Below are 121,896 nucleotides of genomic sequence, written 5' to 3' on the forward strand. Positions count from 1 at the left end.
TTAAAGACAATGGTGAAATCTGAATATGTGCTGTGTATTAGATAATAGTATCATATTGGCGGGGTGCAGTGGCTCATGCCTATAATCCTAGCACTTTGGGAGGCAGAAGTGGGCAGATCACAGTTTCAGAAGTTCGAGATCAGCCTGGCCAATATGGTAAAACCCTGTCTCTACTAAAAATACAAAAATTAGCCAGGCGTGGTGTCGGGCGCCTGTAGTCCTGGCTACTCGGGAGGCTGAAGCAGAATTGCTTGAACCCAGGAGGTGGAGGTTGCTATAAGCCAAGATGGTGCCATGGCACTCCTGCCTGGGCAACAGATCAACACTTTGTCTCAAAAAAAAAAAAAAAAAATGGTATCGTATCAATGTGAGACGTACTGCAGGTAGTCACGTTGACATCAGTTACATAAGCAAATGTCTTTAGAGACACACACTAGAGATTTAGGAGCAAAGGATCATGACGTCTGCAACTGACTCAGATCATTCAGCCAAAATAATAACAATATGCATGTGTGGATGTGTGTGGAGGGAGAAACAGAGAGAGCAAAGACGGAAAAATGTCAATAAGTGAATCTAAAAACAATTATAACAATAATGACTCTCGGTGAACTATATACGGGAATTTGGGGGGGGGGGTGTTTGTTGTTTGTTTGGAGAGGGAATCTCACTCTGGCGCCCAGGCTGGAGTGTGGTGGTGCAATCTTGGCTCACTGCAACCTCCACCTCCAAGGTTCAAGCCATTCTCCCACCTAAGCCTCCCTAGTAGCTGGGATCACAAGCGTGCGCCACCATTCCCAGCTAAATTTTTTTGTATTTTCAGTAGAGATGAGGTTTTGCCATGTTGGCCAGGCTGATCTTGAACTCCTGCCTGACCTCAGGTGATCTGCCTGCCTCACCCTCCCAAATACATGGGAATTCATTGCATTATTCTAGCAATTTTTCTGTAGATTTAAAATATTTTCGGCCAGGCATGGTGGCTCATGCCTGTAATCCCAGCACTTTGGGAGGTCAAGGCGGGAGGATCACCTGAGGTCAGGAGTTCGAAACCAGCCCGGAGCCTGGCCAACATGGTGAAACCCCATCTCTACTAAAACATTAAAATAAAATTAGCCGGGCACAGTGGCATGCACCTGCAATCTCAGTTACATGCACCACTGCCCTCCAGCCTGGGCAACTAGAGTGAGACTCAGTCTCAAAAAATTAAAATTAAAATAAAAAATAAAATATTTTCTTTTGTTGTTGTTGTTGAGACAGGGTTTCACTTGGGCCGCACAGGCTGGAGTACAGTGACATAATTACGGCTCACTGCAGCCTCGACCTCCTGTGCTCGGGTGATTCTCCACCTCAGCCTTCTGAGTAGCTGGGACTATAGGTGTGTGCCACCATGCCCGGCTAACTTTTTCTATTTCTAGTAGAAACAAGAGTTTCACCATGTTGCCTAGGCTGGTCTCAAATGACTGGACTCAAGCAATCCACCCACCTTGGCCTCCAAAGTGCTGGGATTACAGGAATGAGCCACCGCACCCAGCTCTCCTTGCCTATTTTACGTACCAACATCTCTGTGCCAGGCTAGGGTGGGAACTGGAGGGAAAGGATAAGACCCTGCCCCTCAGCACAGGGTCAACTGCAAGTGGTCATGCACCATCTGCCGGACGCTGAAGGGCAAGATGGCCTCTGGACATGGGAGGACGGTATGCGGGGAGCAGGGTCTGAAGGGGAACGTTAGCGGGGGTCCTCCTCCTCCTCCTCCTCCTCCTCCTCCTCCTCCTCCTCCTCCTCCTCCTCCTCCTCCTCCTCCCTGCCTTCCACCGGGATCCACCTTGCTCTGAGGCCAAGAGACAGACCCCAGGCTCCAGGACACCTTCACCTTCAGCCCCAGCTCAAGCTGGATCCTGGCCGTGCTGGTCCCTCCCTGTGTTCCCTTTGATTTTCCACTGCTGCTGGCTCCAGGTCCTTTTGGGATCCACGTCACTTTTGGGGTTCTTTACCCCTGCCCACCCCTTCACTAAATCTCTTCAAACCTCAAGGTGGGCCACCTGCTTCCGCAAGGACTCTGACACTCTCAGTAATGACAGAGAAGTGCATTCAAAGGGAATAGCTTTTGCCAAGGCTCAGAGGCAGGAGAGGACGTGGCCCAGCGGGAGAATTCGAAAGCCCAGGGCCGGAGGGCAGGAAGGCAAGCTGTTTCAGCCCAGGTCACAGCTCTCAGCATTGAAACTGGGAGCTGTGACACCTTCCACCTGAGTCCCACAACCCCCAGCCCCAGAGGACGCACTGGCCAGGGCCTGCCTACTGCCTTACCCAAGCCTGGCCTGGAGCATGCACTGGGACAGAGGGACAGGCTCAGGGCTCCACGGATGGCACAGGCACAAAGGAGGGCGGATCACCTGGGGTCAGGAGTTTAAGACCAGTGTGATCAATATAGTGAAACCCCGTCTCTACTAAAAATTCAAAAATTAGCCAGGCGTGATGGCACATGCCTGTAATCCCAGCTACTCGGGAGGCTGAGGCAGGAGAATTGCTTGAACCTGTGAGGTGGAGGTTGCAGTGAGCCAAGATTGCGCCATTGCCCTCTGGCCTGGGCAATAAGAGCGAAACTTTGTACCAAAAAAAAAAGAAAGAAAGAAAGAAAAGAAAACAGGAGGCTTGTGCTCCTCCACAGTGCTGTGATTTTGGAGCCTCCAGACAGGCCCAGAAGCCTCCTCTACCTTTTCCTTTTTTTTTTTTTTTTTTTTTTTTGAGACGGAGTTTCACTGTTACCCAGACTGGAGTGCAATGGCACAATCTCTGCTCATGGCAACCTCCACCTTCTGGGTTCAAGCAATTCTCCTGCCTCAGCCTCCTGAGTAGCTGGGACTACAGGTGAGCACCACCACGCCCAGCTAATTTTTGTATTTTTAGTAGAGACGGGGTTTCACCTCGTTGACCAGGATGATCTCGATCTCTTGACCTCGTGATCCCCCGCCTCGGCCTCCCAAAGTGCTGGGATTATAGGCTTGAGCCACCGCGCCCGGCCCCCTCCTCTTCCTTTTCTAGCAATGAAACTTCCATACCTGACAGTCAGCCTGGGTGCTTAACGCTCCACCGTTCACTCAACATCTACACTGCCCAGGTCCAGATCCTTGTGAAAATGACAAGTGCCCCTAGGAAGGAGGAACACAGTCCTGGGCTGATTTCAGCCTCCAGATACTAAGACAGCTCAAATGCCGCCTCCTCCACGATGGCCTCCCCTATGTCCCCTGGGAGTGAGCTTCTTTTCCTGAATGAACCATAGCACTTTGTCCGTTTTAAACCCTTCTTAGTGTCTGCCCTAGTTAATAATTTCTACTATTTTCTGCTTTTTATTACAGTGACTGAGGTAGGGGTCTTACTTCTCCTACTCAGATGTAAACCCACTGAGGGCAAAACTCATGGCTGATTCGTCTCTAGCAAGCCTACGGTCTGGCATGTGGAATAAAAGAATGAATGAATGAATAGATGAACAAAGCAAAGGTCTCATGAGCCTGGCCAGTCTGGCCAGGGAGTAGGCTATAAGAAGATAGCAGAGCTGGCTGGGCATGGTGGCTCACGCCTGTTATCTCAGCGCTTTGGGAGGACGAGGCGGGCAGATCACAAGATCAGGAGTTCAAGATCAGCGTGGCCAACATGGTGAAACCTCATCTCTACTAAAAATACAAAAATTAGCCAGTCGTGGTAGTGCACACCTATAATCCCAGCTACTCAGGAGGCTGAAGCAGGAGAAACGCTTGAATCCGGGAGGCAAAGGTTTCAGTGAGTCAAGATCGCACCATTGCACTCCAGCCTGGGACAGAGTGAGACTCCATGTCAAAAAAAAAAAAGATGGCAGAGCTTTCTGCTTGAATCTGCTGCCTTGCTGCCCACCCCAGACCAAGGCACGAAGACCCTGAAAGCTGCTGCCACAGGTCCTTTGGAGGGAAGGCAGCTGGGCTCCCTGGCTCTCCCATCTGGAGCAGGAGGCTCAGGATAGGCGCTTAAAATACGTCCAGTCACACCCCCAGCCTGGAACCAATGGTGGTAGAGTCACAGGTCAGATACCAGAATTCCGATAATCCCTTAGAAGGAACAGGGCGTAGACGGGGTCAGACTGGATCAGAAACCGCTGAGGAGGCCAGGTCCAGAGCTATGCTCACCTGGTAGTAATGGAGCATTTGAGATACCGAGGACAAAAGAACTGCCGTGGTGGGCAGGACGCGCTATCAGGGGACCTTAACCTCTGTCCCCAAGAGGAGTTCACACCCCAGGCCACCAGCTGCAGTGGCTTTACACTGGGGCTCTGGGCAGGTGCAGCTCAGAGCAGGTGTTGAGGGAGAGCAGGGCTGTAAGGGGCTGGGAATCGCCCCGTGCCCGCTTGAAGACTTCAGGCCCACTTCCTGGACATGCCCCAGTTCCCAGGAGTGTCCCAGCTCCTGCTTAATAGCTCCATCCTCTCCCCATCCGCCCCAGCCCACTCCAGGTTCCAGGCATTGTCTTTCCTGCTTCCAGTTAACCCTTGCTCTGCCCAGTACCGAATTTCTGCCACTGCCTCCTCCAGGACCTTCTCTTGCATTTGCCCAAAGCAGGCGTCACAACCCTTTCTGAGGGCCGAGCAGCCTGGCGCTGGGAGGCTGTGGTTGAGACTCCTGGCTCTCCTACTCCCTCCCCAGGGCTTGGCCACATTCTTGCCCCCAGCGCCTCCTCTCTGCTTGCTGACTCTCTCCTGAGAGCTTACACCATAGACCCCAGCGCCATCCCTGCTCAAGAACACACAGATTTGGAGCTATCAGCGTCTAGGACAGTTCCTTTTATTTATTTATTGAGATGGGGTCTCACTCTCTTGCCCAGGCTGGAGTGCAGTGGTGCAATCTCAGCTCACTGCAACTTCCACCTCCCAGGCTCAGATGATCCTCCCACCTCAGCCTCCTGAGTAGCTGGGGTTACAGACAGACACCACCACACCCGACTAATTTTTGGGATTTTTTTTAGAGACGGGATTTCGCTATGTTGCCCAGGCTGGTCTCCAACTCCTGTGCTCCGGTGATCAGCCCGCCTTGGTCTTCCAAAGTGCTGAGATTACAGGCGTGAGCCACCGCCCCTGCCCTGCTCTTTTTTTTCCAGTTATTTTATTTTATTTTATTTTTTAAGAGACAGACTTCACCGTGTTGGCCAGGCTATTCTCGAACTCCCAACCTCAGGTGATCCGCCTGCCTCAGGCTCCCAAAGTGCTGGGATTACAGGCATGAGCCACCGTGCCTGGCCTTTTTCCAGTTATTTTATTGTGGTAAAATGCACATAGCAGAAAATGTACTATCTTAACGCTATCTAAGTGCATAGCCCAGTGGTGTTAAACGCATTCATAATGTGCTGTACCAGCATCCACCTCCAGAATTCTTTCCGTCTTGTAAAACTGGAACTCTGCACCCACTAAGCAGAACTCCCCAAGCCTCTCTCCCCACTGGCAACTGCCATTCCACATTCTTTTGGGGGTTTTTTTGTTTTTGTTTTTATTTTTTGAGACAAAGTCTCTCTCTGTTGTCCAGGCTGGAGGGCAGTGGCGTGATCTCCACTCACTGAAACCTCTGCCTCCTGGATTCACACAATTCTCCTGCCTCAGCCTCCTGAGTAGCTAGGATTACAGGGGCACACCACCACGCCCAGGTCATTTTTGTATTTTTAGTATAGATGGGGTTTTGCCATGTTGGCCAGGCTGGTCTCGAACTCCTAACCTCAAGTAATCCTCGCACCTTGGCGTCCCAAAGTGCTGAGATTCCAGGCGTGCGCCACCACAGCTGGCCACCATTCCGCTGTCTGTGTCTATGAATTTGACTGCTCTAGGAACCTCATTAGGTCGAATCACACAGGATTTGTCTTTTTGTGACTAGCTCATTTCACTTACACATATCCTCAAGATTTACCCATGTTGTAGTGGGTGTCAGAATTTCCATCCTTTTTAAGGCTCAATACTATTCCATTGTATGGATGGAGCATATTTTGCTTATTTACTCTTCTGTTGAAGCATCTGTGGGCGGCTTCCAAGCTTTAGCTCTTGTGCACAATGCTGCTATGAACACGGGTGTGCAAGCATCTCTTCAAGACCCTGCCTTCCATTTGCTTGGTCAGGCTTCTTAAGATTGGGTTTACAATACAACCATCTGTAATATATCTCTCATTTGAGCTTGTGGACCATAAAATAAAATTCATGAACTGGATGAATGCATTGTGGATGGTGTCCTCCATACTCTGCCCACAAAGAACCATGATTTTCTCTGGAATCATCTCTCTACTCTTGTTTTAAAAACTTCCCCCTTTAGGAAGGGCTTGGTGGCTCACACCTGTAATCCCAGCACTTTGGGAGGCCAAGGTGGGCTGATCACAAGATCGGGAGATCAAGACCATCCTATCTAACATGGTGAAACCCTGTATCTACTAAAAATAAAAATAAAAAATTAGCTGGGCATTGTGGCACACACCTGTAGTCTCAGCTACTCAGGAGGCTGAGGCAGGAGAATCACTTGAACCCAGGAGGCGGAGGTTGCAGTGAGCTGAGATCGCACCACTGCACTTCAGCCTGAGTGACAGAATGAGACTCCATCTCAAAAAAAAATAAATTCCCTCCTTAATTATTATGTTCAAAATAAACACCAGGCATGGTGGCTCATGCCTGTAATCCCAGTACTTTGGGAGGCTGAGGTTGTCCAATCACTTGAGGTCAGGAGTTCAAGACCAGCCTGGTCAACATGTGAAATCCCATCTCTACTAAAAATACAAAATTAGCTGTGCCTGGTGGTGCACACCTGTAATTCCAGCTACTCGGGAGGCTGAAGCAGGAGAATCGCTTGAACCCGGGAGGCAGAGGTTGCAGTGAGCCGAGATCACACCGTTGCACTCCAGCCTGGGTGACAAAAGGAGACCCTGTCTCAGAAAAAAAAAAAAAGAAGAAGAAGATACCTCCTTACGTCCTTTAGAAAGGCTGAAATTAAAATGACTGACACAGCTGGGCATGGTGGCTCATGCCTGTAATCCCAGCACTTTGGGAGGCCAAGGCAGGTGGATCACGAGGTCAAGAGATCAAGACCATCCTGGCCAACATGGTGAAACCCCATCTCTACTACAAATACAAAAATTAGCTGGGCGTGGTGGTGCACGTCTGTAGTCCCAGCTACTAGGAGGCTGAGGCAAGAGAATCACTTGAACCCGGGAGGCAGAGGTCGCAGTGAACCGAGATTGCACCACTGCACTCCAGCTTGGCAACAGCAAGACTCCGTCTCAAAAAAAAAAAAAAAAAAAATTACTGACACATACCAAAAAAATGTGTTGACAAGGACTTGGAGCCATTGGAATTTCCACACTCTGCTGGAGGGAGAATTAAGTGATACAACCTCTTTAGAAAATCGTTCAGCAGTTTCTACTAAAGCTGGACATATGCCCACCGTATGCTCCAACAACGAACTTCACTGTGGGCATACACCCAACAGAAACACAAACATATGTTCTCTAAAAGATGTGTATTAGAAGCTGGGCACAGTGGCTCACGCATATAATCCCAGGATTTTGGGAGGTCAAGGCGGGTGGATCACCTGAGCTCTGGAGTTGGAGATCAGCCTGAGCAACACAGGGAGACCCCATCTATACAAAAATTTAAAAATTAGCCAGGCATAGTGGCAAACACCTGTGGTCCCAGCTACTCGAGAGGCCGAAGTGGGAGGACTGCTCGGGCTGCAGTGAATCATAACTGTGCTTCTGCACTCTCACCTGGGCAATGGAGCAAGACCCTGTCTCAAAAAAAAAAAAGGTTGTGTATTAGAATGACGTAATTAACAATAATACGTTATATAGTTTCAAATATCTAGAGGGAGGACATTGAATGCTCCCAAAACAAAGGAATGATGAGGCCAGGCATGGTGGCTCACACCTGTAGACCCAGCATTTTGGGAGGCAGAGGCAGGATCACCTGAGGTCAGGACTTTGAGACCAGCCTGGCCAACACGGTGAATCTCTACTAAAAATACAAAAATGTAGCCAGGTGTGGTCGTGGGCGCCTGTAATCCCAGTTACTTGGGATGCTGAGTCAGGAGAATTGTTTGAACCCTGGAGGCAGAGGTTTCAGTGAGTTGAGATCATGCCATTGTCACTCCAGCCTGGGTGACAGAGTGAGACTCTGGCTCAAAAAAAAAAAAAGATAAATGTTTGAGATGATAAATAGGCTAATTACTCTGACCTTATCACTAAACATTATATATATGGAAACATCGCTATGTACCCATAAATATGTGCAATTATTATGTGCCAATTAAAAAAGAAGAAAAGAGCCAGGCACAGTGGCTCATGTCTGTAACCCCAGCACTTGGGAAAGACAAGGTGGGAGGACTGCTTGAGGCCAGGAGTTCAAGACCAGCCTGAGCAACATAGCAAGACCTCATTTCTAGTGTTTTAATAGATACATAAAAGGAAAAAGAAAGAAGGTGTGTATAATAATAGATCGTTCATAGAGCACCGTTCCTAAGGACCCCACGCTGGAAGCTACCCCAATGCCTATGAACTGAAAAGAGATAAAATAAAGGGTATATTGATGCAGTGGAATAATACACAGCAATGAAAATGACTGACAACCACCCACGACGCCATCTGTGGACGCCTTTCCTAAACGTGATTTTAAGCAAAGAAGCTCAAAGCAAAAAAAAAAAAAAAATAGTGCTTGTTATGTGGTACTGCTTATCAAAAGCACAAAAACAGGCGAATGGAATCTTTGCTGTTTAGAAATTAGGGTAGTGACGCACTGGTCTAGCGCTGGGTTAGTGACTGGGAAGAGCCTGCGGGGGATCTGGGGGTACCTAAAATGCTTTTGTGCTGGATCTGGGCTGTGGTTACACACATGTGCTTGGTTTGTGCAAATTCATCAGGCTATTTTTTGTGATATGCACCGTTCTGCATGCATATTATGAGAAAAGTTTAAAAATAATAATGTAGATTTATTAAAAAAACACTTGGAAAATACAAGACTACAATTTTTCTTTTAAAAACAGGTTTGGATTGCAGATAAAATAGAGCAGGGGAAGCAAGCTGGTCCCATAACAGTGGGTTGGTTGCAAAACAATCTGTGCCATATCTTAAGTCCATATTTGTAAGTAAATCAATATATTCATTTAGCACACTAATGGTGGTTAGTGCTGGGTGGTGGGGTTATGAGTCATTTTAAAATTTTTATTTACCAAAAATAATCTACAAAGATCATATATTACTTCTATACTTGAGCCAAAAAAGTTATCATAAATTTAACTTTTAAAACCTGCATACATCTCTGGACAAGCAGCCCAGGTCTGGGACTGGGGAGTGGAAAACACAATGTTCTCTTTGTTGTTGGAAGATTGTGTCCCTGGGGTGAGACCTTGATTGAAAGCTCCTAGGGGACCAGCCGCCCCAATGCCTATCAGACCAGCTCGATAACACTTATCGTGCTTAAGGGTGCCGTCTCAGGCTTGGCATGATTGAGTTCCTTAGATTTCATTTCATCGCTTGATTTGATTTGTTCGTGAAACAGTTCTGAACACCTGTGCCCTTGGCAGGGGCTGTCCTGCATTAGAGGCACTGCTACCAGTGACCCTGAAAGCAAGGCACTACCATACTGAGTGCCAGGCAAGGCTAATGGCAAAGTAAACATTGTTGTCTAATCTTTCTGCCAGGCCAGTCTGGCACAATGAGACTACAAGGCTTCCTTGCTGGCAGCCATGGATCAGCACTGGCTGACAATCAGACCTCATGAGAGCACATGGTCGCAGAATCAGGATTCCCCTTTCCCTCACAAGGTTTCCTCTGGTAAAGTGGGCTGAGTGGAATGGCTTCTCTAAGTGCCCCTGGGACAGAGGCTGCAGCCGTCATGGAATGTTCATGTTACACACTAACCCATGAACAGAAACCTGGTGGATGTATGTGGTCGCAGAGTCTGGTCAGGGACCAGAGCCTCCTGAGACCCAGGTTCAGATCCCATCTGTGTCATTACTTAGTTATGTGAACCTGCACTGATCACTTAACTTCCCTGAACTATGTGGGGGTAATAGTATAATAATTCTTTTTTAAAAGAATTCAAAGCATTCAGAAAAGCACAAAGAGCCACAGAAATATAAGCACTGCTGTGTTGAGAGAGGTTTGCAGACGACCTGACCAACAAAGTCACCTTCCTCCTTTTCAGATCACTCACATTGCCTGAGCAGAAAACCACCCAGCAGAGCACTGAAATGGTCCTGAAAGAGGGAAGAGCAAGAGGCAGCCAGGTGGACCTTTTTGGAGTTTTCAGTGAGGTTTCCAGTCCTGTTTTCTGTTGCTGATGATGAGTTAACACAAATTTAATGACTTACAACAATTTGCATTGACTAACTAGCTCACAGTTTCTGTGAGTCAGCAATCCAGGCTCGGTTCAACTGAGGCCTCTGGCAGTCAGGGATGTCAGCCTGGTCTGTGGTCTCATCTGAGGCTCGACTGGAGAAGGATCTACTTCCACACTCTCATGGTTGCTGGCAGGATTCAATTACTTGCAGATTGTCAGACTGACGGCCTGAGTTCCTTGCTGGCTGGAGGCTGGAGGCCACCATTGATTCCTTCCCCTTGGGCCTCTTTATAGAGTAGCTTTCTTTATCAGAGCCAGCAAGGGAAAGAGTCTATGCAGTGAGTGTGCTAGCAAGACACAAGCTACAAGTCTGTATAATGTTATCACAAAAGCCACATCCCAACTACTTTGCTGTATCCTGCTGGTCAGAAGCAAGTCTTACCTACACAAAAGGGGAAGGGATTACACAGGGGTGTGACTACCAGCAGATGAATAATTGCAGGCCATCCTAGAGTCTCTCCACCATGTCCCTGAGTTGGTGTCAGCAAGCATTCCAGCATCCCTAGGGGTGCTAAAATCTCTAATGTGAAGAAATACTATCATCTTCACCAACCCGAGAGCTTCCCCTCAATGTGATCCGAATATCCATCCAGGTGAAAAGAAAGAGCCCCTTCCACACCAGCTTTCCCTTGAACTGACCACAAATGCGCCCCAGGCACAGCCTATGCCTGTCATGCTCAGGGATGTACCCTCAGCAGCGAGCACGCTCAGTACACAGCAAGTGCACAACACGGCATTTGAATGAATAAACATTAAAGGGGCTTGCAGGTTTCTGCCTGGGAAATCTTCCTTCTGCTTCCCAAACATATTTCTCCTCTGCTCAAAATTCCCATGTGAGCCCCAGACAAGCTGTGCCCGCAAAATCAGTGCCCATCCTTGGGCTCCAAGCTCCCTCCCTTCCATCTGGTGGCAGCCTTGAGTGAGGGGATTCCATCCAGTGCCCCCAGAACTTAGGCAGGCATCTTCAGGACCCGCGAGTTCATATGATTGCTGGGATCAACCCATACTTAAGGTGATGGATACTCCAAATACCCTGACTTGATCATTACTCTTTCTATGCATGTAACAAAATATCACATGTACCCCCAAAATATGTAAAATGCTATGTATCAATAAAGAGAGAGAGGGTCGGGTGCATTGTGGTTCACGGTAATCCCAGCACTTTGAAAGGCCGAGGCAGGAAGCTCACTTGAGCCCAGGAGTTTGAAACCAGCCTGTCTCTACCGGAAATACAAAAGGTAGCTGGGCGTAGTGGCTCATGCCTACAGTCCCAGCTACTCAGAGGCTGAGGCCAGAGGACTGATTGAACAGTAAGCCATGATCACGCCACTATACTCCAGCCTGAGTGACAGAATAAGACCCTGTCTCAAAAAGGGAGACGGGCGGGGGGGCTTGAGAGGGAGGAAAGAGAGGAAAAGAAGAAGGCACTAAAAGACTTGAAAGTGAAAAATACAAGGGCTAGTCATACTGGAGTGAGATTGACACTTAAAAAAGAAGAAGAAGAAGGCTAGGTATGGTGGCTCATGCCTATAATCCCAGCACTTTGGGTGGCCAAAGCGGGGCATCACGAGGTCAAGAGATCGAGGCCATCCTGGCCAACACAGTGAAATCACATCTCTATTAAAATTACAAAAATTAGCTGGGCATGGTGTTGGGCACCTGTAGTCCCAGCTACTCAGGAGACTGAGGCAGGAGAATTGCTTGAACAGGGAAGGTGATGGTTGTAGTGAGCTGAGATGGCGCCACTGCACTCCAGCCTGGCAACAGAGCGAGACTCCATCTTAAAAAAAGAAGAGAAAAGAAAAGAAAAAAATGGGCCCAGGATTCACATTTGGGGCACAAAGATGTCAACTAACAGGTGAGTCTGAAATGTCAATATCCTTTCTACTAACCACCACTGTCCCTGAACTTCTCCACACTGCCTACCCACGCACACCCGCCTGGAGACACTGGGGGCAATTTGGAGCTTTCATAGAACCTGTGGATCTCATGGCTGGACAGTCTGAGGATGTCTCAGCGGATCTGTTTCAGAGCAAGACCCTAAGGCAGTGTTTCCTATCTAGCTGGTGGCCTCCTCCGTCCTCTGCCCTTCTCCCCAGCAATTCATGCATCAGAGTTTTCACTCTACTTTGTCCACTAAATAAAAGTTCACAAAGTGGGGAATCCACTGGGTTGGTAAGCATCCTCTTTCTTTCTTTCTTTCTTTCTTTCTTTTTTTTTTTTTTTTTTTGAGATGGAATCTTGCTCTGTTGCTCAGGTTGGAGTGCAATGGCACTATCTTGGCTCACTGCAACCTCAGCCAACTTGATTCAAGCAATTGTCCTGCCTCAGCCTCCAGAATAGTTGAGATTACAGGCACTCACCACTATGCCCAGGCAATTTTTGTATTTTTAGTAGAGACGGGGTTTCACCATGTTGGCCAGGCTAGTCTCAAACTCCTGACCTCGTGATCCACCCACCTTGACCTCCAAAAGTGCTGGGATGACAGGCATGAGCCACCGCGCCTGGCCAGCATCCTCTTTCTAAGTCACCCACCCAAGAGTATGAATTTGTTTACCCAGATTGCTTTGCTCCATTGTAGCTGATTTCAGCCCAGTTGTGAGCCTGGAGCACCTGGAGGAATCAGACGCAGGTGGGATCTCAAAGATGGAGAGGGTGAGAAAGGAGCAAAAGAAAGAAGGGGTGCAGAAAGGGAGGGACACAGATTCCAAAGACACACCTGGCCTGTGTGAAGTTTGCCTCCCCCGGGAAGGGAAGGCAGCATTCTTCGGTGCTCTCTCCCTCCCCGCACCGCCGTGTACTGCACACATCTGCTTCCCAGACTCAGCCCAGTTGCCACAAAAAGCAAGCCCAAAGTCCCATAGGCTAGTCAGATGCCCAACAACCCCACACAGTGACACTTATGTGGGGAATTCTGTACTGAGTCCAAACAACCCACCCCCAGTGTGCGGTGGATAAGCAGTGACCACAACCAGTACCAGCTATCCCTGAGTCGGTAGCTGCCCTCTGAGAACCCCAGCTGCGTGCCCCAGTGGGACAAATCAGGCCACATGGGGCTCCTTCACATCTGGCCCATGTTGTGTCACACGCACTTTTAACCAACATTGTCAAAATGCTCAGCTTGTAAATTTCAATGTGGGACCTTCTCCATTCTTAAGAAATAAGCCTCTGATGGGGCGACAGAGCAAAACTCCGTCTCAGAAACAAACAAACAAAAAAATAAAAAGAAAAGAAATAAGCCTCAGAGTCGTTCTCCTCTCTCTCTCTCTCTCTCTCTCTCTGCAGGCCCAAGCCCATGGTACCCCCCATGGCACAAGGTTACAATGGAAACCTCCTCAGCTGGAACGGTCTCAACAATCTTATCAGGAGCTTTTGTGTTTGGGATCAGGGGAGTGGGTGACAGGCCGATAAGGCAGGGACCGAGCTGTATATAAGGGCGGCTCCTGCTGCTGCTCTGCACCTTCCTCCTGTCTTGCCTTCTCCGTAGAGTTGGGGCCTGGCTAGAACCATGAAGTGGCTGCTGCTGCTCAGTCTGGTGGCGCTCTCTGAGTGCCTCTACAAGTGAGTCCAGGTGGCGTGGGTGTGAAGACGGCCGCCTCCCACGTTACCTTTCTTTCCTCCCCTGTCTCCTTCCCTTTTTTTCTCTCTCTTCCGCTGTCTCCATCACCCTTTTCAGCCTCTCTCTCTGCCCTTTTGGGAGGCTGTCCTGCAGAAGTGGCTAAGACTAGTGGTTCCCAGCTCCACCGCTAGTCAGCTTAACTTCTCTGCATTATTGGGCAGAAATGGGAGCTTCTCTCTTCCTCTCTTAGACCAGCTTCCCTTCTGGGGCTGCCACAGCACCCGCTGAGCAGAATCGTTGCCTAATTCTTCTTCCTCCTCCAAACCACAGGGTCTCCCTCATCAAAAAGAAGTCCTTGAGGAAGAACCTGATCGAGCATGGCCTGCTAAAGGACTTCCTGAAGAATAACACCTTGGACCCAGCCAGCAAGTACTTCCCCCAGGGGGAGGCTGCCACCATGATAGCCAACCAGCCCCTGGTGAACTACCTGGATGTGAGTGTGTGGGCGAGCGGCGGGGCCAGCTCTGAGGACTTGGCCAGCAGCAAAGAGGGTGTCCCAGGGGTCTTGGGGGACCGGCCAGGGCTCTGAGGCTCTAGGCAGTGACCCAGGGGCTGCTCCTTAGATGTCAGTGACCCAGAGCAGGCAGGAAAACTCATGGTCAGAGCTGCGACTCATATATTCATTCATTCACTCACTCGTTCATGCAATGTTCACTTCTTCTGAGCCCCTTTTATATGTCAGGGCCAGTGCTGGGCTCAGGGGGAATCAGCAGCCAGCAAAGTCACAGCCTAGGAGACAAAGACAGTCATCAGTCTCACAGCCTAGGAGAGAAAGACAGTCATCAAGGAGCCTCACTAAACCACGAAAAGAACAGGGAGCAGGAGGACTCCAGAGTGAAGGTGTCACACCGTGAGAGTCTGCCACTTGGGCAGCCTCCCTGGAGCCATGCAGGAAGAGGACAAGAGAGAACTCCACATGCCCTTTTCACTTGTGCCAAACCCTGTAGCCGGCTGGAGCACAATGCCTTTGAAGGAGAGCCAAAAGGGAGGGAGGAAGGGAGCTGCAGCCTGCGACCCGAGGAGCCGAGGGGAGGAACCGAGGGATGAAGTCGAGGGGTGGACAGAGAGAGGCTGTATGCTAACTGCCACTTAAACAAGGAGTTGACAAGATCAAATCTGAGTTTCAGAAAGATCACTCTGACTTTATCACTTGAGACTCCATAGCAAATACCCCGCCCTCTGACAGGTATTGCATGTCCTCTCTGTGCCTGGTACAGGGTGGTGGCAGAGCCATGGTGCCTGCAGTTCGGAGCTTGGCCTCTGCCATCCAGCAGACGCGGCGCAGATGTGGGTTCTAGTGCCTCTAAGCCATGTGACCTTGGGCAAGCCATTTAAATACGCTGAGCCTGTTTCTTGGTCTAGAAAACAGATCCACTAATATCTACCATCAGAGGCTGTTGCCGGGAATTCACACAATCATGTTTTCTTGAGTGCTTGGCATGGGGTCTGGCAGGCCCTTGGTAAGAAGTTTAATTAGTCCATGTATTTAGTTAACAAATATTTCACAACTACTGGCACCTCTCTACGTGCCAGAGGCTATGCAAGTTGCCAAAATGATTGTGAATAAGCAAAGCTCCTAGAGCTTATATTCTAAAGGGGTGAAAAATAAACAAGCATGTAAGATAATTTCAGGTAATGATGAGGATCGTGACTATAATTAATTGGAGTATGGGGGAAAAGAAGATAGGGAGGGGACAAATTCAGATAAAGTGGTCACGGAAGGCCTGTTGGCAGAGGGGACATTTGACTAGAGATCTGAATGAATCATCTAAAAAAAATGGATCAGCCAAGGAAAGATCTAGAATAAACATTTTCCTAGCACAAGGAATAGCCAGTGCAAAGGCCCTGGGGCAGGAGCGACTGGTCATCACCAAAGACCAGCAAGCAGACCAGTGTGGCTGGAACGGAGCTGGCAACGGGGAAATGCTGCTGCTAAGAAGAAAAATACTGGTTTGTTGGCTGAGGCGGGTAGATCACTTGAGGTCAGGAGTTCAAAACCAGCCTGGCAACATGGCAAAACCCCATCTCTACCAAGAAAACAAAAACTTGCCAGGTATGATGGTGCACACCTGTAATCCCAGCTACTTGGGAGGCTGAGGCAGGAGAATGGCTGGATCCCAGGAGGTGGAGGCTGCAGCAAGCTGAGATCACACCATTGCACTCCAGCCTGGACAACAGAGCGAGACTTGGCTCAGAAAAAAAGAAAAAGAATAAAAATATTGACAGTGCCTTTTCTTGCAACCTGCTGTACACATCTCGATGCAGAAATAAGAAATCTGAATGGGTTTCCATCTTTAGGTGGCTTGCTTAGCTTCCAATAAACAACTTAAGACACAAGCACTTAAGCTGTCACTTGCCGGTGCTACAAGTTCCCACCCCCATCCTCTGAGAACATGCACTCTAAGGATGGGAAGACTGTGACAGACAAGACAATGGTGGAAGAGGGAACAGCAGATTGTTAAGTGTTTGTGGTGCTTAGGAGAGAGCAGAAGGTAAATTGGGGTAGCAATCGGGAAGACTTCCAGGAGGAAGGGACACTAGGGCTGGGCTTTGAAGGAGGAAGGCAGTGACTGGGAAGAGAAAGACAAGAACTGTGAAGGGAAAGGTGGAGAGGTGGACCAAGGGGATGGCCTAGGGACAGCCCCTAGGGAGCCCTGACAGAGATGTCGGTCTGTGAACTGCGCTGTCCTGGCCTCGGCAGATGGAGTACTTCGGCACCATCGGCATCGGAACCCCCGCCCAGGAGTTCACCGTCATCTTCGACACCGGCTCCTCCAACCTGTGGGTGCCCTCCATCTACTGCTCCAGTCCTGCTTGCAGTAAGTGCCCAGCCTGCCCTGCCCTGCCCTTGCTCCCCAGCACTAGCTGAACCTGGGGAACCCTGGACACCCATGGGCTTTAAACAGCTCCCACCTCAAGCCTGCTGGAGCCACTCACTATGTGGTGAGCACCTACTATGTGCGGAGCACTGGGCTCTGGTTCTCCAGGGGGTCAAGAGATGAGTGATATGATCCCTGCAGTCAAGGACTTCACAGTCTGAGGGCAGAGGGAAGCTCTCCCGAATAACCACCACCTGGGAGAGGCTGTGTGGGGAGCCCAAAGCAAGACAGGGCCAAAGGACCACAGAAGAGCTCACCAGGAAAGAGTCCAGTGTGAGAAATGGCCCCAAATCCTGGCTAGGATGCGCTAGTGGTAAACTCTGAGTTCATTAAAAAAACAAACTAGAGCTTCGGTGGCTCAGGCCAGTTGTCCTGGTGATAAGGAGGCGAGACTAGGTGTTGGAGACCCGCCTGGGGAACAGAGAAACCTCTCATCCATTTAAAAAAGGAAGAATTGTGGCTAGGTACAGTGTAATCCCAGCACTTTGGGAGGCTGAGGCGGGCAGGTTGCCTGAGGTTGGGAGTTCAAGATCAGCCTGACCAACATGGAGAAACCCTGTCTCTACTAAAAATACAAAATTAGCCAGGCGTGGTGGTAAATGCCTATAATCCCAGCTACCTGGGAGGCTGAGGCAGGAGATTCACTTGAGCCGGGGAGGTGGAGGTTGTGGTGAGCCAAGATCACACCATTGCACTCCAGCCTGGGCAACAAGAGTGGAACTCCATCACAAAAAAAAAAATCGTTGGTTTGCTAATAAAACAGTTTGTCTTTAGAAGTCATGAACAATGTGCATTGCAGCTTCCTTTCTATTCTAGTGTTTTAACACGAGTTTGAATTAAGAGGAGGTGCCTGTGGCATCGTCCACATCATAACGGGAGCACTGGCCAGGGGGTGGGGGGTGAAGGTGCTGGTCACTGGGCAGCCATGGGCTTGCTCTGCTCAATGTTGGCCTGGCGGGTTCCCCAGAGGCCCTTGGGATTGGCTGGGACCTGCCGTCAGTGAATAGTCCCAGCAGTTCAACAAGACAGGACAGCAGCTGGGTCTCTTGGGCTCCAAGGGTGTAGGGGAAAGGTCACTGCTCCCCTCTGGAGCCCCTCCCAGGGCCAGGGCACCCATCTCGGGAAGACGTCCCAGCCATGACCTTCACCCAGCTCTCAGAGACTGATACTCACCTCTTGCCCTTGCAGCCAACCACAACCGCTTCAACCCTCAGGAGTCGTCCACCTACCAGGCCACCAGCCAGACACTCTCGATTGCCTATGGCACCGGCAGCATGACAGGCATCCTCGGATACGACACTGTCCAGGTGGGCACCCACAGGCTGCCGCTGCATCACACCGTCGACACCCCAAATAAGCTTATTCCAGCAAGATGAGTCTCGGTGATCACAAAAGTAACCTGATGTAGTGAGGGCACGATGGGGGAGAAGCAGCTGAGATGTAGCAGACACTGGTAGCTGGGGTGGCAGTGAGTAAAAGGGTGGGGTGCCTGGAGCCAGAAGCCACCCAAGCAGAATGTTATGGAGGGGTGGGAGATAGTAAAGGCTCGGTTCTCTACTAGCTCCTCCTCCTCTTCCTCCTTCCCCTGACCTGCAGCCCCCCGAAGTCACAAAATCTCCACAAGCCCTATCTACTATTTTGGGGGCATGGCAGGAGTCAAAGGCCTTGATTTTCTCGGGTCTGCTTTGCATTTGCTCATCAGAAACACAAACACACAGTGACCATCTGTTCTCCAGCAAAATCTCACACTGAGTCACAGACTGTGGCCATCTGGAGATCAGCTTGCCATGGTTACCTCCAGCGGAGGAACAAGTATTCCAGGAGACAGTCCCTCTCCCCTTCTTCCAGCCTGATATCCCAGAAGTCCAGTCCTGCACAAGATGAACCAGGGTGGCTCTGGCCCGAGGGTGGCACTCAGAACTCAGTGAACATGAGCTGATGGTGACCATCATCTCGGTGTCCCCGCTCAGGTTGGAGGCATCGCTGACACCAATCAGATCTTCGGCCTGAGCGAGACTGAGCCCGGCTCCTTTCTGTATTACTCTCCCTTCGACGGCATCCTGGGGCTGGCCTACCCCAGCATTTCCTCCTCCGGGGCCACACCTGTCTTTGACAACATTTGGAACCAGGACCTGGTTTCCCAGGACCTCTTCTCTGTCTACCTGAGCTCGTAAGTTGGATAGAGAGGGGCCTCCTCCCACCTCCCCCTCCAGAGGTCACAGTGTTCTGGCCCAGCCAGGAGCTGTCCAAGGCTGGCTGGGATGGAGAGGGTCTGGGGAAGCAGGGGATTTGCAAAGTCGGTGTCTGACGCCGGAGAAATCTGTCTTTGGAGAGTAACAGTGCCAAGTCTCTCTCTGACGGACCTTATGCACACGGTCTTATTTTACGAGCATCTCTGTCCCCTTGAGGTGCACAACTCAAATGTCATTAGCCATTTGCCCCCCGGTGCCAGTTCCATCATCCTTGGCCCCCAAAGATGCCATTTAAAGTGAATACGCTCAGGGTGGCTCACGCCTGTAATCCCAGCACTTTGAGAGGCTGAAGAGGGAGGATCACCTGAGGTCAAGACCAGCCTGGCCAACATGGCAAAATCCTGTCTCTACTAAAAAATACAAAAATTAGCGAGGCATGGTGGCAGGCACTTGTAATCCCAGCTACTCGGGAGGCTGAGGCAAGGAGAATCGCTTCAGCCTGGGAGGCGGAGGTTGCAGTGAGCCGAGATTACACCACTGCACTCCAGCCTGGGCAACAGAGTGAGACTCTGTCTCAAAATAAATAAAATAAAGTGAATACACTTAAAACAGACCAAAATTCCATAGCACAAAAATGAAAAGATTTGATCAAGACATGTGAATGATGACATTTTTAAATCATGAAAGCAAGTTTCTTTTATGATTTAACAAAATCTCAATTCCAGTTGTGACTATTGGTTAATTCTAGGAATGAACAAACACACAGCTGAACAAAGAATACATCCAGTGTCAGTTCTGGCTGAGTAGAGTTTATGCAAGAATATCTGAGGGCATCATCAACTTTCATGACACGCAACTTTCCTCTAGCAATCACGTACATCCTCCTCTTTTGAAAGGGTTCACGAGGGTTTGCCATCATTCACGTTTCCTTGGTGGGTAACTATGCGCCTAGGTCCTCACTGTATTGCATTGCACTGTGAGATGTTTGCAGCCAAGGTGGAGTGGGTTCAGTGAGTGGGGTCATGTTTTACAAATGGCCAATTCTCGGGTGATTAATTTTTTGTTGCCATCTGCATTTGCTCCCACATCTAACCTGAAACTGCAGAGATTTTGAAAATGAATACTGCGATAACAAGGACCCCTGCAGTTTACAACAGGAAGGCTCTTTGTCATTTACTCCTCTTGGCCAGTTAATGTTCAAGGTGGCTTTTAAACATAATCTGCCTTAAATATTTTGGCAGGGCACAGTGGTTCACGCCTGTAATCCCAGCACTTTGGGAGGCCAAGGCAGGCAGATCACGAGGTCAAGTGATCGAGACCATCTCGGCCAACACAGTGAAACACCGTCTCTACTAAAAATACAAAAATTAGCCAGGCGTGGTGCCACGTGCCTGTAATCCCAGCTACTTGGGAGGCCTGAGGCAAGAGAATCGCTTGAACCCAGGAGGCAGAGGCTGCAGTGAGCCGAGATTGCACCACTGCACTCCAGCCTGGTGACAAAGCAAGATTCCGTCTCAAAAAAAAGAAAGAAATATTTCATGTGGGGCCATTGTATCTCTTCAGCTAGCTTGGAGTTTCTCAGTCTGGGCACTATTAACATTTCAGACCAGGTAAGTCCTTGCCGCCAGGGGCTGTTCCATGCATTGAGGATGTCTGGCAGCATCCCCAGCCTCTACCCATTTGATGCCAGTCGCATCCCCTACCCCCACCCAGTCATGACAATCCAAAATGTCTCCAGACATTCCCCTGGGGACAAAACTGCTCCCAGCCAAGAACCAGCGATCTTCACCATCAAGTCCTTAAGAGCCGACACTGTCACACATATTTACTTCCCCGGGGTCCCCATGGCAACTAGAGTGAGCACCATGGTGGAAACCACACACTTTGGAACCCAAGAGATGTGCGTTCTTCCAAACTTAGTTCCACCACTCCTCAGCTCTGTGATCTTGGGCGGGTGGCCTCACCTCTCTCTGGCTCAGTGTCCTCCCGGTAAGCGGAAATAACAGTGGCAGTGCCCACTGCATGGGCCCTGGCCAAAGAGGAAATTAAACCATGTTTGTCATAGCCCAGCACCTGGCAAGTGCCCAATCAAGGGTAACACTGAGGATGCAACAGCACGTGTTGAGACGAATGAACGAACCAAAGAATTCATGTCTTCTCCCTGCACTTTTCGTAGCAATGACCAGAGCGGCAGCGTGGTGATGTTTGGTGGCATCGACTCCTCTTACTACACCGGAAGTCTGAACTGGGTGCCTGTTTCTGCCGAGGGTTACTGGCAGATCACCGTGGACAGGTGAGACCACCATGGACAGGCAGCATCCAGGCCTGGGCCCCAAATCCCATCTCCTTATGGATTCATAGCTAACCAGACTCCCAGAATCCCCCCAGCTGGCACAGGGGAACCCACTCCGGGGGGAAGGTGGAAGTTGGCCAAGCCAGAGAGACCCCTAGAAAGACACCTCCCTGGAGGAGGAGGGAAGGGCTGTCTGGGAAACCGAGACTCTGCAAGGGTGAGACAGCCACTGCCCTCATAGTCACAGTCAGGACAATCCACCAGCGTCCCTGGGGAGAGCTGGGGGCCCTCCTGTCCGCACAGCTCACAATTTAAGGGCCTGTGAACCAGCACATGCTCCTCCCACTTGAGGAAAAATGCCACCTTCAATCTAGAAGGAGGGCAAAATGGCTAAGAAACTGTGTGGTCATTTCGTTCCACCCTGCCCTTCAGGGCCTCCCCGGTCCCCCTTACAGCCTCATTTCCACACTGTTCTTGCCCCAGCTCACTAGCCAATTGTGTGGGTTTTCCCAAGAGTGAACAATTTCGTGGGACAAAGACTTTCAGTACTAAAACTGGGACCATCCCAGGCAAACCAGGACACATTGGTCACCTCATGTCTGCCCAGCCATGCTAGAATTTCACCTGTTATGTATGAAATTTTTACTTTTGGTGCTGCAAAGAAAAATTAGTACTGGGACAAAGGATCTCTCAGCAAAGCAATTCTTTTTACTTCCTGCAGAAAGGGTACTCCTGCTAGCAATCTTGCCATGGGAGTACAAGAAAGGAAAGTAGACAGGTTTATTTCTTATGCATTTAGGGTTAACTGCTGTGTCTGATCTCCATTGGCTGGTGCCAGACCTCACAATCTAAGCTAAAACCCGATTGGCTAATAACTTGAAACTTTTCTAAACAGGTAAAAGCAATGCAGAGCAAAAAACAAGAAAGTCAAAATAAGGAAGAGGCATAGGGTGAGCTGGGACACACCCGTGAGCACGTCCAGCACAGATATCTTGGTTAAAGTACAAGGACATAGAATGTACTACGTGCCCGTAAGCATGTCTAATGGCTACATAGGATAGGGCTTCTAGCAAAAAGGCAAGAAGACTTTTGAAGAAAGTGTTTCAAACAAACTATTGGGCCGGGCGCGGTGGCTCAAGCCTGTAATCCCAGCACTTTGGGAGGCCGAGACGGGTGGATCACGAGATCGAGAGATCGAGACCATCCTGGTCAATGTGGTGAAACCCCGTCTCTACTAAAAATACAAAAAATTAGCGGGGCATGGTGGCGCATGCCTGTAATCCCAGCTACTCGGGAGGCTGAGGCAGGAGAATTGCCTGAACCCAGGAGGCGGAGTTTCGGTGAGCCGAGATCGCGCCATTGCACTCCAGCCTGGGTAACGAGAGCGAAACTCCGTCTCAAAAAAAAAAACAATTATTTCTAACACTTATGAATTTTTCTTATACAAGAAAGGAAACTTTGAAGAGGAACTTTTCTACTTCCCACAACCGGTTCCTCCAACTCCTGCCCCAGCCCTCTGGTCTCCGTCCCTCCCCAAATGCTGACCCCTCTGCCCATGATGTCCACCTTCTCTCTTCACCTGCCTGGAAACCCTGGGTGTCTGCTCCGCTGGCTGCTCCCCTTCATCACCTCTCACCCTGGACCCTGTTTCTGTTACTGCTGCCTGCCTGGCTCATCATCCTGCCCTTCTGCCAACATAACTCATCTTGCCAGCTAGGCTGGGCGCTCCCTGCAGCCTAGAACTGTAGGCTGTCTTGTTGAGCTTTGCATTTCCCATGTCTGGCACAGACACTTGGGAAGTATTTGTTGGGTAAATGGACACAGGATGAATGAGTAGACAAATGAGAGGAACAGAAATTTCCTGCATTGTCTAATGGCTGGGTCGGGAAGGAACATCTGCGGTCTCCTCGTTCCTCCTTGGGGAGATGCACCCCTGAGGGCTCAGGAGCCTTCATGTGCATCTTGCTCTCAGCATCACCATGAATGGAGAGGCCATCGCCTGCGCCGAGGGCTGCCAGGCCATCGTCGACACCGGCACCTCTCTGCTGTCCGGCCCAACCAGCCCCATCGCCAACATCCAGAGCTACATCGGAGCCAGTGAGAACTCGAATGGCGAGGTGAGTCCAGCCCCAACTGCTCTGTAAGTAGCGGGTGTGCCAGGCAGAAGGGATGGAAACCCTTCTAACTTTTCACACCCTCCCTCTTTCCAGATGGTGGTCAGCTGCTCAGCCATCAGCAGCCTGCCGGACATCGTCTTCACCATCAATGGCATCCAGTACCCTGTGCCAGCCAGTGCCTACATCCTGCAGGTGAGGGGGCTCTGGACCACTCACTAGAGGTGCCCACACAGAATGTGGCCACAGAGTCCCCCTCTGCAGAGGGATAATGCACTTCCGTGAGCTGAAGTCAAGAGGCAGAGGCAGACTAACATCTGCCCTAGAAACCTCCAGAGAAAAAGGACACATTAAAAATGAATGCAGGAATAAGAATTTGGATACAGCCCCCTAAGGGAACAAGTGAAGCAAAGGTTATTGGAGTGAAAAGATTTGGAGCCCTGGGTCCAAGTCCTGAGTTTGAATTACTACCCCATTGATTCTGAGCAAGCTACAACTCATCTCAGCCTCGGTTTTCTCATCTAAAAAGTAGAGACGGCAGCTTTCCCCACCCTCACAGCGAGGTTGGGTTAACCAAGTGAAACTGATCACATCAGAGTTAGCAAGGGTTGGGCAAATGGAAAGCCTAATTTCCTTAGGCTGGGGCTTCTGACACTCCTACACTCTCTACCAAGGAGCAAATCTTTAGCTATATGAACCACAAGAAAACTCCTTGCCATCTATTATTATATGTCAGGTGGAAAACTAATTTTGCCAGTGGATTGATGCGATTCAACAAGAAGCACTGAGCCCTTGGCCCCCCCAGTGATTCTGATTACATTAGGAGAGGGTGAGGCCTGAGCCATGGAGTGGGAGCTGCGGGGGGGGGGGGGGGTGAGAGCTCCCCAGGTGATTCTAATATGCAGCCAAGGTTGCAACCCAGTGACCTAGTGAGGCAAAAGGGATAAAGGCTCATCCCAATTGCCCCTGGATGGGATCAGAACAATAATGAGAAAAGGCTGTGTCAGCAGGGTTTTCAAACTCCTTCCTAGCAGCTGAATTCTCCCCAAGCCCCTTAACTCTGAGGCTGTCAGGGTCTGGGAGCCTGCGGGAAACACCAGATAATGTCCAGTAATCCGTGGAAAGCAATCATGCTGTGAGCAGCTTCTACAGGCGGACTCCAGGCCAAGGACAGCTGAGTCCCTGAACACAGCCAGGAAGCTCCTCCTTGCACGCTGGATGTTTATCACCCAGTGCGTGGGACTGCTGCATCAGTGTCCCAGCTCCACTCTTATTCTCCTTTTCTCCAGGACGAGGGGGGCTGCACCAGCGGCTTCCAGGGCATGAACATCCCCACCGCCTACGGAGAGCTTTGGATCCTGGGTGATGTCTTCATCCGCCAGTACTTTGCTGTCTTCGACAGGGCAAACAATCAGGTCGGCCTGGCTCCCGTGGCTTAAGCCTAAGTCTTTCTATCCACTTCCCAGGAAGATCTGGCCTCCGTCCTGCACCCACTTTAGATGTATATAATTAATTCTCCTGACTGTCCTTCCCAGGGGAATGTGGAGGTCTTGGCCCTGTTCCCTGTCCTACCAATAATGTAGAATAAAAACACAACCTCCTGAAACAGGTTTTTGGAGCTGCTTCTCTTTGCTGGTCTTTTTCCTTCACATCACAGAGGTTAGCACACCAGGGCAGGGATCAAAATGACCACATCCACTTGGATGGCACCCAAAACAGCGACCCCAGTAGCAGACCCTTCATGATAGAGCCAGGAAGACAGAGGGGGGTCAGGGGGGTGTGCTGGAAGCATCATATAAAGACCTGGGGGCCAAATATGCTGGGCTCATTGTCTTCTCATAGAAGGGACTCTGGGAGCTGAGACTCTGAATTGTACTCCAGCCTGGGTGACAGAGAGACTCCATCTAAAAAAAAAAAAAAAAAGGCCAGGCACAGTGGCTCCTTATAATCTCAGCACTTTGGGAGGCCGAGGCAGGCAGATCAAGAAGTCAGGAGATCGAGACCAGCCTGGCTAACACGGTGTAACCCCATCTCTACTAAAAATACAAAAAATTAGCTGGGCATGGTGGCACATGCCTGTAATCCCAGCTACTCAGGAGGCTGAGGCAGGAGAATCGCTTGAACTCAGAAGGCGGAGCTTGCAGTGAGCCAAAATCATGCCATGGCACTCCAGCTTGGGCGACAGAGCGAGACTCCATCTCAAAAAAAAAATAGAGATCATGAGGAAAGGAAAGTGATCAGGAGAGTCAGGAGAGGTGGCCACTAATGGTGATGTCCCTAAGTAGACAAGACAAGGCAGTGTTGTCACAAGACATGGACAGGACAAGAGAAAGAGGCTGATGTCCCACAGTCTTCCAGGATGGCCTTGTGATTCGCTGGCTGACGAGACTAACAGTTCATCTCCCCAAGATCCCAGGCACAAGACACCGAACCCGTCAGTTTCCTCATCAGTAACTAAAGAGGATGGTGTTCTACTTCCCTGAACAGAGGTTGTGAGACAGAGAATTAAGCATGTTCATTAGCATCCTTGGCCCAGAAAGGCAAAGCGGAAATGGAGCAGTTTCTCAAGAGTGGGCTTGGTAGCAAAATATTTAATGGAAAACACAGTTTCACAATATAGAATGTGGTACATTCTAGGCCCTTCCTCAGGGTTCACCAGCTACAGTGCCCAATCAAAGGCTCTGAGAAGTCCTGCTGCAAAGTGAGCTGTTTCATTTACCTCAGCAGAGCTTAATCTCAGACTCTTTCGTCAGTAAATCTATTACAGCCCTGGGCTCCTCAACATGCATGCTGGGAAAATTCCCATAGCTCCTTCTTCTGTTGACAGCCGACCCAGGCCGTCTGCTGAAGACGCAGGCCCAGAGGGTAAAGCTGGGCTCTAGGGAGGGCGGGGGTAAGCTCCAACACCCAGTGCCCCAGGTCTCCCCAGGGTCACTCTCACACTCCCAAGCCCATTTTCCATAGCTGAATAATCTTTATGACACACACATTTCATCTCATCCCTCCCTTGTTTAAAACTCTTAATGCCTTCTTGCCATTGCCCTTGGAATGAAACAGAGAATCTCTGGCATAGCTTCCAGGTCTTGTGTGCTCCTTTCCCTCCAAACCTTCCCTGCTTCACTCTGATCCCATTACCCCGAGCTCCCCCAGCACTGGCCTCCCACGGCCACAGTAGCACAAGTGCCTTCCCACCTCCGGACTTTGCACGTGCTATTTATTCCCTTTGCCTGGGTTGCTTTTCCCTCTTTCTTGACTTGCTGACACCTGGCATCTGCAGACTTGGCTTAAATGCCACTTCCCAGCTGGGTGCAGTAGCTCGTGCCTGTAATCCCAGCACTTTGAGAGGCCGAGGTGGGCAGATTACCTGAGGTCAGCAGTTCAAGACTGGCCTGGCCAACATGGTGAAACCCCGAATCTACTAAAAAAAAAAAAAAATTAGCTGGGCGTGGTGGTGGGGCACCTGTAATCTCAGCTACTTGGGAGGCTGAGGCAGGAGAATCACTTGAACCCAGGAGGCAGAGATTGCAGTGAGCCGAGATCATGGCATTTCATTCCAGCCTGGGCAATAAGAGCAAAATTCCATCTCAAAATAAATAAATAAATAAAGTAACTTCCCGGTAAAAGTGATCAGCCCTCCCTGACCATTCTATCATAGAGCCTGGGCCCCTTTTCCCTCGTGGCACTTGTCACTACCTGTAACTATGCATTTAAGTGTTTAGGATTCACAAGGGCAGGGACGATGATCATTTTGTTTACGGTTGAAGCCTGAGCAAGAGCAGGGGTTGGCACATAGTAGGTGCTCCGTAAATATTTGCTGAGTGAGTGATTAGAGATGACTTTTTAAAAGAAAACAACTGACATAGGATGAAAGGATGAGAGCGCGGATATGGTTTGACGAGGCCATGTGTGCAACAACAGGCGGGTCAGCTCCCACCCCCACCAACATTCTCTCCTCGTCATATTTTGTCATGGGATAAAGCAGGTGGATTTCTCAAGTTTCTGGGAAGGAATTTCACCGTCCTGGCTCCTCTGCTGGATTTGTTTTTCTGATATTTCCCATGCACCTACTTTGAAGCTGGGCAGTGTGCTAGGCTCTGGGGAGACGGGCAGGTCTTCCTGGATCCTATCTGTTCTCCTCACCTGGCCCCATCCTTCCTTCCTTCCTCCCCCATCTCAACCCCAGCAGCTGCAGCTCAGCCTCTATCCCAGCACTACTTCCCTTCCCACCCTGGGATTCCTGAACCCAGCCAGAATCTAAAGAGGTTCCTCATCAGGCAGATCATTTGACCAACATATTTGTTTGGATCCTCTCCACTTGGCTGCACAATAGAAGATCAATTCACAATCCTTTTCTGCAGTCTCAGGCCTCTGATTCATACACGTTTCTCTGAGGGCCTTGCGAGTGCACGCACAGCTCCTTCCATTCTTTTCACCCACCCGTCCAGGAATGTTATTTTAATCTCACAGGTTTCCTGCTTCATTCATCTTCACCTGTCCCAAATGATCACTCTCACACTTTGCTTGTGGAAGTGTCAATGGGCACCACCCCTAAGGAGTGTGGTGTGGCTGCATCTATCAAAATTACAAATGCATACACTGGTCGGGCACAGTGGCTCATGCCTGTAATCCCAGCACTTTGGGAGGCCGAGGCGGGAGGATCACCTGAAGTCAGAAGTTTGAAACCAGCCTGGCCAACAGAGTAAAACCCTGTCTCTACTAAAAATACAAAATTAGCCCGGTATGGTGGCGCATGTCTGTAATCCCAGCTACTCAGGAGGCTGAGGCAGCAGAATCACTTGAACCTGGGAGGTGGAGGTTGCAGTGAGCCAAGATCACGCCATGGCACTCCAGCCTGGGCAACAAGAGTGAAACTCTGTCTGAAAAAAAAAAAAAAGCATATGCCTTTTGGCTCAGTAACTTCACTTCTGGGAATTTACCTTAAAGATACATTTGTACATGTGCAAAACGACGTAAGGACAAAATTCTTTGTAGCATCCTATGGAAAAGCAAGATTTGAAATGACCCAAAAGTCCATCCACAATGGTGCTAAAGTGGAAATATTTTTCTTTTCTTTTTTTTTTTTTTAATGGAGTCTTGTTCTGTCGCCAGGCTGGAGTGTAATGGTGCCATCTCAGCTCACTGCAACCTCTACCTCTTAGGTTCAAGCAATTCTCCTGCCTCAGCCTCTTGAGTAGCTGGGATTACAGGTGCCTGCCACCAACCGGCTAATTTTTGTATTTTTAGTAGAGACAGGGTTTCACCATGTTGGTCAGGCTGGTCTCGAACTCCTCACCTCGTGATCCACCCACCTCGGCCTCCCAAAGTTCTGGGATTACAGGCATGAGCCACTGTGCCCGGCCTCAGAAAGATGTTAAAAAGAGGGTAAGTTAAAAAACAAAACTGTTGCAGGACAGGGCCTAGACTATGCTATCTATAGATTGTAAAGAAGAAAATAAAAAGATTTCTTGCATATGAATAAAGGAATTCAGGAAGGACACTCAAGAACCAGTAACCATGAAGAAGAGAATAGGGGAGTGGGTAGAATTCCTCACTGAGTACAATTTTACGTGTGTCGGGGGGAGAGGTAGGGTCTCACTCTGTCACCCAGGAGGGAGTGCAGTGGCACAATCACAGCTCACTGCAGCCTTGAACTCCTGGGTTCAAGGGGTCCTCCCATCTCAGCCTCCCAGGTAGCCAGGACTACAGGTGCAAATCATCAACCCAACTAAATTTTTTTTTTTTGAGACAAAGTCTCACTCTGTTGCACAGGCTGGAGTATAATTGTGCAATCTCAGCTCACTGCAACCTCCACCTCCCAGCTTCAAGCAATTCTCCTGCCTCAGCCTCCCAAAGTGCTGGGATTACAGCTGTGTGCCACCACACCCTGCTAATTTTTGTGTTTTTAGTAGAAAGGGGTTTCATCTTGTTGGCCAAGCTGCCCTCGAACTTCTGACCTCAGGTGATCTGCCCGCCTCGGCATCCCAAAGTGCTGGGATTACATGTGCAGGCCACCGTGCCTGGCCCCAACTAATTTTTTAATTTTTATGTTTTGCAGAGACAGGGTCTCACTATGTTACCCAGGCTGGCCTCAAACTCCTGGCCTCAAGCAATCCTCCCTGCTTTGGCCTCCCAAAGTGTGGAGATTAGAGGCATGAGCCACTGTGCCCAGCCCATATTTTTATTTTTGGTGACATGGACATAGTACACATTCAAAGTAAGTGAATTATAGCGGGCCGGGGGCGGTGGCTCAAGCCTGTAATCCCAGCACTTCGGGAGGCTGAGGCAGGTGGATCACAAGGTCAAGAAATCGAGACCATCCTGGTCAACATGGTGAAACCCCGTCTCTACTTAAAAAAAAAAATACCAAAAATTAGCTGGGCATGGTGGCGCGTGCCTGTAATCCCAGCTACTCAGAAGGCTGAGGCAGGAGAATTGCCTGAACCCAGGAGACAGAGGTTGCGGTGAGCCAAGATCACGCCATTGCACTCCAGCCTGGGTAACAAGAGCGAAACTCCGTCTCAAAAAAAAAAAAAAAAAAAAAAGTGAATTACAGCAATTTTGAGCCTCTGAAAGTGTGTCCTACTTAGAAACCTACTGTGACCTGCCTTCAGGCCATGCATCTAAAAACCTTCCAAATCAGGTGTCTTGAAACAGGTCTGACCATTCTGTCCTTTGGGAAGCCCCCAGGCGCAAGGGAAACTAAGGCCATAGAATGGGCTTCCAACACACTCACTCCCATTCTGTTCTGTTTCTCAGAAGCCTAAAAGTGGAATCCTAGCTCAGGGAAAATGCAGGGTGTCTCCATCCAGGAACAAACACCCCCTTGCTTGTGGGAGCCCAGGCTCCAGAAAGTTCAGAGCAGCTCATCCCATTAAAGGCACTGCACACCCCACTGGGGGCTTCAGGTGGACTCCAGCCCCCTGGTGCACAGTGGTTTATCATGAGCAGAACATATTCTTTCATGGGCCCGTGAGAGCCCTAGCCAGCCCTCCACCGATGGCTCCTGCACCTCTGCCCCAAGAGACTTCTGATGCCTGGGGACAAGTTGAAAGGCAGGCTCAGTCCTTGGACAAGGCCAGCTGGGTGTGCTAGAGAGCCAAGAGCCCAGGACAGATCTTGACATGTGAAAGTTGAAAGTTGGGAGACACTGGGCGCGGTGGCTCATGCCTATAATCTCAGCACATTGGGAGGCTGAGGCAGGAAGATCACAAGGTCAAGACTTCCAGACCAGCCTAACCAACAGAGTGAAACCCCGTCTCTACTAAAAATACAAAAATTAGCTGGGCGTGGTGGCACGCGCCTGTAATCCCAACTACTCAGGAGGCTGAGGCAGGAGAATCGCTTGAACCCAGGAGGCAGAGGTTGCAGTGAGCTGAGATCGTGCCACTACACTCCAGCCTGGTGACAGAGCAAGACTCCATCTCAAATAAATAAACAAATAAATAAACAGAAAGTTGGGGGACAACTACCTGGGCATCTTCACACCCTCAGGGGGACAATCCTGAGGCAAGGCATGGCCTCCACAATCTCCCGGAGGGTTCCTAGAAGGACAAAGTGCCAGTTGCCCATACCTGTAACTGGCTCATCAGTGCCCCTTGATTGCTCTTTTCTTGGCTCTCACCCGAATACCATCTATGGGTCTGCTCTAGCGGGAATCCAAACTACAATAGTATTCATAGGGTCCCGTCCTAAACTGTGGGCCATCTGCTGTCTCTCCAAACTCTGGCAGGAGAACCTCATCAAGTGAGATGTGAAGCAAAGGAAAAACACCTGGAATGAGGCTCTCCTCACATTCTGCCATCATAATCTGTGCAGCCTGAGAACACACTACTAACTTCTCCGAGCCTCTGCTTCTCAGCTGTAATGCTGGGCGGGAAACAGTCCAGTTAAGCATGTTTTTATACTTGAAAAAACTTGGGCAAAATGTTTACAACTGTCCCCCTGCCCCTCCCAGCTTTTGTCTTGTCTTTTCTTTTTCTTTTTTTTTTTTTGAGACAGGGTCTTGTTTGCCAGCCCAGGCTGTAGCGCAGTGGTGCGATCTCAGCTCACTGCAACCTCTGCTTCCTGGGCTCAAGCCATTCTCCAGCCTCAGCCTCCCTAGCAGCTTGGACGGTAGGCATGCGCCACCATGCCTGGCTAATTTTTGTAGGGATGGGCTTTCGCCATGTTGCCTAGGCTGGTCTCAAACTGCTGAGCTCAAAGCGATCCACCTGCCTCAGCTTTCCAAAGCGCTGTGATTACAGGGGTGAGCCACTGTGCCTAGCTTTTTTTTTTTTTTTTGAGACAGTTTCACTCTTATCAGCCAGGCTGGAGTGCAGGGCATGATCCCAGCTTACTGCAACCTCCACCTTCTGTGTTCAAGCAATTCTCCTGCCTCAGCCTCCCGAGTAGCTGCGACTATAGGCACGTGCCACCATGCCCAGCTAATTTTTGTATTTTTAGTAGAGACGGGGTTTCGCCATATTGGTCAGGCTGGTCTTGAACTGACCTCATGATCCTCCTGCCTCGGCCTCCCAATGTGCTGGGATTACAGGCATGAACCACCGCACCCGGCCTCCTTTGTTTAACATTCAAAATGAACTTCATTGACCTGAGTCCTATTTGCAGACACAGGTGGGGGAATTAAACTTAAAGTGCATGCTAACTTATTGAGTAAAGGAATAGCAGCAATGAGGAAATTGGTACTGATTTCTAGCCACTACCATTTTGACATGGACTTGTTTGAAAAGTTGCAGTGTGGGGGGCAGTGAGCGCTCTACACTTTCATCCTGAAATCAGATCCCTTGTGGCATCACGAAGCTGGGTGGACTGTAGCAAGCTTAGGGGCCACAGAGCCACAAGCGCAAACCACTGAGACTTACAGAGGCATTATCACACGTCATTGTCACAACTCCAAAAGGTAGGCCTGTTATTATCCCCATTTTTCAAATCAGGAAGCAGAGGCGGGGTGCAGTGCTTCCAGGACATTGGGAGGCCAAGGTGGGTGGATCACCTGAGATCACGAGTTTGAGACCAGCCTGGCCAACATGGTGAACCCCCGTCTCTACTAAAAATACAAAAAATTAGCCTGGCATGGTGGTGGGCACCTGTAATCGCAGCTACTCGGGAAGCTGAGGCAGGAGAACTATTTGAACCCGGGAGGCGGAGGTTGCAGTAAGCCGAGACCTTGTCATTGCACTCCAGCCTGGGCAACAAGAGCTAAACTTCATCTCAAAAAAGAAACAGCTGGCCTGCCATTTCATCTCAAGATTCCTTTCCAGGAGCAAGCCCTCTCCATCATCTTTTCCCTTTTCGCTGTAGAAGCCCCCAGTGTCTGCATGGTACTCCATGATGTACATACTACACAGCCATTAAAAAGAATGAGACCGTGTCCTTTGCAGGGACATGAATAGAGCTGGAGGCCATTATCCTTGGCAAAGTAACTCAGGAAGAGAAAACCAAGTACCGCATTTATAAGTGGGAGCTAAATGATGAGAACACATGGGCACACAGGTGAACAGCACACACTGAGGTATATGGAAGGGTGGAGGAAGCGTAGAGGGAGAGACTCAGGAAAAATAACTAATGGGTACTAAGCTTCATCCCTGGGTGATGAAATAATCTGTACAACAAACCCCCGTGACATGAGTTTAACTACATAACAAACCTGCACCTGTACCCCCGACCTTAAAAGTAAAAAAAATAAAGTAAAATCATGATCTTGGAGAAAAAAACAAAAAGAAGTCTCCCAATGTAAAAGGCAAGCAAGTGCTTATGGGAGACCCTTCCCCAACCCAGTCCCAGTTTGGTGCCAGCTTTTCTCCCCAGCAGCGAGGTAAAGGCGCCTGTGGGCTTGGGTCCCATTTCCCACCTTCCCACAGGTAAGCGGCGAATGGGCAGCGCAGCCTGGGGAACAGAGACAACCTTTAATCAGGAAACCTCAGGTAGACAAACACCTGGCGGCACAGTCCCAGTGAGTGGACTCCCATCCGGACGCAACTCCTCCTCCAGGAGAACTTGGCAGCGCCGACCCTTCTCAAAAGATGAGCCAGCCACGTGGTCCAGGGAGGATGCTGACACTTCCTCCATTCTTACAGTACATTCCAAACACTCCTTGGGAACAAGGTCACATCCAGCCTTGGGGGTCTTCCATCCTCACCAGGGCCCCTGCAGGAGGGAGCCCAGGCATCCCCACCTGGTTCACCCTTGGAGGTGCCCTGCACCCTCCCTAGGCCATGGGCAGTGTCCGCTCTCCAGAGTCTCCCAAACACAGTGACCTGCCTACACGGTGGACTCTTCCCTCTGAGAGGCCCCCACCAGGGGGTGCTGGGGGCCGGGGCGGGTGGTGGCTGCAAGGGCTGCAGAGAGTCTAGAGGTGGTGGGAGAAAGTGTACGAGACCTGAGGAGGGTAATGTGGGTCTTCGAGGGGCGAGGGTCCATCATGGAAAGTGCTGAAGCTTCCGTTAGGAGGGTGGCAGGCAGAGGAGGCCGCCCAGAGGCTGTCCGGGCCCCAGAGGCTGAAAAGGAGCGCTCTGGAGTCACTGCACGTAGCTGAGGAGCCCCTGGGGAGGCCAGAAGTAGAGTAGGGGCTCCTGGAGGGGTCAAAGGCCCTAGTGAGAATCGAGGGGAGGCCCCAGGGTCCCCTGGGAACATGCCTGACGGCCCCAATGAGGGCGAGTGTGGAGCATAAGCTCCTGCCGGGCTTCTAGGTAAAGTCTGTGTTTTTGACAAGTTGGTTCTTAAAAGGAGCCGGAGGAAATGGAGCACCGGCCTCGAGGGAGATGCTGTCGGGGGCCCCGGGCAGGAGCCACAGCTGGCAGGGGCCTTAGCGTCTCCAGGCACACTCCGAACAGCTTTGCCAAATGCCACCTTTCTGTGAGGGGAGAGCCCCTGCTTTTCTTCCATAGGAGGCAGGGAATCTAGAGAGAGGAGAGTGAAACAAGATGCATGGCAGTTCTCTCCAGCGGCTGAGGCGCTCTGGGACAAGGTATTCTGGGGACATCCAAGCTCTGTCCTCAGAGGGGCCCCAGCACACCTGGTGAGGACCGGCCAGCTCCTGCCTCTAGGAAGAGAAGACGGAAGGAGCAATGAACGGAGGGAGGCAGTTAGCTGTGTGACCTCACCTAAGACATGCAACTCCCCTGGGCCTCTGTTTCCTCATCTGTAAAATGGGCACAGCAGTCAGGACTGTGAATGAAAGGGTCCACGGAGAGTCTCAGACTAAACCTCAATGTGAACTATAGACTTTGGATGTCAATGACATGTCAATATCAGTGTAGGATCACCAATTATAACAAACATGTCATGCTGGTGTGGGGTGCTAACGGTGGGTGACACTGTGATGTGTGGAGTCCGAAGTATATGGGAACTCTCTGTACTTTCCACTCAATTTTGCCAAGAGCCTCAAACTGTTCTAAAAAATAGTTTCTTTGAAGAATTTTTTTAAAAATTCTCAGGCTAGGGCTTGGCACTAGTCATAAAGACTCAGTAATAAGGGGAAAGCAAACACAGATGCCCCTCGACTTACGATGGGGTCATGTCCCAATAAACTTGTTAATCAAAAACCCATTTTAGGCCGGGCACAGTGGCTCACGCCTGTAATCCCAGCACTTTGAGAGGCCGAGGTGGGCAGATCATCTAAGGTCAGGAGTTCAAGACCAGCCTGGTCAACATGATAAAATCCTGTCTCTACTAAAAATACCAAAAAAAATTGGCTGGATGTGGTGGTGTGTACCTGCAGTCCCAGCTACTTGGGAAGCTGAGGCACGAGAATCACTTGAACCCAGAGTGAGAGAGTGAGACTCCTCAAAAAAAAAAAAAGGAAATTCTGTCATTGGATGAAATTGGAGGACATTATGCTAAGCGAAATAAGCCAGACACACAAAGGCAACTACATAATCTCAGTTTGATGTGGAATCTAAAAAGGCTGAACCCAAAGAAGCAGAGAGTAGCATCATGGCTACGGAGGCTGGCAGGGGCGAGGGGAATGGAGAGGTGACTGTCAGAGGGTATGAAATCTCAGTTAGACAGGAGGAATATGTGTTGTGCTGTATTTTGTTTTGTTTTAGAGACAGTGTCTCTCTGTGGCCCAGGCTGGAGTGCAATGTCGCCAATTCTTGGGAATCAATCCAGTGTCTTATCTAAAAGCATTGACGCTAGGCTGAAGTCCTGGCTCCACCACCAATCAGCTATGTGATCTCGAGCACATCACTTCACCTCCCTGTGCCTCAGTTTCCTCACCTGGCACAGGGGGATGACAGGATACTGCTGGGATGTAGACACATGAGGTGTCCCGACACACAGTGGGTGCTCAGTGCATATTAGCAATTTACTCTTCTGCAAAATGGACATAGTTCCCATGTTGTAATTCAAAATAAAGAAGAAAGCAGAGGAAGAGATTAAGAAAGGAGATAAAGATAAAAGCGGAGCGCGGTGGCTCTTGCCTGAAACCCCAGCACTTTGGGAGGCTGAGGCGGGCAGATCATGAGGTCAGGAGTTCGAGGCCAGCCTGGCCAACGTAGTAAAAACCCCTCTCTACTAAAAATACAAAACTCAGCTGGGCATGGTGGCGCGCGCCTGTAGTCCCAGCTACTCAGGAGGCTGAGGCAGGAGAATTGCTTGAACCAGGGAGGCAGAGGTTGCAGTGAGCTGAGCTCACGCCACTGCACTCCAGCCTGGGGGACAGAGTGAGACTCCGTCTAAAAAAAAAAAAAAAAAAAAGAAAGGAGAAAAAGACGAAAAAGGTAGTGCAAAGAAAGAGACATCATGATGTGTGGCATCGTGAGCACGGGACGAGGGTCAGCAGGCCATGCAACCTTGAGCGAGCCACGTTCCCTCTTGGAGCCTGGCTTCCTCATATCCCGCCCTTTACAAGTTCCGTGTATCTGGGAAGAAGAGCAAATGGAAGATGGCGGGAAACTCCAGGACCCAGAGGTCCACTTACCTGGGCAGGAAGAACAGCATTCCCCAAGGAGCAGAGCAGGGTCAGCACAGGCCCGCTGGCAGGGAATCTTCTCGCAGCTCACCTCTCCCAGCTGGGGAAGCAGAAGGACCCGCATGAGGAAGCCCAGAGCATCTTGCCTGCCCTGGGCAGTGCCCTCAAGGGCCTCTGGCACCAGCAGCAGGACCCACAGAAAGATCCCAGAACAGAAGCTGCGGTGCCTGAGCCCTCGCCTGTAGAACAGCTAAAGCCAACCGTGGCCGGATCCCCTTAGGAAAACCGCTTCTCCCTCTGGACTTCCACAGAGAGAAGAGATGGTCAAAACCAAAGGTATTCTGGCAGCTAATTAAAGGTGAAGAGGGGAAGAAGAATGGACTTACGCTGGCAAGGGGGCTCCATGTTCTGCAAAGGGATGAAAGGCAGGCTGCCCTCTGGCCAGTCTGCTCCGGGGTTCCCAGGCCCAGCTCACCTGGCACATGCACCGGGTACAAGGCTCATCATCCAAGGTGAACACCTGGCCATTCGCCACCTTCCTCCCCTCATAGTTGCAGTCTGTGGAGGCAGAGGAGACAGGGCCTCATGAGAGCCGAGGCCTGGCCAGGAGCCTCACACATGGGGCAGCAGGTCCCACTCACCTTGGCACACAGGACAGCACTCCCCATCAGGGTGGAAAGGGTAGGTACAGGTGATGGGGCAGTCCACGGGGGAACAGGCCACTGAGCCCAGCTGCAGGACATAGAAAACACACAAGGCCCTTGGTTCAGGGCAGCGGATGAGACACTCAGGAAGGCACTGCTCCTATAGCCACTGAATGCCCATCAGAATGACCTACATTGTGGGAGGAGTCCATGATGGGGTAGTGGGGCAGGGTGGGGGGTATTTTCTCTTTTGGGGTCCATCTTCCCACTAGAATTCCAGCCCCGCAAAGGTAAGACCATGGCCTTGTCCATGGAGGGCAACTGTTAATGATGCCTGTTGCATGGACTGCCTGGGAAAGACGAGAGAGATCCAGAGGCCAAAGTTCCCCAAAGCCCAGGCTGAGAACCAGGGCCTACGTGCAGTGGGTCGCTCAGGGTCAGTAGCACAGGGCTGTTGTTGACATGCACAGGGCTGTTTACCCTGAGTTTCTCAATCTCTCTGCAGACCATGTCCCTTGTCACGTATGTACTCTGCTGAGGCTCACTGATCACCAAAGGAATGTCGCATCTGCACCCACAGCAGCAAAGCAGCGCTGTCCCACATTCGGAACGTCAGCAGGATAAGCACTAAGTATGTCTTTGCCGGGAGCGGTGGCTTAAACCTGTAATTCCAGCATTTTGGGAGGTCGAGGCAGGTGGATCACCTGAGGTCAGGAATTTGAAACCAACCTGGCCAACATGGCAAAACTCTGACTCTACTAAAAGTACAAAAATTAGCCAGGCATAGTGGCGTGCACCTGTAGTCCTAGCTACTCGGGAGGCTGAGGCAAGAGAAACACTGGAACCTGGGAGGGGGAGGTTGCAGTGACCCCAGACTGTGCCACTGCACTCCAGCCTGGGCGACAGAGCGAGACTCTGTCTCAAAAATAAAATAAACTTTTTTTTCAGCTGGGCATAGTGGCCCACACCTGTAATCCAGCACTTTGGGAAGCTGAAGCAGGAGGATCACTTGAGGCCAGGAATTCAAGACCAGCCTAGGCAACAGCCCAAGATCCTGTCTAAATATTTTTTAATGTAAAAAATTTTTAATATATTTTTTAAAAAGAAAAACACTTTTTGGCTGGGTGCAGTGGCTCATGCCTATAATTCCAACACACTGGGAGGCTGATGTGGGAGGACTGCTTGAGCCCAGGAGGTCCAGGCTAGCCTGAGCCATACAACACGACCCCATCTCTATGAAAAAAAATTTTAATTAGCCAGGTGTGATCCCACCTACTTGGGAGGCTGACACAGGAGGATCGATTGAGCCCAGGAGGTCAAGGTTGCAGTGAGCCATGATCACGCCACTGCACTTCAACCTGGTGACAGAGCAATCCTGTCTCGAAAAAAACTTTTGTTTTCATTTTCCAGAAACTAAATGATACTATGGGATATACTTTTTCAGACTGAGAGGCAGTACGACCCAGGAGAATAAATGTGCATCTTGGAATCACAAAACGAAGATTTCATTCTCAATACTGTGATTAGTTACAGAATCTTGTGCAGACTGTCTCTCTGTGCCTTGGTTTTCTCATCTAGAAGAGTAAGATGATAAATTCTTGAAATGGATTAGCTGACAGCATGCCTATCAAGAGCCTGGCATACAGCAAGAGCTTGACCACGCAGGTCTATTGAAAAGGTTCCAGTACTGGGTCCTGGGTTTATGTGCTTCACCTCCACCCTCATCACAAATCCCTGAGACTCTCTAGCCAGTAACCTGGAAGCAGAGGAATTTTGCCAGCCAGGATTAAAATGTTTCTCTGGGCTGGGCATGGTGGCTCAAGCCTGTAATCTCAGTACTTTGAGAGGCTGAGTTGGGTGGATCAACTGAGGTCAGGAGCTCCAGACCAGCCTGGCCAACATGGCGAAACCACGTGTCTACCAAAACTATAAAAATTAGCCAGGCATGGTGGTGCATGCCTGTAGTCCCAGCTTCTCGGGAGGCTGACACAGGAGAATCGCTTGAACCTGGGAGGCAGAGGTTGCAGTGAGCCGAGGTTGCACCACTGCACTCCAACCTGGGAGCCTGGGTGACAGAGCAACCATCTCAAAACACAGCAAAAAATTTCTCTGGCCCTGTCTAAAGGGTCACCCTGGGCAGGGCTGGAGGGAGCTGACTTCCACCATGAACCAGAAGCAACCCTTCTCTTGGAGGTCTCTGGATTTTGCCTCTAGGATTCAGGAGCCGATGTCAGTTGCTGGGGAGTTTCCAGAGGCGGGGGTCAGATGTGGCGGTCCATACCAGGCAGATGCAGCTCAGACATGGGTCCAGCACAGATGGGAAGGTCTCGTTGTTATAGAAGATTCTGCCTGTGTAGGTGCAGCCTGCCAGAGAGAGCGCGCACTGAGCACCAGCTGGGAGGGGCCAGGGACCAGCCTCCCGGCCAGGGCCAAGGTCAGAGGCTTATCTGGATAGCAAAGGCAAGGCCATGTGCCTCCCCAGGCAGTCACCCTGGGAGTTAGGGAAGGGACAAAATGCCTGTGTGAATTGCCTGAATTGGGTATAGACTTTTTTCCCACCGGATTCAGCAGAAGGATCACAGTGTCTTGGCCTCAGTGTTCTCACCCCAGAAAGTGGGGAGATTATACCTCCTATACCTCCTCACCAGGGGGGATCAGGGGGAAGGACTGGGAATATGAGATGTGTGTGAAGCCCACAGCATCTTCCCTACCTCCTCTCTGCCCTCCAAACTCAGTCAAACCACAAACCCTGCCTGTCCAGGACATTCCCCAACACCACTCCCCTCTCTCATTCCTGACAGCCGCAGAAGCCTGCTCTGAGTCATGCCACCTTGGATGATGTTATCACATACTGGTGAGTGTAAAAGCAGATGATTAGACAGTAGAAGCTTTTATAAAAAATATATAATGTACATCTACTAAATGCTGTGTGTGAGCACCACGGAAAGAGGCTAGAAGGACATCAACACAAAGTGAACAGTGGTGATAGGTCCTTCTTCACATTTTTTATTTTTGCTTTCTGTATTTTTTTCCTAAGTGTTCTATAATGGAGCTGGGTGCAGTGGCTCACACCTATAATCCCAGCACTTTGGGAGGCCAAGGTGGGCAGATCACCTGAGGTCAGGAGTGTGAGACCAGCATGGCCAATATGATGAAACCCCGTCTCTACTAAAAATACAAAAATCAGCCAGGCGTGGTGGCGCATACCTGTGGTCCCAGCTACTCAGGAGGCTGAGGCAGGAGAATCGCCTGAACCCGGGAGGTGGAGGTTGCAGTGAGCTGAGATCCCACCACTGCATACCAGCCTGGGCGACAGAGCAAGATTCTGTCTCAACAAAAATAAACAAATAAAAAATTTTCTGGCTGGACACGGTGGCTCACGCCTGTAATCCCAGAACTTTGGGAGGCCAAGGAGAGCAGATCATGAGGTCAAGAGATTGAGACCATCCTGGACAACATGGTGAAATCCCATCTCTACTAAAAAATACAAAAGTTAGCTGGGCATGGTCGTGTGCGCCTGTAATCCCAGCTACTTGGGAGGCTGAGGCAGGAGAATTGCTTGAACCCGGGAGGCGGAGGTTGCGGTAAGCCGAGATCACGCGATTGCACTCCAGCCTGGCGACAGAGCAAGACCGGGTCTCAAAAATATTTTTTTTTCTGTAATAAAGCATTACTTTTGAAATCATAGAAAAGGCAAAAAATGACTATTAAAACTTTTTTCCTCTTGCTGTTTTCCCGTTGTCTCACAGGTACCACTCCTGTACCTCCCACCTGCACTGTAAGCCCTGCGCATCTTCATAGCTGCCTCGAGCACTCAGAGGGGCCCTGACTTGGGCAAACTGTTCCGCCTCAGTTTCCTTATCTGTGCAATGGGGTTGTCCCTTGGACTTGTTAGGAGGACATGAGATGAAGCTCGTATGGGGCTTAGTGCAGAGGAGCCCGGTGCAGGGTGAACCTGGAGGTGGTACCTGCTGAGAATCCCTGTCCTGGGGGCTGGGGGGCGGAGGCAGGGGGTTACCTGCTGAGCAGTCCGGGCAGCACTGTCCAGGGATCCGGATTGGGTGAGGGCAGGAGTCCACACAGTCTGTCCTCTTGCAGCTCACCGAGCCATCAGCCTGGAGGAAGGAGGAACTTCACCAAGACCCCACTGGTGACACCAGCCCCTGCCTCCCAGCCCTGCAAAAGAAATGGCAATGCTGCAACCCGGCCAGGGCTTGCCCTGAAAGCACCGTGATGCCGATGGGAGGGGGCGTGCCCCCCACAAGAGGACCGGCTACCTGGGAAAGGCCATGTGGGCCTTCCAGGAAGGCTCTGCATCTTTAAGAAGGTCAGAGCTGGGATTCTAGTCTCCTCGCTTCCTCTCCCTCTCCTGCAACAGCCAAAGCCTGCACCGTCACCCTCATCCAAATCCTTTCTCAGCTTTTCCCTGGAACCCTGGCTCACCAGGAACCAACCTGCAGAGTACCATAAAACCCTATTTTTAGAAAAAAGCCATGCCACCAGAAATGTCTGTTTCAGAGAGCCAAAGTGCCATATAAGGTTTCTTTTTTTTTTCTTTCTTTCTTTTTTTGAGACAGAGTCTCACTCTATTGCCCAGGCTGAAGTGCAATGGCACAATCTTACAATCTTGGCTTACTGCCCCCTCCACCTCCCAGGTTCAAGTGATTCTCCTGCCTCAGCCTCCCAAGTGGCTGGGATTACAGGCATGCGCCATATGCCCAGCTAATCTTTGTATTTTTAGCAGAGACGGGGTTTCACCATGTTGGTCAGGCTGGTCTTGAACTCCTGACCTCGGATGATCCACCCGCTTCAGCCTCCCAAAGTGCTGGGATTACTGGTGAGTCACTCACCTGGCCTCTTTTTCTTAAAAAAAAAATCTGACAGTTTGAAGCTTTTGTATCACTCTCTTAATATCACGAGTGCCTGAATCAGTCATAAAGGAGAAGACAGCACAGAACAGACTTTCCTCCAACGCTAATTCCGATGAGGCGTGTTCAGCATAAAGCTTTTTTTTTTTAAGATGGGGGTTCACCATGTTGGTCAGGTTGGTCTTGAACTCCCAACCTCAGATGATCCGCCCACCTTGGTCTCCAAAGTGCTTGGATTACAGGCATAAGCCACCACGCCCAGCCAGCATACAGCTTTTTAACAAACGGCTCATCAAAGGCACTAGAAGGCTGTGCTCCTCCCCCAGGAAAGCGCACACAAATCACCTGGAGGTTAAAATGCAGTTTGTGAAAGCAGAGATGTGGGCAGGCCCAGGCCCAACCAGGGCTCCCAACGCAGGTGCAAGGGACCTCATTATGAGAAATAAACCTCTAAAAGACTCAAAGCTTTTAAAGTAGAAAGGAAAGTCAGCATGTATTACATTGGTGCAAAAGTAATTACAGTTTTTGCCATTATAAATAATAAATAAGTAATGGCAAAAATCGCAATTACTAATACTTAAATAATGAGCTAAAACAATTGTTTTTCTGGGTGGATAGCTGCGTTTGCATTGTTGTCAATCTGACTCTCAAACTCATGCACCTCCTTATCCATTTCTAAAACAGTGAGGTCATATGATTCAGTCATGAAGACAATGTTGCAATGTCACAGAAACAGAGTGAACGACTGGGTCTCGGGCTGCCCCACTCCCTCAGTTATTCATGGGGGGGGGGGACCTTCCATGATGATTCCTAAGATTCCTAATTCTTCCTCCTAACGCCAGCAGCTCTCTGCACACGCACTTTGTTACACACATTTTTTTTTTTTTAAACAGGGTCTTGCTCTGTGGCCCAGGCTGGAGTGCAGTGATGTGATCACAGCTTACTGCAGCCTCCTGGGCTCAAGCAATTCTCCCACCTCAGCCTTCCAAGTAGCTGGGACCATAGCGGCATGCAACTACATGTAGCTAATTTTTGTACTTTTTTTTTTTTTTGTAGAGAGAGAGTCTCACTATGTTGCCCAGGATGTGTTCAGGATACAGCCCAGGATGGTCTCAAATTCCTGGGCTCAAGCAATCCCCTCACCTCAGCCTCCCAAAGTGTTGGGGTTATAGGCATAAGCCATCATCACGCGCTTGGCCATACACACTTTCTTTTTCTTTCTTTCTTTCTTTTTTTTTTTTTTTTTGAGACGGAGTCTGGCTCTGTTACCTAGGCTGGAGTGCAGTGGCACGATCTCAGCTCAGTGCAACCTCTGCCTCCTGAGTTCAAGCGATTCTCCTGCCTCAGCCTCCTGAGTAGCTGGAATTACAGGCATCCACAACCATGCCTGGCTAATTTTTGTATTTTTAGTAGAGATGGGGTTTCACCACATTAGTCAGGCTGGTCTTGAACTCCTGACCTCATGATCTGCCCTCCTCGGCCTCCCAAGGTGTTGGGATTATAGGTGTGGGCCAACGCACCCGGCCCTATACACACTTCTTAAGGCCAATTGCCAAGCTCCGTCGTCCTCACACCTCTAGTGAGGACAGGATAAACTGGGTCCAACCCTTTCTGTGACAGTGGAACTTGACGGCACCGGAGGGAGCCTGAGGCCAGGACGCTTGACTCCTCTGGGTGAGGCAGGGCAGCCGGGTAAAGCAGCTGAAGGCGAGCAGGTTGTCATTCACCTGGCAGATGCATAACTCACAGGGGTCACCAGGTGACCAGATCTGTCCAATCGGAAACTCAACCCCGTTGTCATCGAGAGAGCAGCCTGGACGAGGACAGTGGCAGAGAAGAGACAGTGGGCACAAGACCCAGACTACAACAGCAGCAAGGACAGATGCCTCACGTGCACGGTCACGCACAGACACGGATATAACTTAAACAGACACGCAAACTTACACACACTCATACAAATGAACAAATACACACACACAGATACAACTCACAGAGACACACGAACATACACTCATACAACTGCACACCTACATACACATGCCCAGATACCATTTACGCACACACAGAAACACACACACTCATACAAATGCACATTTACATACACACACAGATACAATTCACACACACATACACTCATACTAATGCACTTACATACACATACACATGATCACACACCATTCATACAGACACACACACACAGTCATACAAATGCATGTTTACATACACACACAGGCACAATTCACACAGAGAAACACATACACTCATGCAAATGCATACTTATACACCCACACAGATACTATTCCTACACAGAAACACACGCACACTCATACAAATGCACTTACATATGCATGCTCACACAGACACACACACATATTACTCAGAGACAGAGACACACATAAACTTATGCACACACAGACACACTCATAGAATCATATACTTAGACACACATATACAGACACAACAGACACAAACATGCATGCTCACACAGGCACACACAAAAACACAGACACATACACACAAACATACACACCACAGAGACACACTCAGACATATTACACAAAACAGACACATGCTCATACACAAACACAAAGACTCATGTACACAGACTCCCACACACAGATACCACTAACACACTGACACACATAGATAACTACTCACAAACATAGAAACACCCAAACACACACTACACAAAACACAGACACACACCTGTACACAGGCAGACACATGTATATACACAGACTTACACACATTCATACAAATGCACACATACATGCTCACACACATACTACTCACACACAGACACACACACATTTATGCAGACACACTCATACAAACATATACTTACATGCACACACAAACACACACATATGCAGACACAACAGACATAATCATGAATGTTCACACAGGCACACACAAAAACACTGACACACAGACACACATAGACACACCCCCCAAAGAGAGACACATAGACGTACCACACAAAAACACAAACACTTGCACACAGGCAAAGACACAGGTACACACACAAACTTACATTCATACAAATTCACACATACACATATACACTCACACAGACACATACACACACAGAGACCCACAAACTTACACTCAGGCACACTCAGACATACACTTACATGCACACACACATATGCAGACAAAGCAGACATAAACATGCATGCTTACATAGGCACACACAAAAATGCAGACACATAGACACACACACACTACTCACAGAGACACATAGACATACTACACAAAACACACACTCATATACACAAACACAAAGACACACATACACAGACTCCCACACGCAGGTACCACTAACACACCGACACACACAGATAAACACGCACAAACTCAGAGACACACAAACTTACACACACAGGCACACACTCAGACACACTACACAAAACACACACACTCATACACAAGTACAGAAAGACACATGTACACACACACAGACAACACACACCAGCAGTCTCAGCAGGTGAGGCTCAGCTCCCTCACCAGCATCCACACCGTGTGGGGGCAGCCCAGGGCCAGCTCACCTGTTGCGGGCGTGGGCTCCTGGCAGGTGAAGCAGCACTGGCCAGGGCCCAGCCGCCACTCTTCTCGGGGGCAGGCCAGCTTAGGGCAAGGCATGAAGGAGCACTCGACCTCCCCATTCTGAAAGAGAGCCAAGGCACAGAATGCTGAGGGCAGCGCCCTGGCCCGGGGCCATGGAGGGCTAGAGGAGGCTGGCAGGCTGCCATCACCCTCCCCTCCACTCAAGTGAAACTGACAGGTCTCCAGAGAGCACAACAGGGAAGTGGAGGGAACCGGGAGTCCTTCAGTAGGGGCTGCATGTGAGCAGGGCATCCTGGGAATGGGCACGGCCTCCACCATCTCTCACCCTCCTGCTTCCATCCAGGTTCCCTACTGTCTTCACTCTGGCTCCTCCAATCAACTCTTGCTTCACAGCCAGAGAACCTTCTCCAGCACAATCTGATTGCACCCCTCCAGGCATAACACCATTCGGCAGCTTCGCTGAATGCAAAGGCCTCAAGCACAACTGGCGGAGCCCTCAGGACTGAGTTCGGGCAGAGGCTATCAGTGCCCACCCAGGTCGCATCCCCGAAGTACTGCCCGTGGCTGATGGCAGCTGCATCCTCCAGAGATGCCTGGATGGTCACCGTGCCCACTCCCTGAGGAGCAGAGTCTCTATATAACTGACTGGCACTGGGGTGCACCGTCCACCGTCCAGAGCTCCCCAAGGATCAGGGTGAGGCCACACCTTCACCCTGCTTCCTATCCGGCCCCATCCTGCTTCCGTCACTGGTTCCTCCTGAGAGCACTCCTTTGGAAGGTCCCCTGCTTGGGCCCTGCTTCTAGGCAACACAAGCCAAGATGCAACCCCTACCTGCAGCCTGCCTGACTCTCTCCGTGCTCCAGCCAGAATGGCCATCTCCAGTTCTCCATCCTCTGCTGGGCACAGCAACCTCAGCTCCACGCCTGATGAGTCCCCGCCACCCTCCAGGTCTCTACATAACATCCCACCTTCCAAAAAGGCATCAGGAGCCCTGGGTACCTGGCCATCACCCACCTAGGCTGAGCTTCCAGACCAAGGGAACTGGGGCTTCCTTGTGCTTAGTTGTGTCCCCAGCACACAGTAGGTGCTCTGTAAATAGTGGTGCTGAAAGATGAACTTCAAAGAGACTGTGGGAAGACCTGGGGGATCCCTGTAGTGCCTTTGCTGCCTTAGTTTCCCTGTTGCTGTGTGGCAGCTCATCTTCTCCTAGTCAAGTCAACCTGAGTAAAGTGTTGTGTCTCCCTCCCCTCCCCATCAGTTCCACAGGCTTTGGGACGCTCGGCCACCATACCTGGCAGACACAGGTGGTACACTCGTCACCACCCCCACTGAACACGGCCCCATCCTCGTACCACCGGCCATGGAAATAGCATCTCACTGCAGAGGAGAAAGGGAGAAGCAGCTCAAGGTTGTTGAGCAGGGTCAACTAAAGAAAAGGGGGAACAAATGGCTGGGGAGCCCTGGGGCACCTAATACCCACCCCTGACACTCCACATCTTGCTCCATGCCCAGGAACCCAAAGCACTTCTCCCTCTCCAAACCCCAGACACAAAACAAGTCGGGCCGACAAAGGGTTGGGTTGGGGTTCACGCCTATAACCCCGACACTCTGGGAGGACGAGGTGCGACGACCTCTTGCACCCAGGAGTTCGAGACCAGTCTAGTCAACACAGCGAGGCCCTCATCTCTACAAAAACTTTAAAAAATGAGCTGAGTGCAGTAGTGTGTGCCTGCAGTCCTAGCTGATCAGGAGGCTGAGGCAGGAGGATGGCTTGAAAGCAGGGCTTGAGGGTATGGTGATTGCACCACTGTACTCCAGCCTGGGCGACAGAGCAAGGGCGCATCTCAACAACAGCAAAAAAATCTGACAAAGAATGAATTACATGTAAGAAGAGGTCCTTAATCAAAGAGGCAGGGGAAGCCCTAAATAACAAAAGAGTAAAAGAATAAAAGAAAATAAAAAGAGACTATCCCGGACACCTAAGACAACGGTGCCACCCTAGACAAATGAGGCCGCCAGGCCCATCTGCCATTAGTTAGACTGCCCTGGGCTCAGATCCTCGCTACGGAACTCACCAGGGAAGGGCTTTGGGCAAGACACTTAAAGCTCTCTAAGCCTTGGTTTTCTCATCTGTACAAAGGGGCTGACAAGGGTTCCTACCTCATAGAGACTACATTGACTATGCAAAAATAATTCAATTAAAAATAATATAGCACCTAAACATTAAGAAAAAAAACTTGAACACCAGCCTTGAAGTCAGACTTGAATTCCAGTTCTGCTCCATTACTTAATGGCTGTGTGTCTCTAGGCAGTGACTTGAACTTTCCAAGCCTCAGTTTTCCCATCTATAAAATGGGGCAACAAAAAGTACTGCCTTAAAGTGGGGACATAAGGATTCCATGAGCTGGAGTTCTGGCAAGTACCCCACACAGCAAGGGGCACAGGGTCAGCAGGGAACATCCATGACAGTGATGAGGCCATCCCAGGAAAGAAAACCTTGTTTATAACAAAGGACTTTAGTGGTTAAGGCGAGGCCCTTCCCTGCCCTGGGACAGAGCAACGACAAGCGTGGACTGAAACCTTGTCCTGCCTGAGTTGAAGGTGCCTCCTAAGTCAGGGGAAAGCTGGGTTGTGAGAACAGTCTAGCACCAAACTGCTGTGCACATAAGAAGTGCTCAATAAAAACAGGCAATTTGAAAGGCTTCACTTGATCTGAGTTTGTAAAGCAGAAACCCAGCTCCTCCCTCACTCCTCCACTCACCCCGCCCAATTGCATACCCCAAAGAAATCCTCCTCTGTGCTCACAAGAAGCAAAATGTAAAATTGGGCTTGGGGTCTCGTGCCTGTCATCCCAGCACTTTGGGAGGCCACTACAGGTGGATCACCTGAGGTCAGGAGTTCCAGATCAGCCTGCCCAACATCGTGAAACCCCGTCTCCGCTAAAAACACAAAAATTAGCTGGGGATGGCAGCAGGCACCTGTAATCCCAGCTACTCACTACGCCGGAGGCTGAAGCAGGAGAATCACTTGAACCTGGGAGGTGGAGGTTGCAGTGAGCTGAGATCATGTCATTACACTCCAGCCCCTGGGTGAGAGAGCGAGACTCCCTCTCAAAAAAGAAAACAAAAAGAAGCAAAGGGCAAAACTGGGCTCAGGGGCTCACGCCCGTCATCCCAGCACTTTGAAAGGGTAAGGCAGGAGGAGCACCTGAGGCCAGGAGTTCAAGGTCTACAAAAATTTGCAAAAAAAAAAAAAAAAAAAAAAGCCAAATGCTCCAAGAGCGTCACTTACCTGGAACACAAGTACAGCAATCCAACTGTGGGGAGGTCTGACAGGGGCCAGGGGGACACTCGGGAGAGATGCAGGACACGTTTCCAGCCTGAGGAGGCAAGAGATGGCACTGGGGGCGCAGGGGTGGAACAGGGCTCACTCCCCATCTCACAGCAGGCCCCGCAAACAGGAACGCTGACTAACAGAGGCCATCTGAAACCTTTAAATGCGGCCGTGTCACAGGGACACATTTCTGGTGTTTATGATGCTGCTATGGTTTCACTGTGTCCCCACACAAATCTCATCGTGAATTGTAGCTCCCATAATTCTCACGAATTGAATTGAATCATGGGAGCAGTTTTCCCCACACTGTTCTCGTGGTAGGAAAGAAGTCTCAGGATGCCTGATGGTTTTATAAGGAGTTTCCGCTTTCACTTGGCTCTCATTCTCTCTTGCCTGCTGCCATGTAAGACGTACCTTTCACCTTCCACTATGATTGTGAGGCCTCCCCAGCCACGTGGAACTGTGAGTTCATTAAACTTCTTTTGCTTTGTAAATTACCCAGTCTCAGGTATGTCTTTATTCTCACACAGTGTGAAAATGGACTAATACGTATGGTGTGGCTAGAACACCTCAGGTGCCTAAGACACCGCTCCAGGAAAAAGGCCAGGGCAGCCCAGCAAACAGAGCGTGCTCCCTTCCTTATGCAAATGTGCCTGGGAGCTCTGGAAGGTGCTGGGGAGCAGAGAACAGAGCTGACTCCTGGGAAGGAGACCCCCATGCGCTTTCCCATGCATCTGAGTTTTGAATCAGGTGGCTCATGTTGGCTAGCCAAAGAATTAAATTTCAAAATAAATGTTTTAAATTTGATATTGAGACCAAAGAGCCCCCAGTTCTGGAGTCAGCCAGACCTGAGCTCCAGCATCTGCTCCTCCCTATCAAGACTTTCAGCCAAGTACATCACATCTCTGAGCCCCAGTCTCCCCATCTAAGAAATAGGCTGGAGCTGGCGAATCTCTCAGGGTTGCCAAGGATCACATGCAATGAGATCATTCATGAAAGCACATGGGGCTGTGTGTGGTGGTGCACACCTGTAATCCCAGCACTTTGAGAGGCTGAGGCAAGAGAATTGCTTGAGCCCAGGAGTTTGAGACCAGCCTGGGAAACATAGTGAGACCCCATCTCTACAAAAAAGATTAGCTAGGGTGGTGGCACATGTCTTTCATTCCAGCTACTTGGGTGGCTGAGGTGGGAAGATTGCTACTCAGTCAGGGGTGGGGGAGGAAAGGGGACAGGAGGGAGAAAAGAGGGGGAAAAAACGGAAGGAAGGAGGGATGCTGGAGGGATAGAGGGAGGGAGGAAAAGAGGGAAGGAGAGAGGGAGAGGGAAGGAGGGAGGGAGGGAAATAGGAAGGAAGGAAAGAAGGAAGAAAGGAAGGAAGGAAAGAAGGAAGAAAGGAAGGAAGGGAGGGAGGGGAGAGAGAGAGAAGGATAGGAAAAGGAAAGGAAAAGGAAAAAGGAGAGAAAGAAAGGAGGGAGGGAGGGAATCTGGCTGCTGTGCTTTCATGTGGCACATAGGAAGAGTTCAGTAAAGGGTGCTGGTGGCTGTGTGCATGCCCTGATTTCACACTGCAGCTTCCACCTTTGATGCCAGAGCAAGAGACATTTAAAGATGGTCATGATTAGGTGCAGTGGCTCATTCCTGTAATCCCAGCATTTTGGGAGGCCAGGGTGGAAGGATCACTTGAGCCCAGGAATTTGAGATCAGCCTGAGCAACACAGTGAGACCCTATCTCTTAAAAAAAAATAAGGCCGGGCGCGGTGGCTCACGCCTGTAATCTCAGCACTTTGGGAGGCCGAGGCGGGTGGATCATGAGGTCAAGAGATCAAGACCATCCTGGCCAACATGGTGGAACCCAGTCTCTACTAAAAATACAAAAAATTTAGCTGGGCATGGTGGCATGTGCCTGTAGTCCCAGCTACTCGGGAGGCTGAGGCAGGAGAATTGTTTGAACCCGGGAGGCGGAGGTTGCAGTGAGCCAAAGCCACGCCGCTGCACTCCAGCCTGGTGCCTGGTGACTGAGTGAGACTCTGTCTCAAAAAATAATAATAAAATACAAACATTAGCTGGGTGTAATGTCATGCGCCTGTGGTCTCAGCTACTTGGGGGACTGAGGTGGGAGGATTGCTTGAGCCCGAGAATTCGAGGCTACAGTGAGCTATAATTGCACCACTGTACTCCACCCTGGGCTATAGAGCAACACCCTGTCTCTAAAATAAAAAATAAAGATGGTCAGAGGATAGCAGTGAGGGCTGGTGGACAGAGCCCTGACTTTGGGCTCAGACAGACCTCAAATCCCAGCTCTGCCACCTCCCAGGCTCTGTCTTTTAATCTGCAAAATAGGGGCAGCCAAGTTGACCCCAGGGAGCTGCTGGGAGCCTCGGCGCTCGAGGAAAGAGATGAAAAGCACCAACCTCTGGGCCTGGCGCTCAATACGAGTTCCCAATCAAATACATGGGACAGCATCTGGCAGGGCAGGCACACAGTAGGTGCTTCATAACTAGTCTTGGAAGAGTGAATTTCCCCAAAGTCAAACACTTTTAACAAGCTGAGTTTGGTAATGAGCCTTCTTCCTCTCAAATGTGGAGACTTTTATTGTGCTGGCGAATATTTTGCCTGGAGAGAAAAACAGCCTCCCTGATGGGAAGTTGCCGAGGAGTTTCATCCCCTCCCCTTCCTACACAGACAGACTCTGTGTGCCGGCCGACTGCCTTCTGCAGAGCAGAAGCCTCCCTGACTCCACCAACCTCGTGTGGTATAATTCCTTCCCCCTTTTACATTCTACAGCTTCTGACCAAATTCCACAACCTGAAAACGTTCCCTTCCACTCAGCAAGCTTACCTTTAACATCTGATCTTTTCTGCTGCCTCTAAAACCCCCAAAGTTTAAGAAAACACCCATGAGGCTTTGAGGATCTTGTGAGGCTTACCAGACAGACACACACGGTGCAGTTCTCATTGGGAGGTGAAAACACATCCCCTTCAGCCCGGATGACACCTCTGTGAAAACAGCCTTTGAAAGACAAATAGGAGGTAGAGGCATCAGACCTCTTCAAAGGAGAGGAAGCTTGAGGTCTCACTGCTTCTCCAGGCTTGATGTACCTGGAACGTTTTCTCACTGCCCTAGGTGCGCCAGGAGGGGCAGATTCGGGGTACTCTGACTGTGTGGTCCTGCAAGAATCAGCCGTGGTGGCCCCGGGAGGATCCATTCGTCTCACAAACCCACAGCTGTCTGGAGGGCACAGCGTTTTACTCCCAGAGGGCAGGAAAGGGCTCAAAACCTGGCCTGCCAGCTCAGTTTACCAGAGTGGCCCTGGACATGTCACTTCACCTCTCTGGTACGCAGTCATCTTCACTGCAAAATGGAAACACCATCATGTACCCTGCAGGGAACTTGGAAGAATCCAAAACCTCAGCAATAAAGTCCTCAATTCTTTGCACTCAGGACTCAGCATGTAGCAGGAACATAGCCCACAATAGTCATTAAGAAAATCAGGCCAGGCACGGCGGCTCACGCCTATAATCCCAGCACTTTGGGAAGCTGAGGAGGGTGGATTACTTGAGGTCAGAAGTTCGAGACCAGACTGGCCAACATGGCGAAACCCCATTACTAAAAAAAAAAAAAACAAAAAGTAGCCAGGTGTGGTGGCAGGTGCCTATAATCCCAGCTACGAGGGAGGATTGCTTGAACCCAGGAGGCAGAGGTTGCAGTGAGCTGAGATCACACCACTGCACTCCAGCCTGGGTGACAGAGCAAGACTCCACCAAAAACGACAAAAACATTAAAAACAAACAAAAAAAGCAGTGCATTTCCATTTTAACCCTTAGGAAGACTTTTTAACTGCTGGCCAATATCCAACAACCTCAGTGTCATATCACCAAAAGCACCAGACAAAGAATCCCCTCCCAGACCGACTGAATGAGAATCTGCTTTTTTTTTTTTTTTTGAGCCGGGGTCTCACTGTGTCGCCCAGGCTGGAGTGTAGTGGCACAATTAAGGCTCACTGCAGCCTCGACCTTCTGGGCTCAGGTGATCCTCCCACCTTAGTCTCCCAGGCAGGTGGGATTACAAGTACACGCCACCATACCTGGCTAATTTTTTGTAGACACAGGGCCTCCCTATATTGGCCAAGCTAGTCTCAAACACCTGGGCTCAAGTGATCCACCCACCTCGTTCTCCCAAAGGGCTGGGATTACAGGCTTAAGCCAGCGTGCCCAGCCAAGAATCTGCATTTTAATGAGTCCCCTTGATTCAAGTGCAGAGCAAGTTTCGAGAAGCTCCGGCAGGAACTGTGAAGAATTTGGGTCTCTATCCTTCCAGCAATAGGAAGCAAATGAAAAACTGTCAGCAGATAGGAAAGAGTCAAAAAGGGGACAGAATTTAGAAAGAATGGGGCTGGGCACAATGGCTCACGCCTGTAATCCCAGCACTTTGGGAGGCTGAGGCAGGTAGATCACGAGGTCAAGAGATCGAGACCATCCTGACCAACATGGTGAAACCCTGTCTTTACTAAAAGTACAAAAATTAGCTGGGCATGGTGGCACACACCTGTAGTCCCAGCTACTTGGGAGGCTGAGGCAGGAGAATCGCTTGAACCCAGGAGATGGAGGTTGCAGTGAGCCGACATCGAGCCACTGCACTCTAGCCTGGTGACAGTGAGACTCCATCTCAAAAAAATAGAAACAACGACTCCTCCACCTGTAAGAGCGAAACTGGGGCAGGAGAAGGGGACTGCACGGTGGATTTAAAGAGGCTCATTGAATGACTGAATAAATGAATTAATGGAGCTGAAAATGGATGCCCAGAAAATGAAAAGTTGCCCTTGATGGATATTACAGCATAGATGAGTGGTTCTCAAAGTGTGGTCCCTAGACCAGCCATGTCAGTATCACCTAGGAACCTACTGGAAATGCACGTTCTGGCCCTATCCGAGACCTGCTGAATCTGAAGCTCTGGGGGCAGTGCCAAGGGAACTGTGGCTTAGTAAGCCCTCAAGGAGATTCTTTTTTTTTTTTTGAGACGGAGTTTCACTCTTGTTGCCCAGGCTGGACTGCAATGGTGCGATCTACGGCTCACTGCAACCTCCGCCTCCAGGGTTCAAGTGATTCTCTTGCCTCAGCCTCCTGAGTAGCTGAGATTAGAGGCATGTGCCACCATGCCCAGCTAATTTTGTATTTTTAGTAGAGGTGGGGTTTCTCCACATTGGTCAGGCTGGTCTCGCACTCCAGACCTCAGGTGATCCACCCGCCTCGGCCTCCCAAAGTGCTGGGATTACCGGCTTGAGCTACCACACCCAGTCAGCCCTCCAGGAGATTCTAATGTAAGCTAACGTTAAAGAACAGCCCTTTGGCTGCAGGACGGCACAGAGAAAAGAAGGGACAGGACTATGTTCTTTGCTGGCACCAGCTCTCACCTGTGCACAATGGGCAGCACCCCTCATCTTTGGAGGGAATTGGGTGGGAACAAGCAGCTTCACACTTCACCTTTTCACAGGTCACCTCCCCATCCTAGAAGCACAAGCAGGAGTTACAGCCACTACAAGGCCCCAGACTCCAAACCATGGAAGTTCCGGGGACCCCTAGTACCCACCTCGCACCAGCACTGGGAACACCCAGGCTCTGTCCAGTGACTCCCTGATTCACGCATGGCTTCCAGGTGCCAGCAAGGAGAGGGCCCTGCTGCCAGCCGGGGGGCCTCAGGGCCCCTGGGTGAGGAAGAGGTCCCCATCACCTCCCCCTGAAAGAGTGAGGGGGGCCTGAAGTTCCCCAGCAAGGCAGCAGTAGGCACTGGGGTGGCCATCAGAGTGGACAGCAGCCACAAAGGGGCAGAAGGGGAGAATGTGGGTAGCAGTGGGGTGCGAGATGGCAGGCGGGTGGTCCTGACTCCGGCTAGGGGCCCTGGAACCCCCGAAGAAGGGGTATGTCCTGGGGACAGGGCAGGCCGGGCAGCCTCTGGAAACAACAGGAGCATCTTGGGGGGCTGTTGCTGGGGCTGCAGGATGACAGATGAGGCCAGCACGGCTTTCGGGAAAGCTGAAACAGAAGCACGGAGGTCTCTTGGGGTGGGCAGCAGAGCTGGGGTTTAGGAAGACCTGGGCTCAGCTCCACCACAAGTCCCTGTTCACCCTCGTGGTCTGTGCAACATTCTACTGTTTACAGGCACACTGTCGCTGTGCAACAGGGTAAACCACGGAAATAGCGGTCCCTGCAGTCCAGGTTACTCAGACTCCCGTTGGGTTTTTTCCTTTTATCATTTGGGGGGGGGAAAGGCTGGGAAAAAAGTGAAAGAGGAAAAAACGATAATGAAGTGGAAAAGGAAAGTGAGGAAGAAAGTGGAGTGTTGGAAATGAACAAGATGAACTGAAAACGAGCAAACAAAAGAAGGGGGCCGGGTGGCAGGTGGGCGGGGCCGGGGCCACGTGCCGATAGGGCGTGGCTGGGTGCCGGGAGGGCGTGAACGGGGCGGGGCCATGCTCTGATGGGGCGGGGCAGGCATTGAGAGGGCGTGGCTAGCTGTCGAGAAGGAGGGGCCTGGCGCTCACCTTCACAAGACACGCGGTCAGCCCGGAGCCTGAAGCCAGGTCGGCATGTGCATCGGAAGCTGCCCACGGTGTTGTGGCAGGAATGGTGACAGACTCGCCTCTCCAATGGCCTCCGACACTCGTTTACATCTGCGGGAGAGCCTCGCTGTGACAGCTGCTTTGTTTGGGCTACCGAGCCCTTCTTCAGCCCATCCCTTAGCTCAAAAGACTTGGGGAGTTTCCCTACCATAGTTCTTATGGGGTCCGTTTCTGCCCCAAGGTGCAGGATGTGACTCAGACACCGGGGCTGAAATCTAGTGCTAGTCTCATTGATAGGTTCACACATCCAGCAGGCATTGAACGTGAGTATCAGTGACTCAGCCCCAGCACTATGCAACAGTAATCAATTGCTGCCTGGTGGGGGTAAGCCTCGCTGAGAATCTGATCTCCAAACCTTCCACCCTCCCGTTTTTCTTTCCGAAAAGCCTCAGAATTCACTGAGCTACTCAAGGTAGGCTTCGGGACAAATACCTAACTCTGCTAGAACAAGATCTTTCTTCAGGCCCATGGGACCCCACCTTCAACCCATGAGCCAAGCTCAAGCCAAACATGCCAATCCCTTTCTGGAAATTTCTGCTAATGGGCTGAGAAAACAGAGGTCTCCTTCTAAACCAGAGGAACCAAGACATAACATGCTTTATTTACCAAAGGGAGCAAAGGCAGCCAAAAAAATGGGTGAGCAGAGAGGAATCCTTGGGGAGTATCTGGGAGAGGAGTGGAAGAGAAACATAACAGGATAATAGTGGCACATGGCCAGGAAAAGTCCAAGACAGGGTCTTCATGCAGAGCTATGCCAACCCCAGGGACAGGCAGGCTCTGAGCAAAGGCTCAAGCCCTTTCAGGCTCCAGAGGACCAGAAGGTCCAATTGTTAACCTTCCTGGGTCCCTGGGCTCCCTGTCCATCTTCTTGATTGGCAGTCGAAGTGTGCAGACCACAGGGTCCTCCCGCCTTACCTACACAGGAGTGCTGGTTGCCATGGAGGTGGAAGCCTGTTAGACAGGAACACTTGTAGCTGCCAATGCTGTTTTTACATCTTTGCTGACAGGGAGTCCCTAGGCATTCGTCAGTGTCTGGTGGGAAAAGGGACAAGACTGGGATTCATTTCCCCAACAGAGGTTTGGAAATATGTGGTCCCCTCTTCCTCCCTCATCTCCATCTCCTATCCCGCACAGGGCTGGGAACCACCTTAGCTGACTCTCTTCTGCACTGCCCACATGCACTCCTAAATACTCGCTGGGCCAGCCCACTTCTCTCATCCTCACTGCTACCCCTTAGTCTGGTCACATACATCTCTAGTCTGGAGAACAGCCACAGCCTCCGGTGTATCTCCCTATCTCTACCTGGGTTCCTTCAAGCCATCTCTGCACAGCCTCCAGGATGTTCTGACCAAAGGACACTTCTAATCAGGGCGCTCCCTGCTCAAAACCTCTCCAGTGCTCCCACAGCCACAGACCTCATCTTAGGGTAAGACACCAAAGCTGCCCTGTAGCTCACAACGCCTTCCAACATAGTCCTGGTTGCTTTGCCCACCCTCTTCCTTGCCCCTGACCTTCACTTGGCTTAAATTCTTTTTTGTTGTTGTTTTTTGAGACAGAATTTCTCTCTTTTTGCCCAGGCTGGAGTACAATGGCGCGATCTCAGCTCACTGCAACCTCCATCTCCTGGGTTCAAGCAATTCTCCTGCCTCAGCCTCCCAAGTAGCTGGGATTGCAGGCATGTGCCACCACACCTGGCTAATTTTATATTTTTAGTAGAGATGGGGTTTCGCCATGCTGGTCAGGTTGGTCTCAAACTCCTTACCTCAGGGGATCCACTTGCCTTGGCCTCCCAAAGCGCTGGGATTATAGGCATGAGCCACTGCACCTGGCCACTGGCTTAAATTCTTGCCATCTACCAAATGCACCACACTCTTCTGGTGTTCCCCCTTGCCCATGTTCTCTGTCTGCCTGAAATGCCTTTCCCTCGTAACTGGCTGGAAAACTCCTACTCATACTTCAAAACTCAGCTTCAGTTGAACCTCCTCTGTAGAAGTTCCCCAGTGCTATTTGAAATTGTGAAAACCTGGAAATAATCTCCCTGTTCATCAATAAGAGAAGAGTTAGTAAACTGTGAAATATTTGCACTGCAGAGTCAGCAGTTAAAAGGAACAAGGCAGGTCTGTTTACCCTGATGTGGAAAGATCTTCAAGACCAGCATTGGCAGGAGGGGGTGGGGGAGGGGAGGAAAGCAAAGGAATGGCGAGGTTCAAATCCCCACTCTGGCTGGGCACGGTGGCTCATTCCTGGAATCCCAGCCCTTTGGGAGGCAAAAGGGGAAGGATAGCTTAAGGTCAGGAATTTGAGACCAGCCTGGGCAATACAACAAGAACCCATCTCTATGGAAAAAAAAACAAAAACACACACACACCTTAGTTCTAATGTGATCTTAAGCAAGTAACAATTTTCTTAAGTTTCAGCGTTCCTATCAATAAAATCGAGATAAATACCAGCTTCACCAGGTAATTTTGAAGGCTAAAGTAGAAAATTCATGTAAAGTGCTTAACCCAGGATTCAAGAATGGAGAGTTCAGCAACTATCATATCTCTGTTAGCGACTGTGTATGTATGTACACATGGGGACAGGCAGTCAGGGCGCACAGCACACCAATACCTCAGTGCTGTGGACTAAACTCTGCCCCCTCCAAAAGGGCGTTGAAGCCTTAACCACCAATGTAAGGGCGTGTGGCAGTGGAGCCTTTGGAAGATAATTAGGGTTACATGAGGTCATGAGGGTGGGCCCTCTCGATGGGATCAGTACCCTTGTAAGAAGAGACATGAGAGACCTGTAATCCCAGCATTTAGGGAGGCCAAGGCAGGCAGAGCATTTGATGTCAGGAGTTCAAGACCAGCCTGGTTAACATGGTGAAACCCCATCTCTACTAAAAATACAAAAATTAGCTGGGTGTGGTGGCGCACACCTATAGCCTTAGCTACTCGGGAGGGTGGGAGAATCACTTGAACCCAGGAGGCGGAGGTTGCAGCGAACCGAAATCGCATCACTAAACTCCAGCCTGGGCAACACAGGGAGACTCCATGCAAAGAAAAAAATATATATGTCAGAGAGCTCTGTCTCCACCAACTGAGGAGGCAGCAAGATGACTGCCTTCCGCAAGCCAGGAAGAGCTGTCACCAGAAACTGAATCAGCCGGCACCTTAATCTTGGACTTCGCAGCCTCCAGAGCTGTGAGAATCAACGTCTGTGGTACAAGCCCCCAGAATTTTGTGATTGCAGCTCGAGCAGACTAAGATGCCTGGGCTATTCTCCAGGGAGAGCAGAGGGCAGCACTGGGAGAAAGGGCCAGGGCGAGCACCTTGACTTTTAACATTTTTCTTATAATTTATGAAAATTTCAAACACAAAGAAAATAATAATGTAGGATTCAGGGGGAGCTCACAATTATCTGCCTTGCGAGATTGTTTCCTTCCTGTAAATAAAAGGCATTTTAATAAAAAAATAAAAATAAAAGGCATTTTAGTAAAAATGCTGGGGCTACAGGCACCCACCACCACACCCGACGAATTTTTGTGTTTTTAGTACAGATGAGGTTTCACCATGTTGGCCAGGCTGGTCTCGAACTCCTGACCTCAAGTGATCCTCCCACCTTGGCCTCCTAAAGTGCAGGGATTAGAGATGTGAGCCACCCTGCTGGGCCAGCAACAGTCGGTCCCAACTGTTATTAGACGTGACTCCACCTCATACGAACAACTTGGCCTTGGGCAAACCTCAGCCTCCACATCAGTCAAACAGGAACCATAACAGCATCTCCTTCAGAAGACGGTGGTGAAGGTTCATTGCACTGGCGCACAGAGCACTGTGCTGGTCATGGCAGGGCCAAGGGTTCAATGTGGCATCCCCATTACCCCTCCCGGAGCAGCCGCCCCTTCTCTGCAGCTCACCTTGGCAGCTGTGGCGGTCGGCAGACAGCTGCATGCCAGGCCCACACTCACACACATACCCGCCTTCCGTGTTCACACAGTAGCCCTCACAAGAGGAGCTTACACATTCATCAATGTCTGGAAAGAGAGAAAGCACATGTTCTCACAGTGGTCCTTGAAGAGGAGCTTACACATTCATCAATGTCTGGGAGAAAAAGCATCCTTGCAGGTTGGGCGAGGTGGCTCACGCCTACAATCCCAGGACTTTGGGAGACCGAGGCAGGCGGATCACCTGAGGTTGAGACTTCAAGTCCAGCCTGACCAACATGGTGAAACCCCATCTCTACTAAAAATACAAAATTAGCTGGGCGTAGTGGTGCATGCCTGTAATCCCAGCTACTTGGGAGGCTGAGGGAGGAGAATCGCTTGAACCTGGGAGGCAGAGTTTGTGGTGAGCCCAGATCATGCCATTGGACTCCAGCCTAGGCAACAAGAGTGAAACTCCATCTCAAAAAAAAAAGAAAGAAAGAAAGAAAAAAAACACCCTTGCACCACCCGCTCTGAGCATGGCTGTGACTCAGGAACAAATCAACCCGAGGAGGACCCTGAGCCCACACCAAGCCCACACACTGCCCTCAGCAGTGTGGAATCCGCACCTGCACCCCAGGAAGAGCAGCACCAGGAAGGTCACTGGCTGTGAGGAAACCCCAAGAAGGAAGAGTCCAAGGGACTGGGGTCCCCTTTAACCTATAAAGACCAGATGATGAGAGAAGACAGCGGAGACAGAACTGTTTCCAATGGCCTGATGGCAGGGCAACCCCAAAGGGCCCTCAAAAGGGCAGAGGGCAGTGGACAGAAAGATCAGGCACGGTGGCTCATGCCTGTAATCCCAATATTTTAGGAGGCCGAGGCAGGCAGGTCACCTGAGGTCAGGAGTTTGAGACCAGCCTGGAATAGGCAGTGGCTAGGAGGACCAGGAGTATCAGCGGAGAGCCTTCCCAGGTGGAGAAAGGGTCTGAGGTGCTTCCAGGCAGCGACTGGGCTCCTTGGGGACTATACTAAGGCCCAGACTGGCTGAAGCTTCGGTTCCTTCCGAGGCAGCAGGAGACAGGGCTGAAGATGTGGATTAAGATGAGACTAAGGCTGGGTGAGGTGGTTCACGAGGTCAGGAGATCGAGACCATTCTGGCCAACATGGTGAAACCCCACCTCTACTAAAAAGACAAAAATTAGCTGGGCGTGGTGGCACATGCCAATAATCCCAGCTACTCAGGAGGCTGAGGCAGGAGAATTGCTTGAACCGGGAAGGCGGAGGTTGCAGTGAGCCAAGATCACACCACTGCACTCCAGCCGGGCAACAGTGGCAGACTCCATCTCAAAAAAAAAGATGAAACTAAGTTGCAGTGACTGGATGCAAGCAGGATCCAAGTAGCGCTTTAGGAAAGCGAGCCTAGTGAGATCTGAGGGGTGACGGGAGCTGGGAGACATCTCCCCAAATCCTGCTGCCTGGCCTCCCTTCCCCGCCAAAGATCCGTGGCAGCTTCTGAGGTCCTTTGGGTGCAGCTCAGTCTACTCCAATCTGCACTCACTGTGTAGTGAGTCTCCCCACTGTGGCCCCCAAGCCCATGGGACACCTCTACTCTCCTTATCCCCTTACTTAGCCTTCTACCCAGCATCTACCCACTCTTCCCAACAGCTGGACAGTCAAGACTATGCTCAATGCCGCTAGGAAGCCCACCCTGACTAACTCCATTCCACTGGGATGTCTCGTGGCTACTGTCCGTGCCACCCTGTCCTGCAAGTGCTTTGACACTGTTCTCTGGCTTCTCCCTGGTTCCGTTTGCCTCTGCAATGAGAAGTACGTGCAGAAAGTATCCCAAGGTGAAAGGCATTCAGGACCATTGCTTCTCCTTTCTGGAGGAGGTGCTGCAGCAAGCAAGGAGCTCCCAGACACCTTTAGTGAGACCCTCCGACTCAACCGCATCCTTCTGGGAAATGCTCAGAGACGCTGACAGGAAGCCTCTTTTCTTTATGGCAGCATTATTTATAGTGGTGAAGCATTGCAGACCTCTTAAATAAGGGACAACAGACAAAGAGCTATTCCAATTACAGCAGCCACATATGTAACTGCTAAAAAAAAATTTCGGTTTTGTTTGAGACGGAGTCTTGCCCTGTCACCCAGGCTGGAGTGCAGTGGCATGATCTCGGCTCACTGCAACCTCCAGCTCCTGGGTTCATGCAATTCTACCTCAACCTCCTGAGTAGCTGGGATTACAGGCATGCACCGTCACACGAGCTAGTTTTTGTATTTTTAGTAGAGACAGAGTTTCGCCATGTTGGCCAGGCTGGTCTCAAACTCATGAGCTAAAGTAATCCACCCACCTCAGCCTCCCAAAGTGCTGGGATTACAGGCATGAGCCACCGAGCCTGGGAAAAATAAAATAAAATAAAACAAAATGTTGCAAGGAATTGTTAGTAATGTTTACAATATAAAATTAGATGGGAAAAATAATAACTGCAGATATGATATAATCCCAATTTTGTAAAGCATACGTATATGCATGCCTGACATACACACACTCACAAACATGTACACACCCAGGGAAAAGGGGAGGAAAACAACTTCATTTTGGTAACGAATATCTCCAGGTGGGGACTTCCAGAGAATGTTTATTCTCATCTTTCTCCTCTTACTTTTCAAATGTTCTACAGTGAACTATCTCTTGCTTTTCTATTCAGGGGAGGAATATTATTTTTACAAAATTAAAACTCCAAAAAGGCTTTTGTCACTGTGGAAAGATAGGAAAGAAACTGGTCACTTGGCTGCTCCTGGGGAAGGTAACAGATTTTGGCTGTAGAAACCTTTAAAAAAACCACAAACAGGCCGGGCATGGTGGCTCACACCTGTAATTCCAAGATTTTGAGAGGCCGAGGCAGGTGGATCATGAGGTCAGGATTTCAAGATCAGCCTGGCCAAGATGCTGAACCCCTTCTCTACTAAAAATACCAAAATTAGCCAGGTGCAGTGGCGCGTACCTGTAGTCCCAGCTACTCAGGAGGCTGAGGCAGGAGAATCGCTTGCACCCAGGAGGCAGGGGTTGCAGTCAGCCAAGATCGTGCCACTACACTCCAGCCTGGGCAACTAAGCAAGACTCTGCCTCAAAAAAAAAAAAAAAAAAAAAAAAAAAATCACAATGCATTCACAAAATAATTATTGAGTTTAGCTTCCCACATTTTTCAAATGTCATTTTCCCAAGGAGCCTCCCATGGCCAACCCTCCCGATTCCAGGTACCCTGCCCCTCTGTGGGCGCTGGCACCTTGCCCTTCCCAGTTAAGGCCCCTACGACAATTGGGCTGTTCTTGTCCTGTTACTTGTCACCCTTCCTCATATTCAGAACTCCCTAACAGGGGCTGGATGAGGTGGCTCACGCCTGTAATCCCAACACTTTGGGAGGCCGAGATGGGTGGATTACCTGAGTCAGGAGTTCAAGACTACCCTGGCCACCATGGCAAAAGCCCATCTCTACTGAAAATAAAAAAATTAGTCAGGTATGGTGGCATGCGCCTATAATCCCAGAGGCTGAGGCAGGAAAATCACTGGGAACCAGGAGTTGGAGGTTGCAGTGAGCCGAGATCCTGCCACTTCACTCTAGCCTGGGCAAAAGAGCGAAACTCCATCTCAAAAAAACAAATCAAAAAACCTCCCTAACAAGCCGACTGTGGCTCCCGTTACCCCAGTCCTTAGCTCTGTTCCTGCCCATAAGAGGTGCTCAATACATATTTGCGAAATAACAGAAGTTGACACATTGCTTTTGTTTTCATGTCTTTCTGCCCACTCTCAAACATCAGAGCCTATCTTAGCTCTGCTCGGCTCCTGCAATACACTGGAGACCATCCTGGCAGGAGGGGGAGGAGACATAATTCCCGCTCTCCCCCTTCCCCACCACTCCCAGGCATCTCACCTGTACACCTGACACCAACAGCTGTCTCTGTCATCAAGAAGCCCACGGGGCACACGCGGGCCACCTCCTGACAGCCGCCATGGTTGCAGGTAAGGTCACAGCCATACTCCCCACACGGTCCATGACTTTCTAGAACAGGCATCGCAGCAGTGAGCATGCGCCCCGTGCAGTCCCAGCCACCCCCACCTCACCAGCCTGTTCCTGAAATCTGTTGGGAGGGTAGCTCTAAAGGCAAACAGGCCTGGGTTTAAATCCAGCTCTGCCATTTACCAGCTGTGTGGCCCTGAGCAAGGCAATTACTTCTGTGCCTCAGTTTCCTCATCTATAAAATAGGCATACAATGTCTACCTAAAAGAGTTGTCTGAAGATGAGATGCCAGGACACGTCTCAGATGCCTACTGCCCAGCACACAACCTCGATGCTAATTCATCTGTTCCCAGCAGCCACCGCCCATCCCCTTACCTGGGCAGGTGATCCCTTGCTCTCCATCCTGGCAGGAGCAGACGTTGGGAGCGATGCAGATGCCACTCCCACAGCCAAAGGAGCAGAGGGCTGAGAGGGGAAATGCAGGTGAGAGACGAGGGCCTGGGGCCCCCAGTCTGCCCTTTGGACCAGGCACTGAGGACTGGCAACACACACTGCTGGAGGAGAAGGCTTGGGGCACAGGGACAAGCACTTACGCACGGTGCAGTGCCCACTACCCATAGAGGGCGCCCAGCCAGGGCAGCAGCCACTCCCGAACCCAGAGAGGCAGACGTGGGGGCCCAGCCGGTGTCTGCAAGAGAAGAGAGAGCACTTTCCTCATTCTATACTGGGGGAGACATTGCTCAACAGGAAAGTCTCCCAGCCAGACTGTAAGTCAATCAACAACCAGACCTAGAGAACTGTCTGGAGGGACAATGGGAAGTTTCCAAAGAAAAATGACCCAGACAGTTCTCCTGGAGGCAAGACACACACAAAAGTATGAGATAACAGATTCTGGCCTCCTACAGACTGTCTGCCACACGAGCACACAGCAGAGTGGCCAGAAGAGGGGCCTCAGAGCTGAAGAAAGGCTGAGCAATGGATGAGGAGCCCCAGGGGTAGCTGCCTCAGGACCTTTGCACTTGCAGTTCTTGCTATAACAAAGGTTCTTATGGCCAGGCATAGTGGCTCACGCCTATAATCCCAGCACTTTGAGAAGCCAGGGCAGGCTAATCACTTTGAGCCCAGGAGTTTGAGACCAGCCTGGGCAACATGGTGAAACCTCGTCTCTACTAAAACCACAAACAGGCCAGGCGTGGTGGCTCACACCTGTAATTCCAACACTTTGGGAGGTCAAGGCGGGCAAATCACAAGGTCAGGAGTTCAAGACCAACCTGGCCAACATGGTGAAACTCCGTCTCTACTGCCAGGCGTGGTGGTGTGTGCCTGTAATCCCAGCTACTCAGGAGGCTAAGGCAGGAGAATTGCTTGGACCTGGGAGGTGGAGGTTGCAGTGAGCCGAGATCCTGCCACTGCACTCCAGCCTGGGTGACAGAGCGACACTCTGTCTAAAAAAAAAAAAAGAGTAAACAAAAAAACACAAAGACTAGCTGGGCATGGTGACTCACATGCCTGCAGGCTCAGCTACTCTGAAAGCTGAGGTGGGAGGATGGCTTGAGCCCAGGAAACAGAGGTTGCAGTGAGCCATGTTGGTGCCACTGCATTCCAGCCTAGATGACAGAGCCAAACCGTCTCGGGAAAAAAAAAAAAAAGGAAAAGGAAAAAGAAAGATTCTTCCCCAGATACACACTGGGCTCCCTTTCTCCCTTCACCCAGGTCTTTGCCCACAGCACCTTCTCAGAGAGGCCTTCCTTGTCCACCCTAACCTTGCTTTATTCTTCTCTACAACTTTTACTTCCTGGGACATTAGATGAGTTTTTAATTTATTAATTCATTGTCTCCCCTACAACTCCCTGATGACAAGGGTTTCTTATCCATTCACCCCAGCACATAGAGTTGTGCCTGGCATATAGTAGTTGCTCAATAAATGGCTGCTGAGAGAGCAGTTGAGAAGGGCACTGGCATAGGTGATAGATCAGGGGCGGGTGTGGGGTCGTCAGTGAGCTGCCCAAGACTGGAGGTAGTGGGGGGTGTGTTCGACCAAGAATGAGGTCCAGAAAGGGTGGGAAGCCAGATGCATCCAATTGGTGCTGGGTGGTGAGTGAGGCGTGACTGTACAGCTATAAACAAGCTGCTGCCCCCACCTTCAAGGAACATAGGGCAGACCAGGAGCCAGCTGACAACAGCATAGAGTGACAGGTGCCACAGCGGGAAGGGCTATGGCGCTCCGAGGAGTGTCAGGGGGTTTCCTGGAGGAGCAGCATCTAGGCTGAGGTGAGAGAGAAAACTTTGGGAGGCCAAGGCAGGTGGATCACTTGAAGTCAAGAATTTAAGACCAGCCTGTCCAACATGGCAAAAGCCCGTCTCCACTAAAAAATAAAAATAAAATGGCCAGGTGTGGTGGCACATGCCTATCTATAGTCCCAGCTTCTCAAGAGGCTGAGGCATGAGAATCGCTTGAACCCAGAAGGCAGAGGCTGCAGTGAACCAAGATCGTGCCACTGCACTCCAGCCTGGGTGACAGAGTAAGATTCCATCTCAAAAAAAAAAAAAAAAAATAGGTCAGTCAGCAAAAGAAAAGGAAGGAAGACGGTGCTCTAGCAGGGGAAACAGCACAACCGCAGGCCTGGAGGGGGCAGAGAGGACTACTGCAACCAGCTCCGGACTGGGCAGAGGGTGATGAAATCCAGGCTGGTTTGAGCTTCGAACCTCACTGCAACAGAAAAGGGACAACAAACCCCTTCCCAAGGGTGGTCCACCTGTGTTCAGAGCTGAGGGAAGATGACTGCCAGGCAGGCACTTTGTAGAGCACCCACTCTGCGCTGGGCACCGCATCAGGCACTGGGGACATGGGACACGGCAAACTTATCGTGTTCTTGGGGAGAAGAATCTGTACCAAATGTGACAAGTATTCCGGAAAGGGAAGCTCAGGGCGCCATGGCAGCACAGAAACGTCTGAGGAAAGCGGTCCCTGGGGACTTTTTCCCTCTCTGAGGTCATCACAGAAGAGGGGGGACCTCCTGCTGGCGGGAGCTGGCAGCGAAGTCTCACCCACCCCCTTGCTGGAGTGATTATGGCAGCAGTCCGAGAAGGAGGGAACCGGGCGAATGAGCTGAGCCTTGAGACTCTCAGAAAAGGACAGGCAATGCCACCAAGGCGGCAGATAAAAGGGTGCCCAGGGAGGCTGGTGGAGTCAAACTCTCAAGTGGGCAAGGGCCGAGCACCCGCCAGAGCGCCCCAAGGAGCCTCCTAGGGCTGGTTGTGACCGAGAGACAGGTGGCGGGACCCTATGGAAGGAACGCTGCGGAGCCGGGGCCGTATCCGAGCAGCAACTGGTGGTGGCTGTGGAACACACGTGTGAGCTGCGAGCCTGGCCCAGCCGCCCCCACTGTGCGCCCCCGGAGGACGTGGCCGAGGGCCAGGCCGCCCGCTGACACGGTGTTCCCTTGCTGCGAGCATCGTGCACATAAGCGCACCGCCCAGCACCGGCAGGGGAGAAAGCACGTGCAGAGGGCGGCATCCAGCGCGAAAGACAGCGCAGGGGCCTGCACCCCACCCCCACCTGCGCGCACGCACGGACAGAAAATGAAAGGTGACCCAGAGACCCCAGCCGTTCCAAAGTCCACGACGTTCGTAGGGCCAGGGCCCAGGGAAAACCCCCACCCCTAGGGCGGTCAGCGCGGCGGTGGAGGCCTGGCGCTGCCCAGGCAGAGTCGCGGGCACGCTGGGGGGCGAGCCAGCCAGTCCGGAGACCAGAAGACACGTCCGGGGCTCCCCTCTCCAGGGGTCCGCGCTCCAGGGCACATTAGGAGTCACCCAGCGCCTGGACCTCCGTTCCCCCAGGTCGCAGCCTGGACAGCCCCAGCCATGTGCGCACGATGGGCACCCGCCGAAAGGCTCAAGTTGCTGTCTCTCTGGCCTGTCCCAGAGCTGCCCCCGCTCGGATAGCACCCCAGAGGAAGCCCGGACCTGCAGCTGCCTGCGGCTCCTGGGCGCCCCTCCGCGCCTCTGAGCTGCACAACAGTAGCGCTCCCGAGGGGCGAGGGCGGCGGGAAGGAAAAGCGTGGGGCGCTTACCTCTCGACCGCGAAGTGCCCGGGCGGCTTCCTCCCAGTGTAGCCTCGGGCCGGGGGCCCGGGCAGCAGGAGCGCGACACAGGCGGCCCGAAGGAGCAGTCCGGCCCACATCATCGGTGGCGGCGGGTCCCCCGGGCTGGGCTCGGCTCCGGCGCCGTGTACCGGGGAGGGGGCTGCAGGCCCTCGCCCCTCCTCCTGGAGCCGCAGGGAGCTAACCAACGATCCCTGAACTGGCACGCGGAGCTAAGCAGGGGGGCTGAGGACGCCGAGAGGAGGGGGCCGGGGGCCGCGAGGGGACGCGGCGGACGGCTGCGGGGAGGGTCTCCGGCACCTCGAGGCGAAACACACAAAGGCAATGCCGCTCGCCCGCTGTGCCTCTCCGAGAGGCACGGAGTCCCGGGCGGGGGCAAAGATCAGGGACCCCTAGAGGCGGGGTTTCGCGCTTGGCTCACACCCCCTGCCCGGGTTTGGGAGTCGGCTTCCTGCTAAGCGCTGACTGAGGGCGTCTGACCGAGGCCCCAGGAGGAAACAGATTTCGAGAACAAGGCTAGCGCCAAAGGCTGCGCGCCCCGGGCATGGCCCCTCTCGGTGGGACCCGCCTTGTCACGAGGTGGGAACCGTGGAAATCCGAACCCAGGACGCCGGGTCGCTGCGCCGCTGGGCAGTTCCAGGCCTGCCCCCGGCCTGCCAGCAGGTCTGCACCCTAACGTCCTAGTGCGTTGATCTGTGTGTCCAGTCCCTCCGTGGCCAGGGGCACTAGCTGCTCTTGAAGCCCCGGGCTCCTTTGGGCACCCATGGGGCAGATGGCCGGCCTCCCGGCTGCTGGTGGCGAAGCGAGGAAGCAGCTGGCGCCATTTGGCAGTGGAGAGGCAGAAACAGATCTGGAAGGCTCCTCTTTGCCCCTTTTACAGCTGCCCCAGGCTGCAGTCAGACTGGGGGGCTGCGGAGGGATTTAGGCAAGGAAGGGGCGCGTAAAGGGGCGCGTGGGAATCAGAATGATCCCGCTCGGAGAAAACTGAAAGGATAACTGATTTTACCTGCGGCTCTGTGCAGTAATCTTTCCCTTAGCCACCCACAATGAGTCAAGATTTTGCATAAATACTTCCAGGGGTAAGAAACTACCTGTTAAGAAGTGGTCTGATCCAGTTTTGAACCACATTTGTTTGAAAGTGCCTTCACTTCCCAGCTGAACAATCCCAGTTCCTTTGGTTCTGCCACTACCTTTGACCTCCTGCTTCCTCAGCCTGTAACTGAGCTGCTTAAATTGGTGACCACAAATGGACATGGCGTGCCAGCGGTGGCCTGGACTCACACCTCCTTCCTGTAAACACTGTACTTTCACTAATGCACTCTAATATTACTTTTTGTCAACCTAATGATGTTGTTAATGATGACACACTGAGCACGCAGTAAAGGAAAACCGCACGCATTTTTTGTTGTGCTTTATGTTATTTAAACACAAGCAGCCAAGCGGGTCTCCCTACCTGAAGCTGTGTGGCTACATTTTGGCAGACATTCACCTTGAGGCCGTATTTCACCTTGTTAGTTTTGGCCCATTATTTAATCTACTCTGTAGGGTCCAGCCCTGCAGGGTCCCGTGGAGTCCTTCTCTGCAGGTGTGGAAATGAGAAACTGTGGAAATAAAAGACACAAAACACAGAGATAGAGAAAAGAGAGTTTGGGCCCAGGGGTCCACTGCTACCAAATCACAGAGACCAGCAGCGGCCCCGAGTGCCTGGACGCTCTGACTTTTATTGAGTTCAAAGCAGGGGGCATGGTAGGTAGGATGAGGTAATGGTGGCCAGTGATAGGGTCAAGTAAATTACATGTCTTGGAGTAATTTTGAGTTTGAAGAGTTTGAAGAAGCCAAGGCAAGGAGAAAACCTAAGGCGTCAGCACTTTTCACATACTTGTCAAGAAAGAACAAGGTCACTAAGATTTGTGTTACTATTACTAATTCTTATCTTCTGAGAAAAAGGGGAACCAGGTGCAGAAGCAGAACTTGAAAGTAGACATGGAACGTGACCGCTGAAGCACAGCATCGCATAGAGACAATTAAGTCCCCGGATGTCTGTGGGTCTCCCTGACAGCCGTCAGGCTTACCACAAGAGCCATCAGGCTTGCTCCACTTGGGAGAGTGAAGTTTTCTCCTCACTCCCCTGAGGAAGGAGACGTCTCAGCCATCTTGGACATTTCCTTCCCTAGCTGGCTAAACAGCAGGCGCTTTCAGAGCGCTGACACTGTCACAAAGCCAAGGTGTCCTCCAGCAGCCCTTATGTGGGTGAGACAGACATCTTAGAGCATCTTGCCTTAGGGTCACCTCTTTTCCAATGCCACTTCAGTCCCATACTTCTTAACCTGAGACTTATTAGTAAGATTAAAGATCATATAATTATATAGATGTATATATTTATGATTACATATGAATAGCTATGTGATTATGATTTTCTATATATAGGAATAACTATGTAACTATATCTCTAATGCTGAGGCTTCAGACCCTTGCCCCGGCTCTTGTGGTAAACACCTCCTAGTCAACATATTCTCAACAAGCAGGTTGCCAAAATATTCTGTAACATAAGATGAACGTGACTTCTGTCATATCCATTCTGAGTCCCAAGGACCCTCAGAATCCTAAGACATATTTCTCTCTTGCCCCAAACATCTGAAGGTTGCACTTTCCCCGTCCACCACCACTAAACCACCGATGTCAAATAGGTGCTCCTTCTTCCTGGCCCTAGGGAAGCTATCCAAAATTTTCAACAGGTGTACAAGGGACGAGTGTCCACATGGCTGTCATATTTCATGCCATCTTCTCACATACTCCAGCACACCTCAGCTACCTCTGTTCCTGGCTACACTATGGAGGCCCACCTGCTCCATCTTACCCTATAAAACTCACTCTCCAGCAGAGTTTGCTTTTTATTGGCCAATGAGCAGCTGGAAGAGCCGAGATCAACTTTGTGCTTGAAGAAATCCCGTATCTACCCAACAGAATTCAGGATACTTAGTACATAAATTCCAGTTCCCATTAGTGAATCTCCAAACAACGTCTACACTGCCCTTGGCATTTCTTTGATTACCCCATACAATTTCTGTGACCTTTTGGCATTCACCTTTCGCCTATCAACATTCGCTCCTTTAGTTTGGTTCGATTTTTGTTTTTCTTGCCTTTCTGTTTGACCCTGCGGCTTCTCAGTTTGGACACGGAGTCTCTAACTTCATGTTTTTCAAGGACTAGTTGGGGCATATCCTTTGATTGCAGTTTCTGTGTTTCTTCCCCACTTCTGTGGCTTGTGGTTTCTCAGTAACAAAAGGGACCCTCCACCGAGGGTAGAGGATCCAAATTCTTGTTGGCTGCAGAATGACAGCCTCTGGCTTGTGATCCCCCTAAATGGTCGTGTGATGAGTCAGTGTTTCTATTATTCTCCCAAAGATCCCTTCCTACAGAGACCTGGAGTGATGCTAGCTCATCAGCACCTACAAGCTGTTCCAGTTGGCTAAAGCCACGCTCCAAAGACAAGCTTTCACCCCCAGAGAGGTGATTAATGGTTTTTAAGAGGGGATGTGGGAATATGGCAACAGAATATCAGTTTCCAAAGTTGGAATTCAACCCCAAGTGAATATATGCAAGAGTGTGCAAAACAAAAAACAGCGAAAGATAGCAAGGACTCCACAAGCTTCCAAATTCAACACTGAGGTCACTGATAACCTTCGTCTCAACAGCGGTCTCAGCCGCTACAGACCACTGAAGGGCACCAGAATGAGAATTCCAACATATTCTGTCTTTCTAATCATGACATCTTATAGCTGGTGCTCCCATCTAGGATTAAATTTCTTAAATAATCACAATCTGGAGACTGTTGCTTGTCTGACTCATTAAAGCTGGCCTCTGGCAGGGGGGCAGGTCTTTTCAAATTTAAACCATGACTTTTAGAATTCAAATCAGTTTTGGGTTTCCAGTTCAAACTGTGGTTTTTGAGATACTAATTTTTTTTTTTTGCATTTTTTAAATTGCATTTTAGGTTTTGGGTGAAGAACATGCAAGATAGTTGCATAGGTACACACTTGGCAGTGTGATTCGCCGCCCTCCTCCCCCTCACCTACACCTGGCATCTCTCCCCATGCCATCCCTCCCCAACTCCCCACCCCCCGCTGTCCCTCCCCTATTCCCAACAGACCCCAGTGTGTAGTAGTGCTCCCCTCCCTGTGTCCATGTGTTCCCACTGTTCAACACGCGCCTATGAGAACATGCTATACTTCATTTTCTGTTCTTGTGTCAGTTTGTTGAGAATGATGGTCTCCAGGTTCATCCATGTCCCCATAAAGGACACGAACTCACCATTTTTGATGGCTGCATAATATCCCATGGTGTGTATGTGCCACACTTTCCCTGTCCAGTCTATTATCGATGGGCCTCTGGGTTGGTTCCAGGTCTTTGCTATCATAAACAGTGCTGCAATGAACATTCGCGTGCATGTGTCCTTATAGTAGAACGATTTATAGTCCTTTGGATATATACCCAGTAATGGGACTGCTGGGTCAAATGGAATTTCTATCTCTAGGTCCTTGAGGAATCGCCACACTGTCTGCCACAACGGTTGAACTAGTTAACACTCCCACCAACAGTGTAAGTGTTCCTATTTCTCCACATCCTCTCCAGCATCTGATGTCTCCGGATTTTTTAATGATCGCCATTCTAACTGGCGTGAGATGGTATCTCAATGTAGTTTTGATTTGCATTTCTCCAATGACCAGCAATGATGAGCATTTTTTCATGTTTCTTGGCTTCATGTATGTCTTCCTTTGTAAAGTGCCTGTTCATATCCCTTGCCCACCCTTGAATGGGCTTTTTTCTTGCAAATCTGCTTTAGTTCTTTGTAAATTCTGGACATCAGCCCTTTGTCAGATGGGTATATTGCAAACATCCCTTCCCACTCTGTTGGTTGCGGACTCACTCCAATGACTGCCTCCTCTGCCGTGCACAAGCTGTGGAGCTTGACCAGGTCCCATCCGTCCACTCCGGCCCCTGCCGCGAATGCCCTTGGAGCCCCAGTCGATGCTGATTATTTTTTAAGACTCATCCTCCACCCCCAGACCTCTCAGAAGAGTAAAGTGGGAAAAAAGGGTAATAAAACATTCTTCAGGGAAGGAAACCTCCTCCAGAAGGCCCTCAAACCAGGGATGCTTCTTTGCTCTTTTTAAGCTAGAATCTCTCAAAACCACAATTTGAACTTATAACCACAATTTTCCTGACACTCTATCAAAGGCTGGTCTTAAAGGAGCCACCAATATGCCTAGGATCAACTCTACTCCACCCTGGGGACAGAGCAGCCTTTCTTCCCACTGGATCACTAGGAGAAATGTGAGCCCAGACACTGGCCCACCAAGCTGAAAGACAGGCTTTGCTTGCCAGACAGAAGAGTGAACTCTGTGTGTGCCCTACTCCTGCTGTATTCTCAAACCAAAACCATCAGTCACTTGATTAGATCAGAGGAAATGAGGGCATGTGGCAACAAGCAGCTGGGAGATGCACTAGGTGGCCTGGGGGCTAGGTGACTGGATACTGCACACAGAGCTGGCTATAAAACCAGGAAAGGCAGCCCAGGCAACCCCCAGGCCCAGCAGGTTACTGGCAGAAGCAACTAAGAATTAAATGGCGTCAAGGGCAACCAAAAAGACCAGTGGATTTCTAAATTCTGCCAATCATCCTTGGGATCCCATCAAAAACAATCACATGATCAAGAAGAGGTATAGGTATCTTCACTTTCACTACTTGAGTTGTTTTAACAGAAAGGGCAAGTGAATGCAACACCTACTATAAAGGGAAGGATACTGCCTAAGTTCACAGTAAATTAGGAATAGTATACCTGGAGTGCTGGATAGCTGGGCAGGGGAAATTAAAAACAAAATCAAACATACTTTTCTTCTTAGATTCTACTTTATTTGGTAAAACTCAGAAACTAACAATTCACATCCTCCCACCTCCTTCTTTCCGAAGAAGGCAGTCTGCAGAGACAAAAGGGCTGTGGCATGGGGATCATCCACCATCTCCAGGTTTTATACACCTGGCAGCCAGGCCTCTAGGGCTGATGCTCTCAGAGGAAACAGAAGAAAAGTAAAAGGAAGGTCTCACACTTCATAAACAATGAAACCCTCCCAATCCTCTTCCCCACTACCCACAACTCCCTACAACGCCAATCTAAATAAAAGACAGAGGACAATGCGTGTGAGATACACACACACATGCGCACACGCGCGCGCACACACACACATACACACACACACGCACACACACACACACACACACACACACAGCTTCCTTTCAGCCAAAGAACTTCAAAATCCCTCCCTGGAAGGAGGACAACTGTCAACACCAATGAAGGCTTGGTGGTCCAAGGTGATGGCTGGAATTATGTGAGACTGGTAAAAATCCAGGGAGAAAATGTTTCACCTTCAGCTCATTCCAGGTCTCTATGAAGTCTGCCCCACTTCCACGTAGGGGAACTGTGGCTTTGGGGGCAGCTGACTTAGGGAAAGGCCTCCCATGGCCGAGAAGATGATGGTGGAGAAGAGGGGGAGGGCAGCAGGGTGAAGCCTTTGGGGAGGGTCAGAAAAGGGGCCCCCTGCCCTTGGCTAATGGATCCGAGTTAGCTCCTCCACAACCTTGATGAGGTCGTCCGCAGTGGCCTCTCGCTTCATACCGCTGCCATCATCATACTGCAATGAGAAGATGTGCGTGGCTGTGAAGACCAAGAGGGTGCTCTCCAGAAGCTGGAGAGGGGGATGCCCCCAGTGAAGGAGGCACAAGGCTCCACCACTGTCACAGGAAAGGAAGGACTCACCAGAAACCCACACCTCCCCCTGGATGGCACAGGTCGGCAAGGACATCACCTGGTCTATTTTTCCCTCTTTAAGGATGCTCCCCAGAGACACCATTTCCAGTGAGCAATATCCCTAACTCCAGAATCGTGGCCATTTCTCCTCCCTGTGGGATATCCTGACCCTGCCTCCCACCTTTGGGTCTCGTCAGAGATCCCAAAAGTGTATTCATTGCTCAAGGACAGGATTAACATGGGTAGATTCCCTAGCACAGAGACTGGTACCTAGTGGGTACCCACAAGCCACAACCACAAACATCTCCTTCCCCTCAGACTCCACCTTCCATCTGGTAAGGATTACAGAGGACCCCTGGCATCTTGGAACTGAGAAAGAAGGGTACCCAGGGACAGTCTCCTGGCACACCCCAACCTGCAAGAGACTTGACTGGCCCCACCTGTAGGTTTGCCACCACTTCCTGCATCTTGGGGCGGCTGATATCCAGGAAACTCTCAATCAAGTCACCATCGATGAAGCCTGTGGCTGGTTCTGTCTTCCGCTCGGTGTGAAAGGATCTCCAGGTGGACGTATGAGTTAAGGAATAATTGGGGTGATCTTCAAAATAGTTTTTGAAAGTACAGATCAGATTCTATGAATGTGAAGCCTGTATGTGTATGGAAGTTCTTTTAAAGCACTCTAGGCGAAGCTGATGCACAAGAACCACTCATCTAAGTCTTGCCCCAAAGCTCCACAGAGGGGCCAGTGTGGTGGTGGCTCACATCTGTGATCCCAGCACTTTGGGAGGTTGAGGCAAGAGGATCGTTTGAGTCCTTAAGTTCAAAACCAAACCTAGGCAACATAGTGAAATCCTGTTTCTAAGAAACAAAAAAAAAATTTAATTAGCCAGGTGAGGTGGCATGTGCCTAAGTCCCAGCTACTCAGGAGGCTAAGGTGGGAGAATCACTTGAGTCCAGAATGTCAAGGTTGCAGTGAGCCATGATCCTATTACTGCATTTTAGTCTGGGCAACAGAGCAAGACCCTATCTCAAAAAAAAAAAAAAAAAAGAAAGAAAGAAAAGCAGCAGCTCTGTAAATAAATAAACGGAGACTCAGTGAGACAGGGCTGTCAAGTCTTGCTAGTTAGCCAAAAAATAGCAGTCAGCCCATCAGCCCTCCTTGACTACCACAGTCACAGGCAGGAGCTCCTCCCACCTCCAGCAGGGGCGGGGACGGCCCTTTGTATTTCCTGTACTAACCATATTTCCAATAGCACTTGGATTCTGAAGGTCCCAGGGTGGCTGATTCTTGAGCTTTGGCATTTTCCGCTTCTTCACCTTTTACCTTCTTCTGGTAGTCTCTCTAGTCTCAGACACTGCTGCCCTCAACAAGATCCCTGAAAGGATGTGCGCCTGTTTTGTAATCTAAACTTATATTTGGCGTTCCACAGTGAGAAGGCCAGAGGTGGACACATTTCAGGAGTACAAATGTACATTTCCAAGACGGACCAGCAAAAGGTGGGTGATAAGTACTTGCTTTGGGAGTCGTCATACTGTTCTCACTATTGTGTATGTTTGAAATTTTCCACATGAAAAAGTCAAAAACAAAACAAAGCAAAAAACCTATTCTGTATAGGAACCTAACCAAGACATGTAACAGCTTCCGGGTAATGTGACTGCATGTGCCACATATGCCAGGATGTGCTTTCCAGTAAGCAGATGGCTCTGAAAAGGATATAAGGAGTGCTCAATCTTGCCCACACTTTTGATGACTTTATTGAGTCGATTCTGCATGTCCAACAGGAGGTTGTACCAGCTCTCTGACAGTGAGGTCACCAGCCCTGAAGAAGTGAAGGAGGCAGTGAGCTGCAGAGAGCTCAACCCCATAGCAGGCATCCTCTACATAAAGAGCAGCCCAGGTGAGCAGCACAGGGAGGGCTAATGTGCTGCAGCCTCCTCTACTGAATGCCTAGGTCTTGTCCAGTTGCTTTACCCAGTCCCTCAGAATGGTGGTTTGAGGAAGGAGGCCTGTGTGGGGGTGTGCCCTGCAGGGGTTGACCTTACCTATCATGCCGTTGACCGTGCCGAAGAGCACCGAGCCTTGTGTGGGGGTGGAAGTCTCACCCAGATTCTGCATTACCAGAGAGCCATGGCAAAAGACATTGACAAACTCGCCCAGGTGGAAAAGACCAACCTCCTGGAGGTGCTGCCGCTCCTCGTCAGTGGTGGCAGCGCTGAAAAGCGGTGAGAAAGTCACTTCCTAAACCTCCTGTTTCCACCACAGGCCCTGAGACAGGACCACGTGCAGTGGACACAGCACTGAACTTCCCTGGGGAGCTGACATACTCCACAGTAGGGGAGCCAGCCTAAAGAGGTGGATTTCTGTGACCTTTTATTCTCTCATGGGCAAAGTTCTGTCTCTGTAAAGAGGACCACCTGAATCTGACATAGAACCCAATGCTTGCATCCACCAGAGACCCAGGAGCTCCCATCTCTCCCTACCACTCCCAGAGCTGGTCACTACTCACCTGTCCTTTTGACACACAAACAAGTTAAAAGCATTTTCAGCCCCCAGAAAATTGTCATCATCCAAAATTTCCACAGCACTCATCCAGTTGGGATTAAAGTCTCGAGCAATCTTAAAACAGACAAGGTGAAACAAGAAAACACAATCAGCAGTTTGTGTGTGGAATTCAGTTCTGGGACTTGCGTTTCCTTTATTCAGGAGCAAGGCCCCACCCTGCAGAAGATGTAGCCCCATGTTTAACAAGTGTCACCCCAGAGGGATTCTCCCTTGACCTCTCTGCCAAGGCAGCCCTTTTGATTGCCAATTGCCCCAGAGACGGAGCCTACTCAGAGTTCAAATTGGGAGTCTCTAAAAATACTTCATCAATGTAGAATGTCTGTTCCAGGGAAAACATTTCTGCCCCTAATACTGGGCTGGATTATCTTTCCCCACCAGAGACACTTGCAGGAGCTGTGGCTCAAGCACGAAGTCTGCTAGCATTCCCCCACCACCATCACCTCTTCAAAGTTTCCTTCCATGGGCTTATAGGCGAGCAGCAGCACTGAGCGCATGAGGTCGCCCACCAGGATGAAGTCGCCCTTGGTCTTCAGGTAGAGCGCCATGATGTTGTTGTAGTGGTTGCACTCAGTGCGCAGCTCCTTCTCTGTTGTCCACTCATAGAGCCGCACCTGGGAAAGGCATATTGTCTCTCTCAGCCAAAGGGACCAGAGCTCTCAGAATGACTGCCCCCCAACTCCTTGATCCTCCATCTGCAGCACCACTTCTCAAAGTGCAATGCGGGAAGAGAAACGGTTTTGTGAGGTACTGGGGTGAACATTTATTATTTTGCTATTATTTATGAAATATGAAAACACAATGAACACACCAAACTAGGAATACAAAACTTCCCAAGTTTTCCTTTACATAAAAAAATAGTCCACGTAAAGGAAGCAGGAATGTGGGTATAATACTATAGATCTTCTTGTGACTTCTGCAGTTTGGTAACTGACCTGAGGAAATATCTGTGGAAAGAGATCAGTCTCCAATTTCCTGATCAAAAAGAAGTAACATCACCTCCCAACAAACCACCTTTTCTGAACCCTTCTCAAAACTCATACCGGGCCAGACGTGGTGGCTCACACCTGTAATCCCAGCATTTTGGGATGCTGAGGGGGGTGGATCATTGAGATCAGGAGTTCAAGATCAGCCTGGCCAATGAGGTGAAACCTTGTCTCCACTAAAAATACAAAAATTAGCCAGGCAGTGATGGCGTGCACCTATAATCCCAGCTACTTGGGAGGCTAAGGTTGCAGTAAGCTGAGATCACATGACTGCATTCCAGCCTAGGCAACAGAGTGAGACCCTGTCTCCAAAAAACAAAAACAAAACAAAACAAAAAAAACCTGATACCTTTCTCTGATGTGAACCCAATGAGTAGAGAAAACGAACATAAGTCCAACAGAGACTGGGTGTGGTAGCTCACGCCTGTTATCCCAACACTTTGGTTGATCAAGGCAGGTGGATAACTGGAGGCCAGGAGTTCCAGACCATCCTGACCAACATGGCAAAACCCCATCTCTACTAAAAATACAAAAATTAGCCAGGCTTAGTGGCCCGCACTTGTAATCCCAGCTACTCAGGAGGCTGAGGCACAAGAATTTCAAGAACCCAGGAGGCAAAAGTTACAGTGAGTCAAGATCATGCCACTGCCTCCCAGCCTGGGTGACACAGTGAGGCTCTGTCTCAAAAAAAGAAAAGAAGAGAAAAGCCCAACAGAAACATTGTCAAATAACTAAAGGAACCTGAAGTGCCTGATTCTGTGGTCATACTCTAACAACTCCCAAGAGGAAAAAAGAAACTCTGCTTTCTTGTGTCTCCATCATAGTGTTTGCAATTACAACCACATCTCCAAAAGAATGTAGATGCTTTTAGGCGAGGTGGCGTGAGACTCACGCCTGTAATCCCAACACTTTGGGAGGCCAAGGCGGTGGATCACCTGAGGTCAGGAGTTCGAAACCAGCCTTGATCAACATGGCGAAACCCTGTCTCTATAAAAAACACAAAAATTAGCTGGGCATCATGGCATCCTCCTGTAATCCCAGCTACTAGAAAGACTGAGGCAGGAGAATCGCTTGAACCCGGGAGGTAGAGGTTGAAGTTAGCTGAGATCACATCACCGCATTCCAGCCTGGGCAACAAGAGCAAAACTCCAACTCAAAAAAAAAAGGTAGAATGAATATGCTTTATTATCAGTAGACAAATGGAGAGATACTTGGCACGGCCCAGAGCTAAAGAAGACAAACTCAACCTGTCTGAGCTGACAAGACTTCCCTGGCAGATACTTCAGGATCCAGATAATCCCCATGGCCTCTGCATATCTAGAAACTCCCGGGCAGAACATATTAATTAAGCCACAATTTCTCAAAATGTGTCCAAAGAACCGTAGCTACACAGGAATATATTCCAAAAGCCATTTATAGTCATTACAATGGTTAGCCGGGTGCAGTGACTCACGCCTGTAATCCCAGTACTTTGGGAGGCCAAGGAGGGTGGATCATCTGAGGTCAGGAGTTCGAGACTAGCCTGACCAACATAGTGAAACCCCATCTCTACTAAAAATACAAAGATTAGCTGGGCATATGGCGCATGCCTGTAATCCCAGCTACTCAGAAGGCTGAGGCAGGAGAATCGCTTGAACCAGGGAGTCAGAGGTTGCAATGAGCCGAGATTGCGCCACTGCACTCCAGCCTGGCCACAGAGCAAGACTCTGCCTCAAAAAGAAAAAAAAACAGGCCAGGCACGGTGGCTCTCGCCTGTAATCCCAGTACTTTGGGAGGCGGAGGTGAGCGAATCATGAGGTCAGGAGCTTGAGACCAGCCTGGTCAACATGGTGAAACCCCATGTCTACTAAAAAAAACAAAAAATTAGCTGGGCATGATGGCGGACACCTGTAATCTCAGCTACTCAGGAGGCTAAAGCAGGAAAATCACTTGAACCCGGAAGGCGGAGGATGCAGTGCACTGAGATCGCACTACTGCACTCCAACCCAAAAAGAAAAGAAAAAAAAATAATTACGAATGGTTACCACACCTCTATCACAGGGTAAAAAGTACCTCCAGAGTGCCCGATCTTCAGGTAAGCCCACCTTGCTGGGCCTCCACACCAGACGGAGTGAAGAAAGGGCCTCAGAGCTCCACCTGTTCCACTCTCTCTCCATGCTCTCAACCTTCCCGTCACCTTGGAGGGAGTCAAGACCAAGGCCAGACACCACTATAAGCTCAAGACTCCAATTCTCTTCCCAAAAGCTTATAGACTTCCACTGTCCAATACAGTAGTCACTAGCCACACCCGGCTGTGAAACACTTGAAATGTGCCTAGTCAAAGTTGAGATGTGTTCTGAGTGTAAAACACACGCCAGATTTTGAATTATCAGTATGAAAAAATGTAAAACATCTTAATAATGGTTTTTATACTGATTACATGTGGAAATGCTAATATTTTAGATATTGGGTTAAATAAAATATCTTATTCATCTCACCTGCTCCTTTTTGCATGTGTGGCTACTAGAAATTTAGAATGACATACATCACTCTTATTTCTATTGGCCAGCAACAGAATAGATATGTCCTTACCTCACCTCAGATGCCACCCTCCACCCTCCTGATCCCTTGCCTACTCACTGCACCCTCTCGAACACAGTCATTAATCATGGGCAGCCTCTTCTCTGGGCAAACCCTTCACCTTCTCATTCTAACTGATATCCGTGGCTCTTTCATAAGGGCCCTGTGGCCCTCTTGTCTGTTCTCTCTTCCACTGTCTCTCCTAGCACTGGAACAGGAGATAGCAGTCTCCCACACTCCTCCTCTGCTCTTTCAGACTTGTCACTCCTTCCCCAAAAACACCACAGTTTTGAAGCTCACACCACCAGGCCACACAACCACCATCATCCATTAAAGCAGTCACCTGAATTCCCATCCCACCCATCACTCTCTCCCACATAACCTCTTATAAGTCTTGGTGACTATAATACTCACAGAGAAGGTCCTTCTAGTACCCTCACCTCTTAGCTTTTCTAAACCCTTATTTCTCACTTACTTTGTCCATTCTTATGACCACCTGTTAAAGGCTGGCATTACAAGTAACTGCACTCTTCCTGAATCTCATGTCCTCTGCTCTGCCTCTTCTCAGACGCCCAGAGTCCACCACCACAATCACATTATCACTGCCTTGCAGATTCTCAATGCCCTGACCCTTCTCCCCTTTCTCATGCTCCCCCAACAAAACTTGACTTGGATTAAATTTTCATCTTCCATTACCGGTAAGGAAAACCAACCAACAGGATGACTGTTCTTTTAAATTCAAGACTACTAACTGAAAGGGGGATTCTTAAATCACTCAGGAATCGTGGGTTTTCCTATTTCACTCACTTTTCTGGTCCTAAAACAATGAACTCATCCTTTTTACATTCTACTCAAATTGCCAATATCTCCTCCCCATCTTCTCTCTCAGAAATTTCACAGAAAACAGGGAAACAGCCAAAATGGCATTTCCATAAACTTCCACGTCTGTTCCCTTCTCTGCCACTGGGAGATCCCACCTCCTTTCTACCTGGCCAAGAATAACAGCTCTCCAAACAATTCTCTTTCTAACAACAGTCCCATGAGCATAGAAAACATGCAGCAGTATTTCCCAGCTTGAAAAATTAAAAAGAGAAAATTCTTATCCTGAAATTTCACTGTCCCCATCATTCTCTCCTTTACTACAAACTCCCTGAGGGGTTTTCTGTACCAGCTTCCTTTCCTCCTAGTCTCAGGTCAGCCAACTGCAATCAGGTTTCTAGCCCCATCACTCAACCAAGAGCTCTGATCAAGTTTACCACCGACTTCCATGTTACTGAAACCAATGACCAAGTGTTTAGCCTTATGTTACCTGACCTACTGGCAACACTTACAGTTTACCAATTCCCTCCTGCTTCAAATACTTTTTCTCCATGAATTCCAAAACACTATTCTCTCAGTTCTCCTCCTACTTCACAAGTCTCCCTTTTTGTTTGGCTGGATCTTCACCCTATCTTTCAAATGCTGGACAGCTCCAGGGCTGTCTTCAAATCCATTCGCTATGGGCTCTCAGCAGATGGGCGGTCCTAGGTGAGGTCACCCAGATTTTTAGCTTTAACTGCCATGCTAGTATCTCCAGCCAATCTCTTCCCTGGATTCCGTAACTCTCTCATTGTTACCTAGTGAACATCTCCACTTAGATAACCAATGAAACTGAGTATATCCACTCCAAACCTGCTGCGCCCATTATCTTTCCCATCAGTAAATGGCAAAGCCAAAACCCCTGACCTTTTATTCCTCTGTCTCTCACATCTCATCTTCAATCTATCACCAAAGTCCTTCAATCCTACCCTCATAATGTAAGCAAAATACGACTACTCTTCATCCTCTCCTCTATCATTGCCTGGTCCCAGCAACCTGGATTACTAAGAGCCTCCCCTAACTGACTCAAATGCTTGCTCAAACCTTCCAGAGGTTTTCATCACACTCTACATAAAATCCTGACATGGCCTACCAGGTTCTGAACGTTCTGGTCCCTGGCTGCCCATTGGACTCGACTCCCACCAGACCATCAGCTCAGTCCCCGCAGACATCAGGCCGGCCCACTCTCACCTCTGACCTCTCACCCACTGCACTTGTCTTCCGCAAGCACAGGTAGGGTTCTACCTCCCTTCATTTTGGAATCTGCCCAAATGCCACTGTGTATCCACAAGACCCTCCTGACCATGTGATAGGAAATAGCAAACACTACTGCCATGTTCTTCCTGGCATTCCTCCAGCCCTTGCACCTTTAATTTCTCACCACTTCACATACTATGTACTTTATTTGCTCATAAACTCCAAAAGGGCAGCTTAATGTCCATTTTGTTTACTGCTATCTCCCAACTACCCCCAAAAAATCAAGTTGTACATTTTCGATATATAAAATTTTTGTCAATTTTACCTCAATAAAGATGGAAAAAAGAACTTTTTAGCAAGGGAGGAGGTAGGGTCATGGCAGAAGCAGTGGAATATTTCAAAGGACTATCTTTCAGGGATGTACTTAGGATATTCTGATTTGGCTTTCTTTCTCTTGGCATGGAACACCCTACATGCAGGGCCCAGAGCTCTCATTTCTTTCTGAACTCCCACAGCACTCAGGATCTGAAACACATGGGGTTCCATATAACCTTGTCCAATGCCTGGTTCAACCTCAGTTTCCCAGATTCCCAACTTAGAGCTCTATCCACCACACCCACTACTTTGTTACCCTTAAAATCTGATGAACACAGGGTCCCAGACATGAGAGGTTGACACATTGTGCAAACAATGATGGGCAGCCTAAAGTAAGTACCAAGTGGTCCAGGCCTCACCGTGCTATTGATGCTGGCTAACAGCTTCCCGTTAAATTCCACCATAGAGTACACGGCCCCTTTCACTTCCTTTTCAGCCACAGTCTGTAGTTTTCCTGGGGGCAGAAAGATATGCTTGAGTCTCTTTTCTATGAGCCCATACTTTACCTAGTCAAAAAGAATCCTCTGGTTGCCCCGCTGGTACTAATTCCTGCCCCCCAAAACTACTTATCTAAAAAAAAAATCAGACTCAGTATCTAAGTGGGGTTAACCACCACCTAAAGTATGAGCCTCAAGATAATGTGCAGAGAAATCCAGTTGGTATCTAGGATCTACCCCTCATCCTGAAACTCCAGATCTGTCTCTCAAGATGGAAACCAAATCCCATTTCAGCCGTCTGATCTGAGATTTCCAAGCTCATAGTCTTTAGAGCCATCTTGGGCGGGTGTAGTGAGAAAAGAGATTAAAAAGTAAACACAGTGCTGAAGCTGGAAAGAGCACCTAAATGCCTGAGCAACCAAGTGGAAAACAAATCTAGGATCTTAATTTTCATGCCGGTTGTCACTAGATCCCCTTACCCATTGTTCACTTCTCCCACCCCTCCTTTTTTTTTTGGCCTTTCAAAGAATAGCAAAAAAAGAAAACATAAGCTAAATTTTACTTGTGTACTGTTCACATGCTCCAAAATTCAATCAGATAAAGAAGAGAACAGCTCTTTACAACAATAAACCCAAGTTCTTCTACTGCTTAACTGAGGTTCTCTAAAACCTCACAATGGCTTTCTGACTTTCTCAGCATTTCACATTCCTCAGAAACTGAAGACCGTGCCCACTTACCATCTGAATACTGAAAGACCACAATGCGACCCTGCTTGGGCTCTGCCTCTTCAGGATACACCATTGCTGTGCCCACAATGAAGTAAGTGTTGGGGTCTTTGCCCAGTTTGCAGGAGACCAGGCTGAGGGCATATTCATTCTGCAGAAACTGGTGAGCATGAAGCACTAAATAGAGTAGAGAGAGGACTATGTGATGATAAGTTGCCCACATCTGCATGCACACCTAACCCCATATTTCTGTGAGGCCTGCGGCTTAGGCAGTGACAAAGTGTGTGCCACCTGCTGTCCCTATCTCATCAGATTATCCATGCCCCACCAGCCTAAGCTGACGAGAGGATGTCCAGCCCTCCAAACTCACTGCCATTTCAGAGTTCCCGTCCCTCCTTTCTGCTCCTCCTAGGATGGTCTGCCACAATTTGTCAGGCTTTGGACTGTTCAAGAGCCCAGAACAGCCTGGATTAGCGAGGACATAGATAAAAATGACCGAAAGAGCTCATGTGCACCTTCAAAGGTGTGTTGGTCAATGATAAGTAGGTTGTGCACCTCCACCTCTTCTCCAAAGGAGGTCTCATGAGGAGCTGTACTGCTGGAGAATAGCTTGCTGGAGCTGACACTGCTGGACAGAGCCTGCGAACAGAGAGAATGCACATCATCCTTCTCATAAGCAGAAGCTTTGAGACATCATTGTGAAGGGACCCGTCTGATGGGGAACACAGAGGTTGCAGCTAGCCAAGAACTCTGATGGCTGACAGCTCAAGAAGCCTAAGGAAGAGTGCTCCAGAGGAGGCATGTAGCTGAAACATCAATCCAAAACACAGTGAAAATCTAAGGGTAATTAAAGACTAAACAGTGATGTTGCAAGTCAAGCAAGCACAGCTAAAAGGGAACTCAGGTGACCTTAATAAAGGGACAGACTCCACTACCCTCAGTGGAAAGAGGAGGGGGGCACTTCAAATAAAAACAAAAGCCATGAAGACTTCAACTCTGGACTACAGGGGGAGGTCCTATGGCAGATGTCTGGGAACAAGAAAGGCAGAGAATACATGGAATAAAATGACCAGCTGGTATCTCCACTGAGCCTAGAATGCGTAGCTCCAGACTGTCCTGTTATCCGCCTCATTCTGCAGATGAGAAGTTGAAATTTAAGCTTTCCCAAGGTCACACAGCTAGCAACAAACCTAGAAGCCAGGCACAGTGGTTCATGCTTGTAATCCCAGCATTTTGGGAGGTCAAGGCGGGAAGATCACGAAGTCAGGAATTCGAGACCAGCCTGGCCAACACAGTGAAACCCTGTCTCTACTCAAAATACAAAAATTAGCTCAGCATGGTTGTGGGCACCTGTAATCCCAGCTACTTGGGAGGCTGAGGCAGAAGAATTGCTTGAACCCGGGAGGTGGAGGTTTCAGTGAGCTGAGATCATGACACTGCACTCCAGCCTGGGTGACAGAGCAAGACTCAAAGAAAAAAAAAAAAAAAAACCTGGATGCCAGTTCTGTCGGACTCTAAACCCCATGCTCCTCCCTATTCTACTACTCTGCCCCCAATCACACATACCCTACAAAGAACCCAAATTGATGGTGACAGAAAAGAAATTATTCATGCTGCAAGGCCACCAAGTAGCAACTATTTTTCATAAATAAACTTTTATAGAAGCTAGCTATGCCTACCTGTTGCCTGTAGCTGCTTTTAGGCTACAATGGCAAAGTTGAACAGTTAGTTGTAACTGAGACCACATTGCCTACAAAGCTGAAAGCCTTTACTACCTGGCCTTTACAGAAAGCTTGCCTACTCTAATGTCATATTTCTTTGTCCACTGCCCTTACCTGGGTGCTTGCACTGGGCCTCAAAGCTGTTGTGCCCCCACTCGTGTCTTGGACTTCAATGCGGCTGGAGAGGACCCCGAAACATTGGGATACTTCCTGGTAGCAGATCTTCCTGTAGAACAAGTATGGAACAACAGTGTCACTTAGAAAGTCAGAAGTGTCCTACACCAACTCCCACACCCCACTCTCCCACCCTGGGGCTCACCTCGGAGACTCATAGAGGGGAACTGTGCGAATGTGCAGCTTCTGGATCTCATCAATGGTGCCGATGGTAAGGGTGCTATTGTTGGCAAGCGCCAGGCTGGAAAGAAGTGTCTGGGTTTAGACTGAGGAGACTCAAGGAAAGCAAACATTCTATGAGGCAACTCCACACAGGAAGAAAAACAAGGCAGAATTACACCAGCTTTGACTCCATGCTAAACATCACCTGGAGAGACAATTCTGATTCCTGGTCCCATTCACAAAATACTCTTATTTAATTAGTCTGGGTGAGCCTAAACTGGTATTTTTAACAGTTTTCCATTTAATGATAATGTGCGGCCAGTTAAAAATTAAAATTAGGAACGATCCAAGATGGCCGATCGCTAACATCCCGGGATTGCAGCTCTCAGGGAAGGCGCGGAGAACTAGAGGACGCCACACTTTCAGACAAAGTCTGGTCGCTCAAGGAGCAGAAGATCCCCCAGTGGTGGAAACACACGAGTCACCAGCGCAACTCTCGTGGTCGGCGCAGCGGTTCCGCCGGCACCTCGACGCGGCAGCGCTAGGCACAGAGTAAACTACTACGGAAACAAGAAGGAAGCCCGACAGGGGAATCCTGGGCAGAAAAGCACCATCAGTTTTAACGCCGCTGCTCTGGCCCTGGGAACTAACAACCTGGACGTCCACTCAAGAGACCTAATCTGAAAGTTGGTAATTTCAAAGACTACAGGAGGATAAATTTACAATGACGGGAAGAAACCAGCATAAAAAAGCTGAGAATACTCAAAGTCAGAACGCCTCTCCCTCTAAAGATGATCACAGTTCCACATCAACAATGGAACAAGGCTTGATGGAGAACGAGCGCCTCCTGATGACAGAATCACTCTTCAAGGAATGGATAATAACAAACTTCAGTGAGTTAAAAGAACATGTTGTAGCCCAACGTAAAGAAACTAGGAACTTTGAAAAAAGGTTTGATGAAATCCTATTGAGAACAGACAACTTAGAGAGGAGTATGAGTGAATTAATGGAACTGAAGAATACAATACAGGAACTCCGAGAAGTATGCACAGGTTTAAATACTCGAATTGTTCAAGCAGAAGAAGGGATATCAGAGGTCAAAGTCCAACTTAATGAAATAAAACGTGAAGAAAAGATTAGAGAAAAAAGGATAAAAAGGAATGAGCAAAGTCTCCAAGAAATGTGGGACTATGTGAAAAGACCAAATTTACGTTTGATAGGTGTACCTGAATGCGACGGAGAGAATGAATCCAAGCTGGAAAATACCCTTCAGGATATTATTCAGGAAAAATTTCCTAAACTAGCAAAGCAGGTCAACATTCAACCCCAGGTAATACAGAGAACACCACAAAGATATTCTTCAAGAAGAGCAACCCCAAGGCACATAATCGTTAGATTCACCAGGGTTGAAACGAAGGAGAGGATACTAAGGGCAGCCAGAGAGAAAGGTCAGATTACCCACAAAGGCAAGCCTATCAGACTTACAGCAGATCTCTTGGCAGAAACTCTACAGGCCAGAAGAGAGTGGGGGCCAATATTCAACATCCTCAAAGAACAGAACCTTCAGCCCAGAATTTCATATCCAGCCAAACTAAGCTTCACAACTGAAGGAAAAATAAAATCTTTTATGAACAAGCAAGAACTCAGAGATTTTATTACCACCAGGCCTGCTTTACAAGAGCTTCTGAAAGAAGCATTACACACAGAAAGAAACAACCAGTATTAGCCTTTCTAAAAATATACCAAAAAGTAAAGAGCACCAACATAAAGAAGAATTTATACCAACAAATGGATAAAACAGCCAGTCAACATCAAATGGCAGTAACCCTAAATTTAAATTGACTGAATTCCCAAACAAAAGACACAGCCAAAACCCAACGGCATGTTACATCCAGACCTGTTTCACATGCAAGGATACACAAAGACTCAAAACGACGGGATGGAGAAAGATTTACCAACCAAATGGAGAGCAAAAATAAATAATAAATAAATAAAAAGCAGGAGCTGCAATTCTCGTATCGGATAAAATAGATTTTAAAGCAACAAAGATATAGTGGTAAAAGGATCAATGCAACAACAAGAGCTAACGATCCTAACACCCAGATAGGAACTTAGATTCAATGAGACAGAAAATTAATAAGGATATCAAGGACTCCAACTCAGATCCGGAACAAGTAAACTTAATAAATATTTATAGAGCTCTCCACTTCAAATACACAAAATATACATTCTTGTCAATACCACATCACACCTACCCATTAGTTTAAATGAAACATTGATTGGCCATTATTAATACCCAATTTTTTTCAAAATAAAGCAATATTTCCATTTACTCTCCCTCTTTCTTCCTCTCCTTTACTTATTATTATTATTATTATTTTTTCTTTCCTTCTCTCAAAAAAAAAGAAATCAACTTGTAAACCTCTAGATCCAGGTTGGCAATGTCTCTTTCACTGCTTGATTTCCTTTCTTCCCTTCCCTCCCTCCCTCCCCGCTTCCTCCCTTCCTTCCTTCCTTCCTCCCTACCGTCCTTATTCCCTTCCTTCCTGCCTTCCTCCCCCCGCCAAAAAAATTAATTAATTAATTAATTAATTAATTAAAATTAATATTAAAATAAAGCGTTGCTCCAGAATAGTGACTTTCAAACTACTGCCTGCTGTAGGGCTTGTTAACACAGTCTGCTGGGCCCCCATCCAGACTTTCTGATTCTGTCTGTGAGTCAGGGTGGGACCTGAGAATCTGCATTTCTTTCTTTTTGTTGAGACAGAGTCTCGGCTCTGTTACCCAGACCGGAGTGCAGTGAGGCAATCTCAGTTCACTGCAACCTCCACCTCCCAGTTTCTTTCTTTTTTTTTGAGACAGTCTTGCTTCTGTCACCCAGGCTGGAGTGCAACAGCACAATCTTGGATCACTGCAACCTCTGCCTCCTGGGTTCAAGCAATTCTCTTGCCTAAGCCTCCCGAGTAGCTGGGATTACAGGTGCACACCACCACACCCGGCTAACTTTTGTATTTTTAGTAGACGTGGGGTTTCACCATATTGGCCAGACTGGTCTCGAACTCCTGACCTCAGGTGATCCACCCGCCTCAACTGGGCAAGGCTGGGATTACAGGCACAAGCCACCACGCCCAGCAACCTTCTTTGAATCTCCTGCCTCAGCCTCCCAAGTAGCTAGGATTACAGGCACATGCAACCACTCCCAGTTTGTATTTTTAGTAGAGACAAGGTTTCACCATGTTGGCCAGGCTGATCTTGAACTCCTGACCTCAAAGGGTCCTCCTGCCTCAGCCTCTCAAGGTGTTGGGGCTATAGTCGTGAGTCACTGTGCCTGGCCAGAGAATCTGCATTTCTAACAAATTCCCAACTAGTGCTGTAGCTTCTGGTTGGGGCCACCCTTTGAGAACTCCTGCTCTAGAGAGACACAAAATGATCTCTAAATTAGGGGTTATGAAACAATCATTTGAATCACCTCAGTTCTGAAAATACAGATTCCAGAGCTCAACCTCAGACCTACTGAATCAGACTCTGAAAAGGATTCCAAAAACCCTGTAGTTTAAAAAACTTCCCATGTTTCTATTGGGTAGCCAGATTTAAGAACCTCTGCACTAGCTGTACTTCCCACTCATTTACTGACTTTGACAATGGAAAAAGGCTTTGAGGTAAGGGTTTGAGGAAAACATGATGCCCTCAATCAGTAGCTCTCATTAAATAAGGAAAAAGAGACTCACCTGTCAGGATAGCCATCCGAATTGAGAGGACACATGTAGTTCACTTCCTTGAGGTTGACGTTTGAGAAGACCAATTTGTGGTTGCTGCTATAGATGACAGTGGGGCGGTCAGAGCAAGCAAAGACGTTGGTGGTAGAAAGAGAACGGAAAGTCCTCAATACAGTGGGCTGGGTGCCTAGAGTCACCTTCTTACGATCGCTCAACAGACCTACAGAGAGAACGACATCAGGAGAAAGGAAGAAAGAAAACAGGACAAACAGCTGGCCTGTGAAAGTTCAAAAGCAGAACCCTAGAACTAAGAGTTCTGGGTAATTCGAATACTCTGTTTTTGAAAGAGTCCCTCACTCTTTTCTATGCTCACCTGTCTCAATATTGAGCCCAAAGTAGAAAAGTGCTCCGTCTCCCAAGGCACAAAGGAGGTAGTGGCTACTCTCAAAGGTGGTCATCAGGATGGAGCGAGGAATTATCTCTGTGGGAAATGGGGACGTTATGTTCTTGTTCCACATTTTGACTCTGATCCCAACGAGGTCACTAAATGACACATACCTCCACCCAGCATCTCCTTGTGCAGTAGTTCGAAAGAAGGCAGCTTTAAAATACGAGCCGAGATGTCTGTCCAGAGGCCAATGGCACAAAGAGGGGACAGTCCATTGCTGTCCCCTAATGGGGTGATGTCCAAGCAGGCCACTTCATGTTCCATCTCTGTGTGGCTGAACAAAGAATATGGCAGAAGAGGGACTCCAAGTATCAAAGAAGTCCTAGAGAAAAGAGGAGAAAAGCAAGCAGACAAAAAAACACACATACCTGATCTGCCGGAGCTCCTGAGGATGGATCTGCAGGTAGTAGAGGGCCCTGCCCACAGCCACCACCACCTGGCTGCTGTTGCAGGAGGCCACACTGATATTCTTGGCCTGAGGCTCCTTCCATTCACTGACCAGAGCTTTGGGTTCTTGAGAGACCAACCTCACCGATGCTGAAGTGATCTAGATAAAGAGCAGACAGCAGATGTCTCCAAGCATCTGCCAGGATCCACACAGGAGTGGAAAGGTGGTAAATGCAGCTCTAATAGAGCCCTACAAATAAGCTACATGAGGCTTCTACGTTCTATTCCCTAAAGTCCTGCTAATGATTACAAGAAATACCATTTTTGGGAGAACGCCTGAAGGAGGCTGGCTTAAGTAGCTTACAGCTTACAAACCTACAGCCAAGGGAAAAAAGGCCTATTTCATTCTAATTGAGGCTTACTCGGGTAATGCAAACTGCATCCTATGGGAAAGTATAAATAGAGTAAGATCTTGTGACCATCAGCAGTCTTTCTTTTTTTTTTGAGACGGAGTGTCACTCTGTCAGCCAGGCTGGAGTGCAGTGGCTAAATCTCGGTTCACCACAACCTCCACCTCCCAGGTTCAAGCTATTCTCCTGCCTCAGCCTCCCAAGTAGCTGGGATTACAGGCACGTGCCACCACACCCGGCTAGTTTTTGTATTTTGAGTAGAGACGGGGTTTCACCATGTTGGCCAGGCTGGTCTTGAACTACTGACCTCATAATCCACCCGCCTCAGCCTCCCAAAGGACTGGGATTACAGGCTTGAACCACTGCACCTGGCTGTGACTGCCAGTCTTAACAGTTTTTCTCAACCCCCAAATCAAACCTCTAAAATATCTAAGTTCTTTACTGTGTATGAGCCATTTAAATTATTTAAAGTTCCTCAGTAAAGGTTACAAAATTGTACAGAAATATATTTTATAAATTTATCACTGAAATAAAACAGGAAGTAGGCTGGTGACACTGTTACCTATTGATTCATCTTACCTAGCATGATTGAGTTTATATTTAAGGTTGAAAGCTCTTTAATAATAGATAGGTGAGCTGGTGCCAGTCTTCAGGCCAAAAGTTAGATAACACTGACAAAGCAATGACTCAGTATCTGGGCACGTCCCATACTTGGTCTGCAAACCGACAGAACTTTCCCTCCGGTTTTACCAATCTACCACTGCCAGGTGGCTAAAAGGAAGACTAGGTGGATAAAAAGATGGAGACAGTTCATTAATCCTCAGGCACTCCAGTGCTCTGCCCACCACTGGCAAGACAGACCCTGGCCATACAGAGAAGAACAGCTCAGAAGGTAAGGAGGGAGTGAAAAAAGCTGAAGGATATCAGAGTCACTCCAAACTTCAAAAAATTGCTGGGTGTCAGAAATGAGGCTCTTGTGGATAACAAATGCCAGAAGGCTATCTGGCCCCATATCACGGACAGACTGAAAATAATGAACAGAATAGGGTAAGCTTCGGTTATAATTAATATGTGGAAAGGGTTGCCAAGAGCCATATTGGATGATAGCATCATGACTAATTTTTTCTTTTTTTGTGCTTTTTGGTATTTTCAAATTTTACAATAAGCATGTATCACTATTTTAACAAGGGGGAAAAAATCTGAGGTCTCGAAAGATATAATTAGTGCTAAAACAGGATCCAAAACTGTATTTTTATATTTCTATATAAAATAATCCAAGTCTATAAAAGAAAATGTAAATAAATACACATACATTTGCAAAAGAAAAATAAAGCTGTAAGGAGCAACTCTAAAGTTAAGAGCTGTGATCTCTGAGTAGTGGGTTATCTGTAATTTTTTCCCCTTAGAATTTTTACATTATTTTTGGAGTCATAAAAATTGGTTGTTTTAAAATCCAGTGGTGCTCTGTACTACACTCTAGGTCAATTCAAGTACACAGTTACACCTGCCCCTTTCTCAGTTATCACCTGGATAAGCTGCTGATGAGCCACGTTGCCACAGAAGAAAGTCTGCTGATCATCCACAAAACCCATCAGTTCGGTTTCTTCTACCTCCTCTCCATTTAACATGAGAACTCTGCAGCAGAACGGAGGGCCTGGGTCAGCCTGGGACCAGCTTCCCCACCTCACGATCTTCTCACCAGCACCTACAGGTGGCACTAGACCCATCCTTACCTTGTCTGGCCCACAAAAGAGAGCACCAAAGTGTCATCAGTCTCACGATTAGGGTCAGACCGCAGTGGCCATAATCCTGGAACAAGGACCAAGGATTCAGATACACAGGACAAATCAACACTTAGCATGCACATCTATGGAGAGGGCAGGCCAGGCGCAGTGGTTTATGTCTGTAATCTCAACACTTGAAAAGGCCAAGGCAGGAGGATCGCTTGGGACCAGGAGTTCAAGACCAGCCTGGGCAAAATTGTGAGACCTCAGGTCTGCTACAAATACAAAAGAACTTGCTAGGTGTGGTGGCACAAGACTTCAGTCCCAGCTACATGGGAGGCTGAAGAGGGAGGAAGACGCTTCAGCTATGATCATGACATTGCACTCCAGCCTGGGGGCACAGCAAGATCGTCTCCAAAAAAAGTATATATATGGACAGAGCAGCCAGACACCACTGGAAAGACTGGAACTTGCAGTCCTGAGCTGAAGCCCCCTCTCTGTTCTTGCTCCTTCTTGGCTTTAAGATTCTTAAAAAGTTAGATAATTTTAAACCATTTTGGGTCTCATATTTTAAATTTTGGATTGGATTATATACATTTCCATTACACAAACTATCCTATCTATCTCGGAGTCTTGCTCTATTTCAACTATCTATCTATTACAGAGTCTTGCTCTGTTGCATCTATCTATCTATTATGGAGTCTTGGTCTGTTGCCCAGGCTGGAGTGCAGTGGCGCAATCTTGGCTCACCGCAACTTCTGCCTTCCAAGTTCAAGCAATTCTCTTGCCCCTCAGCGTCTCAAGTAGCTGGGATAGGGAGGTGCCACCACAACCTGATAATTTTATTTTTAGTAGATACGTTTACCATGTTAGCCAGAATGGGCTCGAATTCCTCATGATCTGCCTGCCTTGGCCTCCCAAAGCGATGAGATTACAGGCATGAACCACTGCGCCTGGCCTAAATTTATTTTTTAAAACCACACAGAAAAGTCTTATTTCCGTATTTCCCTCCAATCCATCCCCCAAACAAGTAATCAATAAAGGCATCTTGTCTAGCCTTCTAGTAAAGAGATGGGGTGTGGGGGGGGGTCTTGCTATGTTGCTCCAGGCTGGCCTCAATCTCCTGGGCTCAAGTGATCCTCCTGCCTCAGCCTCCTAAATAGTGAGGACTTCAGGCGCACCACATAATATCAAGCTGTATTTTTTTTTAATTTAAGGACACAGGTATTACAAGCAAATACAAACATAAAATAGTCTATCATAAACTATTTGGCACCTTGTTCTCTTGTTTCACAATATATGCTCAAAGCCCTTATCAGAACACAGCACTGAATTATGCAAATTATTTATCTACACAATTACCATTAAATTATGAAGATTAACAAATCCCTACTCGTGACATTTATTCAGTATTTTGCTATAACATATAATGCCACAAGGAATAAACTTGTATTTTTATGTCATATGACCTTTATACATATGAAGGTCAAGTAGAGGCTCAGAACTGGGACTGCTAGGTAAATCACTACATGCAGTTTTTGATTTTACCCAATTCCCTTCTGTAGAGGATGCACAAGCACGTTTATTTTCTCACAGCCTGACCAACATAACATGTGGTCAAACTTCTGGATTTTGGTCAACTAGTAAAGGAGAGTATTGCTGTTTGGTGCTAATGTACATTTCTCAGGCCTATTGCCTGTCCATTCATGTCCTTTTCTAGTTTGGGGATAGAAAACTTAGTGATCTTTCTGGGAATTTCTTATAAATTAGGAAGACTGGGCCTCTTGTCTATAAGATGAAGTACAGAATATTTTTATCTGGTTTGTCATTTCTTCTGACTTAGCTAGTAGTGTTTTGTCTTTGCAATCAAGTGTTTTATTTTTATATAGTTGAATTAATCAATCTTTCTTTTTGGCTTCTGTACTTAGTCATAGTTATGGCTTCATTTTTTACATTAAGTTTTTCATCCATGCAGATTCTAGCCAAGTATACATTTGGCAGTATGAATCCAAACTTGTCTTTTCCCAAATGACTACCAGTTATCCCCAAAACACCACTGATTAAGTCCCAACTTTAGGCCAGGCATAGTGGCTCATGCCTATCATTACAGCACTTTGGAAGCTCAAGGAGGGAGGATCACTTGAGCCCAGGAGTTTGAAACCAGCCTGGGCAACATAGGGAGACACTGTCTCTACCCAAAAAAAAAAAAAAAAAATTAGCCAGGTGTGGTGGTGCATGGCTGGAGTCCCAGCTACTGGGAGGCTGAGACGGGTCATCACTTGAGCCCAGGAGGTTGAGGCTATAGTAAGCCATGATCAGGCCATGGTACTCCAGCCTGGGTGACAGAGTAAGACCCTATCTCAAAAAATGAATAAATAAAAATAAAAATTTTAAAAGTCCCAACTTTACTCACTAAACTGAGAAACCACCACTATCATATACCAAATTTCCGCATGTAATTATATCATTTCTGGACTTCTGAATCCACCCATCAGACTCTGCCTATTTGTCACTAATACTACACTTCTAATTATAGAAGCTTAATAGTATGTTTTAGTATCTGGTAGGGCTAACCTGTCTTCCTGCTCTTTTTAAAGTTTTCTTGGTTATGCCTGCTTCTTCCTTTTTCCATTTGGACTTGTCTAAGTCAAGGAAAAAATGTATAGATACTGAGGTACGTCAAATATAAGTCAAAGAGAGAAAAGGTTTATAATCTTGATTTGCAGAACTTGGTGTGTCTTTTTCATTTGATCAACTTGTTCTTTTCATCCTTCAGGAGTATCTTTAAGTTTTCCTTATTTAGGCTTTGCACAATTTTGTTAAATGTACTCCTTGGTACTTTATCTTTTTCTTGTTACTGTGTATTGCCCCCTTTCCTCTACTATACTTTCTAACTGACTGTGTTTACATGAAAGCTATTTATTTCAGTACATCATTTTATAATGTAAAAATTCACCTTAGTGAATTTTTATTGTCTATAGTTTTTTAGTTGATTATCTTGAGTTTTGTAGTTTTATGATCTCTTCCTTTACAATTTCATATACTTCGGTATCTTTTTTTTTTTTTTTTTTGCGACTGGAGTCTCACTATGTGGCCCAGACTGGAGTGCAGTGGTGTAATCTTGGCTCACTGCAACCTCCACCTCCCAGGTTCAAGTGCTTCTCCTGCCTTAGCCTCCCCAGTAGGTGGGATTACAGGTGCCTGCCACCAAGCCTGGCTAATTTTTTGTATTTTTAGTCCACCACGCCTGGCTAATTTTTTGTATTTTTAGTAGAGACAGAGTTTCACCATGTTGGCCAGGCTGGTCTCGAACTCCTGAAATCAAGTGATCCACCCACCTTGGCCTCCCCAGGTGCTGGGATTACAAGAGTTGGTCAACGTGCCCAGTCATACTTCTATTTCTTTATTCACCTTTTCCCATACTTTTATTTTTTATATATTTTTAATTGGAATGGGATCCTGCTATGTTGCCCAGACTGGTCTCAAACTCCTGGATTCAAGCGATCCTCCTGCCTCAGTCTCCCAAGTGGCTGGGACTACACACAGGCACCACTGCACAAGCCTTTAGAATTACTCTTTTAAAAAGATGTGCCTCCTATATACAACTTTGAGGTGGTTTTGCTTTATGATTTAATCTGATTATGTTGTCCTCAAACAGGACACTTATATTTACTGACATGATAGATACATTCCATATCAATTGTCATATCATTTTAGGTTACTTTTACACATTGTAAATGTCTTTCATTGTGTATCCTTTCTCTCTCTCTTTTTTTTTTTTTTTTTTTTTTTGTGAGACAAGGTCTCTCTCTGTCGCCTAGGCTGTAGTGCAGTGGCACAATCATGGCTAACTACAGCCTCAAACTCCTAGGCACAAGTGATCGTCCACTTCAACTAGAACCAAGTAGCTGGAACCATAGGCGTGCACCATCACACCTAGCTAATTTTTAATTTTTTTTTTTTATGGAGATGAAGTCTATGTTGCCAAGGCTGGTCTCAAACTCCTGAGCTCAAGCGATCCTTCCATCTTGGCCTCCCAAAGTGCTGTAATGACAGGCATGAGCCACACCACGTCGTCTAGCCCCTGATCTTTTTTTTTTTTTAATTAAAATTCTCCTGGAATTTAGCGACTATAATATCCTCAGTCTCCCCTTTCTGAATTCTATCAGTTCCCTGATATAAATAACATTTAATTTATAATCTTTTCATCCCCAACTCCTCTATTCCAGTACCAATTTTTAACAGTAGTTTCTTTTTTTTTTTAAGTTCACTGTTTTACTTTCAGATATGTTTAAGTTTCTGATCTGTTGTTAAGAGTTTCACTCTAGGCCGCATGGTGGCTCACGCCTGTAATCCCAGCACTTTGGGAGGCCAAGGCGGGTGGATCACCTGAGGTCAGGAGTTCAAGACCAGCCTAGCCAAGATGGTGAAACCCCATCTCTAATTAAAAAAAAAGAAAAAAAACTTTCACTCTTCACTTGATCTGCTTTCTTCTAGCTCCCACCAAAATGCCTTCACAACATGTGACGAGGCCAAAGTCACTCAAATAAGATCTGCATCTTATGTCCACCAAAAGGCTACCTTTGATGCCTGGTAAGTCAATGCTGGCATGCTCGTGAATTCCAATTCCATTCCGAATGATCCGCAAGGAACCTTCCTTGAAAGCCCCAGAGCAAGTGACCAGCTGCAATTAGAGAAAACATTTCTAAGGAACACCCTCAAGAGACTAGGCCAGTCATACTAATGCCCAGAAAGTAAACATGGTATAACTAAATCCAAAAACCTTTATTGTGGGGCTAGGTGTGAGGACGCAGACTTGGCAGAGGCTGATTTCCAAAGTCTTTCAAATTTATGAGCAGATAGACCATTCTAGTCCAGGAAGCAAAAAGCTTCTACCACTGCTCCTAGCAAGCTTGCTTAGATCCTTGAGACCCAGTTTACTAGAATGAGCACAGGATTTGGAGTTAGATACATCTGCCATTTATTAGTTAGGTAGACTCTGGAAAAAGTTACTTAATCTTTCTCAGCCCTAACTTTCCTCATTTCTAAGATAGCCAAAAATCCCTGTCTAAGGTACTGGTGTGATTAGAGATAATGTATATAAAGTGCCTGGCAGACCAAGATAGGCATTCAATAAACAGTAGCTATCCTTGTATCACTGGGATTCACAAGAGGGCTCTTAAAAGTATTTTCAGTGCACCCTCCCCATTCTAGATAAGCATATCTAGGAGGACACAGTTTGAGTGGGCATACCAATCATCCGCTTTCAGGATGCCCCTTACCTGCCCCTGCCCCTGCCTCTCCAGGTCCACCACACACATATCCACAATGGGTCCTAGGTTAGTGAAGGTTTCCATGGCCACTACGTAGGAGCCTTGTTCATTACTGTCAACGTTGAGCTAAGACGAAAGAACAATGTTAGTTTTGGAACACCCTAACAGACTATCCAAAACAGATGGTTATTATCCAAAAGAAACTCTTGATACTGCTAGATCTGCCATTCTTGTGTTCGAAGGGATGATTCCAGAAGGGGACTGCTAAGGAATATGGTTGTCCTACAAGTGACCCATTAATCAACCAAGGATTGCTGACCTAGAGTCCCATGAATGGATTTCAAGAAGTAGCGAATGTTTGAAAATAAATGTCAAATGTTTGCATGTATTCTTCTGCAGAGAAGGTCCGAAGTTTTCATATTCTAGAAGAGGTCCATTACATTAGCTATGACCTATTTGAAGGTGGGAGCTGGGTCTTATTCATCGATGTATCCACAGCACCTAGCATCTTGCCTGGCAAATTTGCTGAATGAACCACAGTGACAAAGAGCTAGTCAGGGGTAGGATGTTAAATTAACCAAGTGGAAAGCTGGGTAAAATGGAGATTCTGAGGCACCAAACACAGGAGAAATCTGATGAAGAAACAGTGAGGACAGCAAAAAAAAAACCAGAAGCAAGTGTCTTCTCACCTTCACAAGCTGGGAGTCACCCAGGCGAGACCCGACAAACACAACACCATTATCAAGGTATGTCAAGCACTCAGCAATAGAGGTCTGAAAAAAGTCAGCAACATGAAAGAAATGAGAATGGACTCCACATGGGATCCAGACACTTCCCACACCTCAGACATCTGCTGAGAAAACTCCCAACTGCAGCTGTAATTCAGGACAGTTCTGTTTCAAATCCCCAGCTCACAATAAGCAAATGTTTCTAAATCTCTGAAGTTTGTGATTCTTCCATCTGTTGCATCCCTACACTCAGAAAAATCTGTAATTTGTCTTGCATATTCCTGCTCCAAAAGACACTGCCTAAGAATTAATATTAAACGTTTTGGGAACCTCCTCCCAGAACTGAAATCAGCAATAATCTTTTTTTTCTTCTTCTTTTTTTGAGACAAGGTCTCACTGTCACCCAGGCTGAAGTGCAGTGGTACAATCATGGCTCACTGACTTCAACCTTGACCTCCCCAGGCTAAGGTGATCCCCCCACCTCAGGCTCCCAAGTACCTGGGACTATAGGCACACACCACCCAGCTAATTTTTCTACTTTTTGTAGAGATGGGGTTTCACCATATTGCCCAGGCTAATCTTGAACTCCTGGGGCTCAAGCAATCTGCCCACCTTGGCCTCCCAAAGTGCTGGGATTACATGTTTGAGCCACTGTACCCAGCCAGATTAATCTTTATGTATCTTTTTCTGTTGCCCTTTCTTTTCCTCTTCTCACAGGCTGCTGAGGTAGATTTTCACAGGATCCTGTGAGATTCTCCAACATCTAACTCACTGAACAGTCACCTTCCACAGCAGAAACAAGAGTTTGTTGTTAGGTGTTAAGTAACGTAATTCCCAGAGTTAAGGTGTGGGACCACACAGTTGGGATCTCTAGGAACTTAAGAGAATGTTGCAGAGGAACAGGGAGAACAAGTTCTACCTCTCCCAGGAGTTCTACACGGAGATCCTTGAGAGTGACGGTGCCATCCATCTGTTCCTCCTTCTCCAAAAGCAGCATGAAAAGTCTGCCTTCCATGTCTCCCAGCAGGTATCTTGAGCCATTAGGGTCCACTCGATTGTGGCACACAATGGTACTTTGCTGTCGATGGGGAGGAAACAGTCATTAGAGAGTCAGTGTCTTCCACACCAGAAAGCAAACCCTACTAGATCACTCCCTTTACCAAACCCAGCCATTTTACTGGCAGACAAATGGCTCAGACATTACATGAAAATGAAGATAGATCCTATTCCCCGTTAATAGAAAATGGGGAGGTTTTTTATTTTGAAGATAATTTTCTGAGAAGCTCCATCAATATACCTTATGTTTCCGGATATGCTGTCATTCTGCAGGAAGATACAAATACACAGAATAGGAAGCTGCTGCCAAAATTCACTGAACTATGAATGCTACTACAAACGCTGTTATTTATTCTATCACTAATTACTCCCTACCACTGTGGCAATGCTACCACAGATGTTGTTCTTTTTTTTTTTTGAGAGACAGGGTCTTGCTATGTCACCCAGGCTAAAGTATGGTGGCTATTCACAGGTGTAATCACAGTGCACTGCAGCCTTAAACTCCTGAACTGGAGCCATCCTCCCAAGTAGCTAGGGCTACAGGGACTCACCATTGTAGCCAGCTGGATTTTGTTCTTTATTCTCAAAAAAAAAAATCATGAAGCCTTTAAGGCTTAATTTTTACGACTTGATATTCTAAGGCCTTGAAATTTTTATTACTTTTTCAGTCTATATGATTTACCAGTATATTACTTTATATGACTTGAGTCCTGAAAACGTTACATTCAATGGAATTTGCCAAAACTGTCTCTTTTTTAAGTTGCCCCATGAGGTAGTTCACACCTGTAATCTTAGCTGCGTGCGAGGCTGAGACAAGAGGATCACTTGAGCCCAGGAGTTCGAGGCTGCAGTGAGCTATGATCATGCCACCACTCTGGCTCTCCAGCGTAAGCAGCAGAGTAAGACCCTATCTGTTTGAAAAAAGAAAGCTGCCCCAGCCAATGAAAAAAGCCAGCCTATTTTGATTACATCATTTATCTAAGTTAGCAAGCAAGCTCTCTGTAAGCAAATCCAGACTAATCTCTCTCTGTATTCCAATGGGCAATACAATATCTTATATATATAGTAATTTGTTTCACAGGCATCTGTGAATCTCTGTTTTGACAAATGAGAGAAAGGGAGGAGCAAGGTGAGGACAAGGAAAGAAAAGATGAAAGGAAAAAAAGGGAGAGGACCCTGCTCACCTTGATGATAGGAGGAGCAATAGCCAGATATTTGTCACCATTGTGATAGGTGATTGACTCCTGTCCAATGATGATGGCCCCTCCAAAGGGTTCTGGGACTGCAGGAAAGACAGCAAAATTAGAATGCTCAGCACTCTGGGTCTGCCAAATCAGGGGCTGGCAAGAGTACAGGTCCAGTTAGCCCCAAGGCAAACTTCAAGATCATCATTATTTTAAAAAGGACACCAAAGCCCAGGGAACATGATAGCCTTTACGAGATTCTTAGAAATTGTGAACTGCCAATATTTTTATTGCCACTCTCTGGTTTTGACCATTCCTATGGGTGGGGAGTCTTCTCCATATTCTTCTCCATGCATTCTACCATTTTTTCTTCTCAACTTCTAATCCTTTCTAAGAAAAGGATTTTACTTTTCTTTCCTGGTCTCCACTCTTGTTCCTTAGCTTAACTTCCCCCCCCATTATCAGGGCCACCATTTAGAAGAGCCAATTTTCTCTTAAGAGCTTTAAAACTTCTCTCCTGAGTGAGACAAACAATGCTGGGGCAGTTAGGAAAAGGAGTGAAGAAGCCTGGATTCTAGCCCAGACTTTGTCAATTATACAGGCATGGGCAGGTCCCTCTGGCCCTGTTTCCTCATCTATGAAGAAATCAGCTAAGCTCTATTGCTCCCTTTCAATTTTTCGCTGGTTCTTTTTTTTTTTAAAGGGGATGGGGTCTCATTATGCTGCCCAGGCTGAACTCGAACTTCTAAGCTCAAGTGAATCTCCCACCTCAGCCTCTTAAGTAGCTTGGACTATAGGTTTTGGCTTTCTTTCAGTTTTAAATGTTATACCCAGCAATAAAATAGTAAGACTCATTTCCATATGCCACTGTACAAATCAATCTCCATGTTTTATAGTCAATCCCTCCACCCAACCAAAAGGAAAGTTATACTTTTGGGGGAAGGAGTGAAAAACAGAAAATCTCAAAGACAGAAAAAAACAAAGCAGATTTTAGAGAAAGAAGACATAAAGGAGTGGTAAACACTGCACACCTTCAAAAATACTGAGCACCACACTAAAGGGCAGAGAAGGTAAGGGAGGGAACAAGAACAGGGAACTAGCCTAGCCCTGGGTGGACGCACATTTCCTAAAACTCCCAACCAACCTGCGATCACCATGGAAGCTTCAGCTTCTACATTTTCCTGTTTCCAAGGGCCCTTATTGAACTCCTTTTCTCGGAGAGACACCTCATAGGTTTTCACATGCCGCCCCTGAGGGTCCTAGCAGGGAAAGGTGAAATGGTTAGCCTTTAGGAAGAGTGAGCCTTGGGCTAAGTGAGGTGCTGAAAGGAACAAGCCACTACCACCCAGCATCTGACAGTCCTGTCATGTCAGCTCTCCTACCCTTATCCATCAGTGTACTGACAATCACCAGCTGAGCCTGGGATTAATCCCTAGGTAGACTGTGGCATCTGAGATCTACCACTCCTAACAATTCAACCAACCAACAAAGGTTTAACAATTAGAAAAATGAACTTGTCACACTGCACTAAGCACTCTAAGAGATACTGTGTGCTGGGCATGGTGGCTCAAGCCTATAATCCCAGCACTTTGGGAGGCCGAGGTGGGCGGATCACCTGAGGTGAGGAATTCAAGACCAGCCTGGCCAACATGGCATCTCTACTAAAAATACAAAAATTAGCTGGGCGTGATGGTGCAAGGCTATAGTCCAGCTACTCAAGAGGCTGAGGTGGGAGAATCACTTGAATTCAGGAGGCGGAGGTTGCAGTGAACACAGATGGCACCACTGCACTCCAGCCTGAGCCACAGAGCAAGACTCCGTCTCAGGGGAAAAAAAAAAAAAAAGATACTGTGCGTGTGCCTGTGTGCATTCCTTAGCCTCAAGAAACTTACAAAATAGCTACACGAAAACACGCATTGATAAGCTACACCTATGAGTTTTTTTTAATTGATACAATTCGTAAAAGCATTCTGATGGAATAACAGTAGGGAGAACATAACTGATTACTCCTCTAAAGTTGTCAGAACTTTCAGTCCTGCCATTGTCAACAGCATCTTCCCCACCTTTTTCTGAATCATGACTCATGTCAGTGCTGGGACTGCCAAAATCACCTTTAAGATGCTTGGTCCGGCATGATAGCTCACGCCTACCCCAGCACTTTGGGAGGCTGAGGCAGGCAGATCACGAGGTCAGGAGATTGATACCATCCTGGCCAACATGGTGAAACTCCATCTCTGCTAAAAATACAAAAATTAGCCGGGTGTGGTGGCACGCACTTGTAATCCCAGCTACTGGGGAGGCTGAGGCAAGAGAATCGCTTGAACCCGGGAGGCGGAGATTGCAGTGAGCCAAGATTACACCACCGCACTCTAGCCTGGTAACAGAGCAAGATTCTGTCTCAAAAAAAAAAAAAAAATGCTGAAGAGCAGGAATGGGGAGAAAGCTACACTCAGCCAGTGGAAGATGGCTTCCACAAAGAAGTTATGGAAGGAATTCAGCAATGTGTTTCAGTAAAGGGATCACATCTTGGTCACTGTTACAGCTCCTGAAGCATGAATACTTTTCACACAGCACACACTGAATTTTTGGCATAAAACAGGAGATAGTAATTTCTAGCTGATGAAAACATTTTCTCACCAGTGAGTAGGGTTAAGACACAATTTCACAAAAAGTTCAAGTGTGGATTTAGGCTTCTGAGACACACATGCAGAAATGAAGATCTGATTACGACTGGCAGCCCTGAGGCTGAGAACAATCAGCCTTGAATAATCAACAACATCAAAATTTTAATAGCCTAATATTTACAAAACTAAAGAACAGAGAGAAATTCTAAGTTTTTATTAGAAAAAAGATCAAACAAAATCTCTGGGTTTCAACCTTATTCAATTGAGCCTTAAACCAATAGCCTCAGAACTACAGTAACACTAAGAAATATACAAAATTACTTCAGCACTTCCAATACACAACAATGCTATCAAACTGTTTATGTGCCCATACACTCTATGTATTATCCTTCCATCATTTATTCAGCCACATGCAAATGAAATTACCTCATGCTGCATGCTTTGTTAAAGGGCTGAGATTTTACCAAGACACTGGCATGTTAGTCTGGTATTCTACCACCCCACCCCCACTTAACAGATCTGGACCAGAGAACAGCTGCCCAGATCAGCTCTGCTAAAGTTTTAGGCACAGACTAAAATAGAAGTCAAGAGCCAGCAAGTCACCAGGAAGTGACTGCTGGACAAAACATAAACCTCTTCTTACAAAACAAATTTCAGGCATCACCAAGACAATTTCTCTTTGCTCAATATAAAGGCAAGATCCAGATAATTTCTCTACAGCTAAGTTTTAATAATCCCCTAGCACTCCATTAAGAGACTCAAAGTACAAACTGGGTCATCCTATGAAATCTCCAAGGCCCACAACCAGAGTGTAATCTCAGGATTAAAACCTGCTACAAGCCCCAGGGAGCTTGCTGCCTCCACAATAAGCATACTGAAGAAGCAACAAAAGTCTGACCCATATCAATTATGTTGTTCAAAACATTTCAGGACAAACACATTAAACACCTCTCTCTACCCTACTACCAAACCCAGACATTCCAATGAGCAAAAACAACTCCTATCACAGCAACCTCACAGCTTCTTCCCCTCTCCTCCCAACCCAGTACCTGGTAGACAAAGCAAATAGTAGGTGCTTGGCAACCATACAGGAACTTGACATCAATGACATGCAGCTCCTCCAGGCGAATGTTGAAGGCCTTGAGTTCTTTATTATCACGATCTAGAGGAATAACCTTGAAAAGGCCATCATAGAGACGCAGGCCAATCATCCGGCACTCAGGGTCAATGATGCCAATAATGCCAGTCTCTGAGGGGCGGCCAATGCGGTCCTGAGAAACAAAATAGGGATTAAGGAAGAACCTCAACAACCACAGAGCAACAGAGCACACTGGGCACCACTTCCGCAGAAAAATTTTAGGAAAGGTAGTAAAACTAATGAATCTATTTGATAGGCCAAACAGTTGGAGCCCAAATGTCAGTGCATACCTTTTTTGTGAAATACTGAATCTCAATGAATTATTACCCTGTCCCTTGGGCCTTGAGTGAACTACAGGAGTCCTTTCTCCAAAAACCTCAAACCCATAGTGTCTTTCCCTTGTTTTTCTAATCAAATAAAGGGCTGTTCCCAGCACTTGACTTTTTTTAAATGAATTATGACAGTCCTACTTGGAAAATTCTCATGAGCCTAAAGCAGCCACCTCACCTGAACATTGCCATGGGCTCGCGTAATGATGTCAATGCTTTCGCCACTCTGCTTATACTCCAGGATGCAGGCATTGTACTTTGCTGTCAAGATAAACAGCAGGTCCTTGCTCTCCCCCTGGAAACCAATATTATGCTATCAAAAGAGGTTCTTTTTAAAACAGGAACAACCTGTCCAGTCTTTAAGCAAACCAAATAGTTTAAGAATTTTCCAAATTCTTCTCTCCCAAAAGAGAAAATACATGGTGAGCTTGTAACCCACACTAGGTACACATATACCCTAAGGGCATGTACAAAAAGCCAGAACTGAAGCTGGTAAACATCTAGTCCTCACTTTCATGATTCTCCATCTCTCTGTTCTATATACAAAGTCTTCATCTATTTCAACCTCAAGCAAATCTCGATCATCGCATTCAAATTCTGAAAGATGAATGTAATGCCTCCTCCATTCCTCTCCAAGTGTTTGAAGACAAAAAGAAATGTGGGAATAACAATGGAAGCTAAAATGGATCTACAGAGTCTTACTTATTTAACACAGACCTCCAAAAAATTACTGTTTTGTTCAAAGGGTTATAATTAAAATTTTGAACCCATTGCTTTCTTGCCAGATTGAGTTAAGACATGATAATGCAATGTGATGGTGATTTGGATGAAAACATTTGCACTAAAAATGACAAAAATACTGATGACAATTTTTTTTTTTTTTTTTTTTTTGAGACAGGGTCTCACTCTGTCACCCAGGTTGGGTGCAGTGGCGCCATCTTGGCTCACTGCAACCTCTGCCTCCCAGGTTCAAGTGATTCTCCTACCTCAGCCTCCCGAGTAGCTGGGATTACAGGTATGTGCCACCACACCCAGCCAATTTTTGTATTTTTAGTAGACGGAGCTGTGAAGCCTGGTAATTGTTAACATAACATTAAATGCTTGCTGTATGCCCTGTGTTACTGAATCATATCATCTTCACAATAACCCAGGAGACTGGATCTGAAAGGTGCCTTCAGTGACAGCTAAAGTCAGAATTAACAAGGAATGAAGCCAGGACTGTCCCACTCTGTAGCCTATCCTCTGAATCAAACTGCTTTAATTTCTTCCTCCTAAAGAAGTCAACTTTATAAATGTTTCCCTAATGAATCTCTCCTACTGCTAGGAAACTTGGTCAAGAATACATATTGAAATTTGCCATCCAATGAGAGAAGAGCGTTTCTCTCCTAAGGCGTATTTCATCCATCCCAAGAATTCACAAAACAACATAATATAGCCGAGGCATGGTGGCACATGCCTACCATCTCCCAGCTACTCTGCTCAGTAGGCTGAAGCGGAGAGATTACTTGAGCTCAGGAGTTCAAGACATCCTCAACACTGCAAGACCCCAGTCTCAAAGAAAATAAACAAACAAAAATAACATAAATAATCTACAACCAACAGTTCTCCCTCCACTGTCTGTCCCAACTCAGCACTTACCTTGGGCCTGAAAAGCTCCATGACCGCAATCTTCCCGTACATGCCCACCTCTTTGACGGGCCGAAGCCCCTCCGCGGTGACCACATAAATCTCTAATCTCGTGTTTTTGGCAATCAACAGGTTTAAGTCTTCAGCTGAAGTAAAGTGTCCTGAAAGAAGAGATCCTCTAACTTTTGAAACCAGGGAAAGGGACTCCCATCCCTTCCAAATCATTTATGTCTAAATACCTCCAGAATTCTCATTTACTTCACATACTTCTCCAACTCTCTCCTGCTATTCCCCTTCTTGCCAAATCCAGCACCTCAGAGAGTCTCATTTCATGCATTTAACAAAGCTGCTTCCCTAATCAGACTAAGAAAACTGGACTGGCTCTAAGAGCGTGTGTCCTCCAACTGACAATGACTGAGTAATCTCTTCTCATGGCTCTTGTCCCTCGAATTTTGCTTTTCCTATTACAGTTACAGTAGCAGGCTCCAACTGAGAATGCTTCCAGTCTTCATATAATGTCTCAGAAACTTTTTTCAGACAGACCAAATGAGAAAAGCCCCAGAGTTTTATATGAAAACATTGTTTTGTCCACATCCCCTGCCCTCTTGGCAGTCTACCAACACCCCCATCCACACTCAGCTACCTCCATCTCTGAACAATAGTGTTTTGTTTTGGAATCATGATTAGGGTGTACATAAACATGCAAGCTTGGGGTCTGCATATTCAGCTGAGAATGTGGGTTCCAGATGATTCTTCCCGGGTTCCGGACATTGGTGTCTTTATTAAAAGCACATCGTCAAAAAGTAAACCCTCCTCCAGCAGGGCCCTCATGTAAACAACCGCCCCAGGCAAAGGGGTTAGCCCGGAAAGAGCTCCTCTCCCTCTGTGGGAGAATGCGGGCATTCTTCACCTCCCTCCACCTCCTGGGACCCCAGACTTCTCCACAGGGAAATCCTGACCCCAAAGTCATCATTACCACCTTTCCCTTTCCCAGCCACATGAGGCCAGTTTCCGGGTCCAAACAACACCGTATAATCAACTCACACTCCTCTCTCTGTCTCACTGGGCCCGCCCTGTCCTCGAGGCCGAGTGACCTCCCCAGGACGAAAGAGGACTTCGAGAGAGGATTCGAACCCCGCAAAAGCGCGTATTGAGACGACTACTTCGAGATAGCGGGGTGGGGGAGGTTCCTCGGCCGCCAGCGCCTCCCATTCGCCGGGCCTCCTCCTGCCCGGCCGCCCCGGGGCCTCGGGCCTCCCTAGGCCGCGGCTCCCCTCAGCTCCCTCCCTCGCCGGGGTCTCCGGCTCCGGCAGCCTCACCGGTCACGCAGCCGTTCACGGCGGTGGGCTTCTGGGCGGTTACCACGTAGTTGTAAGACATGTCGAGGCTTGCGGCGGCCCGTCGGGACTCAAGCGTGACACTAGAGAGAGGGACACAAACGAAGAGACTTGCAGCCCCCACCAGCGCGCAGCGAACTCCACCGCCGCTGCCTCCGCCCCAGATACACGTTGCAGGCCAGAGCGGCCGGGGCGAGGGGCATCACGGGACGGCTTCACCTGGCTCCTTGGAGGACTCCCGAAGCCCGAGGCCGCCAACCAAAGGAGGCCCCGCCCCCGGAGGCGCCGCCTCGCCTCTTTCCGCCAGCGCCCGCGGGACCCGGATGAGAGAGCGCTGACGGGAGTTCCCGGGAAATCGTGGTGCCTTCGGAGGTGGTGGATGCGGGCGTGAGCCGGCGGGGGAAGTGCGCCAGTGTCCTCGGAGCTCGCCCGCGGATTCCCTTCCCCGTTCCGCGCCCTTCGCCCTTCCGCGCATCCTGTCCTTCCGTTGCTCCAGGAGCCCTCGGGGCTGTTCCTCCTTTTGGAAAGGGAAGGACTGGGGAGGCCTAGAGAGGGAAGGGAAATGACCGCGATTTGTGCACATCCCAGACTAGAACCTTGCCTACCTCCCCCTTCACTCTCAGTTCCTCCAGATCCAGCCAGTGCTCTCTCCTGACGTTAAAACGACCACTCGGCGTGGGGCCCCAGGACGCTCACCTCCTCCCTTTTGCACGTTGATTCTTAAGACTTCGAAGGGCTCACCGGTCCGCTCGCCCAATGTTATTGGTGCCCCTATTGCTCTACAAATTCGAACCTCAAACACAAAACCAGCATCTCCGTAGGGAAATCTAAGGAGCCAGGAGGGCAGTCAGCCCTGCAGCCTCCAGGGTAGCACCAAACAGGCTCCCCGGGAACTAGAGGAGAACCACGTGGCTTAGCATACTCGCAGAATACCAGAGAGGAGCCAACCCCCATTTTACAGATGAGGAAGCTGAGACTTAAGTAGGAATTGGTTTACCTAAGACCCACCCCCCCAATCCCAAGTAGGCTGAGGAAGAGCTAGGTGCAGAGCTATGTTGATCTTCCTACTGTGCACCCACACGTAGGCACAGAGGCCAACACGCCACTGAACCGGGCTGAACTGAGGAAAGCCAGAATGTCATTGTGGTTTACAGCTTGCATTTCCCACAGCAGAGGCTGTGCCTGACTTTGGAGGCAGTAGTGAACACAAGCTCTTTGTAGAAAAACGAAAACAGGTTTAGATCCTGGCTCTTAGCTGTATGACCTTGGATATGTCCCTAGAGCTCTCCTAGTGTGTCTCCCTGAAGTAAAATGGGATCACAAACTGGCCAGCTTCCCCCATCCCCCGCCCTTTTGGTGCCAAGCCCAATGAGAACAAGCGTTTGAAGAGCTTTGTTAACTTTCTCACTGCATGTGATGCCCATGTAAAAGATAAAGTTATTCTGAGGGTCACTGTTCTTTGGTGATGAAGTGGGTTGAGCTGCTGTTCCTGGGCATAAAGGCAGCCCTGTGCCTGACATGGATTGCTCTGTCTTCTGGCAGCCAAGTGCAGGCGTGAACCTTGGTCGGTCCCACACTCTTCTCCATCCATAGCCCACGTACTAGAGTTTGGACTTGGACCGAAGTCTGGGGCAGCTCCCTAATTACTAGAGCGCTGAAGTGTGATTGTGCCAGTCGGCTGCAAGTGCCTTCAGCAGCTTGTACATTACCCGCTCCTGCAGGTGCTGCTGCTGCCTCCGCTGTGCTCAGAGACGGGTAACACAGGATTGTCCATCCGGCAACTTGGTGCAAAGGTGTGAACTCGGCTTGTTTCAGAGGCTCCCCACCATGGTGAGTCATACAGGGCTGGGGCAGGGGAAGGACAGCATGATCTCAAAGCGGGATCCCAGCCCTGGGCACTTGGGCGTGCTAGAGCTCCTTACACCCTGACCGAGAGATGCTACTGCCTCCTGAGGCTCAGGGGTTAAGAGAGAGGGTCATCCTCTCTCCCAGGGCCTGATTCCTGCTTTTCTTCATTCCCAGAGGCCACTAGTCCCAGCCAGGCCTGGGGCTGCAGCCTCTGAGTCCCTTTAGAGCTGTTCTGCCCCCTATCTGGGTCTTGCGTTCAGAGTAGAACAAGAACAGTTACCTGCTCTGTAATATTCACTGTACCAGTCACAGAAGGAACCGTGAAGAATGACCACGTGACTGTTCCTAACCCTGGGGCTTATGTCGGCAGGTTTGGAACTGGGATCTACAGTGTGGGAGCCTGGCCATGTCCCTGGGCTTTGCTCCAGGCCCACTGATTTGGACCAAAACAAGCCTTGAACATATCTGGATTCAAATTTCAGCCTGCCACTGACCAGCTGCATGACCTTTTACAGAAGATTGACCCTCTTGAGCCTGTTTTCTCTATCTGCATTATAAAGCAGATTATCTCTAGTGGTTGTGAGGTGTTGGTCAAGCAGAGTCCTGGAGGCCTCACGTGATATTCTTTCCTTTTCCATCCTCTCAGGCCACTGAAACCAAGGATGGCACTGGTCCCCAAACCCTCTCCTGGCTCTGGTGCAGGGATTATTGAAAATCCCAGGCAAGACATTATCAAAATGGGGAGCAGGCCACTTTCTTGGAGGCTGGTGGTACTGGAGGCTGGGCTTGGAGTGAGGCCTACTCACAACTTCATTGTATGTTCCAGTCCCTGGTAGGCTCTGAGGGCCACTAGCCCATGCCCTTTCTAGGGCAACCTCTGTCACCCTCCACCTCCCTTCAGCCCCTCAAGAAGGCGGCATGATATGGCCAAAAGGGAACCAGTTTTGGAGCCAGGCAGACCTGGATACCTGCTGGCTGTGTGACCTTGGGCAAAATCGTTTAACTGTGCCTCAGTTTTCTCACTGGGCTCATCTTTCCTCCATCGGGTTGTTGGGAAAATATGCTCAAAAACTCTTAGAACTGGGCCTGGCTGTAGTCACTGCTCAGCAAATGGAAGCAATCTTATTCTTCTTCTTGCTCCCTGTAGACCTAGGCTACTCCGAAGCAGGTGGCTTAGCCCTGGCCCTGGCCAATCGCAGGGCAGGTTGGCAGGGAGGCATCAGAGCCAAATTTTGTACAAAGGAGCTGGTGCTAGTGGGCTCAGGAAGAAGCTACAGCCGGAAGTTCACCTTGCCAGGACCTGGCTCAGCTGCAGGCTCCTGCCAGGCCACCAGGTGGCGGTGGGAGCCCAGCCCTCTAGGTCCACGTTGGCCCCGAGCCTCACTCCGCCTTCAGGACAAAGGCAGGGTCTGCAGCCCTTGTTCAGCAGGCTCCAGCTTTTCACAGCCTATTTAAAAAACACATTAGCTCCCTTTGATTGAGTTTCCACTATATTGCAGGCATAGCCTCTGTTCTACTAAATCCATGTTTTACAGAGGAAGAGTTACAGCTCACAACAGTGATGTATCTTTCCTGAGTTCCTGCAGCTAATGAGAGACAGATGTGGGATCTGGGCCGGGCACGGTGGCTCACGCCTGTAATCCCAGCACTTTGGGAGGCCGAGGCAGGTGGATCATGAGGTCAAGAGATTGAGACCATCCTGGTCAACATGGTGAAACCCTGTCTCTACTAAAAATACAAAAAATTAGCTGGGCATGGTGGCACGTGCCTGTAATCCCAGCTACTCAGGAGGCTGAGGCAGAAGAATTGCCTGAACCCAGGAGGCAGAGGTTTCGATGAGCCGAGATTGTGCCATTGCACTCCAGCCTGGGTAACAAGAGCGAAAGTCCTTCTAAAAAAAAAAAAAGAAAAAAAAAAAAAAAAAAAGAAGAAGTGGGATATGAACCTAAGTCCCCATGACAGCAGAGCTCAAGCTGTGCTTTATTCTAGCCCCCACACTGCTCACTTCTGTCTGCACCCTGTATCCACTCAGCCAAGCCTGGCAGTGCTACTCAGCAGCCCTCCTCCAACCTGCCCACAGCCCCTCCTGAGGCTGCCCGTGGCCAGCCTTCTTCCCACCCCTTCCTGCTGGTCACCCATGCTTCCTGGCACCACCAAACTATTCACTCCAGGACTTGGCTTATGCTCCCCCTCTGGCTGGAAGAGCCTCCCTTTTCCCTCCCTACCATGCCTGCTCCCTTTTACCTATCCAGGACCAGCTTTTCCTTCACAGAGACCTCCAGGCCCCTCAGGAGGCTGCAGCCCCTCCTCTGTGCTGTGGTGCACGTGCGGTCCTCACATAGCAGTACCTGCACATGGCTGACCTCTGCTGTGTTTCACTGAGAGCAGGAACAGTATTGTTATCTCTTTTTTAATTTCTGAGATGGAGTCTCACTCTGTCACCCAGGCTGGAGTCCAGTGGCACCATGACAGCCCACTGCAGCCATCACCTCCCAGGTTCAAGCAATCCTCCCACCTCAGCTTTCTGAGTAGTGGGATTATAGGCATACACCACCATGCCTATCTCATTTTTCATATTTTTTGTAGAGATGGAGTTTCATCATATTGCCCAGGCCAGTCTCAAAGTCTTGGGCTCAAGTGATCTGCCTGCCTCAGCCTCCCAAAGTGCTGGGATTACAGTCATGAGCCACTGCTCTTGGGCCATTATCTTTACACACAGTGCCTAGTGCTGGGCCTGGCACACCAGGAGGCTGGGGAAATGTTTGCCCTGCATTGGAGCAGCAGGGGAGCAGCAGTGACTGGAACCTGCTCAGCTCCTTCCCCTGGCATAGGAGCCTCAGCCTGGGGCTTTTCTTCCTTTGAAAGAAGAAGGTGTTGGGCCCCAACTTTATTAAAATATTTTATGCTGAGGACAATACCTCCCCCATTTTCTTTGTATTGAAGCCATTTTTCAGGATAAATTGAAAGTATGGTACAAGATACTTCATAAATTAGATGCTGAATAGAAAGTCACAAGTTATTGAAAACTTACAGAAATACCCACCTGATAAGATGTTGCCCAACTCAAGGAAGTGCTGTGCTCCTGGAGTTCTTAGGTGGATGCGGGCCTGCACCACAGCAGAGTGGCTGGGCAGGATGGGGGCGTCTGTGCTGACCACACTCTGATCTCCTTCTCACCCCTCCCCTGCAGACCTCCAAAAAGCTGGTGAACTCGGTGACAGGCTGTGCTGATGATGCCCTTGCTGGCCTGGTGGCCTGCAACCCCAACCTGCAGCTCCTGCAGGGCCACCGTGTGGCCCTCCGTTCTGACCTGGACAGCCTCAAGGGCCGGGTGGCACTGCTGTCGGGTGGGGGCTCTGGCCATGAGCCTGCCCATGCTGGTGAGCACCCTAGGTTGGGGCAGGGGGTACTGGTGGAGTGGACAGGGCCTCCGGGAAGATCCTCAGTGCTGCCATGAGATGCAGGGCGGAGCCCAGCCCAGAGTCAGGAACTGGGGCTGCTTCCCACTCTCCCTCTCCTCCAGCTGGGATCAGGGGCCCGTCATGGCCTCTCTGAATCTGTTTCTATGTCTGAAAAAACTACAAAGCTTGAGCCAAACAATCTCTCAAGTCCTTCTAGCCCTGAGAGTTGGTGATTCCATGAGTCTTCTGGACCCTCCAGGCCCAGCAGACCCACCCCTTCTTCCATGAAGGCTTCCTGACTCCCAGCCTAGAGCAGCATTCCTCTTCTGAATTCTCACCTGACATGCCCCACGCATGGACTGTCCTGGCTTGTTTCCTGTTAGGAGCCAGGGATGCGAACTCTCCTTGAGGGCTCCTGGAGGGCAGGGACGAGGCTGCACGTCATTTGTCCCTTTCCTGTCTTCCTTCAGCAAATCCATTCATTCATTCCGCAAATGCTCATGAGCCCACTACATACCTGGCACTGTACTGGGCACAATGAACCAGACAGACAAGGTCTCTGCCCTCAAGGAGCTTATTTTCTACTTAGAAGAGATAGACAATAGTCAGGTATACACAAAAGTAAATGCGATCATTTCAGAGGGTGCTACGTGACTTAGTAAAGACAGTAAAATGGGGCAAAGGAATAGTGAGTCCCCAGGGAGGAAGTGGGTGACTGCTTCAGACTGGGAGGTCACAGAAGGCTTCTCTAAGGTGCTTCCTAAGGAGTCAGCCATGTGAAGACCTGGGGGATCTTTGAGAACCAAGCATACAGTAGGGCTCACCAAACCATGACCCCAGAAGCATGTGAAGCCCCAGTGACTACAGGCACAAGTTCACCCGGCATGCTCACTTCACCCTTTCCACTTCCAGGTTTCATAGGGAAGGGGATGCTGACCGGGGTCATCGCTGGAGCCGTGTTCACCTCCCCGGCGGTGGGCAGCATCCTGGCAGCCATCAGGGCAGTGGCCCAGGCTGGCACAGGTAAACCTGGTATGTGGGAGGGGCTGCGGCCAGGAGGGCACAGTAAGCGCACTGAGCCCTGCTGGCTGCTTCCTCAGTGGGGACCCTCCTCATCGTGAAGAACTATACTGGGGATCGGCTAAACTTCGGCCTGGCCCGGGAGCAGGCCCAGGCAGAAGGCATCCCAGTGGAGATGGTGGTGATCGGGGACGACAGCGCCTTCACCGTCCTGAAGAAGGCAGGCCGGAGGGGGCTGTGTGGCACAGTGCTTATACACAAGGTGGGCTTCCACCCAGGATGCAGAGGCTGGCCAGCCCCTCCCAGCCTTTCCTTGCCTAGCAGCATCCGGTAACTGGACCGTTCCAGCCCTTCCCCAAGAAGTTACTTCTTCTCCAGTGTTCCCTGATCTGAGAAGGTCCCCCCATCCCCTCGGCTACCTAAGCCCAGATACAGGCATTCTCCCAGACCCATCCCCTTCTCTTTCCCATACCTAATCAGTTGCCCAGTCCTGGCACTTCTGCTCCTAAATGTACATAACACACATCCTCCTCAGACCCCACCACTCTTGCTCACCTTGGTTCAGGGGTCATCTGTTCATGCTTGATGGCTGCAGCTGCCTCCTCACTGGTGTCCCCCACCTGCTTCCTGCCTTCTGGCCTTGCCTATCCATTCTCCACCTACTGCCAGAGGTGTCTTCTAAAACGTATATCTGACTAGGTTGTGTATCCACTGAAAGCCTTGTTGAGTGCCTAGAGTCAACACAAGCCCTCACCCAGCTCACTGACTCCCCACCTTTATCTCCCATCATCCCTACCATCCTCTTTTGGTCCATTCACACCAGCTGCTGTACCTGAGAGGCTGTGGCTCATCTCTGGCTTTGCTTATGCAGTGTCTGTGGCCCAGAAAATTCTTTCTTGCCCAGGCTCCTTTTGGCCTGGCTAACTCCTACCATTCTGCAGAAGCCCAGCTCTGATGTCTCCCCACCTGGGAGGCTCTCCCTGATCTCTGTCTTCCCGCTATCCCAAGCTGTCTGGTAGCCCCTCCTAGTGTGGACTCCATCATTGCAGTTACCACCTCACATACATTTTCAATTTGTGTGTGTCTGCTTCCCTAGCCTCTCCCCAGACTGTGAGTTCTTAAGGGTGGGGACTGTGACGTAGTTGCCTTTTTTCCTTTTCAGCATATACTAGGGGTTTGGTAAAAATTGGGTGGATGGATGGATGATGGATGGATGGATGGCTGGATAGATGCGTAAAGTGTCCCGGAGTAGCAAGGCTATTGGAGCGAGAACTCTGAAACCCTAGAGTTGGGAAACAGGCCCCCTACTGGGTGTGTGACATTGGACAAGTTACCTCCCCTCTCTGGGCACATTTCCCCATTTTTAAAGTCTTTTCTGACTCTAACAGACAGGAATTCTTGAAGATTCCTGGCAGGTAGACTGTGAATGAGGGGAGTTTGCTCTTCTGCCCTAAATGTGATGGGCCAGGTTGAGTGTGGAAATCCTGAGGTTCCCCCTTCCCAACAAGAAATTCATGCCCTGCCTGTCTTCTACCCCACGTGGTACAGTGATGACCTCTGCTCTGGGGCTTTTACCTCTGTGTGGCTGCAGGTAGCAGGTGCTCTGGCTGAGGCAGGTGTGGGGCTGGAGGAGATCACGAAGCAGGTGAACATGGTGGCCAAGGCCATGGGTGAGTGCCGTCCTGGGAGTTGGGGAGGAGAGTGGGGGAGGTTGGAGCAACCCTGGGACGAGGAGTAGGTTCCTGTTGGTTGCCTAGTGGGGCTCCCCAGGTTATTACCCAGAGGCTGAGGAAAGGTAACCCTGGGGGAGCTCTTGGGGACTGGTGGCCTTGGGTACCATAGCTGAGGTGGAGAGTCTGGCAAGCTTTCTCAGAGAAGAGGATGCCTGTGGGCAGGGCTTGTGAGATGTTGCTGCTGTCTTTCCTGACACCCAGTGCTGAGAGCGGAATAGTCATCCCGTCATGCTTCATTTCTCATAGGTACCCTGGGGGTGAGCTTATCCTCCTGCAGTGTCCCTGGTTCCAAACCCACCTTCGAGCTCTCAGCCGACGAGGTGGAGCTGGGCCTGGGTAAGCTTGTGGCCACCCATCCCAGCCCTGCCTGCCCCTCAGCCCTGGACTTTGCCCACCTTGTATACCCTAAGAGCTGCCATCCTGGTCCTCTCCCAAGGTGGTCTTAGTATTTTTACCTGGGCATTTGAGGCCCAGCCTGGCCCAGCCTGCCTGATTTCTACCTGCTCTGCCATCCACACTCAGGACTCTGGCCACATGGGGCTCCATGCACTGTCCACCTCCTTGCCTTTGCTCACCATTCCCAGGTCCTCCTGCCCCTGCCAGAATGCACCTTCTTTCAAGGCTGTTCAAAGATCACCTGACTGCAAAGCTTTCTGCTTCCTCCCCTGTGCTTCCACCTTGACTACCTCTAGTTAAAGCTAATCTCCACCACCAAGCCATGAGCTCCCATAGAGCAGAGACCATGTTTTCAATTACTCTGTCCATTTCCACCCTCCACCTCCACCCACTTATACAGTGCCTACAGTGCCTTGCCTAGTGCCCAGCACTGTGCAAGTCCTTGATAAAAATGATAAGCAAATCCCCAGGCCCCGAGTGGGCCAGCACTGACCACATCTATCCACAGGGATCCACGGGGAAGCTGGCGTGCGCCGGATAAAGGTAGGTGGTCCCCCGGCATAGGCCACCCTAAGGTCAAGGCCCCTCAGATGCAGCTCATTCTTGGCTCACTCTGACAGATGGCAACCGCCGATGAGATTGTGAAACTCATGCTCGACCACATGACAAACACCACCAACGCATCTCATGTGCCTGTGCAGCCTGGTAGGTGGCCTGTCACCCCATCTCCCAACCTTTCCTCCACTTCACAGGCAGAGGGTCTCACCTAGGGTGTCATGTCTATCCACAGGCTCCTCGGTTGTGATGATGGTCAACAACCTGGGTGGCCTGTCATTCCTGGAACTGGGCATCATAGCCGACGCTGCTGTCCGCTCCCTGGGTGAGCCTTGCACTGTGAAGGGGACCCTGCAGCCCTTTGAAAAAGGCTGAGAGAGGGTCTTGTGATGGCAGAGAACACAGACTGTGCCGTCAGATGAGCCTGAGTTAAATCGTCTCTCTGCCACCTGATTGCTGGATACTTTGAGCCTTTGTTCATTGTCTTGTCTGTAAATGGGATATTAATAATGATACCCGCCTTATAGGGTTGTTGTGAGGATTAAGTGAGATTAAACATATGTAAGACACTCAATACTGTGCCCAGCACCTAGCACAAACTGAGTAAATGAGACCTGAAGTAGGGACACCTCCAGGGAATAATGTGGTCATTTGTGGGGTTGAGGGATGCCAGGAGGAAATCAGGCCATCTCCCTACCGAACTCAGGGCCCCAGCTTCCAACATCTTTGCTTTTCAGTTGTTATGTTTCTTTCCCTGATGCCCATTTTCCCCTCTTGGACTGCCACGCTCTGGTATTGCAGAGGGCCGTGGGGTGAAGATTGCCCGTGCCCTGGTGGGCACCTTCATGTCAGCACTGGAGATGCCTGGTGTTTCTCTCACCCTCCTGCTGGTGGATGAGCCTCTCCTGAAACTGATAGGTGAGACCTGGAACCTGGGGTCACCCAAGCCAGGGCTACTTGTGGCCGGAAGAAGCCAGGGAGACTTGGAGACCCCATCAGGGCTGACTGTGGCAGTCAGAGCTCTGGAGCCTGTGAAGAAGGCCCTTTCTAAGCTTCTCCAGACTTTTCTAGCTCTCACTGGCCAAGGAGGAGTTGGTGTTAGGATCCTCCTCAGATAGGCCTGACCCTTTCCCCAGGGACCCTTCCTTCATACCCCTGTACCAGTAGGCACTCAGTCCATGCTTGAGATGGACTCCCTTCCTCCAGGGCTGCTGAGAGAGCCAGGCCAGCAGGGCCAGGATGAGGGAGTCCAAGCCCTCCTGAATCCCTGGCTGGCCAGTGGTGTCTCAAAGAGTTGTCTTGCTGCTGTTAGATGCTGAAACCACTGCAGCAGCCTGGCCTAATGTGGCCGCAGTCTCCATTACTGGACGGAAGCGGAGCCGGGTAGCCCCTGCGGAGCCCCAGGAGGCCCTTGATTCCATTGCTGCAGGAGGTACCAAGCCCTGCTTCTGGGGAAGGGGCAGGCTTCCCAAAGGATGCAGGGGTATGTGGTGGGACAGGACGGGGCCCTGGCACCCACTGTCCTCCCTTTCTAGGCTCAGCCTCGAAGCGGATGGCGCTTGTGCTGGAACGGGTGTGCAGTACCCTCCTGGGCCTGGAGGAGCATCTGAATGCCCTAGACCGGGCTGCTGGCGACGGCGACTGTGGCACCACCCACAGCCGTGCAGCCAGAGGTTGGTGCCAGGGACTTTGCCAACTGAGGTCATTCACAAAACCCTAGCTCCCCTTTCACCTGTTTTCCTGAAGACAGGGACCTTCTTTTTTTTTTGAGACAGAATCTCACTGTGTCTCCCAGGCTGGAGTGCAGGGGTGCAATCTCAGCTCACTGCAACCTCTGCCCCCCAGGTTCAAGCACTTCTTCTGCTTCAGCCTCCCTAGTAGCTGGGATTACACCACTATGGCTGGCTAATGTTAGTGTTTTTAGTGGAGGCAGGGTTTCACCACATTGGCCAGGCTGGTCTCATACTCCTGACCTCAAGCCATCTGCCCGCCTCAGCCTCCCAAAGTGTTGGGATTATAGGCATGAGCCACCAAGCTGGGCTGACAGGGACCTTGTTAACAACACAAATGTAGGAAGTTGTTATCGTAGAATTAAATGAAGTCCTTCACAGTGAATAACATAACTCAAGGCAAACTTGCTCTGTTGTCCTTATTTTTCTTAGTTTACCCAGCCCAGTGAAAAGCTCTTACCTGTCCAGCATCATTCAAGAAAAAGGTATTTGGTGCCTGCCATGGGCTAGGCATTGCTCTCAACTCTGGATACAGCAGTGAACAGAGCAGACAGAAATCACTGCCCTCATGGCTTATGTTCTGGGAGGAAGACAAACAGTAAACAAGATAAACCAGTAAAACACAGAGGATGTTAGCACAAAGCGCTAAGGAGAAACAACAAGGCCGGGAAGCAGAGTACAGGGTGTCAGGTGGAGGGGCTGGGGGCAGGCCTCGCCTCCCGAGGCCCCTTTCAGTTACACAGCCCAGCGCCTCTCCAGACTGCACACTGGATATGTTAAGGGCTCTTGGGAAGACTTCATTCTGCCTTCCTCTCAGCCTCTTCCAGCCTTCACTGGTGCTGGCTGGGAGTCAGGGAGATGGAGGGAGGGTCTCTGAATTCCTCCCATGTCTTTGTGCCTACAGCGATCCGAGAGTGGCTGAAGGAGGGCCCACCCCCTGCCAGCCCTGCCCAGCTGCTCTCCAAGTTGTCGGTCCTGCTTCTGGAGAAGATGGGAGGCTCATCTGGGGCAGTGGGTGCCCAGGGGCTGAAGGGCTGACAGGGAGGTGGCTGGGCCAGCTGGGGTCCTGGCCAGTACCATATGCTCAGCATTCTCATCTTCCCCAGCTCTATGGCCTGTTTCTGACAGCAGCTGCCCAACCCCTCAAGGCCAAGACCAGCCTCCCAGCCTGGTCTGCTGCCATGGACGCCGGCCTGGAAGCCATGCAGAAGTGAGCTGGAGCCCTGTGCCTCAGACCAGGGTTGGCCTGTGGGAGGTGGTTGGTGACATCTGCTCCTCGCCAGGCCCTAGCCCCACCCTTAGAGTGATTCCCTTGGTTCCCTACAGTGAGCCTGTTTCATTTTCTTTCCCTGCCAGGTATGGAAAGGCTGCCCCAGGAGACAGGACTATGGTGTGTACTTGGACTCTGTCCCCAGACCTTTCTCCTTTTGAGCCTGTAAGCCCTAAAGAGCACCCTCAGTGGCAGGGCCTGCGCTCAGCCCTCTTTCCCTCACCTTGTCCAGCTGGATTCTCTGTGGGCAGCAGGGCAGGAGCTCCAAGCCTGGAAGAGCCCAGGAGCCAATCTGTTCCAAGTCCTGACCAAAGCAGTCAAGGTAAGTGAGGCTGGGCCCCACCCAGGGAGACAGGCTTGGAACCACCAGACTCCTGTCTCCATGTGACCCTGAGCAAGTTCACCTTCCTGGACCTCAGTTCCTTCTCTGTGCAATGGAGATGAGCACCTATCTCAGAAGGCAGTTATGTGTCTAAGGAAATACTTAGAGCCCTGCACAGTGCCTGGGATGTGGCAGGGCCTCAGTGAATGGCGGCCCCTTTTCCTGCTGGAAGTAGATGAGAGGTGACTTTCCACCTGGTGACAGAGCAGAGGGTGCTGGCAGAGCCGGGGCAAGCGTCCAGGGCCAGGCTGCATGGCAGAGACACTCTGCCCATGACAGAAAGAAGGAGTCCTGGGGGCCTGCCGTTGAACCTGCTCCCACACCCATCCCCCAGAGTGCCGAAGCTGCAGCCGAGGCCACCAAGAATATGGAAGCTGGAGCCGGAAGAGCCAGTTATATCAGCTCAGCACGGCTGGAGCAGCCAGACCCTGGGGCGGTGGCAGCTGCTGCCATCCTCCGGGCCATCCTGGAGGTCTTACAGAGCCAGGGTGTGTAACTGCCTCCTCTGCCTCAGCTCCTCTCACTGCTGTGTTGAGGTGGCCTTTGTCACTTCCTTCTGCCTTCCAATCGTCACCTTCCCCCAACCTGGACCCTTTGGCCCGCACTCTAAGTTGAGCAGGAAATCCTTTACCAAGACTCCAGAGCTACAGACAACACCCAGAGAGAGCCGGAGTGGTTCCCCATGCCTCTCCAGTATTCCCTCTCCCTTTGCAGGAGGGTGGAGTCCCTGGGTCATGCCACCCTCCCCTGCCAGCTCTGGACTTCAGAGATAAGGCATTTTCCTTGTGCAGCCTTTACCTGGCAATCCTAACTTGGTTTTAAGACTCCCTGTGAAATGCCTTCCGCACCTTAACCCCAGTGAGTGTGGAAAAGAAAGTTAATAAACTATAACACATGGAAGCAAGAAAGCCACTGCCTCCTCTGAGGGACCTTCCCCAAAGCTTGTGAACGAGGGGCCCACAGCCCTGGCCGTAGGCATCATGACCCATCTCCTACCAGGCAGATCTCTATTACCTGAGCCCCTAACACAGGGTCTCCTCAGCTGGGCTGCTTCCACTGGGGCCCCACCCATCCCCCTTCCAATACATATACCTGATGTGTGTAAGAATGCTAGAAAGGCTTTCCTCAGCATTTAATTAACAATTCAGTGGCTCCTCAGGAGCCAAAGGGGCATTTGGGACACCAGAAGGAAAAGAAATAATCATGGTCTAAGGTTCAGTTATGGATCAGAAAATGCAGCCAGGCTGGGCGTGGTGGCTCACACCTGCAATCCCAGCACTTTGGAAGGCCGAGGCAGCAGATCTCTTACACTCAGGAGCTCAAGACCAGCCTGGGCAACATGGTGAAACCCTGTCTCTACCAAAAAACACAAAATTAGCCAGGCATGGTGGGGTGTGCCAGTAGTCCTAACTTGTTGGGAGGTTGGCTTGGGGCCAGGAGATCGAGGCTGCAGTGAGCTGTGATCATGCCACTACATTCTAGCCTGGGCAACAGAGCAAGACCCTGTCTCAAAAAAGAAAACTGCAGTCAAGCCAGCCCCCAGGTCTCTTTCTAGAGCAATCGCTGATGGCACCAGGGT

General features: G+C 49.3%; 4 protein-coding genes across 7 annotated transcripts; 2 read left to right on the forward strand and 2 right to left on the reverse strand.

The window, feature by feature from the left end:
• Positions 1 to 13,863: 13,863 nt before the first annotated feature.
• PGA (pepsin A-like) lies at positions 13,864 to 25,078 on the forward strand. Its single transcript, NM_001267767.1, is given in 9 exon segments — positions 13,864 to 13,939; positions 14,268 to 14,430; positions 16,699 to 16,816; positions 18,065 to 18,183; positions 18,847 to 19,046; positions 21,245 to 21,361; positions 23,334 to 23,478; positions 23,572 to 23,670; positions 24,765 to 25,078. Coding segments are annotated over 9 exon segments (1,164 nt in total). The 5' UTR covers positions 13,864 to 13,886; the 3' UTR covers positions 24,915 to 25,078.
• Positions 25,079 to 33,363: 8,285 nt separating this feature from the next.
• Positions 33,364 to 67,800, reverse strand: VWCE (von Willebrand factor C and EGF domains). Its single transcript, XM_002755406.6, has 20 exons — positions 67,414 to 67,800; positions 63,934 to 64,028; positions 63,716 to 63,805; positions 63,254 to 63,382; positions 59,313 to 59,429; positions 56,333 to 56,449; positions 55,340 to 55,468; positions 54,388 to 54,830; positions 54,212 to 54,305; positions 51,728 to 51,810; positions 48,760 to 48,847; positions 46,760 to 46,845; positions 45,449 to 45,566; positions 43,628 to 43,713; positions 41,051 to 41,147; positions 39,314 to 39,396; positions 37,030 to 37,120; positions 36,864 to 36,946; positions 36,398 to 36,488; positions 33,364 to 34,373 (listed from the first exon to the last, which is right to left on the reverse strand). Exons 1-20 carry the CDS (start codon positions 67,524 to 67,526, stop codon positions 33,736 to 33,738), a joined length of 2,871 nt encoding a protein of 956 aa, XP_002755452.5. The 5' UTR covers positions 67,527 to 67,800; the 3' UTR covers positions 33,364 to 33,735.
• A 5,534-nt stretch (positions 67,801 to 73,334) lies between these two features.
• DDB1 (damage specific DNA binding protein 1) lies at positions 73,335 to 108,162 on the reverse strand. 2 transcript variants are annotated; one of them, XM_078341150.1, is made up of 27 exons: positions 107,965 to 108,162; positions 106,658 to 106,806; positions 105,198 to 105,314; positions 104,602 to 104,823; positions 102,073 to 102,187; positions 100,929 to 101,026; positions 99,608 to 99,766; positions 98,650 to 98,733; positions 97,970 to 98,086; positions 97,269 to 97,371; positions 92,697 to 92,772; positions 92,490 to 92,598; positions 90,535 to 90,713; positions 90,277 to 90,440; positions 90,092 to 90,199; positions 89,731 to 89,938; positions 85,986 to 86,081; positions 85,781 to 85,892; positions 84,461 to 84,584; positions 83,958 to 84,122; positions 83,143 to 83,237; positions 77,252 to 77,422; positions 76,756 to 76,865; positions 76,292 to 76,461; positions 75,972 to 76,068; positions 74,689 to 74,818; positions 73,335 to 74,132 (listed from the first exon to the last, which is right to left on the reverse strand). In XM_078341150.1, the coding sequence occupies exons 1-27, from the start codon at positions 108,023 to 108,025 to the stop codon at positions 74,049 to 74,051; spliced, it is 3,423 nt and encodes a 1,140-aa protein (XP_078197276.1). In that variant the 5' UTR covers positions 108,026 to 108,162; the 3' UTR covers positions 73,335 to 74,048. The 2 variants fall into 2 exon arrangements, with proteins under 2 accessions (XP_078197276.1, XP_054096935.1); XM_054240960.2 differs by lacking the exon at positions 73,335 to 74,132 and having other exon boundaries at positions 74,753 to 74,817; positions 75,967 to 76,068.
• Positions 108,163 to 108,296: 134 nt separating this feature from the next.
• Positions 108,297 to 121,225, forward strand: TKFC (triokinase and FMN cyclase). 3 transcript variants are annotated; one of them, XM_035262861.3, is made up of 18 exons: positions 108,297 to 108,963; positions 109,704 to 109,812; positions 113,021 to 113,210; positions 114,144 to 114,254; positions 114,332 to 114,513; positions 115,843 to 115,921; positions 116,231 to 116,320; positions 116,889 to 116,923; positions 117,001 to 117,085; positions 117,171 to 117,260; positions 117,737 to 117,853; positions 118,248 to 118,367; positions 118,471 to 118,608; positions 119,570 to 119,676; positions 119,772 to 119,875; positions 120,022 to 120,055; positions 120,168 to 120,257; positions 120,652 to 121,225. In XM_035262861.3, the coding sequence occupies exons 1-18, from the start codon at positions 108,944 to 108,946 to the stop codon at positions 120,811 to 120,813; spliced, it is 1,863 nt and encodes a 620-aa protein (XP_035118752.1). In that variant the 5' UTR covers positions 108,297 to 108,943; the 3' UTR covers positions 120,814 to 121,225. The 3 variants fall into 3 exon arrangements, with proteins under 3 accessions (XP_035118752.1, XP_035118754.1, XP_035118751.2); XM_035262863.3 differs by having other exon boundaries at positions 108,297 to 108,386; XM_035262860.3 differs by having other exon boundaries at positions 108,297 to 108,354.
• Positions 121,226 to 121,896: the final 671 nt, after the last annotated feature.

This window comes from Callithrix jacchus, chromosome 10 (genome assembly GCF_049354715.1).
Source record: "Callithrix jacchus isolate 240 chromosome 10, calJac240_pri, whole genome shotgun sequence".
NCBI lineage: Eukaryota > Metazoa > Chordata > Mammalia > Primates > Cebidae > Callithrix > Callithrix jacchus.

What these genes read in the sequence shown, in the direction of transcription:
- VWCE (XM_002755406.6), bottom strand. Translation starts at nt 67,526, where the DNA reads ATGATGTGGGCCGGACTGCTCCTTCGGGCCGCCTGTGTCGCGCTCCTG. An exon ending in GTGAGTTATGCATCTGCCAG is followed by an intron (nt 41,148 to 43,627) that starts GTGAATGACAAC and finishes TCCTTCCTCCAG; the next exon opens with GCTGATGGCTCGGTGAGCTG. An exon ending in CTGCCCGGACTGCTCAGCAG is followed by an intron (nt 39,397 to 41,050) that starts GTAACCCCCTGC and finishes TCTCTCTGGCAG; the next exon opens with GCTGCACCTACACAGGCAGA.
- DDB1 (XM_078341150.1), bottom strand. Translation starts at nt 108,025, where the DNA reads ATGTCTTACAACTACGTGGTAACCGCCCAGAAGCCCACCGCCGTGAAC. An exon ending in TGGGCTCAATATTGAGACAG is followed by an intron (nt 89,939 to 90,091) that starts GTGAGCATAGAA and finishes TTCTCTCTGTAG; the next exon opens with GTCTGTTGAGCGATCGTAAG. An exon ending in TGACCAACACACCTTTGAAG is followed by an intron (nt 84,123 to 84,460) that starts GTGCACATGAGC and finishes TACTCTATTTAG; the next exon opens with TGCTTCATGCTCACCAGTTT.
- TKFC (XM_035262861.3), top strand. Translation starts at nt 108,944, where the DNA reads ATGAGGAAGCTGAGACTTAA. An exon ending in AGTGGCCCAGGCTGGCACAG is followed by an intron (nt 114,255 to 114,331) that starts GTAAACCTGGTA and finishes CTGCTTCCTCAG; the next exon opens with TGGGGACCCTCCTCATCGTG. An exon ending in GCACAGTGCTTATACACAAG is followed by an intron (nt 114,514 to 115,842) that starts GTGGGCTTCCAC and finishes GTGTGGCTGCAG; the next exon opens with GTAGCAGGTGCTCTGGCTGA.